The 143,835-nt window shown below is 38.3% G+C and overlaps 6 protein-coding genes across 11 annotated transcripts in view; 4 read left to right on the plus strand and 2 right to left on the minus strand.

The window, feature by feature from the left end:
- rspo1 (R-spondin 1) overlaps positions 1-9,792 on the minus strand; it is a 15,924-nt gene extending 6,132 nt beyond the window's left edge. Inside the window, exons 1-4 of one of the 3 annotated variants that reach the window (XM_037980572.1) lie at positions 9,433-9,792; positions 5,259-5,750; positions 3,026-3,220; positions 214-357 (exon numbers count right to left, since the gene is read on the minus strand). In XM_037980572.1, the coding sequence (XP_037836500.1) occupies positions 214-357; positions 3,026-3,220; positions 5,259-5,355 (436 nt within the window). In that variant the 5' untranslated portion in view covers positions 5,356-5,750; positions 9,433-9,792. Of the gene's footprint in view, positions 1-213; positions 358-3,025; positions 3,221-5,258; positions 5,905-9,432 lie in introns of all 3 variants that reach the window. The other 2 variants (XM_037980570.1, XM_017423685.3) reach the window with 2 other exon arrangements.
- A 29,669-nt stretch (positions 9,793-39,461) lies between these two features.
- gnl2 (guanine nucleotide binding protein-like 2 (nucleolar)) lies at positions 39,462-49,223 on the plus strand. The gene is made up of 16 exons (XM_017423763.3): positions 39,462-39,680; positions 40,234-40,312; positions 40,414-40,508; positions 41,449-41,588; positions 42,713-42,897; positions 43,003-43,069; positions 43,333-43,491; positions 43,605-43,718; positions 45,162-45,290; positions 46,075-46,179; positions 46,530-46,688; positions 47,072-47,179; positions 47,271-47,743; positions 48,302-48,396; positions 48,532-48,611; positions 48,738-49,223. Exons 1-16 carry the CDS (start codon positions 39,617-39,619, stop codon positions 48,870-48,872), a joined length of 2,187 nt encoding a protein of 728 aa, XP_017279252.1. The 5' UTR covers positions 39,462-39,616; the 3' UTR covers positions 48,873-49,223.
- dnali1 (dynein, axonemal, light intermediate chain 1) lies at positions 48,976-51,105 on the minus strand. The gene is made up of 6 exons (XM_017423765.3): positions 50,662-51,105; positions 50,285-50,403; positions 50,048-50,217; positions 49,773-49,951; positions 49,377-49,541; positions 48,976-49,278 (listed from the first exon to the last, which is right to left on the minus strand). Exons 1-6 carry the CDS (start codon positions 50,743-50,745, stop codon positions 49,243-49,245), a joined length of 753 nt encoding a protein of 250 aa, XP_017279254.1. The 5' UTR covers positions 50,746-51,105; the 3' UTR covers positions 48,976-49,242.
- Positions 51,106-51,111: 6 nt separating this feature from the next.
- On the plus strand, positions 51,112-54,782 carry snip1 (Smad nuclear interacting protein). The gene is made up of 4 exons (XM_017423764.3): positions 51,112-51,415; positions 53,068-53,197; positions 53,282-53,823; positions 54,005-54,782. Exons 1-4 carry the CDS (start codon positions 51,255-51,257, stop codon positions 54,261-54,263), a joined length of 1,092 nt encoding a protein of 363 aa, XP_017279253.1. The 5' UTR covers positions 51,112-51,254; the 3' UTR covers positions 54,264-54,782.
- A 1,784-nt stretch (positions 54,783-56,566) lies between these two features.
- si:ch211-1i11.3 (mitogen-activated protein kinase kinase kinase 5) lies at positions 56,567-73,785 on the plus strand. The gene is made up of 28 exons (XM_017423789.3): positions 56,567-57,091; positions 57,160-57,299; positions 58,176-58,363; positions 58,496-58,664; positions 59,136-59,242; positions 59,428-59,598; positions 59,731-59,843; positions 60,514-60,673; positions 61,416-61,566; positions 61,771-61,875; positions 62,096-62,145; positions 63,638-63,733; positions 64,733-64,817; positions 65,059-65,192; positions 66,222-66,349; positions 66,905-67,041; positions 67,137-67,242; positions 67,331-67,488; positions 68,672-68,867; positions 69,118-69,286; positions 69,566-69,731; positions 69,980-70,165; positions 70,250-70,355; positions 70,955-71,201; positions 71,537-71,643; positions 72,282-72,379; positions 72,471-72,547; positions 73,210-73,785. The coding sequence occupies exons 1-28, from the start codon at positions 56,752-56,754 to the stop codon at positions 73,304-73,306; spliced, it is 3,987 nt and encodes a 1,328-aa protein (XP_017279278.1). The 5' UTR covers positions 56,567-56,751; the 3' UTR covers positions 73,307-73,785.
- Positions 73,786-82,116: 8,331 nt separating this feature from the next.
- map7d1a (MAP7 domain containing 1a) lies at positions 82,117-116,916 on the plus strand. Of its 4 annotated transcripts, XM_017423758.2 has the most exons (19): positions 82,117-82,488; positions 96,491-96,685; positions 99,113-99,181; positions 99,670-99,690; positions 102,026-102,189; positions 102,380-102,485; positions 104,203-104,307; positions 105,562-105,684; positions 105,773-105,918; positions 106,208-106,338; positions 107,060-107,298; positions 107,779-108,067; positions 108,502-108,682; positions 109,187-109,291; positions 111,914-111,964; positions 112,051-112,111; positions 113,617-113,695; positions 114,071-114,288; positions 116,041-116,916. In XM_017423758.2, exons 1-19 carry the CDS (start codon positions 82,458-82,460, stop codon positions 116,049-116,051), a joined length of 2,325 nt encoding a protein of 774 aa, XP_017279247.1. In that variant the 5' UTR covers positions 82,117-82,457; the 3' UTR covers positions 116,052-116,916. The 4 variants fall into 4 exon arrangements, with proteins under 4 accessions (XP_017279247.1, XP_017279249.1, XP_017279248.1 ...); XM_017423760.2 differs by lacking the exon at positions 104,203-104,307; XM_017423759.2 differs by lacking the exon at positions 99,670-99,690.
- The last annotated feature ends 26,919 nt before the right edge of the window (positions 116,917-143,835 follow it).

Here is a 143,835-nt window from a genome sequence, read left to right on the forward strand (position 1 = left end):
TTAAGCTTGACCGGACTAACAAACTAATCTCTATTTCTTCAAGCTCAGATCATTCAAAAATCCATCTACGACACGAATAATATTATTTTTCCTAACGTTTCCACAGAAATCCAGTTTCAAAAGATCTGAACTATCCCTCTAATGTTTGAGTTAGATGAATGATTGCACTAATGCTTGAAGTTGGTAAAAAGATGAAGGATAAAGATCACTCACCAACGCACTCCATGGTCTCATTGGCAGTGTGTTGGCCTGGAGGGCAGCTGACATAACATCGCCCACTGTGTGAATATAAGCCCTCCTTACATTTTGTGCAAAAATTGTGATTGAAACATGCTTCACAATTGTCTATTTTACACTCTGAAAAACACAGAGGGGGAAAAAAAAACGAGGTTAATAAGTTCAGGTTTAAGTCTCAGTTGTTGGTCTGCAAAACAATGTGTTCTTTCTATTACCACTAGATTTGTAGTTTTTTAGTTGTGATTTGGACATTTTCTGATGCAAACTCAGAAAAGTCTTAGGTTGAAAACGTGAATATTTAGAAGTTAAGGTAATTGCAAACACCAACAAAAAGCATCTAAAACAACTCCAACAATTTTAGGTTTCTTAAGACAAAGGTGGAAATCTGTACATTCGTGCTTGTGCTTTAGTAAAGATATTCAGATCCAGACTTGTTATAATCATGTTTGCTAAACTTATAATTGTCAACTTTGAAGTTGGTCTGATGCCAATCAGACCTAATTCAACTCTCAATGCCTCAGTGAGATCCTGATATTTTTGCCTCCTGCTCCCAATTATTATTTTTAAGGCTTTGACAGCTGGATTTGATATTATTAATGTTTGTGGCCGTAAAATGTAAAACAAATATTTCTAACAAGACATTGAAAGATGACATGTATAAAGTCAGATGACTGGATAATAACCCTAGTTAGCCACTGAGGATCTCTGAAAAGAAATTAAAGAGGGAATTCAGCCGTTTTTGCTACAAAATAGGATAGTGAGTGAAAGTTGTTTTTAAAGCAATTACAACTGCAAGTGAATGAGTTGCATTAGCCATGTTTTATCAAAATTTGTGGGTTTGTCAGTGAAACATTAATTTACAGACACTTAACAGTTATATATTATTTAGAAGATGGTGAGGTGTAAAAGTCCATCATCATCATCATCATCTGTAGAAGCAAAATCCATCAATATGTGGATGAATATATACAAAGAATAGCTTGACGCAGTCGATCTTATTTGTGTATCATTAAACATGTGGTGACAGGGCTAAAAGTATAACTGCATTTTTTTGCATATTTAAAAAAAAAACAATTTATTTTTGTTTTTTGCAAGCTTTATATAGATAGGGAACTATACAAAAAAACATTTATCAAAAAACTCTGCTTAAAAGTGAGAACACAAAAAACCGTGTGGCCTAGCATGAACCCTGCAGACAAGAGCCAAATGAAAAAGCACAGACTTAGCTTTAAAAAACAAACAACACATTAAAAATGCTTTTGCTGGGATTTCAGCCCATTCTTTATTCCTGCCCACTCATAAGGGAAAACAGAGCAGACCAAGTTGCTGGCTCTCTTCACCTAAAAGCACAGAACCACTGCCACAACTAAATATAAAAGTATTTTATTAAGAGCTGTGAGTGTGGCCACTATTTTGCCCTCTTTCCAAATGAGCCAAACCTGCCTGTAACCACCAAGAAGATAATTTCACTGCCTACATTCCTGCTGTTATTGCTGGTTTGGGCTTTTATGTGAATGTTTTCAACTGGATGTATAACCAATAATCATGAAACAAAAATGCAAAAACAACATTTCATAATCATCAAGTGTTTATCTTTATTCATGAAATGCTTCTCATTATATCGGGGTTTTGTGTACGTTCTTGGTGTTTAAAGTAATTCTTCTTAGTTTTTTCTGGGTGACTTTGTATTCTGGGTATTTTTGTTAAGTTATGTTTGTAGGTTTTGCTTTTGTATTTTTGAGAGCCATCAGATGTCAGTTGTCATTGCTTCCAGCTTCCTGCACATTTGTCATTCATCTCTAATCAGCTCAACTCTTCTTTCAGTAAGAACTCCTCAGTTAATTGTAAAATTAAATAATCTTTCATTTAATAAGATTATTTTTTAAATTTTAATTAAATGATCTGCTGTAATCATCTATAGTTTTGTCAGGTTGCCTATTGAACCAAGTTTTAGTGATGGAAACAGTTCTTCTCTGGGATTTGGCTCAGTTTTTCAGCTCTAAAATGGCTCTTTACTTCAGCCAGTATCTCACTGGGCTGCAACTATTGGAGTCTACAAAATGTCTCATGATGTTTCCTGTGGTTCTCAATTTCTTCATGTAAGCAGCAGAGATTGTGCAACAGATTTTCACTCAAAATAGTCTGAGTTGTTGCAGGCATCTTAAACGAGCCTCAAACTCCTCTCAGTTTAAATTCCCTTATTTTAGAGCGCTCCAGCTGTCTTTCAACAGCTGCATGGGAGAAAACCTCTGAGGCTACAGCCCCAAATATTTAGGTCTAAAACCTACACATTTGATGAATAATAATTATTTTTAAAAAATGGTTCAAATGTGCATGTCTTCATTTCAAAAGTATATTCTAGCAGATTAAATCATAAATGTGGGGGCAGCCGCAAAGGTGGGTACAAAGCAATTCAAGTTAAGTATGACGTTGGTAGAGGTGGGCAAATAAACAATGTGCACAGCTTGGAATACAGTCTTGCAAGCCATGCACACAAAAATAGGCCATGAATTTGAAAAAATTGATTTATTTTTTCTGTTATAACTTTTTAAGTGTATGTCATTCTCAAAAGGTGGTGGAGAAAAAAGTTTAGATAAGATCACAACACAAAGAGCTGTATAATACATCTAAATCTATATAAAAAGAAACAACAAGTCTGAGAAAGGTTATGACAGATTTCATTTAGCACCAGCTGTGTACAAAATTTTGAAGGTTTCTTTTTGCACATCTACAAATTTTACATGCCTACTCCTGTCCTATTTACGTGACACTACAACGTAAAACTCACGTGTGCAATGATTATTGCCCCCTGGGTTTCTCATGCCAAAATATCCCATGGGACAGGAGGCAAGGCACACTCCTATCTGACGGATGTCACTGCGCTCCAGAAAGATAAAGAGCCTCGGCTTACATTTAATGCAGCCATTGTACTCAGAGCATTGTTCACAGGTGTTGAGGCAAGGTGATGATCCCTCAGTACTAACTGTAGGAAACACAACACAAACACAGAGACACAGAGAGCTGCAATGAGATAACAGAGCAAGGTGTACCAATACATACAAATTAAACCATTTTCAGCCTGCATATGATTTTTTAAAATGGAATAAAAATGGGAATTCCTCAGCATGCTGCTTATCAAATCATGGAGATTTAATAATTTGTGTCTGTCTTCACTAATAGCCTTACTAATGCCATTGCATTAACAGTCCAAAAAACATGGGTGAAAGCTCGCAGTTTAATGAAAGTGAAGCCAGCCAAGCACCTTTGTTTGAACAGTTCCTCAGTGTTTATTTCAAAACTGCTTAATGGGGATACTTAAAAGATTTTCATGTGAAGAAATTTGGAAAATTATGGCTGACAGTCAACCAAGAATCATTCAGAATCAGCCAGCTATCACTTGGGTGACTCAGAAATGGTTGTGGTGCAACAAAATTCCAAATAGCACGAACGGAAATACAGTGAACAAGTGCTTTAGTTAAAGTGTCAAAGTACAGAGCAGCCATTTACCCCAATCAAATACCCACTACAGAGCTATTTACACTTCTGTTTACTCATCCCAGATTTGGAGATGGATCAAAACCCGTCACCTTCCAAAAAAAGGAAAAACGAGGCACACAGAAATGGTAGTCTAAATCTTTTCTAGGAAATGTGTGCTGAAGTGCACATCCTTCTACTAGGAACTTTCACAAGCAAAAACAAAAGTCATCTCAGTTGATTTACAGTTTTCTGCTCTATCAGCTCTACTCTCATACACCAATCTGTCTGCTGTATTGCCTCCAAGAGATAAGTGAGAAGGCAGCAAATGTCAACAGGTCCTTCCAGGAACTGATTACTCCATGTCTGAATAATGGTAAGCAGCAGTAATTAGAGCCAAGTTTTATTGGTTACAAATTATAATAAAGGTAACAGTGATCCAGGGTAGGAATCAATAATCATAAACAGAGAAGAAAATGCTTTAAACTGTTCTTGAAGACTTTTGGGAGGTTAGGAATAATGGGTCTTATCTCCTCTTTAATTGTTTCAGTTTGATCTTTGCGTGCAACTGAATTCATTTTGAGAAACAACACAGGAGGCCAGCAGGAAAAGATCTATCCTCAGCTGTTTTCCTACCAGGGGGTACAGTTGACAAAAACTGAATCTGATCACACTAAAGATGTAAAAACTGTAAATCAGATGAGTAAATTACAAACATCTTTTATATTTAGAGGGGGAAAGCTTCAACTGATTGTGACATTCTGAAGGGGACTTGTGTGTATCGGTAGTTACCCCAATTCTTCTGTCTTCATTGTAGCACCACAAAATCAACTCTGACAGCATCTTTGTGTGAATATATGTGTACTGTACTTTCTAAAGATATTCAGTTTTTATGGCTTCCCTCTCCTAGTATGCGTGATCATATTAGCAGCACATCTGTTACTGTGGCCAGTTGTGGTATTATATGTATATTGGCTCAGAGAAGTTAGGGCGAGCTTGGCATTGGCTGAAAGCTTCTTGTGTGTAAAGGAAGAATTATTTCAAAGCTGACAGAAACACCACTTTGAGGCCAGAGATATACTGCGAGTTGATCTGAACACCGTCTTTGTACTTGCGTGAGGTCAGAAAAATGCTTACAACAATATTGGCAGCGTGATCCAAGTGAGAGCTTAGAACTGTCAGGTACTCACTTTATTATGTGCCCACACAGCCAGACATGAAATGAGCAATAGCTTTGAGAGAGAATCCATCAAAAAGCCTTCTATAAACAACTCTAATATCCATAAAAGTTTTACATAAACTGAGGGAGGCATAATCTTAAAAGAGTAAGAAAGATGAGCCATTCCAGGGAAACTCTGAACCCAACATAACCCGCAATGAAAAACAAATAAGAATGATGGGAAAATAAACAAAATGTTATCTTTACTTTGCTTGTTAAATGTTTATAAGTCGTCCACCACAGTGAGTCAGACCTCAGAAATGAAAAGCAGGATTGCTGCAACGAAAGAAAGAAACAAACAAGATGGAGTGAAAAAGTGAGAACTCACCCCGTCTCTGCCTTCTCGCCTTGGAGAGCTTGAGAACGTCGCTGTGACCCATGGAGCTGAGAAAGATCATTGCCAGCACCACCAATCCCAGCTGCATAGTCTCTGTTGCCTTCCAGGCTGTGCAAGGTACCCCCCTGCAACCAGATGGATCAAGTAGGGGGCGGTCCCCCTTCCTCTGTAGGACAGGTGGATTCCTCTGCTGCTGAAACTAATGAACCCTCTCCTGCGCCGCTTTCCTTCAGTTTGCCTGTCCCTCCCCCAGTCTGTCCGTATCGTTCCCTCTACTGGCTGGTAAATCCACGAGTCTGAGTTATGAAGTGTGACGCTGTGATTGCACATCCGGACAAGCCCAAGGCGCAACAAGCCATCACGTTGGAGGTGGTGTAAACAGACAAAGGCAATGGAATGAGAAGGGGGTCAGTGGGTAGTAGAGACGATCAAGAGGAGGCGTGCTGAAGCGTCCGTAGGTCAACCCATGAAGTTTATGAAGAGCTGCAAGTAGGGAACCATCTGTTTGAGGAAGGTTTGGTGTAGATGAGAGCATGAACTCATAAGCTTGCTCCTCTCCAATGATGAGGGAGTTAAATAATGAAGTGCAAAGATGTCTGCAGGTTTCTGACTATGTGTGACTTGACTGAACCAAGGTCTGAGAAAAAAAAAAAAAAAACAGAGTCCAAAAAAACAGAAAGCTTAGCATGGCCTTAATGTGGAATAAAAAACATAACAGATGAGCTGTCAGGAAAACAGTAAAGACATGTTTTGACATTTAGGAAATAAGCTTACTCACATTTTCCCAAAGTTATATAAGTTTAAAGCCTTTTCACTTAAAATAAAATAAATCCAGAAACACAAATTGGCTTTACATAGAGGATACACAGCTTGACTGATAGCAAAGCTCACTCGTTAGAAGAATGTTTCTTGTTCAATTACTTTAAAATAGTCTTGTTAAAATGACAAGGTGGTGATTTTAGTTAGATTTATTGCTTTTGTATTTGACAGTTGTAACCACATGAGGTCTAACGTTGCCTAACATCCTAATTGTTACGAAAATACTTAAGAAGAAACAGCCTCCAGCATCACCCCTCATAAAACTAAAAAGGTATTTTAAAACCTTTAGAGCTGTTATGCAAAGCTACATTACCTGGAATAAAGTTATGTTTTTATATTGTTGCTCAGATAAAAGAATTAAATCATATTTTCCATCTAAATGTTGCAAAAAAGTCAATAATTAGTTGCATTTGTTTTAAATGAACGTTATTGCTTTATTAGGTATTTTCCAATAGCAAGAAAGATTATATCACAATTCTAACCAGTTGTAACAATGATATGCAATTTGTCCTGAACTATAATCATTGTGGTATGATGCACAAGGGTTTAAGTATGCATGATTCAAAAGTAATTTGAGTTGTGACTGGTTACATGAAACAATCAGTCACACTAACAGGAAACCAAATACCACAAACAATTTTTAAGTTCAAGACATTTCAAGCTGTGTTTGGCTCTGGCTCCCTAATTGAGCCTTTTTAGCCTCTGGAAATGCACTGACATCTCTTGGAAATGCAACACCAGCTCAGACTGAAGGCTTTTGTTTTATTTGGAGCTGAGATCTTTTTCAGATAGTGTCATGCAGCGCCTGTATTTACAGCTCCCGTGTGAAGAGGACACACAGAACATGTTCGTATCTGAGCGATGGGAGGTCCTCCCTCGCAGCTCAATAAAGAAAAATAGGACCATATTTGGCCGTTGAGTTGCTTGTGGCTCTGAATCACACTAAGGACAATACCATTTGGTGTGTCTAAACATTCCAGAAGGCAACACTGTATTCAAAGTATAAATCAAAAGGGACAAAATCATTTCAGATTTAAACTCATTCCTTCAAACTGAATCAAACCAAAATGTCCTCAATATGTGAATCCAGCTAATTAGCCACGTTTGATACTATTGAAAATATATATGTATAATTGTACAATTTCTTCAAAAACATATTTTTTGTATTTGAAGCCAAAAACAGACTATACATTGATTGCCAACCCATATAGTAATGTTATGACTCTGAAACTTTTCTTAATTCAACATTGGAATTTAGGGGGAAAGTTTCAAGGAGCAGAACTGTTGTATAATTGGGAAACAACGTGAACCTAATCAATTAAGTAGAAATTTATGAGCCTCAGTATGAGCCTCAGTACCTTATTTGAAGCCTGAAACCGAAAAAACCCCCACAAAATAAGCTAAATTATTTTATAAGACATTGAAAACCATGTTTAGGACGGAAATAAATGCATCCTTTTCAAATCAAAAACACTATTCAGAGTTTTTTTTACATTTAATGACTGAGGTTTAAAGACACCTCCTTAATAATTTTATATTTACAGTCATTTTTTTTAATGGAGCACAGCCCATTTGTCTTTTTAGCATCTGTTTGTTTCTTGGGGAAATTTTAATTCAGTAACAGGAAATGCAAAGTCCCTGGATGAGTCAGAGCCCAACCTTTTCTGCTCTCATACTCACTGGAAATTCTTTCAAAATTTTATTTGTTTCTGTGTTAGCAACCGAAAGGCCACTTCAACCCATTAACACACAATTGCACACATTAAAGCTAAGAGGTGATGTTGAATTGCAGAGTGCAGCAATCAAGGAAATGGTTTTGTCAGCTTTTAGTTCATCTATAATGCAAACTTGTTTTTTAATTGTGTCAGTTATGAACAGTCTTTTCTTATAGCAATTGTGGTTCTTTGTAAGTTTTATGACTTCTTTGTCTTCGTTTCCTCATGCATTTAACTTTGTATTTTCCTCATGGAGGAGCCACATTGAGCTGAGCCCAGTGAAACTAAGCTCAGCTCATCAAATAATCAGGAGTTGAAATTGCCTCCTTTGTTGGCCCTAAGTTTCATCTATCAATTATTCAGATAGCGAAAAGGAGCTCCCACTCTGGGAATTTATTGAACTCGAGAAGGTGCCACAACTCTGAGCAAAGAGTTGCAAAAGCCTGCAGATGAACTTTACTCCTGTAACTAAACCTACTGGCCTGAGCTAAGGCTGAGTATGTGCAGTATGTTCCAAATTAGTTTGAGCGCATCCAGATCTGCTGAACAAACTATGAAAGGGGGTCATCGAATAATCTGCAATAACTGACAGAAGATAAGAAAGGATAAAAAGAAATTATGAAATTTTCTTAGTCAAGAAGGCACCTTTTTATATATAAGAACAATTGTGTTGAATGTTGTTGTTTTGTTTTTGTTTTTTTCAGTGTATTATTACATTATGTTTTCAATAGTTAAATTATTTTTTAAGTGGAAACAAAAGCTTTGCTTTAGTATTAGCTAATTTTTCTCTCAAAATATGGCAGCTAGTGAAAGAGACGCATCTTTAAGCTAATTTAATTAGGATTACGGTGCACATTTGTATTAAATTTGTGTCCCCATTTATTTAATTTACCAACATTCATCTAAAAACCATAATCTAAACTGGTTTGAGGTGACCTATTTCACAAAAAAAAAAAAAAAACAGAACAGAGAAGACATCTATAAAAAAAAATACACTTGATCTATATTTTTCATTGGACTTTTGAGTAACAAGGTATTAATCTAGATCCTTATTATCTGCCCAGTGTGAAATAACACCTGACTATACCAGCAACATGTCTAAAGTTAGTCAAATCTGGAAGACTTGTGACACTCCAGCGAGCAAAGAAACAGATCCATCAGCATGTTTCATGAATAAAACCACCAAACTCCTAAATCCAGTTTGCACAACATGGTTATTACAACAAAATGCAAGTATGCAACAAAAATCAAGCACAAGCTTCCACCTGTCCCCTGTCAAAGCGGCTCTGCTCTTCATACAGGAGATGACACACACTTGTCCTGTGTTTTTACAACTGTGCCATGTGGATGCAAATGTCACCAGAGTGAGAGGAAACAAGTCATAAAATTACAAGTTAAACCCAACTTATGCAGAACTGTCATGCTTGATGTGCCCATGTTAATACTCATTAATCTTGAAAAGGTTTAAAACAAGTCATGTAAATCAAATCAGGGATGTTTATAAAATCATATACAAAAATAGATGAAAAGAAAACAGTTTCGGAAATGGGGATAATGTGCAAAATATGATCAATCTGACTTGATTTCTAATAATAATAATAATAAATTTTCAGGTATGATCCATGACTCACCTGAACATCTGAGTAAAACTGATCAGTTTCCTCTTGAAAAAGGTCAAATCCGCTTCTTGTTTGATCACAAAAAGCTCCTTTTACGGGACTCCCACATTATCAACATTTTCTCTTCTCATCTTTTAAACAATTAACGATCTATCGCAAAAAATCTGGGAATGTGAAAAGTATTAGAATGGGTATAATTTGTCAGGAAACGATTAGATAATGAAACAAAGGTCTAAGACTAGATTATTGCTTTAAAATAATAATAACAATAAAAAGGGAGAGTCCGGCTTTTGTTCGTCCTCTGAAGTCGGAGTTCCTGTTTGCTCTGAAACTCCTGCGAGGGGCGCTTCTTAAATGCACTTTGGGGCTCGAGTTGCATCCAACTCCTGCAGAAGTTAGGAAGCTGCGGAGTCCGGCGCTGCCAGGGGGCATCACAGGCCACGCCCCCTTCCTGTTCCCACTGTTCCCACTGTTCCCACTCAGAGCTGGAAAACCTGCCGCGGACCTGGGCTCACAGCCGTGCTCCTTCAGCTCGTACAGCTTGTCTTATCACAGTCTTGACCTTACAAATACACCTAAATAGAACAAAAGAAATGTAAATTAAATGCAAACTGGGAACCTATTTGTTTGAAAATGTGTAACATTTCAACAAAAACGTTTTGTCAAATAAACCTGGACTGACCAGGGAGTTTAAATGTAAAAAACAAAACATTTTATTTCACTGAAATCAACATTTTTCTGTTTATTAAATATTATTATTATTATTATTACCCGGCACCAAAGACAGTAATGTTTTTGCCCTTGTGTGTCTGTATCTGTTTGTTTGGGTGTGTCTCTTAAGCCACTGGATGGATTTTATTAAAATCCAAATAAAGTAATCATTGGGTGTGCTACTTTTACAACTGATTAAATTTTGAAATCGCCCCAATTCAAGAAAAAATACAAAGATGGGGATAACTCAGTCTGCTTTACAGAATATCGAGTTAAAATTTAGTGTGGTAGTAGCTGAGAGTCATCCTCAAAACCTACTTCAAGTGCTAACAGATAAGATTGTTTATAATGTCATTTACAAGGTTTGACCAAAACAGCTATAACTCTGTCTCTTCTCAGCTTAAGATGATCTTAGTTTGAAACTCTGGCATGAAAAGTGCTGGGCGATATGCATACCTTCAACGAATGCTAGGCCTTTAATTGTTTATGTTTACATGCCTGGATGTTTATGTTGGCATTTTGATGGTCAGTCATTTTAAAAATGTTCCGAATATTCAGCTCATTTAGCAAGTCACTAATCATCAGGTTTTTAAACATGATTTTATAAAATTTACCCAAAAATGAAAAAGCAGCACTAAAAAGGTTCAGCTATATGTTCAAAGAAGCACTTTATTATGAAATCAACATAAATCCTTCTTGAAATAATAACACAAATCCTAATCGACAGAAAAACTACACGTACAATTATCAGATCATCAGAAGAATTCCCTTTCTTTATTATCCAACAGGGGCCCATAAACAACATTTCTTGGAGATCACCTAGTGCAGCATTTCTTGTTTTGAGAATGGGCCATTAATCAGCCGAGTTACAACAAGAAAGACTACTGGATAAACACACCAAGTTATTCTGCTGAAGGATTTATCATGAGAATTAAGCTACAGTGCTGGCTCTTTGCTTTTTTTTATCCAGTCACGGAAAGATAATAAGAGCCAGGAGTACACCACTTCATTTTAATGAAACTCAAAGCCGTCATATCCTGTGCCATAAAGGAGAGACAAGGGTGATGGATTAAATGTAAACTGGCTCATTCGCTTATCCAAGATACTCCTATCGACTTCACATTCTGACCCAAGTATCTATCGTACAACTTGTGGAGCCAACTGTGTTTTGATGAATGAAATGTGATGAATCTGAAGACTTCCTATTTTCTGAAATGGGGTTCTGTGGAAAGGTTATGAATAAATAGCATGTAAACTGTTGTAGATAACTTTTTGAACAGCTTCAGTTTGGAGAGATAGAGTTTAATCAGGAGAACGTCGGCTTTGTGGTTAGAAGTGTTGCCTCACAGCAAGACGGTCCTGGGTTCAAGCCTCGGGTTGGACCTGAGGTCTTTCTGTGTGGTATTTATGTGGGCTTCCTCCCACAGTCTAAACACATGCATGTTAGGTCTCCCTTGGAAAAAAAACACAAAAAAAACTGTGATTTCAATGGAACTTGCCTGGTTAAATAAAGGGTAATAATTCTGATTGGACTAACAAGCTAACAGCTAGTCTGAGCTATGTCAAAACCGAAGTAGATTGCTACTGTCTTGCAAAAACAGTTCTCCAACATTTCATAACAGCTTATACAAACACTGACATCAAATTTGCATTACTTGGTGATTCTGGTAGAAGTATGAAGATATTTTAGGTAGAAGTGCCCCAGGCTGTGCATGAAGTGTTACAGATAGCTGCTGCCACTGCTACTGTACTTGCAAATAATCACAGAATTCTATGTAGGTAATTGTGTAATGCAAAATTGGCAGTAATGCAAAGGTTTCCAAATAGGACAAGGTTGTAAATGTAAGATTTTAAAATCAGAAGTTATCTTAAGAGAGTAGAAATCTACCTTGGAACTGGTTTTTGTCAATCCTGTCAACATTAAACTCTATGTTGCCAAACTCTGGCTGTTTAGAGACTTATCTGCAGCAGGTAAGATATTTATTGTTCATATAGCATTTTCTGCAGCACCCCAATTCAAAAGATCTGAACTATCCAGATTTGCTGAAGCTAAACAAGTAGTACAAAGTTTTACTGTACATGATGTGTAATGCAACTGTCTGTTATTTAGAATTGAAGAAACAATTCTTCCTAAGTGTTCAAATACTATCCACTTTAAGGCGTTTCATCTTTCTTTCACTGTGCATTATGTCACGAGGACATCTGTCGACTGCCAAGAGATGGTCCAGGGGAGCCCTAAAACAGAGCCAGACAGTCATTTTGTATCAGCTGCAAAATGCTTATGCATGCAAATATTGCAGAGTCAACTTTATTAAGGTCATAATTTCTCTCACAGCCTGAAAGCCAAGGGTAGTTATGTTCAATGTAGCTCCAGTGTAGACGGCAGATCAGCCAGTTTTAAGAGAGTCAGGGGGGTTAAATGATGACTAATGATAGGTTTATGACCCCTAAATGAATAGGGAGTATGTCAGAAAATAAGACGAAGACAGTCCTTATATCCATTAACAAAAAGTATTGTCCCAAAAATTGTAAACTAGAAGAAAATGGTTTTAAAACCACAAAATGTGCTGTAATCAGTCATTTAAAATACAGAACAGAATGTTTTAAAAAGAAAAATCAATTCTAAACATGAGCCCATTCATGTTTAATAAACTCATTAACACACTTTGTCTTCATGTATGTTTATATGTTGTAACATGAAGTTTCTTGGTTAGATTTGTTCTGAAGGCAGTTTTTTCTTTCAACATGTATTCCCCACATTCCCAGAGAAATTTTTTAACGCTTGGCAGCTGTTGCAGGATTTGTCAAGAGAAAATGTACAATCATTTTTAATGTTTTCTGTCATTCTGAGCTGCAATATGTCTCAAACTCCTTTGAGGTTTCTTCCCAAGGCAGTTATCTCACCAGACATTGGTGCAGAAATCCAAAATGACCCTCAACGGTTTTAACAAAAGTACATCCAAACCCTATTACCACACACACACAAACACAAGATAAGGGGGTTAAAAAGTTTGAATTTCCTATTGTCATGATGGTAAGTTGAGTAATATTTACCCAACAAACCAGAATAGGCCGAAACTGATTAGCAAGAACTCCGAAACAAGATGGTATTATGTGTTGCGTTTCCAACACATTTATCACATCCAAACTTTTCATCACCAGTTCATTTTCTTGGAGGTTTTATGATTTGACATAAAGTAGCCAATATCCAGTCACCAACTGCCCTAACTTATCAAAATGATAGTAACAATAGTCATTTCTCCTGCCAAAGCAAACATGCGAGTCCATCCAAGCGACACTATACTGGATCGGCGGAAATTGTGCTACTGTTAGTCAGAGACCACAAGGAGAGAAATGTGCCAGGACACAGAAGGAGAAGAGGAAAGTCAAGAGTGCAGGACTGTGGGTAGCAACTCTAAACACGGGCAATGACAGGCAAAAGTAGAGAGCTGGCTGACTTGATGAAGAGGAGGAAGGTAAATGCATTATGTGTACAAGAGACAAAGTGGAAGGGCAGCAACGCTCGCAGCATTGGGGCAGGGTTTAAGCTGTTTTACCATGGTGTGGATAGGAAGAGAAATGGAGTAGGGGTAGTCCTGAAGGAGGAGTTAGCCAGGAATGTAATCAAGGTAAAAAGAGTGTCAGATTGTGTGATGTATCTGATGGTAGAAGTAGAAGGTCTGATGTTGAATGACTGTGATGACTGCAGATGACATTGTGATCTGTGGTGAGAACAGGGAACAGGTGGAAGAGAACTTGGAGATGTGGCCGTATGCACTTAAAAGATGAGGAACGAAAGTCAGCCATAGCAAGACAGAGTATCTGTGTGTGAATGAGAGGGAGGAAGGTGGAACAGTGAGGCTACAAGGAGCAAAGGTCACAAAGATACAGGACTTCAAGTACTTAGGGTTGACTGTCCAGGAAAATGGAGAGTGTGGTAAAGAAGAAAGTCCAGGCAGGATGGAGTATATTTGTATATTGGTAGAAGGTTGTTAGAGATGCAGCTGCCAGGAAAAAGGGAAAAAGGAAGTCCAAAGAGGAATATAGTTGGAGTGAAGACAGAGGACGCAGAGGACAGAGTTAGATAGAGGAGGATGATTCGCTGTGGCGACCCCTGAAAAGGGAACAGCCAAAAGAAAAAGAAGAAGATGGAGATAGTTTCTTCTTCTTCCCCCACTTTATATGCCTCTGGGTTGGCAGAAAGAAGCACAGGAAAACCCCAAACCAGATGTGGGAATTACCGTAAATGCTAGATAAGATGCAATGCCTACAATAAATTACTGTAAATTGTAGAAAAGCTGCACAGTTTAAAACAAACTACCCTGGATGCTTAAGAGGCTGCACTACCTCAAATAAATCATCATAAATAAAAGAAAATGTGTAAAAGTAGTAAAATACATAATTCTATACATTTAAAATTATTATAATTTCTTTCTACTGAAATTTAACAATCAATCTGGGTCCACGTAAGACTTCTTTTGGGCCCGGATCTGGACCATGGTTTGCCAGTTGAGGACCCCTAATCTAGTAGATCTTGTTTTGATGTTTGTTTTCTGCCTCTGCCTGAATGGATTTCCCTCCTGAACTTGAAGTTAATTTGTGATTCTAAATCAGCAGCAAAGCAAGTGTATTGTTTGTTTGTCTCCCTGTTTTTTTATTCGCTTTGCTGGACTGACTAACTGTTACTCCCATCCCTTTGCAGCCCGAGCAGGATGACGTCAGTTTGGAGAATGAATGGATCCACATAGTTAATAAAGAATGTTCACCGGTATGGCTTATGTGCTAACAACAAACATTAGATGTACCACATTAAATTAGAGTTTTTAGAAAAGGGCTATTTTGCTTCTTACAAATTTGTCTTAACAGAATCAAAAGTGCACAAACACTGAAACAGCTTGTGTATTAAATGAAGATAAGTGTAAAATTCTGTAATCAGTGGACAACAATGCCACTGCACAATTGGATTTTTATGTTTATTCTTTAATACACATGAGACAAAATGATGAAATGATGTGATGCTGACTGATGCAAACCTGACTGAATTACTCATGAGTCACTGGCTGAGCAGATGCTTTAACTGCACGCACACTCTTCATTCCTGTCTGTCAATACAAAAAAACAGGAAGAAATCCAAAATAATAGATGTATTGTTATGAATGATCTTTTTTTTTTACTTTATATGCTGGTAGAAACCTGAAAGAACAATAATGGGCCTCAAAATCAAAATGTACATACAGAAAAGAATATCTGTCTGTAACTGAAGAATGTTTCCAAGGTTTCAGGTTAGCTTTGCAAATTTGCAGATTTACATCATCACCTGCCTTTCATGGTGCCAGGCGATAATTATGACTCTTTCAACCACATAATGTAAATAATGGTATGTAAACCTTTTGGAGTGCAGTATTTTGTGTATGTTTATGGCTCTGGTTTCAGAATCTTGTAGTGTTACATAAGAATCCCTGTCAATGAAAGGTTTACTGAAGAAAAGGACTCTTTCATTTTTGGACCTGCGATACATTTTCAGTCATCTGAGCAGAGCTAAACACGATGAACACAGCAATTTATCAAGTCAATGTATATAACATCAACATTACAATTGAGAATACTTAAAGTAAAGCCACCCTGTCAAGCGAGCAGAGGGTGTATGTATATCTCAAACATTATGTAAAGTTTTTTTCTTTGAAACTTTTCCCACTACTTAAAAATAAAGATTAATCGCACTTGAAACAATGTGCCCCAAGACGTAGCTCCTGCCAACATCTGTTTGCCATATTGGTCCTCAAATGAGCAACCAAAATATTACCTTAGTTTCTGTACACACAGCCCATGTGGTTCCTTTGAAAGGATGTGCAATGCCAATCAGGACTTGGATTATTACATGACAGATCATCCATTTTAACATCTTTAATCAGTTTTAAAGCCAATAAATGTTCACATTTTCCATCTTTATCACAACCTCCATTTTTAAAAAAGTTCAATTTAATGGTGATTAATGATACCAAAATGAAACAATGCTGGCATTCAATATGAACTAAAATGTAGGTGTACCTTTCTAACTAGAAACAAAGTATAAAGTAACTGACCTTTATTTTATAAGTGAAAACTGCATTTTAAATTCCTCTGTGGAACACCTTATTAGACTAATCAAACATTTTGTGTATTTTCAGACAATTTAAACCAGGTGAGCTGCACATAGTATTATTTTAACAGAGCAAAAAATAAAATAAAAAAATAAATAATTAAATTTACTTGGGTTTTAAATATTCTTCTGCAGCCTGATCCTGGTCCACCTGATTTGAATTACTGTAAAAGAAAAAATATATTTTCAGGGCATTAGATAATGTTAAAGATGATCTCATGTTGTAAAAGACTTCAGACATAACATTGCTAAGCCAAAGACTGAAAAAGACCTGCAAATGTGAGACAAATAACGTGCCTGCAACAGATGTTTGAGGTGATCCAGATGTGAAACCTAATCTTTGTCAATACTCCAATAAAACTTCCTGTTGTTTTTCTTTTGTTGTATAATTCTGGTAAAATAACTGCCTACATGATTTTCACTGCTTTTAGCCATGGAGCCCATGCAGTTCCGGTCGTCAAGATTGATTTTTCTACCATAATGGATGGATATTTGCTGTGCATTGCATACAATTACAAACATTTAGCATAGCGTTCGTACAAATATTCGTATTATTCTCAGACAAAGGCCAAGCAGAACCACTGCACCACACCAAAGATTGAATTCTGAAGTCTGTGCCCAGACTATGAGTCACTGGTGCGCAGTGCCTCGCACCATCATACTAAACCTCCAACACGGCTCGTTGTCAAACCTAGACGAGCCCTCAGAGCAAGATGCCAGGACCTGCCTCCATCCTGTTAGCCTGGAGCCAGGGACATGAGAAGGCTTGTTTGGTGGGTAACTGGGCCCAGACTACAGTCTGATTCGGGCAATCACATCAAAAAGGCAACTCGTCATTGGACCGGAGGCAGAGAGACACGTTACCCCGGTGACTACTGTGTGCACGCCTTATGGGAGCCTCCAGGAAAGCAATAGATGGGAGAGGGAGTGAATCTGAAACCATGCCAGAAACCTTGTTACCTTTAGTTTTGCTGTATAGCCAAGTGTTATTGTCTTTTTGGCATTCCACTAGGGCCCTTACACAGCTAAACTGAGGGCCTCTTTAAACAATTCAATTGCTGGTAACAACGTACTCAACAGCAGTCCATTCTGGTCCGCCTTAGGATTTGTACAGCCCGTTGCTGATCATGAGACAACTATTTTACTGATTTTCGTGGGAAAAATTCCCATTTTTAACAGGAATCACACAACCCAAAACATTTAAACACACATATCCACCTCTGTGTTGGACAAACATTCTGTTCTGATTTTTAATGTAGCATTAATTAATACAAGAGTATTATTAATGTAGAGTATCTGATTTTTGTTTATTTTTTTAACACAATGCACCGAAATCAATGCCATAGCCACCTGAGTACAAACACTCGTTGACAACAATTGATTAGTTATTTACTTAAATTTACAACAACAAAATAATGAGTGATAAAGGGATATTGTGTGAGCAAATACTCCACCAAAGTACCAAACTGAAGCAGAGGTATTTTAAGGTGAATGTGGTCATGGAGCTCAGTCCCATAAATCTGCTTGTGTGATCTGGCATCTGCACAAGAAAATGATTCAGTATATTAGTCAGTAAAACATAAAACAACGGAATTTCTGCAGAATTGGTGAGGGAACAAGTCATTGGCAGTAATCATTTACTTCACAAATAAAAATGAAACAAAACATGTGAACTGCTGGAAGTTGCTGACATTTTTTACCAGTTTTTGTTTTTATATTTTTATGTAAAACAGCTTCAGATCGCCTCATAAAACTTTTTGATGAACATATTTCTTTTGTATGATCACTATTTTTTTGAACTCCTTTGAAAAGTAAGAAGGTCTGAAAAGTAGATGGTCTGAAAGGTAAAATGTTAAATTTCATATTTTTTAATGACGACCAATGGTATTTTTTAAACTCCTGTTGGTAGCTGAAAACTTTACTCCTTCTCTGAAATAGTAACTTATGGTTAACTTTTTGGAGTAAAATGAATCTAAATCTGGCCTGCAACTAAAAACTGCTTCAAATTTATTAAGATGTATTAGATGGAGTTGCAACAATGTGAAGAAATGCCCATGAAATCTCTATCCAAGTTTAACTTTGACTACGTTTACTGAAGGATTAAGCAGAATGCTGATGTTTGCTCTCACAATACAAAAGATGACTTGAGTCAATAATTTTTAGATTGATGTTGTTTCAGTTTGGTTGCTGGCAGAACAAGTAATTGGATTTCCCTTATTTGTGCTTTTGTAAAGCATGCCTCATAAGACATTTTCTGTCTTGGATCATCTATGTTTTGGGATTTTAAAAAAAATTGTGGTGCAAAAGATTAGACACGCTTCCAAGTTTGTTTCCCGATGTTTCATTTTGATTATCTACATCCCAGTTTTACAAGTATAAGAATAAAGAATAGAACTTATTGTCAGGTTTGATTTGACTGTAAATTCTGCTTATTAACTCGGCACTGAATTCTACTCGTTTGTTTATTTTTGTTACATATAAACAGCACTGTAAGTGAAAAAAATAAAAAATAAAGTGTGTTTTATGGTGTGTGAGTATGATTCTTGGTTGGGGTGTGAGAGGTCCCAGGAACTAATCCCAGACAAGCCCCCAAATATATTATGGTCTGTCTGTCAAGAAACGTCTCAAAGGACACTTGACATATGGAGCCCATATGATTGGAGCTTTTTAAATAAATTTGAATAGAAACAATACTTACAAACAAAACAAAGGGAGTTAGGAGCCCCAGCCAAAACAAACAAAGGCCTTGAACCAGCCATGCAGTTGACCATTGGATATGTGCCACTCCTCTAAACCTAAGATCTCCAAAACTAAACCTGAGAACAAAAATGGAAAAACAAGACTGTTTAACACCCAAACCCAACTTATGAATTTTAGAAATAATGACATGGTACATGGCTGGTGGCTGGCTCAACCCCAGCATCCTTCAGCCTTCCTTGCCAGTAGGTGGAGCTTATTTCTTTTGAAGACATGCCAGCCAATCAGCTCTGACAAAAGAAGACATGTTGATTAAACATAAAATAATACAGGGGCATATAACAATGTGACATAACTTCATTTTTAGGTCATTAATAGAAACCTGAATAGTTTAAATCTGTTAAAACTGTACTGAAATGTTTTGTGTTCCTGTTTATTTAGGGGGAAAACTCTCAGCAGCTAAACTGCGGAAATGTAAATGAACCTAATATGACTTTAATCCCCGAAGGACAAAACTAAGATCAGTGTATTCTTTAAAAAAACAGGGTTAGTTTTACTTTCATCTGAGGGTTGCTACATATGGAGCAATTTGTTTCAACAGTTAACACATCTGTAGTCTACTCCTGCTTCATTGATTATAAACCAGTTACTATGTTAGATCGTGTTTGACTTACTAATAATTTCATGGTTTGTGGACAAAAGGAAATGAGCTTGTGCATCAGAAATAACCTGAGGACCATCCATTGGTGATCACTGCTTTAAAGAGTAAACCTATTCAATGAGGAAAAATTATTTTTGTGAAATTTCATTAATGAGGAGTTAGTTACCAAAAACAGAATCACAAAGTGATTGAAAGTAAACTAACATCAGCAAACCTATCAATGAAAAACTAATGGGCCACTTTACTAACAAATGAGAACAAAATTAAAGTTACAGGTCAAAATGTATGTTCTCTTCTGGCCTTTCTTCCTTTCATGGATCTGACTCATTCTTGGGGTCTTAGGCACTTCAGTCCAACAAACCACACCTGAAGATTTACCACTTTTTGAGTTCTAATATCTTTTACATTATAAAATTAGTTTGAAAGGATCTCCTATTGTTCTCGTCAGTCTTTGATGTAGTAAAGAATATCAGCAACAAAAATGTGATTTCACTTTCACTCAAAATAAAAATCCAGACAATTGAAAACTGGTAAATAAAGAAAACAGTGAAGTTGAAATAATTCAGCTCACAACAATCCGTCTAAACTTGGTTTTACTTTTACTGAAACTTCGCTTTAGTCGCACCTTTGGCTCTCTGCAGTTCTCTGTCATCCCCTTTCTCCTCATGGTGCGTGGATTACACAGCTCCAGTCATGCTTCTTCTCTCTGACCAGTTTTGTTTATGTTTCACTCAACCGCAGCCCGCCTCCCACAGATGTTCTGGAACTGTCCAGAGTGTTAATCACAAGTAACGTTCTCCGTGGTGTAAAGGGGCCTGGCGTCACTTCAACACAAAACTCCTGAAAAAGGCCTTGCATGTTTTTCTCATTCAGGGGCTAATAAGTTCATTAACACTTGAGATGCAAAGGGGGCCTTTCTTGGGATGTTCAGACATGGTGTAAATATGCGTCCAAGTGCAAGTCAACAATTCAAAGTTCGTCTTTTCAAACCTGGCGTCAGATTCCACCTTTGCATGAGTTTGCTTGTAAAATAGTGATACAGTCCAGTTAGTCTCAAAAATCCTACTTTCCAACTTCTCTGTCAGAAAAATGAAGTTAATGGCTTCACAATGATAGATTTCTTAAAGGAACCTCATAATCCAACATGGCTGCTGTAGGGATGAACGTATCATTTTCATAATTAAGTTGTTGGTTACTATATACAGTACAACCTTTAAAACAAAATACAAAATAAAGTGGATTATCAAGTTGAATATATCTTTTAGGTGGATGGTAATATTTTATACCACTGTATAAATTTAGGAAGGCTGAACAGCTTAGAGTCGTTAAAGTAAAAGATAAGTTGAAGTGGTCATGTTTCATCTCACGAAATGTGTTCTGAGATATAAGTGCAAAACTTTAATGTTTTACTTTAATATAAGGTTGTTGCCTTAACAAGTTGTGTCTGAATGCTGCTCTCAAAAAAGTTATTCATAATAGTTTACTTTAGTTTCAGTCAGAGACACCAGTTCTTTCCCAGGACTGCAGTAACACAAATCTAGATATATGTCAAAGAAGTGATTAAAGGGAATGTGTAAATTCTCATGGATACTATTGAAAAAAATTGGCTTACAGTTCTGACATTCATCAGGAAACAGACAAATAAATAGTCTTAGTTTCAATGATTAGAGCTTCATAATTGGCCTTTAGATCTCATCAGCTGATAGACGTGAGAAGCGGCAAGATTTCAGTTCTGCTTGTCTAGGAATACAGAAAAACAACCAGAAACAGAACAAAAAAAACAAAGCAATGAATTCTCTTTACAGTCTGCATGAATGCAGCACCAAGTCACTGCAGTGCCTTGCGTGACTTCATAAAACTGCAGTCAGCTATGTAACATTCCCCCTCTGTCGGCTTAAACGACAACCAGAGGCATCAGATTTGATGCTCACCGTGGTTCTGTGAGGCAGAACAGCTCTCATTATTACTGAGCTTTGATTCATTGAACATCACGGACAGATATCTGTGGGAAATCTGGAAATGTTTCCCCCAAAAAGACACACTAAAGCACATTCTGTAAAATCAATATTTATGAATAAACACCTGTCCAACAGTGGGTTTGATATAAAGCAGTTATTTTATATAATTTTGGATGAAATTGTGTATTTAGTCATGCGTGCTATTGTGTCCTAATAATATCACAGCAGCAAATCCAGAAGATATTTCAGTATTTAAGTCTCTAAATATTTACATGTTGAGTTGCAGTTTTTGAACACGTTTGTTCCAGGGTAAAAACACCCGTGCTGTTTGTCGGATGTAATTGCATTATCGAGTAGAAAATAAATCATCTAGTGTGTGACTGTCTGAGGTCAGCTGCGGTGCATGTCTCTTACGTTTCCAGTCAACTTTAAATCACAATAAATAAATAAATAAAAATAAAAAAACTCTGACACTGAACAAATCTTTTAAAGGAAAGATATTGTATACATGTCTGCATTTTTATAGGCTTGGTTCCACTGAGCAAGTATGACAAAAGAAGATAGTTTACTATCTGATTCTAACTTCTGTAAAACATTTCTTTTCTCATCTAACCACATGTAATATTTCCAACTGACGTTGTTTAGACATTCTAGAAATCCCAAATTTTGTTTCAATGCTTCACATAATTAGAAACTGAAGAGCTTCCTAACAGAAACTTGCTTCTCTCTGTAGCCTTAAACTGATTTCGGTTTTGGCAGAAAAACTGTTTGTGTTGCCCACCAGAGCGGGAACTCAATGTTGTCTTTGAAAGATCAGAAATATGTCAACATGACTGTTTAGTAGCAGTAATCAGGATGATCTTGATAATTCTGATGTTCGGTATTGACATTAGTGATTTCAGATAAAGAAGTCATTTTAAAACAACTTAGATTTATGATTTTCAGATTTGTTTTTGAACTTAAGAATTGGGAAACAATGACTAAGTTTGCCTGCTGTATCCTTAAGGCTTGTTCTTGAAAACACCACATAAAAAGAACTCTTAAACTTGCTTTTTAGAACATGAACTCAGTTCACAAGCCATGCAAACATTTGATTTTATGAGAGTGAGTGGCATTCATTTTGCATCTCACGTTCTAAACTCTCTAAGAGTAAGAATGAGAATCATCACGTTTTTTTTTTTGTTTTTTTTTAAAGCAGCCTTGCACAACACAGGAAACAGGCTTTGTGACTTGACCTAAAACCAAACACTGACGATGTAAAATCATATATATGTATGTACGTGTGTGTGTGTGTGTGTGTGGAGGAGGAGGGGGGGGGGAGTGTTACAGTGCCACATACCGGCTTGGCATAGTTTTTTTTTTTTTTGGTGTTTTTGTGTCATTTTATTAATTTTATTAAAAGTCATTTGCATCACAAAGTCAAGCCTTTGAAACAACATAGTACTTCTTTTATCTCTAAACTTAACGATAACCACTTCCCCTGTTCACACTTTGTTGATAATTTAGTGATACGATATAAATAATAGCCCTGTGGAAATGCCTCCACTTACAATCCAAACAGCTTTATGCACTGAATCTGTGGAATCTGTGACTCGGTCAAATACATTTCCTTGATTTTGTGTGTGGGCCTCAATTTTGGTCAAATCTTTTTTTTTTTATTATGGGGTAATCTTACCCTTTCCTGTGCATTCTTGTAGATTTTGCGCCCAGTGATCGATGATCATCGCTGATAACATGCTGAGTTCTGTGCTCAAACATGCTTTAGAAATTTCACATCACAGACCAGCAGATTTGGGTTTAAGGGGGTTTGAGTGTGCTTAAGGGTTTTATGTTTTTTTTAAGTAGAATTCCAGGTTTTTGTGGTGTTGGACCAAAATGTTTTTCAAACTCACACGTCTGTTAAAACACTTAAACCATGAAATTACTTTTAACAACCTCATGTTGTTCCTTTGTACCAGCAAACGTGTGAACTGTCACTCACTTTAAAAACAGAAAACAGTCCAAAGTGGTTCAACGATTCACGTTAGGACCTCTAAATTATAAGAAATGGGTTTCGAGGAACTTTCTTTCGGTTTTTAATCAAAGTGAAATCAAGTTTATTTCTTTCTTTCGAAACTGTGATCACAAGCTTAAACAGGTCCGATGCCAGTGCTGCACAGTTTACCTGCTTTCTTCTGATACTTGACAACTTGTTAAGATTGGAGAAGCCATTGAGAACGCTCTCCAAAATAAACACTTTTTGCAAGTTAGGTCCATCTCTATGTTGGGCCAAAAACAGATGTCCGGTCTGGCTGATGAATTGAAAACATCTGAAATAACTCTTTTTCTCTTTCTCTTTTTTTTCAACACATTTCCAGGAGAGTCACCCAGGCTCAGGCCTTAACTAATATAGACTCCAGTTGATCTACACAAGATTTCTTTAACTCAACATAAGTGTTTTCATTTGTCATAACGATTTCATTTGTACATTTTCATCTTGTTGTTTGGATCAAGTTTACTTGTTGAACAGATTTCTGAAGATTTCAAATGAAGACACAGTCAGCAAAGTGGGTTATCTTAAAATAAAGACAGAATTCAAACTTATATTGGTGAGGGGTGTCTTCTAGTGAATGTGAGTGAAACAAACTCAACATTAACCACCACCTGTGTCTGCCTTTCCTCTTTAAGATTGTTTTAAGGAAAGGATTTGATACAACATTTCAAGTAATTTTCCTTTTTTCAATGCTACATTGACCTAATACTGTGTACTAAAGCCAAACTTGTTCAGAATAAATACATTCTGACAATGTTTCTTCAAACAATAAGGTCCAGTAGTGAGCTTACCTTATCGTGCAAGCAGCTAACAGTCAGGCAGAAGAACATATTTTGACTGACTTAAACATTTTGATCAGAAACATATTTGGTTATTTTATCTTATTGCCAAAGGTGAAACTCCTTCCATCCCTTTTAAGATTTATTTTCAGTTTTAGGTGTTTTGCAATATTGCTTTACTATTATTTTTTTTTACAGTACTGACGTATTTTTAGTCTGTACACAAATTCGTTATTAGCACTGTACCACTTTGTCACCAAAGAAAAGTTTCCCTTTGGGGACAATCAATTATACCAGATTTGAGCAGCCTTTTGCTACTTTTGGCTTTTAGTTAGCTTTTTGTTCCATTTAGCTTCTAGATAGGATTTTGATAGTTCAACTAACTTTTTGCTGATTTTGTCTCGTATTTTGCCACTTTTTTAGCAAGTGTTCTACTTATTTTAGCTTTAACAACTCAGTTTCATCTTCTCCAGCAGATTTTAGTAAAGTCATTCAGCACTCAGTATTCATACTGTATTTTCATAGAAAATGCAATTTTCCTAATGTTTCTATACTTCATTTAAAAATAAAGAATTTATAAAAGGAACAGGTCCACTGCCACTGCTTATCCCCACAAAGACAACAGTGTTTGTTTATCTAAAATAATCTGTTCCCAGGTGGTGATTACAGGAAGAAAAGGTGAAATTATAGAGATGTGGAGACATTTTGAATTATTCTTTGAGAATGTTCTTTATTCCACTTAAATAAAGTACATTAACAGAGGAGCTGTATGTTGAAATTTAAATTTCGCAGCCATTAAATCTCAGTGCAGAAAATGTGATGAGTCTAAACCTCATATGAACTCCTGCTTTGACAAAAACTCTTCCTACTACCAGCTCGGACATTTAAATCCCAAACATTTCTCATTTGATTAGTATGTGTGTTTGTAAGAAAAGACAAAATTATAAAAAGAAAAAAAAAAGAAATTGACAAGATTCCTGTTTTTCCCAAAGGTCTTCAAAGCCAGTTAAACTGTCTACAAATTGCTTGCAGCCCAGTAGTTGAGGGTAAATGCTACAGTAGGAGACAGACCCTGCGGAGGATCAAATAACTGATGCAAAACCAAGGATGCCAGTAAACTTTTGTGTAAGAACCAAAAGAACAGTATGTGTAACAAAAGACATGGCACCTAGTAAAAATTCCTATAAATCAAACCTTGAGTGTTTTCAATGAGAATTTAGTAAAGTATGCAGGAAGGATGCCATCTCTGTGGCTGCAGTTTCACTTATACAACTTCAGAAGCACACAAAAGAGCATAAAAAGGCAATATTCTTCATCACCTCTTGTGCTTTTCTAGAAAAATACCATATTCCTGCTCCAGTCTTCTTTTTATGCAGAAGTAATGTTAATTAACTGCATGCTATCATTCTTAACTTGTCACAACCCAGTCAGGAGCCTCTGGGTGACTTGTTTTCACCTACTTGCAATCCCGTGAATATATCAACATGCAAAAGGCTCCTTCCAAATCTCTCAAGAAGTCATAAATTCAATCAGGAGACAAATTCAAATTCTATAGTTTGATGCTGAAAACTTAAATTCTTTGCCATTTTATTTTACACATTGTCTTTTTTATATGAATAAAGCATCACATTCCAAGTTTTTGTTTTTTAATGGCAATAAATAAGACAGTACTTCTGACTTTTGAAACTAAACATCTCATTGTCAAAACATTTTCTGTTCAGTTTGCTTTTCATTTAGTTTTGTTCTTAAAAAATAATTTGTTAGTATGCAATGCTAAATGACAGCACGTTATCACAACAATGCATTCTGCTAATGTATCATCACCTGCAATGAACATGTTGCTGTGGTCAAATATGCATCTATTTCTGTACACGTCTGTACAATGCATGCTGTGGAATCCTAATGGACAGTTTGTAGTTAAAGTATTTAATGATAACCAATCCAATTATCTCAGTAAACAAACAAACTGTATGCATATAATTATGCAGAAGCCATACTAAGGATTTTGGTATTCCAAGCTCTCTGGTATAAATGGTCTTAATCAGTCATGTTTGAGTGGACTTTTAATTTGTAAATGTTTATGGTTGTGCTTGAAATATTAGCTACCTTAGCTATCACATGATAACTATGCTGCTATTTTTTTTGTCTTTTTGATTTATTTGCATTTGCATATAATCTTGATGTAAGTATGATCTGTTAGCTATGTTGTGACCCCAGAAACAATGTAAATTCTTCTCCAAGGTGATGTCTTCCACACCCAGTAGATTCTAGCTCCATGTAACTCTGCAGCATTGTTGCAACTGGAACAACTTGGAACATATCGTTCATATTATTTGCAGCTTTACAGAACACAATGTCCTTTATGATGTAACTATTTGTGATTTATATAAATACATCATGCGTGTATTTAAGCCAAGAACTGTCTATAGAGTGCCTTTTTGTTTTGAGGGGTACAACTGACCACATGCTATCAATGCAGAAACAGATTTAATGGGAACATAAAAAGACTGAAGACTTGCACTTGAGAGAATTAAAAAAAACAACATTGATCTTGGTTTTTCCAAATTCTTTCCAGCTGTTTTAGGTGGACAATTGTTTTATTGTTTTATTTCTAAAGCCAATATTTAATACCATGTAAAGAGGATTTCATAGACAACAAAGATTTCTTATTTTTAGCAAATCCAAATGTAGATCTTTGGACTGGGTGGTCCAGTGTATTTTGTTTGATCAGGAAAATAAATCCTCTTCAGGACGTCTTTTTGATGAAGGATTGAATGTAAACAACTGATATTCATTGTTGGAAAACACACTTTAAAGTACTTGGACAAGTTATTATTTTTTTAGTATAATAAGTGGGTATTGTTTGTCCCATTTTTTGTTTTATAAATAGAAAAAAGCCATGATTATTTGCTGAAACAAAAATAATTGTTTTACTAAATTTAATTCATAACAATTCATTGAAATACACAGAACAAGCACATAACTATTTAAACAAAATGTGGCAACATGATTAAAGCAAATCATAAAGAAAAAGAAGCAGAACAGAGAACAGAGAACAGGAACGTATGTTCTGCAGACTCTACAGTTCTAAGTTCCTGTTGTGCACTGAGGTGTAGCTCACACGTGCGAGCCGTTTGGTTCAGTTTAAATATTTTCTTGTCTTTTAAGTGCTCCTTAATTTTTCACAGTCTTCAGCCCTTTCAGCTGATCTCTTCCAGATGTTCATATGTGAGGTGGGTCAAGAAGCAACAATTACCTTTCTACTAACTCATATAAAAAAAGTTGCTCTCAAATTAAATGCAAATGAAGGAAATTTGTGATCATTGTTTTCCTAAAATGTTGCGAGAAGAATTTTCAGTGTTATAAAACCAAAACCCAAAGTGAGAATGGATTTCTGCACAGTTTGACTGAACGCTGCCAGCCTAATCAGTGCCATGATCAATACATGCCATAACTTGATCATTTACAGAAAACCACAAAGCCTGCTGCTACAAACTTCAAAATCATTTTATTTTAACAGGCCCCTGATAAAATGATAAACTCCAAAATGTTGGAGAAAAGCTCAGGGCTGCAGGGGAACGTTCTCCCTCACAAGATGTTCTTATGCTGCAACAAATTTTGCTGGAATTGGCAATATGAGTTTTTTTTACTAGTAAATTACTATTTGAACAGAAATGCTACTGCAGAATAAGACAGTTTTAGTAAGTTTCCGTGGTTTATCTTCAGTTGCCAACAGCGTTCACTATTTGTATTTATCTAGACCTTTAAATATAATTTCTGGTACGCTGTGTTTTTTCTACAATAAATAATTAATGCATAATGGCATGAATTTTATTGTTTCCTAATCTGTTTGCGTCTTGCTTGGCATTTCAGTCACTCACTTGTGTACTTCAACAAGTTTTTTTGTTCATTCAGAACTTTCTGCACAATCACAATAAGTGTTTTGCAATGATTTTTACAACTTAAGCCCATCCAAAGTTACTGTAGCTGACCCAAAACAAGAATCACAACACATGTTGCCGCTAAATGAGTTTCTCGTCCTTCCTCAATTATGGAAAGCATTATAAAACTATTTCAGATACTAACGACTGATTTACCAACTTCAAAAACTCTCGCTGGTTTCAGTGTGTGGTAGTAATCATTGAAATGATTACACATTTATCTACATAGAAAGAAATTACTAAAAACATGCTTTATTACTACGTCACTTTTTTTATTTTATGTTGCAGGTGTTAACATAAATACTACCCACAAATGACTTTACCAGAGGTTTTGTTGATCTTGTGTTCACTTGCTAAAATATTGTCTGACCACAAAGGAGAAACGCAGTCGCAAATGTGTCAAAATTGCATCCAAGATTTTGAGACTGGAATGAGTGGTTTGGGGAATCTCACATCCATCTACAGCAAACTTAATGGTGCACAAATGATGGAATGTTTTTGAAAGTTGGTGAGGCATGAAAGAGGCTGTAAATGGGCTACCAGGCACAGGATTTAGGAAAGGTTCAGAGCAACACTGCTGCAAAATGATATTGGAGCAAGCTTTGGGATATTCAAAGCAGGCATAGTAAGGGGAAGGGCACATCAAGCCATCACCAAAACAGTTTACTGGACTCCATTATTGAAGACCAGAAAGTTAAAGCCTGATCTGCTGCTTTTGGTTCAGATCAAAAAAGTATTTTATATTTAGTCAATTCAGAAAATTCCTCTTTGTCTATTAAAAGACAAAGAGGAAGGCCAAGGAGGCCATATATTGATGCTGTTAGGGAGGACATGGTGGTAGTTGGAGTGAGGCCAGAGGATGCAGAAGACAGAGTTAGATGGTGGAGAATAACTCGCTGTGGCGACCCCTGAAAAGGGAACAGCCGAAAGAAAAAGAAGATATTTAATTTTTAAAAAAAGAATTATCTTGTCTTATTTTAGGCAGCCACACTCCAGAAAATGTAAAAACTATATTGATTGGAAAAAATGTAAAAGTTTCACAATACAACATTAAAATTTCCAAATTAGCTTAAAAAAAACTTACAAAATTGTTATTACATCATTTCAATTTCTAAAATGTTATGTGAGTACTTTTCTCTGTAAAATGTAAAGTGTCTCAACCTTTCCTTACAAGAAAATGTTCCAATTTGACTTATCTCAACAACTTTTTGCTTAAAGGTTCAAAAGTACTTCAAGAGAAAGTAAGATGAAGCATAAGATGCTGGTATACCTCAAACTGCCAAGCTAGATAGCCAAATTAAAGTGTTTTCCAGCCCAGTAATGTGTACTTTATCCAGTTGGTTAGGGTTACATATTAATACACTGCCTCACAAAAGAAAGGTTTTTGGTTTGAATCCCTGTGGAGACCTTTGTGCATGGAGTTTGCATGTCCACAGTTCCAAAACTTGGAAGTTAGGTGAATTCCTGATTCTAAATTAACTGTACAAGAATGATAGGTGAGTGTGCAGAGTTGTTTGTCTCTTGTGTTTTTGTTTTGGCCTTGCAATCAACTGGCGACCTGTAGAGAAACTTATCCAATACTTACTTTCCTGTGAGAGTACAATACTGATTTACAGTTCCTCTGATTCTCTGAGGTTTGTGGTTGGCTAGGGCTGCCTCAAAGCCAAAGTGCACCCAGTGGCAAATTGTTCTCTTCAGGTCAAGTCAAATGGAAACCATTCAGAAGAAAAGATAAGGCACTAAAAGAACTAAGGTTCAAAGTTTTCTTAGAAAACGTGGCATTCTTAAGCACTTTCAGGTCAATGTCATGGAAACATTTTTTAAACATCCTTCCAATAAATCAAACCAACAGATGTGAAGTTAAGTAGTTAATGAACATGAATTTATTAAAAAGCATAGCCCAATTTACCCATTTCAGAGGACCCAGGGAGTGGAGTCCAACACAAAGACGGATGTTGGGATGTAAAAAGACGACTTAATGGCATCAGGACTACATGGAAACTAATAATCCTCTCACAATGGTCTATGAGTCTGGGTTCCGATTTGCACCACAGAATCTCTCTATGGTTTGGAACATTCCTTCAGAGTCTGGTTTGGTTCCTCCTGGAGACGGATGCAGGCTGACTCTTTGTCCTGAACCCCCTCTGTCAAAGACAATAATTTCAGATCTCATATAGCTCATGGCAGGGGGCTGGCACACTCACTGCTTGTAATGTTCACAACCATTAAAAATGAGGATAAATATATATATATATATATACACAGGGACACATAAAAACAAGTGAAACAAACAACCGTTCACACTCTCACTCACACCTAGGGACAATTTAGAGTTACCAATTAACCTAACATGTATGTTTTTGGTCTGTGGGACAGGGCGAACATGTAAACTCCACACAAAAAGGCCAGGGGGCATACCTGCAACTTTCTTGCTGTGAGTCGACAGCTCTAATAATTGCTCCTCATCCAAGATTTAGCATTTAAATCCAGTGTGACATAAAGTGGTTTGTGCTCAACAGACTTAAGTCCAATCAGCAGGAGGTGAAGGACAACTTTTCAGCACGCCAGATGAAAAAAAAACAAAATTTTCTTTTCACTGCAATGCTGTGGAGTGGAGTTTGAAATGGTGGTTTCAGTGAAATCACTGAAAAAAAAATTTCAGAAAATTATCCAGGTCAAGTGGGTGATCTCATTTTTTTTTCATGACATAGAGGTAGAGAAGGACACGACAACACTTTCATAAAAATGTTTTACAGCTAGCAGAAGACTGTGTTTTAGAACTATAAATAACACCAATAAAATATTCCTGTTCACCCACCCCCACAAACCCGACTTATTTGTTTTGACTAGTTGTCACAGATTAGATATGGATTAGAATGGAAGCTCACCCTGATGCTCATTCTACACAGATTTCTCCTTTAAAGGTAATATTTGAACCACAGTGACACTGTTTGCCGAGGATGCATGGATGGGAAACAAACACATCTCGCAACAACAGGGGACACAGATTATTAAAGACCTGCACTGGTGGAAACAAACATGACTTTTTCTACTGGTAACTCAAAGGGATATTAAGCATTTACTTCCACTGGTATTTGGTTAAAGAAAAGTAGTTACATTGTGCCAAAGTGTCATGGGTGGGTGCGATGGAAACAAGAACAATCAAAGCCATTATCTCTGAGCAATCTTACCTTGATTGAGTTTGGGTACACTGACTTTTTCTTAGAGATTTTCTAGATTACTGATTGTGAGTTAGCTGAGAAACTGCTGGGTTTAACTGTCCTGCATTGTTTAATTTATTCATAAACTTTTTAAGTAACCAGAAAGGTTCAGTGTTCCTGGAGTCTTGGTCAAAAGAGCAGCATAAAAACAAAGAAATTCACTAAACAATTCCAATAAAAGAACAATTTCTAAAGTTCATACATTAAAATGACAAATTAAAGGCCAACATTCCTTGAAGGAATGCAGAGTAATAAGTTTCATTAAAATCCATCTACTGGTTCATCAGATAATTTGCTAATGCTATAGAAACAAACACACACCAACCAACACAAATGAACATACACACACAGACACAGGCAAAAAAAAAACATTATTGCTTTTTCACTTTCAGAAGCAGGCAATAAAAACAAAGCAAAAATATATAAAACATACCAATTACATTTTTTTCTCCTCCAATGTAAAACCAATTTAAACAACAGTTTTCCTTCAGTGCTCTACATTAAAGACCTGATAGAATATGTATAGAGGGATGAGCCTGAAGGCTTACTGTATTTTAAGGTTCATTCTTTGCATAATAAGCACAAAGTGAACAGCAACAGACCGTGGGAGCATTAAACCATAATAACACACAGTCAGTTTGATGAATGGTGTGATAAAACACGGAAAACAGATTTTTCATGGACATGCAAAGGCCATGCATAGAGCTGCTTCTGGCTGTATGCATGTAATACCAATTTGTGTATAGACATATTTTAAGGCCATTTGGAACATTTTTTTTTTCTATTTTCATTCAAATTTTGCAAAACAATTTAACTCTGCCAAATAGGCCCGCCCTGGGATTCACCACAAATGTCCCTCTTGTACTTAGTAAACATTTGGGTATATTTGTCATAGCATAGAAGAGGGATACTGTGTCCACCAAGCCACAATACTGGCCCATAGATAGGAATTCAAGAGTCAGTCAGTTCAACATTTTACTTAACTCTTGTTAAAATCCTCTCTGATTTGCTGTTCTTTTTTGTCTCATTTTTCCCTGTTTTTGCTCACATCACTGCACAAAAGAATTTTAGCGTAACTGTTGTACCCACTGAGCGCTAAGAAGCTGAAGAAAACAGTCAAACTCTCTAAAATGGGATTAGAAATGGAACATTTGTTATGGTGTCCTGTTTGAGTATACACAGAAATGATTGTAATGTAATAAGATAAAAATGCATAAACAATACATATGGACTACGTAAACACCGACTGTTTATGTGAGCATAATTATTGCCTTATCCAACATTCAGTATGTCTCAGGTGGATCACAAGTATCAGCTCAATGATCCAATCAAGGCATTTTTTATTGATTGTATAGGAGTAGATGCTAAACTCCACTCCTGATCTTTGTTGGCTTCCATACAGTAAGATTTGCAAAATAATGCAAGTATCAGACTGATCCTTTTTTAAATTACTCTAATTAGCAACGGTGACAAAAAACAATTTTGATTGGACATCCCTAGTGTAAAAGGACCTACCAGAATGTAAAGATGAAAGAGATGAGTTGTTTAACTGTGGAAGGTCAACTAGTTTATTGCTTGTCCACTGAGGTAATAGTAGGAATCAGTGACCCAAGCTTTTAATCTCTAATTTCTCTTTGAATTGAAATCTCTTCTTCTCATTCACTTATCTACATTTATTTCAGTATTTCACTGAAAGATCACAGAAAACACACTGGTAGAAGAGGAAGTTCTCACGGAGATCAAGATGAGAATAAGAGGAACTTCTGCTCCTTTTCCCAGACCGTCTCTTACTTCTACAGACCAGCTCTACTGCCAAGAAATGTTCCAGGTGGTCTCCAGGCTGCCTTTGATCCCTACTAACCAGGGTCTCTTGAACAGATCAGTCAGTGTAATCATTTGTGTTTTAGAGTGCTCAGGGGAAACAGTAGTGCTCCGTTTCCCTTTCATAGAATGACCTCAGCCGTGGCAGCCGTAGCCTTGAGGTGACACAGACCTCCGTCCAAATAGGCTTCTCTGTTGTCCCTATCTAATTGAAAGGGCAGCAGATAAACACGAGAGACAAGCTGCCTCCGTGAGCCACAGAAAAACAAGTGAGAGGGGTAGTGCTGCCCTCCTACAGTGAACACTATTTCAGTTCAAAAGGGAAAAATTATTGGCAGTAAGGACTGTAACACACAGCTTACCCAAAACTCTGCCATGCAACATTTATTTTTAGCTGACCCCTTAAGTTTACATTCTTGCCAACAAACAGCCTTGTTTGGGCTGGGATATGGTTGCACAAAGGTATCCATCTGGATCAGTCTCACCCTCAGCAGAGCGAAGGGTTTTAGGTACCTGACCAGTGGAGACAGGCTTCACAATGACAATAAAATCAAAGAACTACAGTTAAAAGACAATACCTGCTGGACAATCAGAACACTTTTAAAATATACAGTAACTTTACTTTTCTTCAACATTATTTTGGTCCATTAACTTTTTAATTAATAATTTTAGCTTTCAGTTAAACACCTTGGAATAAGTTGCTCTCTTGGCTTTATTGGCACGTTTTAAATGTAAAAATGAATTATTTTTGTTATGAACCAGGAAGACTATTTTTTCTCCTGCCTTCAACATTGTGTGGGACCTTGTTGTTTATCTTCTGTTTTCATAGAAACAATAAGACATAACAAGCAGTTTTTCTGGATAACTTGTAATGGTGGTTTACCATTACAACTGCTCCTAACATCCACCCATTAAATTCCCTTCAAACTGTGGTTATTCCGACCTTATTGCCCAGTAATAGTTTCCATTTGGTTTGCTAGAGATATTAATCTTATCAGGCAAAATTTACTAACCAGAATTGGGTTTTTTTGTTTGTTTGTTGCTTTCAAAATTGTTTCAGGTAACCAAAGAACTTCTTGTAAAACAAAAATTTTCCATAAACAAAATTATGTGACTAGCTTCACCTGGATGCCTGGCAGCAGGAATGGCTTGGCCTTTTTCCCCTTTTTACGAACATCAGAAATGAATCAGAGTTAAATGGCAGGGATTAAATACTTCTGCTTAACGTCTTGTAAATCTTTCCTAATTTATCTTTATATTAATGTTCTCAGCATCATCGGAAACAAGTAAATGTTGGTCTCACATCTGTGTTGTTTCTCCAGCTGAAGCTCAGAATGACCTGTGAGCCAAATTCAGTCAGCGTGTCTGCTCCGAACACAGGTACTGAGAGATCCATTTTCACTTTATTGTGGCTTATCTCAAACAAAAACGGTGGTTTACATGCCGCAGATTAGCACTCATAAACACCATTCAGTAGAGGGCTCCGCATGCGCCTCACAAATGCTGCTGCCAACAGATTATGCATGATTAATGTAGTGTGAAACTTGTGGCAATGACAAGCTGTGGAACACAATAAGTGGAAGATTTGGGTTTGGTGAAAATAAATAGAGGGGGTATTACACATCAGTGAAGCAGATTCTGTTGAAAGACAACATCTTCCATCACTTCATCCCTGGCTGGGTTTCATTTGTCTCCTTTTCCATGGTTTTCTTTTTATCCCTCTGTTTTGTCATTCGAACTTTTTAAAAACCGTCTTTATAAATGAAGTGTGGATGTTTTGTGATGACAATAGTTCCAGGAAAAAGTGTTCTGCTTTTTAGAGTCACAGATTTGTCATCGGGATGTTGAAATTTCTAAATGTCATCTTGTATCTAACTTCAGATTTATGAGGAAACTAATTTTAGGAACTTACTCTCTCTACAGCATCAGGTTTTCAGACCCTGTCTGATTGTTGAAATTATTAACCATTAGGTGCATTAAAACTCTGTTTTTTCTGTCTAAACATGGGATGAAAAGCTTAACTTTATTTAAGACCTAGCATTTCTTAAAGGAATGTCTAAAGAGCATTGCCTGTCGTGCCAGTTTTAAACTAAGATCATCTTATGTTGAAAACGACACAGTTATATAAATCCAGAAAATAATGTTATGTGTGATTTCAAGTGATACTGCAAGACCTATTAGCATTCAAAGTAACCTCTAAGCTAACAACACAACAGCTTTTAGCTCAATATCTGCATAGCTCACATCATTATCATTTAGGAAGGAGTGATTTGGCTTGTAAAAGTCTAAAATGGTTAAATATTTTTGGTTGTTAGCTGTTAGAATAATAAAAATATCTAAATGTGAAACATCAGTAAATTTGTCCCATATTACATACAAGATATATACAAAATTGGCTCAATAAAAATAATTATTCTAATCAAGCAGCACAGATTATTACTTTTAAATGTTTTGAAAACTTGGTTTGTTGTTGCTTTATATATTACACTTTTTAACTACATCAAAAGCCTAACATGTTAAAATTAATGTATAATTAAAGTTTTATCATTTTTACATTATTGTTTTTGTAAATTTGGCTTTCCAATTAGACCAACCACAGGTGATACAGTCTCTGTCACTATAATCTAATTCTGAAAATGTGCACAAGGAAGCTACAGTATCACTGTAAGCCGATTAAGTACAAATCGGCCTAATATTAGCTTAAAAAAATGTAAGAAACTGCACTGTGTGTTAGCATTATTGTTGCCCCTTTTGTCTAAATAAGAAACATATCTCATGACACAGCAGGTTCAGCCTTCAGCACTCAGTAACCCTCCATCTGAGCCACAAATTTCTCTTAGCAGAACATTCTCAACAGTGAGGCAATAAATGGGAGTGCCCTTTAGGCCTTCATTAATTTTTCTCTTTTTGTTTAGTCAGGCCCACCCGAGTCTCCGTCATTCTGCCAGTGTTCTCGTGTTGACTCAAAGCAGAGACTCTCCAAGTGAGCCCGGCTGAAATATTATCCACAAACACACACGTTAATGTGGGCAGTTACAGGGAGCTGCAGCGCGAAGCAGCATCCGTCACATTAACCCCCTTTTACTGATTTCTGCCTTTCTGTGCTGGAGACTTAAGAAACTTTGAGGAACTTTACCAACTGAAGCCTTTTACATCTGGTATTTCTCAAGAATGAAATGGGGGACGGGAGAGTGAAAAGGCTTTTTAAAGCTAATGTTTGTAATTCCTGCCACAGCTTGTTAAATCCTTGCTGGGCAACTGTGAGGAAGCAACAGCTTAATGGTATTGTTTACAGTGAAACTGTACTTTCCATACTCTGTGGTTTTACAACCTGCTGCAAATGTGTTACTGTTGTGAGTTTGTTGGATTTTTCTGTTTCTCCTCACACAAACATCTTTTAAAAACCGGTGTTATTGCTTGTTTTATATTTAACTCTTGCATTTTAATTCTAATTTCTGTTCTCCAGGTCTGTCCTCTCATTCAGGATTGTAGCTTCACATGTTTTGATGCTCATGTTATTTTTACAACTTAAATTTCATAATTTGGTTCAAATCATTTTTAATTAAAATTCTTTGGAGGAATGCATATCACCTGCAGCCTTTCATGCCAATGTTTTCAAAAATGACCATCCTGTGTTAAAAAATGACAGAGTTAGAGCCATTTTTGGCTATCCTATGTGATAACTTGTATTACCTTTTAGTGCTTGGTGCATGTCTTGTGAATGACTCACACCAAATTTAGGCTCAATATCTGTAAAACTGGCCGAGTTGTAGCCATCTCTGTGTTATCTAAATTCAGTTGGCTGTGGAAGCCGTTGTGATTTGGGCTGAGTCCAAGATGTAGATGTACATTCAATAATTCCTTTCTGAAAGTTTTGTTAAAATCTGTTCAGTGGTTCATGTGATATTTTGCTAACAGACAGATAAAGAAAAACACAGACACACATTATTGCTCCCCTTTCCCTCCAGTGGTGGGTGATAACTAAAAACTAAAATCTGTCAGACATATGCTGAATTCAGGTATTAATCTGCAAAAGTTTGGCTATTTTCTTATTAAACACAGGTGTTCTGCTGCTGCAGTACAGCCCAGAAGTTTTTAACAAACTGCAGAGACGACGGGCTGATTGAATATGTGTTTAGAAGATGCTCAGCAGATGTAAACAGATATAAATAGCTGTTCAAGATTTACCTGCTTTTCTCCACAACCAGAAAACCAAAAGAAGCAAATATGTTTTTACCCTGTCAAAAGTTCTTACTAACATTTATTTCTGTTATTTACTCGAAGGTCTATGAACTAATATGTGCTTTAAGGTGCAGTATAAACTGCACCTTTGGCCACTCTTTGATTCAAAATTGTTTTTTTATGTTTTATGCTTGTATGAAAACTAAGGATCAATATGAATAAATGCAGCTGAACTGTAGGAATTATTGGCTCATAGGCTGGAAGAAATAACAAAAGAGCAAATTTTTATTATTATTATTTTTAGTTTGCTTATGACTTATGATTTGCATAAGTCTACTGTTTTTCTAGATGATTGTGGTTAAAGTCTTTTGATATGTGAATGTTTTTCGTCTGTTTAATTCCTGCATGTGTAATAGAACCACAAGTAGAACATTTTCTTGCGGTTTTAATGCCTTTTCTAACTAAACTTTATGCACTAATGCAAATCATATGGAGAGGGGTTATATGAAGTTCAGCCAACAAGGTGGTTAACCCAAAATAAAAATAAAAATTATAAAAACAATTTAAAAAACATGTTACTATATATTTATACTGATGAAAAACATAGATAGTGTAAATTATGTTTAAAGCTGCTGTTTCTGAATATGTTAACTTATAGTGGCCTTTTTATGAGGAGAAAAAAATGTTTTTTTGGCAACAATGTCATTTTTAAAAAATGGGCAGAAGTGGATCAGGTGCAAAATTACATGGAAAGGCAAATGTTGCTGCATGTTGGGGGTACATTTTAAGTTGGTTCTGTTTAAGGTTCAACAAATAATGTTTCAGCCTAAGTGTTGTGAATGTCTTGGCAACCTGGAAGAATGTGTTTAGGTAAAACACTGAAAATGATTACGTTTAGAGGTAAGATTCCTTTGCAGATTTCCAGCCATCCGGTTCATGGTAACCCTATTTTAATAGGACACAACCAAACAACTGCACCAAGGAAAAAGTCTAGTACCTGTCTATAAAGAAGACAAACGTTTTAGAAAAATTACAATAAGAACTTAAATGAAGGGACCTTGAATTGAAAATTATTTGACATCTACTGTATTTATCCCTTTATTTCTTAAATAAGCTATGAAGTGGATTGCTTATGAACTCAGTTCAATTTTCATCTTTATGAAACTGAACAGAGAACATTCCTGTCTCCCTGCTGTATAAACCGAATGGCGCCTCTGCAGACTGAAGTCTCTACTAACTTGCCTACCTTGGCTTTAAGCCACACTTGTATAACATATCATATACAAACAGTGATTACAGCATCAACACAACCACAAAAAGTAGCCCCACTCTCTGTCTTATATCAGACAGGTCTACTTTTATCAATACTGTCCCAACAAATATTTCTGTTTGGTACACAAAATCTCAGACAATTTTTTTTCTTTTTCTTTGTACTTATAAAACAAATGAAGGGATTTCACCTGACTTATTTTGAAGTTGATATGTATGTAAGTGAGCACTCTTAGAATAAGCATAAACATCTTTTTATCAAGTGAAATATAAAATAACAATTAAAATGTTCTTGAGTAAAGATATATAACTTGTTGTATTTCTCAAATCTGTATTACAGTCAAATGTGTACCCTCTTTATTTAGTACAAACTGCAGAAAGTAGCTGTCAAAGTCAGCAGGAAATCCCATGCGTCATGTCCCAATAGCGCCCCCTTCTGACGGAAATTACCACGCTGCGTTTCATAAGCCTGAATTCTGAATAAAAGTTTCTAAGTAATTTATTTTAAAACAAATAAAAAAACATAATTTAAACTTAAAAATCTACTGACACAAAAAGTTTTTGTTCTGTTCAGCTGCTAATATGAAGTTCCGGGAGCGGCTCTCTGATTGGTTGCGTTCCTTGCCGTGATGACGTCCTTCCGGTTTCACTGTAGGGACACGTGCAGAGTTCACGTCTTTGAGCTAAGTGGAGAAAAAGACGAGCAAACTTCAGTTTTCAGACGCCCTGGTCTGATTTTTTAGCAGTTTTTCTTTGTGGGAAGTTTTGCCGAATCAGTGTCCAACATGGTGAAGGCTCGGTTCAAGGGGAAATGCTCGATAAACCCCTCGACGTCCAGCTCAAACCCCGGTGAGCTACACCGTTTGTTTACACCCAATGCTAATGCTAATGCTAATACTAATGTTAATGTTATTATTAATGTTGCTAGCCGGTGTGGGAAATTCATCCCTGGTTTAGGTTTTTGTTGGTAAATTAAACTTGCGGGAATCATGATATGTTAAACAATGGCACATAATGTACAATGTTAACGTGCACACATTTTATTTTACATTAATTCAAAGTATTGATGAGGAAAAAAAATCTTATGTAGAGGCAATTAAACTATTTAACCATGAAGTCTACAAGAAGCCGCTTTTGCTTTGTTAAAAATGTGTTTATTGCAATTTGTAGTTTAATTTTCTAATCGTCAAGTTATAGACAAATTATTGAGCACTTCCCTAAAAATGCATTGCAACTTAAGATCTTGCTCCACTGACACCTAAATTATCAGCCAATTTGTCCCACAACATTAAAACATGCAGCAGTCTTACTGAAGATGGATTCTGTTACCTCTGGTGTATTAATCCAGTTTTAATAATACTTGATTAGAAACTGGTAATTGATTGTTGCATCTTTTTGACAGATCGACCCAAGGGAGGGAACAACATGAGGGACCGAGCCACTATCAACCGTCTGAATATGTATAGACAGAAGAAAAGATGGTAATGGATGTTGCACCGTTACATTTAATTAGGAACATGAAGTTTTCTACTGAAATAAAGCAGTAAGTTTGTTCACACTGATCGTGTGCTTCTGTTCTCAGTAATAAATATGGAAAAGTCATCAAACCTTTGCAGTACCAGTCCACAGTAGCTCCAGGAACAGTAGCCAGAGTTGAACCTAATATCAAATGGTTTGGTGAGTATTTTTTCTGGTTTTTGTTTATGCTACAATATGGTTGTCTGCAGGTTTTAAAATGCTTTTATTTCATTTGCTTGTTTTTGTGGATGGAAATATTTGCTGCTGTGCTTCATCAGTAACTGATTCAGACTTGATAAAACATTCTTTCAAGCTTAATGCAAATGTTTTATTATTTTCAAAACCCAAATATTTATTTTTATACTGGGCAAAGTCAGCAAAATAGAGTAATATTTAAGCTCAAATGTGTGTTTCATATTTCTAATTTATGCAAAGACGGAGAAAGAAAAAAGTTACACTGGATGATTTTAAAACTTCCTGGAAGCCCTAAGGCATAGAAAACTTTTGTTTTTGTCAAATGCATCCCTAAATCTAAAAATGTTGATTACATGTATTCATGTTTAATAATAAACAGCCTTTTCTTTGCGTGTTGGGTTCAAAGATGTATGTTTATTTTCATCTAACTTTTACCAAACTTTGAACATGCTTGCAATAATATTTTTATTTTTTTAAGTGCATTTTGCCAGCATTACCATGGCGATTACAGTTGTAAGAGTCAACTGTAGCACAAACATTCATTTTAAGTACAGCTGAGATATTTAATGATTTCATCGTTAAATAATTACACATTTACAGATGCTGTCCATGTGTGTGTGTGAGTGTATGTCCCCATGTGAAACAAGGAAACGGTTTCCTGTAGAACATAAATCATGTCAAATAATGTTTGACCTGAAGCCTTTTATATAATTTTACATATTAATTGTAATTGCAGATGACTACAGAACAAGGTTCTGATACCCAATTTCAGATGTTTTAATGCTGTTACCTGACCTCATCAATGTTTGAGAGGGGATGTTAGACAACTGATGAGACGCAGGCTTGTAAATGTGATTAGTAACAGGAAATCTTAACCAAAAGAGTCCTAATTTGTATTTTTCAGCAAACACCAGAGTGATCAAGCAGTCATCTCTTCAGAAGTTCCAAGAGGAGATGGAAGCAGTACAGAAAAATCCATATCGTGTTGTAATGAGACAAACTAAACTTCCTATGTCTCTGTTACATGACAGAGTCAAAGCCCATGTGAGTATAAAAAGACTATAAACCTGCCCTGTTTTTGTTTGTTTGTTTGTTTTGTTTATGCTGTGTATATTAGTGCTTTCAGGTACAGATGAGCTTTTCAAAACGGGATGTTTTTTTGGTTATAAAGCTTTTGAAAGTTTAAACTTTTGACAATCTGGCTTTGATCAAGCATTCCAGATCAGGATTAGGGTTCTTTTGTGGATTTCTGGTTTTATTGAGTTTTATGAGGTGAAATGAATTAATGTCTCTCTTTAATCATCATGCAGTTCTGGCATTTTATATGAGACAGTCCTCTTTAGCCAAGCTTTAAGTTTTCCAATCCAGAATCAGGAATATTACAAATAGTATCAAGTTCTTTTTGTTGTTGTGCCATCGACTATCATTTCTCATGGAAATAAGACGTCTTGTCAAATCTGAAGCAGTTAGATACGCTTATGTAGGCACTATATTTACTGACGTTTTCCCAAATCGTATAGTTTCGCTTTTGTTTCTACATGAATTTGTAATTGTGGGTTGACTAATGAAACCATCTTGTTCCTAAAATTTAGACAAAGTAATTTTGTCTGTGATTCTGTTACAGAGTTTTGTTAGGGGTCTTGGCACTCTGTGCTATTTATGTTGAATCCTATAACCTGCTCCCACTTTGGATACAGATGTTGTAATAAACATTTGGTTTAAATTCACTGGAACACTAAATTAGAACTGGCACAATTATAGCTGTTCTGCTGTCTTTGTTATTTTATTTTTGGGTACCCTGTTTACATTTTTGCTCTTTATGTCTTAAGCCTTTGCAGGGGCCATATCAAAATCCATTTTAATGTTTCTTTGTTGTTGCTCAGCAGATTTTTGTTTCTGTTTCAACTGTAACTTGTGACATTTTTCTCCCTTGCTTTAATTAACAAACAAACGTTATCTCTAGTTACAACAAACACCCAGTCACAATTCTTTTCTTATGATCTTTATACAGTACATTACAATAAAGTAGAACTATTAAAAAAAGGATTTACCAGTTAGACATGTCGTGTACACACTATTATGTGTAAAAAAAAAAATGGTGAGGTAAGCCGGTTGGCTCTTGTGGGTAACTGTTAATCTAAGAAAATATTGTTCCTGTAAACTTGCAGAACTCAAAGGTGCACATTTTAGACACAGAGGGTTTTGAGACCACATTTGGACCCAAGGCTCAGAGGAAGAGGCCCAATCTCATGGTTGAGGGTGTGAAGGATCTTCTGGAACAAGCAGAGGCTTCAGCACTGAGCTACGACGCAGCCAAGGACAAAGACCTGGTAACAGAAGACACTGGGGTCCGGTAAGAGTCCCGCTTATAATGCTAATACAGATTTAAGTTGTAAGGGCTTGTTGAGTTGTCGTATTTCAACAACATAAATTGAAGTTTATTCTAATTTTGCAACAGTGAGGAAGTTCGTGAGGAGATTTTCAAAAAGGGACAGTCCAAAAGGATCTGGGGAGAACTTTATAAGGTAAGTTTTTAACCTTCACTCAGTACTGACAGCATGTCTGCTCTCTAGCACAGTCCTATCATTCATCTGCAGCTTCTACTCCATTTTTTATTTTACTTTGGGGGTTAAGTTGAAGGAAAAATCAGCTCCTATATGCAGTGGTGGTTTACTCTTTGAGGATCATTTTAGTTAAATGTTGGTCCACCTTTATTTAAACCCAGGGAAAGGAAGCAACAATTAACAAGATGTATTGCCTCTACATTTTTTAATTTTTGTTTTACCAGGTGATTGACTCATCTGATGTCATCATCCAAGTGCTGGATGCCCGTGATCCCATGGGGACACGCTCCCAGAGCATTGAGACATACCTGAAGAAGGAGAAACCGTGGAAACATCTGATCTTTGTGTTGAACAAATGTGACCTGATCCCCACCTGGGTCACGGTGTGCTTTTTACCATGAGTTCATCTTTGGTTTTGACTCTTAGTAACTGACTCCATCTTTTTATATTATGACATCACATGACTTTGTCTTTTTCTCTGTTCATATTTATACAGAAACAGTGGGTGGCTGTTCTGTCCCAGGAGTACCCGACGCTGGCTTTCCATGCCAGCCTGACCAACTCTTTTGGGAAAGGCTCTCTCATCCAGCTCCTCAGGCAGTTCGGGAAGGTAAGCAGATTGCTCCGATTCAAAAATCCTTGATTGATTTCTAAAGCAACAAGAAACTATGAGTACATAATAAAGCACAACGAGACTTACCAGATTGTCCAGTTTTTTTTGGATATGAAATATTAAAGCCTTGTGCTGTCTCACCACATCTTCAGATGCTAATATGATCTATGAACACAGAGTCTGTTTAACAGCTTTGATTTTTGTGATGTGATTAATTTAGGATTTTTACACCATGTTGTTGGTTATTATGGTCTGAGAAGATTTTAAAATTAACTTTAGGGTGAAACAAGTCATTTGCAGCAATTTTGTCTTAATAATTTTTGTCCACACATTAAACACAGTCAAAATGAGACACCCTCTGTTAATTAAATCCTATGTCTGGGATAAGTGTCGACACACAGCTGTTTCTTTTGTGTGAAAGTTTGTTTATATGATTTACTTGTGTATGGTGTCAGTGATGCAAAGAGAAGCTTACATGTTGAGTCTCATTGGTTTAAAATGTGCATGTTTTTGTTATTCAATGGACATTTTCTTGCTTTAAGGCCAGTTTAATTTCCTTTTTTCTTTGTTAGATGCTTTGAGAGACCTTACTGTTCTCGTTCAGTTGCTTCCTGTTTTTTAAAGCTTGTTTAGTTGTTTTGGTTAAGGTCCCGTGAGTTGCTCAGTTTATTTATTACAAAATTGTATTTCTTTCTTTCGCATTGTTTTTTTCCCCAGAAATATTTGGATCATTATTTATTTGTGTTATAAAGGGGCTTTAATGTTTTTGAAGTAGCTGAGAATTTGAGGAGATTTTTGCTTTCTTCACTCATCAGCAGTCACCTTCTCAGTAACAACCAATAATCTGTCCGTCTGGCAGCGACAGGTGGTCGAGCCTTAACTCTGCTTCCAACATGTTTGACAAATGAAGTGGTTTGTTTCACATCATAAAAGCTTCTTCTGCTTCTCGCTTCTCTTGATGCTGCCAGTTCCATCTTTCCAAATATATCCTTTCCCAGAAGCTGAGCATTTCAAATGTTTTTTAGCACAGTGTAATCTGCCCTTCCTCTCCTCCTGTGTTAGCAGTGTTAGCTTGTTGTACACTGGAGGCAACGCTAACAAATATGTTTCCATTATAACAGCTAGTGATTCAGTGAACCAAAACTGTTGGGTGTTAGTAGTTTTTTACTTTAAAAGAACCTCTCATGCTTTCAAAATATCATATTTCTGATTCCTAATTATCTTTCACTCAGTACGTGAAAGCTTTTAAAGGTTTGAAAGTCAAGAAGAAAAAAAATCTTGCTTTTGTTTCTTGTTGTTTTAAACTACTTTGTATTTATTATATGAATTGTAAAAATCAATGGCACCTCTAATTACATTTCCAAATTAAGAACAAATGTTTTTTATAATAAAAAAAAAACAGCATTCATTGGGCTTTTTGTTTGTTTTTGTTTCTCACAGCTCCACACAGACAAGAAACAGATAAGTGTGGGTTTCATCGGCTATCCAAACGTGGGGAAGAGCTCGGTCATCAACACGCTGCGGTCCAAGAAGGTCTGCAACGTGGCACCCATTGCAGGAGAAACAAAGGTTTGTCCCACACAGACGGCCAAGTGGGGAAAGGTCTAACAAATGTGTAACACTGCAGATCCATCCCAGAGAAACATAAAATGATTATTTAAGTTGACCACTAAAGACTTGCATGAATAATTGTATAACTACAGCGAGGCTTTTATTTTGTATAAAAACATGTAGAGCTCTGATATGAAGGGAAGGTGACATAAAGTGAATCTTTTTGGGAGAAATAATAATTTTCATGATTAATTTCCTCTTCTAGGCTGTTTATCATATTTAGAATATGAGACTACAAAAGTCCAAAGACTTTGCACATATTCAAATAATCTGATGGGGCTGCAGCAAAAGTTGACTGAAGTTTTTTTTATAATTAAGTCAACCAGAAAGTTAAAATCAATAAAATAAAAATAAAACATTCATGGTTTGTAGGACCAGTTCAAAGACGAGCTGCTGCTTTCTGGACAATTAGTAACGATGTAGGGATGATTTATCTAAATCAACATACGGAGTGTTAAAGTAGTCTAAGTGTGGTGTAATGAAAGCATGAATCACTTTTTTAAGGTCTTAGGTACGGAGATAAGTCTTTATTTTCCACCTCATCTTTAAAAAAACATGTTGAAGGACAGGTTTGCTACATTATGAGCAAACCTATCCTATGTTTTCCTTTTTATTGTTATTTTTAAAGCTACAGTTATTATATACTTTGCCTCCCATTCATATTTGTTTATATAATGTGTGTAAATTGTAGCAAGATGGAATGGTTTCCATTATTCTCCTCTTCTCGTCCTGACTGTTCCAGGTGTGGCAGTACATCACTCTGATGAGGCGCATCTTTCTCATTGACTGCCCCGGTGTTGTCTACCCGTCAGAGGACAGTGAATCGGATATTGTCCTAAAGGGAGTGGTAAGTTTCTTTTTTTCCAGGTCTGAACTTTTCAAATTACTCCATTATACAATCTGCCTAAAACCCAAATGTAGCAAGGAGAGTAAGATTGTGTGCTGTGATTAATGCTGAAAAGTGAAACGACTTTAAAAATAACTCATCTACAAAGTCCAGAGATTGGTTTAAGACAGTCCAGAGGCCTCATAGTTAAAATGGATGTGTGGCTTTAAAAACAAAAAACCTTGATCAGCTGAGATTCTGAGCCTGAGGAGCCTTTCGTTGGGTCAGAAGTTTACCGTGAGGGCAGCTCATGAGACTGAAAGCTTCCAGGTTCATGTTGTACATTTCTTCTTCTCTTTTTCTTTGCAAAGGTTCAAGTAGAGAAGATCAAGAACCCGGAGGAGCACATTGGCGCCGTACTGGAGCGAGCCAAGCCTGAGTACATTCAGAAGACCTACCGTATCCCTACGTGGAACTCTCCTGAAGACTTCCTGGAGAAGCTGGCGTTTCGAACTGGAAAACTTCTGAAGGTCACTCGTTCATGTTTGCAATTTGAGAAATTCAACAAAATACTGAAATATGATTTGCCTGGAGTGTTGATCCTGTTTCCTTTTTATTAATCATGCTGGTGCTACTAAACAAAAGTGTTGAATATTAAACAAAACCTTGTTAAGAGAATTAAGTAAATCAGATTAAAAGTCATTCAGTATTTGCTTGTGTTCCTAACTGACCACTTTATAAAGTTCACAAATGTTGGTCAGAATCTGTCTGGTTGTGTTTTGTGCTGAACTCTTCTTTTTTTTTCACAGCTCTTAACCTGTTAAGATGTTGAGGTTTACTTTAAATGTCAAACTGTAGGTGAATCAGTGAATTTCCATTTCAAACAGGAACATTGTTTTCTCTGTGTATGCAGGGGGGTGAGCCTGATCTGCCCACAGTCTCCAAAATGGTGTTGAATGACTGGCAGAGGGGCCGTATCCCCTTCTTTGTGAAACCTCCTGGATGTGAGGGAGATCAAGATGTAAGACTTATCAGAACTCATCAGAACTTTTACCGGTATATCACCAGCCTGCGCCTTTTTGCCTAAACCTGCCTTACTGTCATGTCTGTAGGATGAAAAACGGTTGGCAGTTGAAAACCCAGCAGTTCTAGTGGAGAAAGTTCAGGAAGAAGAGCCAGACAATCCTGCCACCGTCTCAGGGGAGCGGGAGGAGCAGCTGCAGAGACAGAAGGAGCAGGTCCACAACATCCTCTCCAACGTCCGGCAAAACTTTGGAAAGATCAACGTGGCGCCAGAGTTCAGCGAGGAGGATTTAATACCGGTGGAGATGCCGGACCTGGAAGAGTCTGATGAGTCTGGATCAGACGCTGACGAAGATGGTGAAGAAGATGAGGGTGCCGAGGAGGACGAGGCCAGTGGCGAGCAAGGCAAAGACGAGCCTGTCTCTGAGGCTACAGCTTCTCAAACCGAGAAGGCGAATAGCAAAAAGAATTCACGGGAGGTTATACGTGAACTCGATGAGAAAATCGCCAAGTACAAGCAGTTTCTGGACCGAGCCAAATCCAAACGCTTCTCTGCAATCAGGTCAGTTCTGAAGTCCAAATCTCACTTCATATTTTTTCTTTGTCATGGTTTAAAGTCAACCTTCATTATATTCAGTTATAAAATGTCAGACAGGTACCGTGCGTGTTAGCTTGTTTAGGCAAACCAACTTTAATGAGAGTAAGAATAACCCTCAGAGGATTTAGTTGTCTGTTACCATTATTATGTTTTTTGTTGCTGTTTGTTTTGTTTTTTTTAATCTACATTTATTTATTTTTAAATTCCAGCCCACAGAATTGGCTATGAAGTCATATCTCAGCCTTTTAGTTTTTTTTAGTCTGATTTAGTTTATTTTAGAGCAGTGGTTTTCAAACCTTTTAGCATCTGGGACAAAACTTAATGGTGACAAGGTGTGTGTGTGTGAGCCTTTCTAGGTCCGATTTAAAAATACAAAAAATTCTAATAACCCTAATAAACAAGACCAGTTAGGTGTCCTGACTTCAATTTTGAGAACCACTGTTTTAAAAAAAAATCCCCAATATAGTTTGCTTTGCTTGGTAGAAAAGAAATAACAGATATTTTTTTCTTCTTTTTGGACAGGATACCAAAGGCGCACTCTGACAAACTGTTCACAGACATGAAGACTAAACAAGCAACAGCCAAACAAGCAGAAAAGAGAGGAAATCAGTCAACAGGTCTGTCTAATTGTGGTGCTGATGTTGAAAATATTTTAAAAATAAGATGACAGATGTGGTAGTTTTCCACAGTACCACCCGTTGGCTGGGTCAGGTTGACATTTAACAGATCTGTCAATCTGTCTTCAAATTCAGCTGCGAACCAGAAGAACAAGAAGAGGAAAACTGAGGATGTCGATGAGTCCACGCAGACGCCCAAACTTACATCCAAACAGGTCTGCAGCATTTGTTTTTTCTCATGTCAGACAGTCTGCCTGAGTGGACACTGGGAGTGTCTTTTGAATGGCGAAAGTTAAAAAGTATGTTGATTTTTAATATTTTTTTTCTTTATCCATCTACAGAAAAGGGCACTGGAACATGGCAAGAGGGCGAAGAAAGTTGGAGTGCGTTATTATGAAACGCACAACGTAAAGAACAAGAACAAGAACAGAAAGATCCCGACAGAGGGTCAGAGGGCTAAAAAATCAAAGCACTAAATATATTTGAATTAGGCACAAAAAGTCAATTTTATTGAAATGACAAATTAATAAAAATGGAAAAGGTCAGGTGGCCATGTGATGCCTTATCTTGTCTACAAGAAAATGACTTCCATTTTGCTTTTTCAGCCTTTTTTTTTTTCTTCTTTCAGCTGAGAACTGTTTCATGTGATTGATGTCTCATTTACAAGTTCACTGCTTTTCTTGATGTTCAAGAGAAATGTGCAGTTGATGGTTTTAAATATACATCATAATAAAAAAACTGTTTGCAGAAGACAGTTAGCCTACATTAATGTATTAAATTGATAAATAAAACCAATTCTAAATAAAAGAAATCCTCTTTAAAACAAACAATGGAGCCCTTGGGTTTTTATTTCTTTGGTGTAAATTTTCCCTCCAGTTGATTCTGGTAAAGAAAAAAGATTACAGTTCTTAAACTCAACACTAATGAAACACAACTCCAATTGATAAATTTTCTTTTGGTTTGTATTTATGAAATCTCACCTGAAGCTGTTGAATTGTTTTCTTCAAAATTTGAATCTTTTCAGTGAAGTTCTTTTCCTCCACCTGCCTCTTTTCAGCTTCTCTCTTTTCAAGCACATCATATTTGGCTTTCTGTTCGTTTAGTTGCTTTGTCAGATCTTGTTTCTCCTTCTCCAGATCTTCAATCTGTTAATGCATACAAAAAAATTAAATGTGACACCAAACTCCTATTTTCTAGCATCTGTAATGTACGAAAATGGCGCCCTCTGGTGGACAAGTGCTGTATATGTACATTAAATTATGTACTTTTGATAATTGGCAATTTAAATCGTATTACCTATGATGCAAAATGGTCCAACAGTGCAATTTAGGTTCCTTATTAATCTAGGGTTATAACAAATAACATTAATGACTTACCCTTTTCTCCAGGTCAAATTTTCCTTTCTCAGCCTGCAGTGCCTTTCTCATTCCAAAAGCTATGCTGCTCTCGTGCAGTGCCTGGTAGGCAGCGATGGTCATATTAATCTCATTTCTGACCCGCAACAGCAGCAGACCCCTCTCAGCACAGTTGATGGTTACCTGTCTGATTAGTTCATCTTAAAGACATTTAAAAAGACTCTTCAGTTTATATGTAAACCAGTTGACTCCAGCAACATGCTTATGTACCTTCAGAATCCCAACTGCCTCCTTACCGAAACACTGACTATAAAGCTCTCTGCGCACAGGACAGATGCCGGTTTGTCTGGCCTGTCTTTGCTGCAGCTTCGTGTCCAGGATCTCCTCCAGGCGTAGAACATCGGCTCTCGTACAGGGGGCACTGGACACCTGCTGCACCCACATCTCGTTTCCGATTGTCCATTCCCTGCATTGACAGAGGCTGGTAGGTGTGAAGTCATTATACAATTTACTATAGAGTGAAAGAGCTATACCTGGGTGGAAGGATGATGTGCAGGATATCATCATTTTCCAGCTCCAAGGCATCACTGGAGGCAGATTTTAGTTTAGGAGTCTCATCAGAGTGATGTGAGCTCACTCTTAAATGTCGTCCCTGTAATAAAACAGTATTATGTTATCACTGCATATCTAATGTAAGCTTGTAAGGCTGTATTCAATGCACCTATACATCATGTACAGCTTCCCTCAGCACAGCTGTGTATTTTTTTTTCTTCTGGAAATTGCTTTATTATGATGTTCACGTTTAATCTTTTGGTGATTTCTGTTCATTTAAAAATATTTATCTTCCCTACCTGCCACCATTTTAGTAGTCAAACGAACGTTATGTTGCTGGATTACTCGGTGAACTCACCTTTGGTGATTTTCTGTCTGTGCTTGTTGTTCTAATCAAAACTGGGTTGTCGTATTTCAGGAGAGTTTCGGCTGGTTGGATCATTGTGTCCGTCTTTCTTTTTTTAAAAAAATAAAATAAACAAATATGCCAGTGATTTCCCTCAAAAACAAAAATATCGGCAGTCTTTCAAAGTTGGTCTGAGTTGTTTGTGTTGTCATGGTAACTTCGTCCGTTCCTTTCTGTACTGTTCATTTGAACAAAACTCGATTAAAAAAATACGTTTTAAACAGCCAGATATCCCCAAAAGACTATATGGCGTTTTATTGCAAGATTTATTACGTTTTATCAGTGACGCAGTTAATTTTTAAAGCAATACGCGATAAAAAAATAAAAAAAACATCCACATTTTTGCAACGACTTGTAGCGGAACTTATAGTGAAAGAGATCAGTTTTACCCGGACATGAGTTCCTAGAGAACCAAAGGAAACGGAAGTGCGTAATTTTATCGCAAGAAGTTTAGTGACGGTTAGAAGCTTTTGTGTTTATCTGCGTTTGTGTGGCTAATGATGTGTGTTTAGTCAGGTCACGGTTGAATTGTACTTTATTTGAGAATGGCCAAAGAGAAGCGACACAGGAGGAGGGAATCTCCGATGCGGGAGCCAGAAGTGAAGATAAAACAGGAGAAAGTGAGCCCCACTAGGCCGCAAAGATCACGCCGCTCGAGGTCGAGATCCCCCGACAACTCCAGCCCACAGAGGAGGAGAGCGAGCAGGTACTTTTATCATTGTGACTATAACAGCCCAGTTGGGGTATCATGTAGATTATGTAGATATGTTACTTTTATTGTAGTATTTACCGTAATTTGGGTGGTGATATTGTTCCTAACGAGAGAGGAGATGATGGTGTGTGCAGCTTTTTTTAAATAAGTTTTAACTCAACATTCTTATTGATAAGGACTAATAATTTACGCCTTATTATTATTTTACGCTGACGAAAAGCTATATATTAATTACACCTTTCTATGGTTAGTATGATGACGGGACGATAAGTCTTTTCATTGTTACCTGTTGCTGTTGTTTGCTCGTTGTATTTTAATGTAGCTAGGTCAAGAGATCCATTGATTGTGATTTTCTACCTTTTTTATTTTATTTTTTTAATTAAGTTAATTAAAGTTAACATTGTTTCACACATAAAATGGTATTTTAGTTCCAACAAGATACTAAACAGCAAACATGATGTACAGATACTGTTCTTTTTAGGCCTGACGCATTTTCTTTTGTCCTCCATTTGAGCACACACTGTACAATATGATGTCACATTCAGATACTAGGATAGGACTGAACGTTCATAAATAAAACAGCCATACCTTTAAAAAAAAAGACTTCAGACAACCTTTATGATGTCTGGAAAACTATGATCAAGACCAATTTAAAAGATTACATCTAAAAATAAGTAACAGAAAAGCTTTGAGATACTTCGGCCCTTCATCCCATTGTCTTTGAATGAGCACAAATTTATTTATATGAATGTTTCAAAACCATTCATTATGTGCTTGTATGAAAATGAATGTTAAGAAAGACTTTAGCCAGGTAAAATATGTCTGTCATATTTTAGTGAAATATAAATAAGTCAATCTTCCATAAGTTGATGTTCTTCTTTTAGGTGACAGGCTGATTTATGACAGCTGACATCATCATCAGATGCTGATGTTGGGCTGATACAATACATCTGTGTATCCCTAGTAGTAATGTAGAGATAGGCATCCACATGTTCAACAATACCATTGCTGCTTGTTGTTTTGTATCTGTGAAACAAGCAAAACAAAACAATAGTTACCTGAAAAAAAAAAAAAAAAACATACTTTGACAATATTCTAACCCTCAGTCTAAGGGTAGACTGAAGAACTGCGTGAGAGGTTTCACCTTTTTGAGGATTAGAAAAAGAGACAATTCCATTTCTGGTCAGATCCCCATGAATTCTCTATTTATTTATTTCTAAATACATATTGTGTCACATTTGTAAAATCCACAACTGTCTTGCTTTTGATTAGCTCTCGTGGCTGTTTGGATGTGGCAGGTACGTAGGAAACTGACTTGGATAACACGGCAGGCAGCTGTGAGTTACAACTGTTACTTCAGTTCCTGTTGCTGTTCTGTCAAAACAAGGATCATATTTTTCACTTCATTTTCAGGTGCTAAGTGTAATTATTCTGATCTTTCACCACCGCTGTTTTCAGTGCAGAAAATTAGTTATTCTATAAACATTTCAGTTTGTAATTATTGTAAAATTATAAAATAAATAAAGCTCAATATGTTTTGTGATTTTTAGAGAACAGTCTTTTTTTTCCCCTGTGGCAACTCGCTTTAAATTCCACAGTAGTTGCATCTTAATGCAAATATTTATTTCCTCTTGCTCCTCATGAAGGTCACCAGTCAGGACGAGGGACCGGTCACCAGGCAGAAGAGAAACCTCTCCTGTCAGACGAAGCAGCAGATCTCCTAGAAACAGAAGAAGTCGCAGTCCTCATCATGGCAGTGATGCCAGAATAAAGCGGGTGATTAGACTGAAAAATTGCAGTATGACTGTAACCTGTCTCGACTTGTAGTCATCTTTTTGTTTTGTTTTTCAAATTTCACAGGAACGGGATGAACACAGGGCTAGCGGTGATGAGCGGAGAAGGAGGAACGAGCAGCCGGATGAGCGACGGAGCAGGTGGGAATCAGACAGGCCACGAGACCGAGATCGTGGTGAAGAACGACATCGTGAACGAAATTCGCTCACCTCTCAGCAAGCTGAACGTCGACAACACGACGAGCGGCGCAGGGAAAACCGTCAGCGGCGAGAAGAAAATGAGGAACAAAATTTTGGACCATCTGAAGGAGAGAGCAGTGACTCAAGAGGTCCTCCCGCTGAGAAAGAAAAGCCCAACTTTGAACTCTCAGGGGCGCTCACGGAAGATACCAACACATTCCGGGGAGTGGTGATCAAGTACAACGAGCCGCCAGAGGCTCGCATCCCGAAGCGCAGGTGGAGATTGTACCCTTTTAAAAACGATGAACCCCTTCCTGTCATGTACGTTCACAGACAGAGTGCCTATTTGATGGGACGACAGAGAAAAATAGCTGATATCCCCATTGACCACCCATCCTGCTCCAAGCAGCACGCAGTATTCCAGTACAGGTGGGTGGCACAAGTGTTTACAATATGCTGTGTTTTAGAAATATTGTAAACTTTAGTCAGTATTGTTCAACCAAAAGCTAACCAAACTTTTTCACAACTTTGTTCTAAAAAATATATTTTTCGTAGCTGCTAAATAATAAAATATATTTTAAAATTTCTCATTCTGTGCGTATTTCTTCAGACTGGTGGAGTATACAAAGCCAGATGGCACCACTGGCCGCAGGGTCCGGCCCTACATCATTGACCTCGGTTCTGGCAACGGCACCTACCTGAACAACCAGCGAATCGAGCCTCAGCGCTACTATGAGCTCAAAGAGAAAGATGTTCTGAAGTTTGGCTTCAGCAGCCGTGAGTACGTCCTGCTTCACGAGTTCTCAGACACGAGCGAGGTGGACGCAAAGCAGGAAGAGGAGGAGGAAGACGAAGGCGTTGATGAGTAAATTATTCCCACAGACTCTAGAACCTACAGTCAGTCAGACTGGATTGGATTCACAAGAATGTTGAAGGGCTGATTCTGTAAGAAAAGAAGCACTGAACTAAACCAGTGAATGTGGGAATTTAAATACTAAAATATTGTTGGATTTCTTCTGTATATTATGTAAGTATTAAACTTGCTTAAACCTGCCACACCTGTCTCAAGGTAGACCTCTCAGGTTTCTAAGATGCATGACTGATCTTACCGATCTCATGTGCTGTGTCAGGGTACTTTATTGGAATATCAACCCTATGTTTCATAAAAAAATATTATGGACAGAATAAACATTATAGACATGCAGATTATGACTTTTTTGTAGTGCAAGTGGGAAGAGGAAATTTGAGGCTGTCATGTGTTTCTTTGTATCACTGCAGCATGTATTCAGAAACTTGCCCTTTTCTTTTTTTTTCCCAGATCAGATGCATTTATTTCGTAAAAGTTAATTTTTGTACTGTAAAATAAAAAATAAAAACTACAATTGTTAGAGTTGGACTTTTTCTTTCTATTTTTGTGTCACGCATCACAAGTCACAAAAACCTTGAGATGTGTTTGAATACAAATTCTTCAAGCTCATTTCTGCCACTCTAAATAGAGAAAAGATGGTGTAAATCCAAATTGTGAAATACTTTTTCCAAATTTTGATTTAGCATCTTATAATTATGATAATAAAAGTTATATTCTGACTTACTTTTGGCTGCTGCCTTGTCAGCCGTCACCACGGCGGACCATCTGTTTACAAGCCGTTTCCCCGGCCACCAGAGGTGGTCGTTGTTAACCCGGGCACCGACCCATTCGGTAAAGGTGTCATACCACCCGGTGGGACAGTCAGAACCACAGGTTTGTTTTGGTACGTTCATAAATTTTTCATCAGATGTCTTTCCTGATACAATCTTCACCATTTATTCAGCTTGAGGCCAGCACCAGAAGCACACGGTGTCCTTCCTGGCCAGTTTATCTTATCAGATACTGTTTCATAATTATGCAATACTAAATGACTTAGGCTTCATTCAGACTGCAGGTTTTAATGCTCAATTCAGATTTTTTTTTTCCTCATGTTCATTTTTTGTATGAATATTTGTTCAATTAACATTCTAAGTTAAATTTCTTCAAGCCCCTTTTCAAACACAGTCACCAAATAAATGGTGTATTTGTGGGTAATTGTGTATGTATGATATATAAGTGGGTGTTGCATTTACACTTAGGAATATGTAAGTTTTACATTTTTTTGTTTTTGTTTCTCTCTTGATGGAATGTCTGAAATAAATAAAACAAATGTTCACATTGTAATTTAAATGGGACTGCTATCAGATTCCCGTGTGAGCAGTCTCTGGCCCTGAAGCGACGCGCATGCGCAAAAGAGGACGTGACGCAGCACGCCGTGTTTACGGAAGTAAAAATGGCTTCTACACACGTTAGCATGCGTGTATCGATTCTAAAGTTCCTGTACAATCAGAGCCAAGTAAATTATGATCTGACATGCTTGTTTCCCCCAGTCTTTACGTCTGATCATCTGATATGGCTGCTTCTGGCCTACTTTGGCGCAGAACGGCTCTTCTGGAAACAAGAGTGCGACTGAAAGTAGGAGCAAAACTCGAGTATCGATCCCTTCACGCTGATATCGATACGACCCGACCCTAACACTCGATTACTTATATACTATAGTATATAAGTCATTGCCAACACTGGTATCATATGTTTGCGTAGGTCATCCAGGACATGGCAAACCTAAAAAAAAGTTTTAATGATTTCAAAAATAAGCAACTGGGCTTTTTTTCTGCAGCTTTAAACTACATTTGGATCAATCTGAATGGAGCATACCCCTTTTTCATTGATATAAAAGTCACATGAAATTCGATATGAGTATATGACCGTTCAGACTAATATTGGATATGAATCCAGTTTATTTCCACATATGAAAGTGAACTGGGTCGGATTTATCATGTTCAGACTGTCATTAAAAAATCAGATATGGGTCGCATACTTCTTTATGACTGATTGATATAAAGATAAAATTATTCAAAGATATCGGAATTTTAAAAACCGGAAATCAGACAAATTCCAGAGAAGTTGCATAATTCATGGCGGCATTAGGGCTGGACTTCACCTCAGCTGTTTTCAATAGAAAATATATATATTTTTAAGAAAATACAGACTAATCACTTTCAGCAGCGGAGGTCACGTGAGAGTCGAGGTTGTGACGACATCAGTTTCGGCCTCGCGGGAAGGGAGGAGGGACGGGCGGCTCCAGTGGACAGGGGGAGTGTCATTGGTCGGGAATGTTTGGATGTGGGACGAGCGGAGGCGGTGGCGCACCTGGGACTTTACAAGAACAAGCAACAACCGCGCCGCTGCCTCCCTCTTTCTGCATTCTGTCTTTTTTTCCATTTTTCTTTTACTACTAAACTTCCAAACAGACGTCATGCGCTGAACTCTCAGCGGAACCGGGCAGGAACATGTACACCACGGAGCGCAGGCGGATGAGCTGGCGCGAGCCGAAGAGGAAGGACCGCCCGTGCATGTCCGCTGGAAGTTTGTGGAAGGACTCCCTGGTGCTGGAGCTGTGCGCCGCCGGCGGCCCGGGCAAACAGAGCGTCCCGCCGCGGGGCCGCACCAGAGCCGTGTCCGTGGCGTACATTGTGAACGGAGACGCGTCCGTGCCGCAGACGGAGGAGAACTTGTCCCTCAAATGCCTGAAGGAAGCCTGCGCGGACGCACACGCCTGTCTGAATACCATCTCCTTCGACAGATTGTCGCTGGGAACCACAGACATCCTGGATAGTTTCTACAACGCAGGCAAGTGCGGGCATGCCGGTGTGGGGGCTCGGGTTCCGCAAAAACTTACTCTTCGTTTTGTCCCGCAGATGTAGCGGTGGTGGAGATGAGTGACTCTTTCTGCCAGCCGTCCCTCTTCTACCACCTTGGAGTGAGGGAGAGCTTCAGCATGACCAACAATATCATCCTGTACTGTTTCAAACAGGACGGGGACCTACAGGCTCTGAAGGTAACACCTGCAGCACCTGTCCGGGTTTGCTGCCTTTAAATGAAGCTGAAACTGGAGCCAGTGGCCCCAGACACCCCCTTTTAAATTATACTTATTTCACAAAGAACTCAGAGTTTCTGTGAGCACATTTACTCCCCAGCACCAAAAATTGTTCCAACTACCAGAGTTGAGCAATGTCAGGAACATTTGCATCCTGTTGCTGTGGTTTTATTGTTTCTAACATAGAGAGAGATTAAGGCAATCAATAAACATTTAGTTTCTTATTAGCCCCTTTTGTGTGCCCATATATAGAGGACAGAAATAGCCTCAATGAAGAATAAATTTATAAATGCATATATGTGAAGAAAAATCGTCCCTGCATTTTCTTGTCTGTTTGTCTAACTTCAAAAATGTTTTCTTTGATTACTCCATTTAAATTCCACTTAGCCGTTGTTTAATTGAACTGTTTGACATTTACAAATAAGTATGCTGCAACAGTTGGAGTTTGGACAAAAAAACAAATAGGAAAAAAAATTCATAAACAAAAACAAATGTTTTGCATTCCTCCCACCCTGAAACTCAGCCTCCCTCATTTGCATAGTAAACATAAAAGAATGCTCACAGCTGTTTAAAAAGGAAATAAAGGAATGTTAAAAGGAAGTGTACAGATCAATACGAGTTAAAGGGGGGAGTACATGCAAGAAGGAAGCAGAGATTTAAAAACTGCAGTGTTAATAAAAAAAAAGAAATAAATGATATCTATCTAGCTTTAATGAATGGCTAACACGGCTTCTGTTTTTATTCTGTTGACATTATTTATTTATCATTTTTAACAATTTAAAACACCATGAAAAGCTCATCCCTTGTGTAGTGATGTGTGAGTTGTTTTCCCCTCAGGAGCAATGTGGGAGTTACACCTTCATCCCTTACGTGGTGTCGCCTCAGGGCAAAGTGTTTGCCTGCGACGCCACGACGATGTCGTGTATCAAAGAGCTGATGCAGCCCAGTATCCAGCTGGAGCCCATTCTCACCCCGCTGGTGGATCGGCTGGTGCATCTGCTGAACAACGTGCACATCCAGTCCAGGCGAGTCACACCCTCTGCTAGTATGATCACGCATTTCGTGCTCTACTTGTTGAAACACAGAACATCTTGTGTTCAGATCAGGTTTGTTTAAGGTTGTGAAATGTTGAAATGAGTCGCTTCTCTCTCCAACAGCGAGTACTTCCGGGAGTCAGTCAGGCATAAGATCCGAATGGCGCGGGAACGGTTCAGCGGCCGAGCCCTGAGTGAGGAGCTGAGCCACATCCAGGAGAGCTTGGACAGCGTGGACCTGATCACTCCTGATATAGTCCTGAACCTGTTGTTGTCCTACAGGGATGTTCAGGTGTGTGTCTCAGGGAGATCACAAACCTCCGCCCTGACCCATTATCATTGTAGTGTCTTAATGGGGCTGATGACATCATCATCATATGATGTCATCACTGTATGTTGAGAGTGTAAAGCTCCGCCTAGGTCATAGGGTCATTAAAAAACTGCTGGAGCTGCATCGTGATCCTGATCACCACCAAAACTGTATCGTTTACTCTTTGAGACAACCTCAACATTTCCTGAAAATTTCATCAAATTTGTGCACAGACAAACAAACAAATCCTCCAAAAACATATACCTCCCTGGCGGAGGTCATTTATAGACAAATAATGTATAAAAACGAAATACATTCAACAATTCATAATCAATTTTAAAAGATACAGATACCTAATTAGATTTAATATCAAACCAGTTATGTTAATGTCATGGTAATTAGCTGTGAGCATAATTGATAATTCATTGTGACTTTGCTCCTTTTGTTTCTTAGGACTATGATGCCATGATTAAACTGGTGGAAACTCTGAATAATCTACCCATGTGTCAGGTGGCAAAGCATCAGAATATCAAGTTTCACTACATATTTGCTCTGAACAGGTACCTGCACACCTTCTGTTGCATCTTTGTTTGCTCAGCGTAATTAAAAAAGGAAGTCATCTCTTCTGTTTTGGCTTCAGTCGTGTAGTTCCCAGCTTGAAGCTTTTATTTGCTAGATTTCTTGAATTATTAAAGGGTTCTGTCAAGGCAGCTTCACTGCTGATATGATGATTTTCCTATATTAGGAGGAATCACTCTGGAGATCGTGCAAAGGCTTTAACGGAGATTCTGCCGATTGTGGAGACGGGGGAAAAGGTGGCATCAGACGTCTACTGCCTGTGTGGACGGATCTACAAAGACATGTTCATGAGCTCAGGGTTCACTGATGCAAACAGCAGAGACCAGGCCTGCTATTGGTACAAACAGTTTGTTCGTCTGTTCCTAGCATCTTTGCACATCTCTGAACTGTCAACAGATACCTGGTTATGTAGGCAATTTATACTCCTAATCTGACAAAAGTAAAAGTATCCTTTTGTTCTTTTTTGCAGGTATGGAAAAGCTTTTGAGGTAGAGCCAACTTTTCACTCTGGTATCAACAGTGTGGTCCTCCTGATGGCAGCTGGACATGAGTTTGAGACTTCTATTGAGCTGCGCAAAATAGGTGAAACGAGAGAATCTCTCTTAGAAACCTGAATGAATCGTTTATCTACTCAACACAGGCAAATGAAAAATATTTTTAGGTGCATTTTATGCCCAGCTTTATTGCATTTAGAAATATGAACCATAAAACAGAGTTGTGAGACAGGCATGTGTCTCAGTACATCTTTATTACAGAGGCAGTTTTTTAATTCTTTGGAAAGTGAGGATAGTAGTTATTGCACCTTGGAGCCTCTTTTGAGTACAAGAAGTTTACCAGCTCAGTAGTTTGTGAATTGCAGACAAACAGCTGAACACACGAGGCTGAACTGGTGTTAATGCAGCAGAATGAAGCCTTGCATTTTTCTGCTGAAGCAAACAAATACCTTGAATGGTGTCATCTGTCTCTCCAGAATTAAAATAATGCATTTCAGCATCAGTGACACCTTAACAGTTGGACAGGTCACCCATGTAGTGGCTGCTGATCTGCCCCTCTATTGTCACTGACACAGGTTTTTGCACCTTAAACAGCCACGATGGGCTGACAGGTAGATTCCAATGTTTATCCCACTGAGTGTGTTCCCAGTATCAAACTCTAGATTTGTTTAAATTGTTCCTGGAATGCAAGCGAGCTGCGTATAATTGTGTACAGTTCCATAATCTGTTAAAATGTCTGTAATTATGTTTCTGTGTAGGTGTGACCATAAGCACGCTGCTTGGTAGAAAGGGCAGTTTGGAGAAGATGAAGGACTACTGGGATGTAGGCTTTTATCTCGGAGCGAACATCCTGGCTAAAGAGCACAGGAAAGTCATTGAAGCATCAGAGAAGCTCTACAGACTCAAGGCCCCTGTTTGGTGAGGCTTCACTGCTTCTTTCTGCTTTGTGCACCTTTTGACTTTACGTTCTGTTTGTCAAAGGCAAAGGGGCGATAATGTTTTGGCTCACACCTCATGAACCAGCGGCCAGATTTTAATGAAACTTTCTGAAAGTGGATGTACATCTACAACTGATGATTTTTGGCCGCCACAGTTAAACCGCATTAGTAAACAGCAAAATGTCAACAGCTCGGTCAGTTTTACAGCTGCTGAGCTCAAATTTAACTGAGAGCCATGCCAACTTATACCGAGAGCTAATTGATCTGTCTTAAAACTTTGCCATGAATTATTATTATTATTATGTCTGTTAGCAAAATATCTCATGAACCAGTGGACAATCTTTTCTGATACTCTCATAGAGTAATTGTTGGGGGTTTATCTCCAACTGATTAACCTTTGAGTTCAACCCAATTTAAGATGTCCACCACAGCAACTGACCTTGGTAAACACAAAATGGCTACAAATCAGCCAGTTTTACAGCTATGTGGCTAAAAATGGGCTTGGTAGTAGCTGAGAGTCAATAATAACAGCACATGTCGTCATTTAGGTTTGACCAAAACAGCCACAGCTCTGATTGTTTCCATCATGAGATGATCTTAGTTTAACTCAATATGCATTCCTTTAAGGAATGGTAGGGCTTTCATTATAAAAAAAATATTTAAAGACAACTTATTTGGCTTTTACTCCATGTTGACTAACAGTTGCCATGTGTTTCCTTCAGGTATTTGGTGTCCATTATGGAGACGTACATTTTGTACCGTCAGTGTTCGAAGCCACCAGAGGTGAGATCTCCCAAACAGGACACAGTGGACTTCTGGATGGAGCTGCTTTTGCAGTCCTGTAAACCCACCATCTCAACAAACCGCTGCCCAGTAAGAGAACCTGGATCATCCTAACAATGATTGAAAAAAAATCAAAAACAAAGACTAATCTTCTCTGGAAATTATTTCAAAACATTCACCTCTCTTCAGCTAGATGTCAAGCTTAAAACAAACTTCAGCAGACGCCTCCTTCCGATAAACTTTGGTGGAATTCACGTGGATGTTGTGAAATACTAGTTTGAATCGCTCTTTCAGGTGCTCATTCTGGAGCCGAGTAAAGTCCTTCAGCCAGCTATTGTGAGTGTGAGTGAAGAGGACGCGAGCCACACTGTTCAGCTGAAACATGTCACACCTTTAAAGGTATTTACCCCCCCACACACACACACAAAAATGCTGATTTGTTGCCCTGTTAAAGTTTAATCGGTAGCGTGTGGGTGTGTTCTTGAGGCATAAGTGCATGAATTTTCTTTTTTTTTTTCTTAAATATGTGAGCTCATGTGGGTGAAAAACTGGTTTGTAGCCTGTCATGCTTCATTTCTCAGAAGTCAGCTCATGTTTTCATTTATTTCTGATGTTGCAGAAAGGCTTACACCAGTGGACTTTCCCAGCATCTGCAATTCGGGGAGTGAGGTAAAGAGTTCCACAGCGTATGCAAACATCTCTCAGCTCTGAGTGTGTTTGAGCTGACAGCAGAGCCAGAGGGCCCATAACATCTGGGTCGTCTGGGAAACGTTGGCTCCCCCCCACATTTCTGCTCTGTCAGTTTGCTTTCAGGCTTGTCTTCCTCAGGGTTTGTGGCTTTTTGTTGACTGCCCTGCAGCTACTGACCAGTGTCATCCTGACCTTTTGGCCTCGTCTTGTTTGCAAATTCACCGTTTTGGTTATTTGCACCCAAATAGTCAAAACAGTTAGCTGGTGAGCTGAAAAAAAAACCAGCAACAAAAAACTATCAAATTTCATCAGGATGTTAAAGATGGCGAACCCTTTTTGTTTTTTTGTTTTTATAGAAACAGGACATCACTGTAATTCAGAATTCCTAATTAGTCAACCCCCCCCCCCCATCTTTAATGTCAACCAAACGTTGAGATTAAAAGATAAAAATCAGCTGTTTCTCCAGGAGAATGGAAAATAGTTTGACAGAAATGGACTGTTTTAATCATACAAACTACATTCATCTGTATCCGTCTGCACCCAAATATATTGCTGGCCTTTTAACTACCTATTTGTAAATTTATTTCATACAGGGACGACGCATATTAACCAACATGCCAGGTTTAGTCAGAGAGGCTAATTTTCCACTGTAGCAGGTTGATGGAAAAGATTAAAAAAATTAGAAAAAGTACAGTCAACATGCATCACAACATATTTGACCTATAAGTTATAACAGATTTCAATGTATAGCTAATATAATTTACAGTAAACATGTATAATAAAAAAAGCAAAATAAAAACAAGTCACATATAAGAAACAGTTAGTTTAAAAATTATTAAAAAAAACACGAGTACAGTTTTGATTGTCGAGTAACCATTGCTTAAGAGATTTCCCTAAACAGTTCAGTGATGTAACATTTCCTAGTTTTTATGGTGGTGTATTCCAAGAATTTAAAGCCTGAACAGAAAATGAAATGACTCAGTCATTTTTGTGTAATATTTTACAATGATTATATGAATTAGATTTTTTTTTACCTAAGTGCAGCTGCAGATCCTCAGCTAAAGCCCAAGATCCCAGCGAAGGCCCTGTTTTGTTGGAATAACCTCCTCAGAGAGATTAGACTGGCTGATTCCCTAATTGCTTTTAAATTTCTTTTAAAGACAGCTGTATGAGTGCCTTCAGTAATCTGTGACTTATATTCATTTTAGACTTCACCTAAACTTTTATTATTTGTATTTTTTTATGTATTTGTTTATTGAATTTCATATTTTCTTTAAGAATTTCAAATGTTTTTAATGTCCAATGGTATCATTTCACCTTTTTGGTATCATTGTGTTTTTATTTATTTTTTTTATTCATGTTCTGTGTTAATAGCTTTATTTTTACGTTGTTAAGCACCTTGTAACTATAGTTTGAAAGGTGCTGTATAAATGAAGTTTATTATTATTTGTGTGTTTGTTTTTCCTTAAAGCACTTCCATGATCGATGAGCGGAGCTGCTTCCTGTATGTCCACTACAACTCCGATGACTTCCAGCTTTGCTTCCCCACCGAGAGTCACTGTAAGGGGTGAGTGGCTGTTGGATGTGAGACCACATACAGATAGTTCTCTGACGGATGGAGTGGCAGTAATAAGCGCAGACATTAGTAGAGAGCAGAGGGAGATCATGGGTCAGTTCTCTGGGTGTGAAGAAATCATCATGAGTCACACTTCCTTTGCCTTCCAGAAAAAGCTCCTCTGAACACGACGTCTTCACTTTTACTTTAGACACACAACCTTGTGGGATTTAGCACCAGACATAATTAGGTTATCAAATTATATTTAGTTTATGCGCGAAATACTGACCAGAATTTTCAAGTACGACATTCACGTTAGGAATGTTTTTATTTGAACTTTTTCCAGAGAACTTTTGGTAAAACTGAAAGAATGTATGTTGTTTTAAAGAAACATAGTATGGAAATGCTTTTAAAGTTGTAAGGGTAATTTTTAATAATGATTAACATTTTTTTAAGGAGGCCACAGGTGTATTTTTTGTTCTCCCTAAATGAGTCATAAAGCTGCAAAGTGATTAGACTATTATTTTTTAATGCAGGTTTTCTTTGAAGGTTGGTCAGAGGTTTTTTTAAGCTTTTCTTGTAGCAAAATTACAAATTTATCTTTTCTTCCATTTAGAGTTAATTAACTGCTGCAGCATTTTCAAGCATAGGAAAGAAAAAAAAGTTATTTTTCACATCTCAAATAAAATATGAAACCACAAAGTGAACAGAATTTGTGCTCTTTAAACAAAAGTTAGAATTGTTCCAAATTCCTCATTTTTCATTTAGATGCTTTCATTGAGGTCTGACAGACATGTGTACAAATGTACCATACCACTTTTTCATGCAGTTTTGCTTTGTTGAAAATGAATGACTTTAACAGGAAACCACAGCAGCGGTGCACTCGTATGATTAAAACGTTTCTATAAATTAGCCCCGTTGTTATCCAGGCCGCCTGCAAAACACAGATTCTTCTTTTTTAACAGCAAGAAATATGGTAGTTTTCATTCAGAGTCTGTTCTCACCCTATAGTTTCTGTGAGTTGGTGAACTCTCTGCTTCACCAAGCTGAAGACTCAACTCCGGACCTACAGCATCAGACTGAGGACATACCTGAGGTCAGTTACTGTCCTTTACTTCTGAACAGTATCCTTTACCTTCAATTATAAATTAACCCTATTCAAAACACTGCATGGCTTTTTTCAAATATTTTGCCTTCATATGTTGTGATTAAAATGCAGAACTCGCGTTTTCTCGGCAGAAATCTCAGAACAGTGTCTCTTTCATTGCCTGCCTTCCAAATTCCTCACAGTTCTGCGTTTCCCACCCATTCATGCTGCTTTTCATCTGATCCTGCAGTACATCTACGAGACCAATAAGAACGGTGATAAGGTGGTTCTTGGGAAGGGGACGTATGGCGTGGTGTACGCCGGGCGGGACCTGAGCAACCAGGTCCGCATCGCCATCAAGGAGATCCCCGAGAAGGATAGCACGTAAGAGACGCTCTCCACTCAGTCCGCTCATCTTCACAAAACTATACAGTGGGTTACAATAGTATTCACCACCTTTGGCGTTCACTCTGCTCTGCTGTGGTAGTGGGTTGGGGGAGGGATGGATGTCTTTAATTTTACACAATATTATTTTAATAATGTAACTATAACTAAATAGTAGTTATAATTACAGTTATGGACTAGCTATAACAATTATAACTATGACAACTTCAAACCTCTGGGTTAATCCCTCAAAAATCTTTTTTATATTTTTGTGCCAACTGCCTTTCCTTCAGCTCTTCAGTTTCCCAGTCCCTGCTGATAACAATCATGCCCACAGCATGATGCTACCAGCACCATGCTGTACTATGGTGTGGTGGTCTCAGCATGGTAAGGTCTGTTAGGTTTGCACCAGACGTGGCGATGTCCTCGATGGCCAGAAAGTTCAGTATTAGTTGAATCAGACTTTAGCACCTTCCTTCACGTGTCCGAGGAGTCTCCGATATGTCCTTTCCTTTTATTTTATTTTCATGCTGTCTCTTGCTTTGTAAGAGCCTTTGCTATGTAAAGGTGTTGCTTCTGGGGGCTTTCAGAACAGGTGTAAAAATACTGAGCTCATATGACACTTTTTAACTAATTATGTGGCTTCTGAAATTTGTGGTTGGAGCATCAAACTCCTCACACTGAAAATCCATTTAAATATCAGTTTGTAAGGCAACAAAATAGAAAGAATACCAAAGGGGAGTGAATACTTTTGAAACCCCATTGTATTAATTCTACTTTACAGTATTTCCAGTTAAACTGAATGATCCTGTGGTGCATTTGACAGACAGAGAAGCTGGTTTAAAATGCATAAAGAGGATTGAAAATGTTGAAACAGCAGGTTTGAGCTCTCAGCTTTTGGATGAATGTGTGCCGATCCAAACTAATGTCATTTCTGCATCACTTGATAACAAAAACAATCATGTGAGCTGTTTTGTTGGTGACATTAAACCGATCTCACTGTTGGTTTTACCTCTTTGTTTACCTCAGATACTCGCAGCCCCTCCATGAGGAAATAGCTCTGCACAAAAGGCTCAAACACAGGAATATTGTTCAGTACCTTGGCTCCATCAGTCAGGATGGTTTCATCAAGATCTTCATGGAGGAAGTACCAGGAGGTTCGAGCTCATGATTTCAAACCTTTAATACTTTTATTTAACATTAGCATTAAGACACTGTGTGAAACTTTGTTTTTTAAGAACTGGAAATTGTATTAGGCACAGCTTGGTTCCTATGAAAGAAAGAACATACAAGAGCAACAACTGCTTTTAAGTCTGATTTTTTTTTATTACAGAATGATGCCTTTATTAAGCATTAGGGACTTAAAATGTGCAGATAAACAAGCGGAGATGTGATTATGCAACATGCACAGGAAACCAGTCTTAAAGTGCTGGGTGTTTCCAAAAATATCCTGCTTACTGAGGGAAACATTGTCAGACAATGAAACTATTCTGTTCCAAAGAAAAACATCTGACACATATGATAGGAAACAAGTTCAGTGGATTTCTTTGATTATGAAAGTTTGACCAAAATAAAGTTCTTATTTTAGTGTAAGTAGAAGCCATACTTTAATGTATTCTAATTAAAATCTCTTCATTTTGAGCTTCTTTGCAATTTGAATTTGTACCAAATTAGATTTTCCAGCCTGTGAATTGTTGCTTTCTTACTTTTAGGCAGTTTGTCGTCTCTTCTTCATGCTAAATGGGGTCCTTTAAAAGACAACGAACCCACCATCATCTTCTACACCAAACAAATCCTCGAAGGGCTGAAATACCTGCACGATAATCTGATCGTCCACAGAGACATTAAGGTGAGCCGAGCGTGGGTTTGATTTGTATGTTCTGGAGGAAATTCACCTTAATTATTCAGCGCAGTCCAATAATGATTATTTGATCTGTGCCTCAGGGTGACAATGTGCTGATTAACACCTACAGTGGAGTGCTGAAGATCTCCGACTTTGGAACATCGAAGCGGTTAGCAGGGATTAACCCCTGCACTGAGACCTTTACTGGTGAGAGGAGGACAGAGTTTAATTTTTCTATGGGAACTGGTCAGAGTCGTGGCATTTCCTGACCGCTGTGCCGATTTGTTTTTGAAAGGAACTCTTCAGTACATGGCTCCAGAGATTATAGACCAAGGACCTCGAGGTTATGGGAAGCCTGCAGACATCTGGTCCCTGGGGTGCACCATTATAGAAATGGCAACAGGCAAAACACCCTTTCATGAGCTGGGAAGTCCTCAGGCAGCCATGTTTAAGGTAAATAAAGCAAAGTTGTGTTTGTGTTGACATGTTACCATGCAGATGGAGATGAACAGAGCTGGCTGCTTCTGCTGCCATGTTTACAATTTATACATCCTGCAGCTTCAGTTTGACTTTTCCTTTAGTGAGTTCTCAGACAATTTTAATAATAATCTGAAGCTGAAATGGAATATGAACAATTTAATAAGATAAAATAAAAAGCACAATTATTTTAACATTTATTTTAGTCATTGTGTCAAAAAATATGACACTGTCTGCAGATAATAAAGATCAAATAAGATCTTCACTTTGCTAAAGTATAAAAATGGACTGCTCCATCAGTCTCTGACTATTCAAAAATATACAAATAAAACAAAAAAGTAAAAATAGTTCAATCATCTTTTAGAGCCATAACAAGAAGCTTAATATGTGCAAAGAAACCCAGCAATTATAAATTTAAAGGTGCTCGGTGTTATCACAGTACTGAAGGCTGTTTTTACTCTGGATCTTTAAATAAAAGAACAATGCAGTTCAATCTGTTCCAAAATCAAAAGCATCTGCAGGTATTTGACATAAATGTTGAGTCTCTTTATTGGTGGGGGTTGATGTCATGTTTACAGCAGTATTAATGTGTTTTATAGATGCTGCTTCTAGAAGGGTTTTTTCTGCTTTGTGATAATTATCACATTACATGATTGGAGTGTAATGTTTCAATGAGTTTCACAAATTTTATTTAAATTCATGTCAGCTGTCAGAGTTTTTAAACACACAGACAGGTGTTGTTGTTTTTTATCTCTTATCCTTTACTGTAATTCACCAACAAGATGTCTTCCACAATTTGAAGCCGCCTTTTATCCACATTTCCACTCTGTTGCCTGTTGAGAGTAAACAGATTATTGGTGTGACAGTTTGTCCCTGATTTAAAGTGACACACCCAACAAACCTCTCTATTAAAGAGATAAACTCTTCCTTCTCTGCTCGGATCATGCCCTGACTGAACACTAAGGAGTGGATCCACCTGGAGGTCCAGCCCCTGAAGTTTGGGAACTGCTGGTTTAAACACTAGTTCTGACTCCAAGTCTCATATTTGTAATAGCAGTTACATAAACAGAACATCAGTGCAACCATGAAGAACCAGAAGCATTGTTTGTATTTAAACTTTATTCTTAAAAATCTATCATTAATCTTGTAAATACTCCAGGTTGGCATGTTTAAGATCCACCCAAATGTCCCAGAGTGTATGTCCGATCAGGCCAAGGGTTTCATCATGAGGTGTTTCGAGCCAAACCCAGACCACAGAGCCACGGCCACCGAGCTGCTCATGGACACCTTCCTCAGGTCGTCCCCCAGGAAGAAGACTAAAGTCCAGCAGGAGCCAGAGCTTAAAGATTCAGCTGGTAAGATGTCACTGCACCACACTGTTTTTCATGTTTTGTTAATCTTTTTTTGATAACTGTAAAGCAGTTCATTTGTTTCCCTCTTTTAGATCATTTTCACTTTTCCATCCAATTGTCTTTATTTCGATTTATTGTTTGCTTTCTTGTCAGTGTTCTTGTAAACTTGTCATTGTTAGGATAGCTGTGTGGTCAGTGAGCCTCCTGAAAACTAGAAAACGTCTCTAATCATTGTCTCTCTGGGGTTTTGCAGCTGATTACCATCGCAGCCTGTCCGTGCCCGTCTCCATTCACGTGGAGGACACTGACTCGTTCTCGGGCTCAGTTGACATGGCTTGTTCTCTGGACCTCAGAAGGCGCCAGTCCGTCATCAGAGCGGATGAAATCTCACAAAGCCCACCCACATCCAACAGCTTCCTGCCGTGAGTAAAATTATTGCTCTAAAGAAAATTAAAGCTTTATTATTTTAGTGTCAAACCACACAGTTTTAAATTCATGCATATTTTCTGATTAAAAATGGGGATTTTCAGCAACAATTGACTCATAACTGTGGAATAGTTTAGAAATACCCTTGAAAATCCCAGATTCCTTATGTCTCGCTTCATTTCGTCATCCTGAGATTTTACATTTCTGACTTGTTTTTTTTTTCTGAATTTGTGGACTCTGTCTGAGTTCTTTTTTTATTGCCTCCTGCTGTGCAGAATACCCGACAACTCTGCTTTAGACATGTGCAGTCCAGTCTCGACAGAGGAGAATATCGGTCTGTTCATGCTGCGAAAGGACAGCGAGAGGAGAGCGACGCTCCACAGAATTCTGACGGACTACATCAGTCATGTCGTCTCTAACATACAGGAGTCTTTACCTCAGGTGGGTGGAGGAGGAAAAAGACAACAGCATGTCAAAACATGAACCATTCAGGGATTTCTACAAGATGTTCATGGTGCACGTAAACATTTATTGTCTATATTTTAAACAGATAATTATGTGGATATTAGGAATTGTGACAATATCATCTAAAGGTTGAATACCATACCATGCATAAACATTTTTAGGTACCAGAAGAATGAAAGCAACAGAATAACTACATCCTGATGTTTCTTTCTCTTCTCTGTAAGAATGAAGAGGGGTCATCACTGAATGGAGACCACATCATCACTCTTATCAGCTGCTTGCGAGACAACATTCGCTCTCCTGACAGGAAGCAGCTGACCAGTGGCCTGCTGGACCTTCGCTCGACTCTTTTAGCTGCAGGAATACCTTTAAACAGCCTGCAGGTGGTGCTCTTTAACTTCCAGGATGCAGTAAGTCTCCTATGAGCCAAGAGTTTTCCTTTAATTAGTTCGCTGTAAATGTATCGGCCTTATACAGCCTTTTCCTCCGTGCAGGTGAAGAAGGTGTTGAAGCAACAACAGGTGAAACCTCACTGGATGTTTGCTCTGGACAACCTGCTGAGACAGGCGGTTCAGGATGCCATAACTGTCTTACTACCAGGTAAAGCTGTTATTTTACTCTCACTGACCATTTTATTAGTTGCTCCTGTTTATTTTTGTTTCTAGCAAATATCTGATTATTCAGCTGCAGGTATAAGTCAGCACACAGTCATTGTCTGTAGGGTCTACTGAAGTTCAAAATTCAGAAATCAAAGTGAAGCCAGATTTTATTTCAGAAAATGTCAGTATTATGAGATTTTTCTGCACAAAATTTCTTGTCCAGCAATTAAAAATTAGTCAATAAGTAGCATTTTTTTTTGGTAAAAATATCTTGTTTAGAGCAAAAACTGCCAAAAAAATATTAAATTTAGAGTTGGTGGACAAAAAATAAAAATGCAAATAACCATTTGTTACTAATGAGTTAATAAAGTTAACCCCCCACCACAGTTTGTTCATGTGAACTCAACAGAGCAGCTAAAAGATGTGACTGCATAAGAGAATTATACCATGAAAGTGTTGAACCTCGTTCTTCCCAAGTTTGACTTAAAAAGTAGCCTATATGCATTTTATCAATTACCTATTTCGGTTTGTTTACGGTTTCATTAATTTATTTGGTTGCTGTTTTGCTGTTGACCTTTATTTTGCATCTGCCCCTGTTAGAGCTGAAGCAACATCTGCAGTCGTCATTTGAAACTGAAGACCTTACCCCTGACAAGCAGCCCGCCGACCTGGGCCCTCCTGTAGTTTCTGATCCCGACCAGCTGGTGGAGCCAGCAGACGCTCAGCCGGCACTACTTGTTTACGGGAATGGGTCCACAGCCAGCTCTAACTCTCCCACTGATGTCATCTTTATCAGCACCTCTCCCATCAGCGAGAAACTGAGGGACATGCGAAAAGAGACCAGGAGGTATCCTTCAGCTACTTTCATGATTCTGAGATGAACACTCTGTGGCTGTATTTTATTTATCATCTATCTATAAAGCAATTAATTTTCAGCAGTGTTGATTGGTTTTCAGGCATTGTTTGGGTTGTCACAAGAACCAGTTGATTAAATTTGTTAATGACGCTATAGCTTGACGGAAGTTTGCGCTCTGAGTGCTTCTAGTTTTTACTGTTTTCTTATCTTACTCTTTTAAATAAATCATTCCATTTTTATATAAAAAAGTGCAAACTATAATGCTGTTTGTCAGTAGATAGTCTGATTGATGCTGAGAGGTGACGGCTGTTTGTGTTTTGTCTCAGACTGTTGGACCAACTGAATGAGAAGGAGCGAGAGTACCAGGAGCTGCTCAGGAACTCTGTCCAGAGGAAGCAGGAACAGATCAATGTTCTGAGAACAGTCAGTGACGGTAAAGCTCTTTTAACCACAAAGTTGGATACATGCGGCTAAACTGTATCATGAAATGCTTCAACATCTTGTGCTAAAAACACTGAAAGATGGGAAATAACTTGAATATACCATGATGATACTTTTTATTGTAATACAAATAGAAGAAAGGAGGGAAACAAAATGCAAAGCAGAGATTCTTCAGTGTTTTCCAGTTTGGTATAAAAAGGTTCACAAAGATTTTCAGGTTTGATAGAATTTCACTGTGGCTAATAGTAATAGATTATAGAGTAGTACTGCTCAGTACCAACCATGATGTAAGCCTCTAGAAGCTCGTTCTATAGTCTGACATTAAGCTGCAGAATGAACAGTATCACATCAAAGGACCAAGCCCCAGTGATTATAATTACTGTTTCTTCACTCTTGCTGCAGACAGTCCCTACCACGCCTCAGTTTCAGGCTTATTTCTGCCAGAACTGGTTTTTGTCTGAGGTTTGGGCTGTAGATCAGCAGCCAACGTGCCCAGACTTCACTTGTTAGACAGAATAATCATTATATAGTTAATTGTTGTGAAACAAGAACATTAACGCCACCCAATACTCCATATATTTGTCTTTAGGTCAGACAGAAACTAATTATGGTAATATTTCCACATTGCAGAGGGTAAGTTCGCTTCAAAGAAAAATTTGAACGCAGAGATAAGGAGTTTGGTTCACTGGCTCAAGTCTGTCCCAGTGGATCAGGACACGATTGATAAGGTAAGCTCAGCTGAAAGTCTGTTGTTTTTTATAGTTATTTATCCCTGAGGCGCTGGTTGGTATTACTCATCTGTGTCGTCCTGTTTGTTAGCTGCTCTCTCATCAATTCACCTTGGACTGTCTCCTCAAGATGGCCTCCAGGGACGACTTGATGTACTGTAAATTAAGGTGAGCTGCCTCCGCACATCATCCTCACACAGTGTGCCCATGCAGAAACAGGAACACATTGCCTTGTGTGCAGCACTCATTGAAGTCGGTTAAGAAATGAGTAAAGATGCAGCTACTGTGGTTTTCTGGGCAGATTTTTGTGAAGGTCTGACCCGATGATTCAGATCTCACACTAACAACTATAATTACCATATTACTATAATTTTTTTTTGCCTGTCTTTATTAAAAATATTTACAATAAAAAGCTTTTATATTTTCCCCAAAGCAGCACCAGAACTCTCTCTTATTACAAATAATATCCTCCAGGTTTTAGACAGGAATATATTTGCACAACTAAAACCCAACAGAAAAAGAATTTATCACTTTTATAAATTAGATTATAGCTTCTAAACATTTGTTTCTTTTTTTTGTACTCCACTTCAAAATACAAAAGTGTGTTTTATCACAAGATGATCAGTTCTTTTCCTGCAAGATCTCAGTTTAATATAAATTGTAGCTGTGTCCAACATAGTATTTGTACCAGTCAAACGAAAAAACGTGCCAATTCCTGTCAGTAGCAGAGCAGTCAGTCCATCCCTAGAAAAAAACTGTTTCAGTTTGAGATATTTTCTGTGTATTGTTGTATTTAAATGTTCAAATTGTGTCCAAATTGACTGTTTCAGAGGCGCCATGCTGTGCCGAGTCTGGGCAGCCATCGTGGCTCACAGGAGAACCCATCTCAGCACGCACAAGGAGGAAGGCGAGGACACTCACCTGTAATGGCTGCTGATGCTGTGCATCAGAGGACAGGAGCGCTGACAGGCTGGTCCTGTCCAATCTGCAGGAAACGAGGCTTCACAGGGAGCTGAAGTAAAGCATAAGAGCTTGTGCTATCTGTGAATGTGTTTTTTTATTATTATTATTATTATTATTATTATTATTATTATTATTATTTTACTGACAAAACCAGCTTTGGTGCATCAGAGCTTGATCTAATATTCTTTTAGGTTAATTTTTAGTAACAAGTTTTTGTTTTTTTTTAAATATTGTCTCAGGGCTTTGGTAAGTTGGGCTCTGATAGCAGCAGAAATGTGATGTTTGCCTTCCACTGGGAACATTTTACTGTTTTATAAAAAAAGGATTTAAGTTGTTGGGGATTTACAGATAAATCCTGTTGTGTTGTAAAAAAAAAAACTAAACATTTTAGTCTGTTTTACATTATGTTGAAACTAATTTACATAATAAACAACGTAACATCACACTGGTTGTCTTTTCTGTATACTTTCAGTTGTTTGGATCAACCAGGGCTTTTCTTTTTTCTTTTTTTGAGGGCGTGACGTTGAATGGAAGAAGTGGTGAACAGTCTTTAAATTCCACATGTGTTCTCTCATCTGTTTCCACAGTGTTGACATCTCCTTAGAAACCGTGGCATGAACTCTGTTGGTATGTGTGTTCATATACAGGAGGTCTGCTGTTGGATTTGGAGGCAGTGTAGGTAAACACTTCCATTAAGGATCAGTTTTTCAACATATGAATAAGCCCTGTAGTTCAGCTTTAGACTAGATATTGGGTGTCAGTAATTCAAAGTGAAAGGCATTCAGGATCAGAACATTAAGAAATAAAACTATAAGTTACATAAGTAGGCATTTTGTGCAATAGGACATTTTTTTCTAATGTGTCACTGTCAGTGTTTAGATCTCTGTCAGATAGGAGGATGTTGGAAGTCTGCATGTCTGCTCTCGTCTGTAAGGAGCAGAGAGGTGACTTCGCTGACTGTGGGTTTGGTTCTGTGTAACAGTGACATTCACTTATGTGAGCAATGTTCTGCATTTGTACAGAAAAAACAAAGTGAACGACAATAACCGACCAACGTGCAAAATACTATCAGCAATTCTACAAGGACTCAATATTTCAATATTTTTGCAACTGCTGTGCGTTTACACGAAGAGTCTGATTACTGATCTTCAATTTTGGGAGGTCAGAAAGCACATGAGGTTCCCGTGAACCAAATTCAAGAAAATCGAGTTAGAATTCAGTCTCACACTTTCTGGTATGAGGCTGCCTTCACACTGAAAATGGATTCCACTCTATCAGCTGATTCAGAACATTATTTACTTACAGTCAAACTGAAAATAGAACCTCATCTAGTGTGTATGCACATGTCAGAAACTCACACACTTGTTCCTAAATAATGCCATATTTTATTAATATTTTATTTCATTAGAACTGCCTAAAAACACCTTAATTTTGTTTCACATTGACTAACCTTTATGTCCATCCCTAATCTTTGATATGCTGAACAAATCAGAAGCCAAGTCAGACATTTTCCTTTTGTGTCCTTGGATGATGTCAGAAGGGAAATGAGTTTTCAGAAATAACCAACAAATTGAATTTGGCATCATCCTTTCTCCTCATTCCAATACTTGATGTCATTTGGTGCATTTTTAATATAAAAGATGCTAAATAAACAGCATCTTTCTTTTATTAAAAAAATAAACCAAACATGTTTTGCTTCAGGCTTTCTGTTTTATCAATGATAAAATCTTAATATTTTTGTTAATAACTGAGAAAAATAAACCTTTCAGGCAGTTTTTTTTTAGATAAATTAACATTATAGCCACTAAGCTTTATTGCAACAACACAAGCAACAGCCGTCACTTTAAATGTAGTTCTTATTACAGTCATACACAATGAGAGTGCACGCCTCTCTGTAACACAGCACCATTAGGACTGTTTAACTGGTTAGATGAAAACTGTTACGATCAGACTTTATAGATCTCTTCCTTGTCTGTGCCTAATCCCCCTCATCTCTGCTCTGTCTGGAGGTGCAGTTAAACCACTGATAGGCAAGTAATGAGGCCTGCTGCTGTCGGGGGGATTTTCGCGAGGGGGATTCAGGGCATGACGAGGGGAGGTTCTGGGTTTAAATTCCCCCTCTCTCTTTTGCAAGCTTTTTTTTTTTTTAGGACAGGTGATGATTTTTGTCTGTGGCAACATTAAATTTGACATCCATGAACTTACAAAGTGGTTCAGACACCTGCAGCTGACCTAAAATGTAAAACAAGTCTGTCACACAGACAGTTCTGCAGTTGTTTTATAACTTTATCTTTGATAACAGAGCTTTATGATCTGTCCGTAAAAAGCCCTCAAACATGCCTGCTGGTACAAGCTTTTCCAGATCAGGTGTTTCTGCAACACATTTATTTTTTATGGTGGAATAAAAGTGAACAATACAGTCACATGACGGGTTAAGAGCACATTCTTTGCATTGATGCCACACACCTGAGTGTTGGAGACATTTAAATGTGTTAAAAGTCAAGTCCTTTCAGAAGCCTGACAAACGTCTCTTTTTTTTTTCCATTAATTAATTCATAAACATGCAGCTATTACGAAAAGCTGTATTCTTTTAGATTTCTCAAAGGCATTTAGTGTGAGCTTTTTGAATCTTTGTTGCCCTTGGGAGGAGGACGAGATCATTTTACAAGCAATTAACTACCTAGTTCTACTTGGCATTCAAAAGAACACCCTGTAGGGAGAAGTTACTGTCTTTCTTTAGCAGAACCGAACCACCGATGACTCGTAAAGAACAGACAGTAACAGCTGTCTACCTTTTATCAGTCTGATTATTACAGCTGGACTGATACTGTGTAGAATTAATCCTGGCTGTGATCTAAGCACTTGAATTAAAAAATAATCCTATGTAAGGTTATGTGTGTCTGAGTGTGTGTGTGTTGTGTTGTGTTGCATAGCTCTGCTGGGGTTTGACCCCAAGACCTTTCACCCGTCGTTAATCTGCGTTGTGTTTGTATCACCCTGAAAGCCTCTCGCTCAAGTGACACGGAATCAATGATTTTAGCCGATGATCCAGAGACCTTTAGACCTGACCAGGGACGGCAGAGAAAAACAGTTTGAAGTGAAGCGTGTTCATGAAGTTTGGAAAACTACAAATTTGCATTTTTTTTTTATTTTTTATTTTTGGGGGGGGGCTAAAATAAAGCAGGATATTTTAACCATCTTTCTAGATTTGTGCTTGTGTTTATGATAACTGTTTAAGTTCCTTTGACCTTTCAACTTCCACCATGATGTTATGTTTTCAGTTAAAAGAATGCATATTGCCTTGATGTTAAAGTTATATGTGATCCCATAGCATATTGCATTAACTGTAGGTGCTAATAATGACTCTCAGCTACTACCACACCAAATTTACCACAATACGTGTAAAATTGACTGAGTTATAACCTTTTTTGTGTTTGCTATATTTGCGTAAATGGGGTTGATTTCAAAAGCTAAACTCTCATCAATTACTTTCTGAGAGTTTTATTAAAATCCATCCGGCGATTTATGAGATATTTTGCTAACAGACAGGTACATATCTCCAAAAAACTTTCTGATCCACAACATATTTGTCAGTTTAATTTTAATGGAATGTAATGAGGATTTCCCTTTTTAAAAATGCAACCAGAGGTCAAGGAATAGCACCACCATCCTCTCACTCTCATCTTTTTTCCTGCCCCTGGTATTTCCTTCTCCTCTTATTGTGAGTTGTCATGGAAATGAAAGCCCGCGGAGGGGGGGGAGCCTCTATTCTTGACGCAGTTGTGGGATTGGTGGAGGGCTGGGAGTTGTGAAATAAAGCAATTCATGCACTCATAAACAGAGTGCGGTGGAGCAGAAGGGAGGTGGATGGGCTGGGGTGAGGGAGGAAGGGAGGGAGGGTGGGAGGGAAAGTAGAATAGCGAGGGGCCCCGGAGGGGCTGGGCAAACACAGGAGCCAACTCCACGTGTTTTTGGCCATGTTTCTAACTGACAGCATGTTTTAGACCATTACGTCATGGTCGGCGAGGCTTTCTGCTGTTTGAGTTGTACTGCAGTGGGATCTCACCCCTCACAGACGATTATTCCACCTGTTGCTGGGAGGAAAGGTTTCCTGAGGGACAAAAAGTGCAAGTTGTGTTTATGAGCAGGAGCTGCGTTAGCTGCAGTCATTATTCAATGCCACACAGAGAAAAAGTGAAAAAAGACTTAATAAACATAACTGTGACATTATGGGCTGACTTTGGGCTCTGCAAATAACTGCTGTTGAGTAGTTTTGGATAAAATAATAGTTTTCAGGTCTTGATGAAGCTCTAGAGTTTGAAAAATGAAGAAATCCCAATTTATGCTTCTGTTGTTTGGACTGCAGTCTTTTATTGTGTCTCTGATTATTATGAGTTGCTCTAGTATTGCCGGGTGGTGCAGAGGTTAACACTTACACCGAGAGTCCTAAACAGCAGTGATGATAAATGTGTGGAGCGCAGCAGTGCCATTTTAACTTCAGAGCATAATTAATACAGATTATCTCTGAATGACAAATCTCGCTTTGGTTTGGCCATCGTGGATTAGCTGATCGGTTCGGGACAAGATGTCAGAAATTAAACATCACAAAATCTGCATGTTTCCCCTGAGCCAGACTTGGTTTACTCCAGGTGCCTTCGCTTAATGGACACTTTCTTGGAAAGAAGCTGTAATTTCATACAAACTAAACTGTGAACACTATAGAGTTATATCTAAGTGAAACATGAGGGGCTTTGATTACATTAAAGTGTCTCTGAACTGACTCTTTCAATACAGAAAGACTCTTCAATCAAAACTCTGAGACATGATAAAAGGCAAACGAAACCAAGATGCTTCCATCCAGACTTTGCTCTTCCTTCCCAGCATCACAGAGAAACACACAACGCTCCCACACTCTGCATGTCCCCACCTCTCTGTCAGCACATATCCATGCATTTACCAACAAGGCATGCAGAGTGGGACGTGATTTAATCACACTGTGAGAAACAAAAGATGCTATAGTCGTAAATAATCTTAAGTGCTGGTGACCTTTCACCCTGCTAAGTCAGGACAGCGCTTCTGTTGCAAAAATAGAAAAACCAGATGATGCAACTGTTCCCCCTTATCCAGGGACATCACTAAATAATGATTTGTTTTAGCTGTGGTGTAAGCAACAGCAATGAACAAGGCAACAAAGTAGGTTAGATTTATGCCGCCTTTTTCCTGCTGCCTAAAACACTTCAGCATTTGCTCAAGGCAGTGACTGTGTGCTCAGTAGTTCATACCACAGCCTGGATCAGTGCTTTAGGGACATTCTAAACATTCCTGCTATTGTTATTTCATTATTGGGAGGAGAGGGTCAATCTGACCGTTCACAGCTGACGGGTGATCCCACTGATGACTGAGGTCACTGAAAAATGTTCAAAATGAGAGCTTTTTCTGCATCATCACATCAGCTCAAAATTAATTGTAAAGATCTGTTTGAATAATTTAATTAAGCTTTAATGCTTATTAGGTAAAATCTAAATTGTGAAATGTGACTTTTTACATCTTTATTTAATAGAAAGACATAATTTTTAGGACATTTTGTGATTCCTACTTGAATGAAGCCTACTGAATTTACTGAATGTCTGATTTGGTTTGAGTAAAACTTTGGGTTGACATAAAATTATTTATATCTCCCTTTGCTTTATTTTTTTTTACCTTGATTATCGCCTAAAGTTTTAGGCCTGTATTGTGGTTTGTTTTAATATCTAAGTCAAAACTTATAGTAGTCTATTGTGCTCGTTTGTTTAGTGTTGATTGGCAGTGTTTACACGTTAACTAGTTGATAAATATTCAATATTACCTGTTAATCAGAACATTATGAGTAATCTCTTTGTTTATATGCTGACCATGGTTCTTACAGAGCTGCCGTGTTCTTGCAGATGTGTGCAGAATGTTCTTCTTTACTGTAATGTAGCTCAGTAACGTAATTTCTCTGTGTAAACTGAGAAAACGAAGACACTTCTGGTCTTTTCTGGTGACCTTTTTCTACACTGTGTTAAAAATATTATAAAAAAGATTTGAAGTGACAAATTGTTATTGACAAAATGGTATAAATGTCCTTCAGAATTTGCTTTGTGAACCTATAGCTCTGAGCTTAAAGCTCTTGTTTTCTGGAGCAGGAGTTCTGATTAGTCCCCTTAAACAGCCTAATACTTAAACAGGAAATATTATACAACTGATTTTTTTCCCCTGCAGTATCTATTGTTTGACATAGTATCTTAGGAGGTCTCTCCTCCCTCCTTTAGCTGCTTTTATCTTCAATCTCGTTTATTGTCTCTCCAACTGCCCCCGTTGTTTTCAGGAAGTATCCTGATGCAATCATTTCACAGCTGTTTTCAGGATTTTTGCCTATTCTCTGTGTTTTCTCTTAACAGCCCTCTGTCAGTGAATGAACTGCTCAGAGCGATCAAAGACAGTTTAATGAGATGTGCATGTGTGCGTGCGTGTGTGTGGTGGGGTTTTCTTTGTGTGGAGTGCAGCTGCAGCTTCAAATTAAGCTCTTTTCTTGAGTAACAAGGGTCAGGATAAAGGACAAGAGTCTCCTCCACCTGTGTGCACACTGAGGTCACCTGGATGAGAAACAGATTTTTTAACAGAGTCCGTGTTAAAAATAAATAAATAAAATACATAAAATCAGCACTGCACACAATAGTTTCATTCTGCAGAACTTTTTGAGGTCATGCAACATTTCTTCACATCTAACTTGTCGTTAATGGTGACCAACTGAGCTGCTTTACATCTGTTTTGCTTTGAATGGCTCATTACTGCAGGAAAGTGCACCAGTTTGAGATATACTGAAACTTGCCTTCTGATAATGAGGTATGCTTTCATCTCCTGCCCTTTATTTTCATGTCTGACCACTAGCAGAAGGTCTGCCTTCTAGCTTGCAGGGCTGAAAAAAAAGCTAATTTACTGTGAAAGGAAATACTACATTTATTGTAGATGTTAAACGACTGCAAATGCTCAATAATCTGACCCAAACATTTACATTTTGGTTGTTAAAAGCAATTTCTGTGACTGACCAACACATTGCAAAGGACATTTCAAGTCTTGACTTTTTTAAATGTTTCTTTTTCTTCTTTAATCCTGCAAAATCAGCTCACCACACATCCCAAAGAGCACCCACCCCCACCTCCTTCAGCATCCCTCCCAATCCAGTTGCAATAACAGGTGGCTCGTGGGGGTTTGGGTGAGCACTACTCAGCAGCTGCACAAAAGAACCCCACCATGGGCTCTTTATAGACAGGGGTGTCCCCTCTCAAGCGCGCCGAGCAGCCCCTCGCCCAGCCCCCACCCGGGCAGATGCTCCGATACATCCACAGGTGGTAGACGAGAAGACTCCCTGGAAATCCTGAAACTGTTCTGTGACGAAGATCAATTTGAAGGCGGTTGAGTTAAAACAGTAACAGCCAAAACATAATGGCACCTGAGTGGAATAACTTGTCAAACGCATCAATCATCCAAACAAATAACCAGGCTGACAGGATTATCAAGTGCTCTGATTACAAACAAAGTAAATTCCCTGTACATCCTGATCATTTCAACCATGTATTATTGTAACTGTTACATTATGTTCAAGTTACAGCGTGTAAGAAAGTCAACACGATGTTTTGCAAATCTATTCACAGTGGAACATAGTAAATATATCAAATGTTGAAAGTACAAAAAATAAGGTCATTTTGAATTTCATACCAGCAACACATCTCAGAAAGTGGGTACAGGAATAACAAAAGGCTGTAAAAGTAAAGGCTGTACAAATAAAAAAACAGTTGGTGGACCATTTTACAACTAATTGGGTTAACTGGCAACAAGTAAAAGGATTGGGTATAAAAACAGCAATTTTAAGAGGCTGAATCTCTTAGAAGTAAAGATGGGCAGAGGTTTACTAGTCTGCAAAACTCTGTCTAAGATATTTTATTACCTTTTTTTTCCCCAGAAAATAGTACAGTTTATTAGTTTCAACATTTGATGTGTTTACTATGTTCCATTGTAAATAAAAATATAAGTTTATGAGATTTGCAAATTATTGCATTCTGTTTTTTTCAATTTATATTTTACTCAGTATCTCAACTTTGTAGGAACTGGGCTTGTATACATGTTATAAAATAAAGTAAAAGTGTGTTTCGTCTAACAAAAGCCATAAATGCTGGAATATTACTTCAGAGATTCAAATTTTTAAATCTGTGTTGTCTTTCACTTTTCTCTTTTTATGTCTTTCTTGTCTTGTATTTGTATGGCACCGAAAAAGGAACAAAATCTCCTCTGTTTACATTTATGAGACTGATCATAACAAACTTAGTACTGAAGTGCCAGTGACAAATACGAATGCGTATCATTTCAGGGAACCAAAGAAATATGTTTTTATTGCAATTTAAAAACCAACAGAATGTCTATAACTTTAACATTTATTGTTTTTAGGATTAAAAGTGTTTTTATATTGAATCTGAACTGACTGTAAAAGGAATGAAGTTTTGTGGGTGAAAGAACCAATCAAAACGCTCGAGGGGACAAAGCTTTCTCAGGTTAAAAACGATTTTATTATGTTGCTGTTTAGACTTATCCTAAAATTTATAATATGATAAGTTGTTTTTAGTGGCAAGTTTAATTTGCGTTTTAATTAAAAAAAACTATGCTTTTAATTTAAAAATAGTACTCATAGCAGGCGCGCACCCCCGCTTTTTGTAATGGTACGGTCCAACCCGGAGCGACGTGGGATCATCTGCTGGAGAAGAGCATCAGCTGTGGCCGTGTGGTGGAGTGAGAAGCTTCGCTCCCTCCTCTTTCCTGCCTTTCTGTACCCCCAAATACTCCCGGGACACCTTTTTTAATTGTTATTTATCTTACCCGGAAGACTCGCAGCCACCAACAGTTTTATTTGGACAAAATCAGTCGGGAGGATTTTTATTTATTTATCTTTTTGGGTTCTTACACAGTTTGCTCAGACAGCAGGAGTGACTCGGCTAAGTTTCCCCCTCGTTGTGCCTGAGGAATGAGAGGAAGAGCCCGAAACTCACACGTCTCCGCCTGAGTGAACAAAAGGACGGGAAAAGAGAGGGAACCGCCGCCGCAAATGGAGGAAAACACTCTTCCAGAAGCAACATGTAAGTCTTTATTCGCAGCCTGGGGTCGTTTCATTCAACATCCGACCGAGTGTGTGTGTGTGTGTGTGTGTTTTAATCATTTCGGTCACTTCTCACGTTGAGAGAAGACGGTTTAAACCGCAGCAGGGAGCTGGTTTCTCCTTCAGAGACTAAGGAAGTGTTAGGAGGACGGTGTGGTCGAAAATTAATCCATAAATGGTAATGGTAGCGCTGCAACATGTACACAACAGTCTTAATGCAGATTTTAATTTCTAAGATGATTCAAAGAAGGGGGATTTTTTTTAACAGTCATGTCATGATATAAAGAAATAAAACCTGGGAATCGTCCTCCTCAGTGTGGTGATGGCTGCCTCCTTCACATCAGGCTGCCTTTCATTGTGCAGAAATCTGTGAAGGTTAGAATAACACAGTTTGGACTGGATGAGGTAATCTCAACTCGTCCCATCCCATCCCCCTCCTCATCTTTAGTCCTCCTGATGCTCCTACAGACGGTGTTGCGCCTCCTGTTTTGCAGATCTATTCAACCAGAGGATTTATTTTATTTTCCAAAATCAGTGATGCACAGGTGCTCATTTTGTGCCAGTTCATAAATGCATCACCAAAGTCCTAAAATCTAGATCCCCGCAGTTTCCAAACTGGGGTAGAAGTACCACTGGTGGTACTTTGGATCATTTTAGTGGCAATCAGAAGAAATTTGGGTATCAATTCTTTACAAGTTGAACAACAAGCTAATGCACATTATGATGTTGGCTTTAAATGGGAGCTACCTGAAAGGACAGAGGTGGACAGTGGTTAACCAATGAGCAAGGGGCTGTTTAAGGTGAAGTCTCTACAGGACCTGGTTACAAGAAAACAGTAAAAGTTTGATTCAGGTTATCTCAGATGTGGGGCAAAGGAAGAGTGAAGACCACAGTGATATGTAGTGATGTTTTCAGCAATGAATGTATGGAACCTGTCACCTTCAGACACTGAGGACGATCAGGCCTCAACATGTGTCCCTAAAGGCAGCATCTCACTGGGCTACTACTGTTGACTAGTTGGCGGCTCAAAATTGTAGAAAACATTGAAAGAAAATAGGCAGATTTTCCGTTACAGTTTCTAAGTGTTTATGACTAAGCAACTAGTGAGCTGTTTTTTTTTTTTTTTTTAAATCCTGGGTTACAAAATGTGTTGCAGCCTTTGCACATTTTTTCATCGTCTACATGTCTTGTTGATGATTTCATCTATTGGAGTACACCTTTGAAATGAAGACAGGCAGGTTTGGACCAGTTCTTTTTTTTTTTAATATATAATTATTATTATCACTGGCGTAGCTTTTAGATCTGGACATGTTTTGTCAAAGGGGAGTTCCCGTCCAGGTGTCAAAATACAGCTGTGGAGACGGGCTGGAGATGCCCATAACAAAATCAGTTTGAGATGCCTGCCATGGCCCTGAATAGGTATTCCAAGCATTTTAAGAGTGTATTATGCTTTTTTATATTTACGAATTCATCAGATAGCAGATGAAAAATGAAACTTGGAAGAACTTAGCGTTTCTTTCCAGATTTGCTGCATTAGAAGTCATCATGAATATAAAGTGCTATATATGTACAGAAACCCTAGAATCTTCACTATATGCTGATATAAACAACATTTTTCTGTGAAAGTTCCAAACTTCGATAGCACAGTTGCCAAAATCAGTAAGCATTTCTCCTGAAGGAAAATTCCATGAAGCTAGTAAAAAAAACCTCTGTTTTTATTTTGTTACCAAGTGATTGTTTTTGAACATATTAAAGTAAATCAAAGACCAACATAAAGGTGGAACTCTAAACTTTATTTCTGTCTTTACAAGTTTTAAACACATTCTTTTTTATGTGATCTTCTGCCTGCTGGGCTTTGGGATGTCTACTCTGAGTATTCTGAGCTTCTGCAACTTCCATAAGGAAACTGAGAACCCCCCCAAAAAAGGTTTCAAGCCATTTTGGAGACTCCCTCACCGAGCTGTTTGCCAGCAGTCACAGCTCAGTGAAAACACTGAACTCAACAATTTCAATGAGTTCATACATAGACCAAAGTGCTGGATGCAAAAAGTCTGCATAACTTTCCCAACAAGACCAAGATCTGTAGCAGATTAAACTCTGTGCTCTCCAGTGTTAGGCTTCCCATTCAGTCATAGCAAATTCCTCAACTATCCCTGCTGGATATCTGCCAGCCTGGTCCAATGTTTGAATCTTGTCTCCAATCGACATGCTGCCTGTTTCTGGAAATAGAAGAGGGACACACAATGCAACCTCCTCCTTCTGACAACAAAAAACTTCCTTCCTGCTAATGTGGAGGGGGGGCTTCATGAAGGGTGGTCAGCTTGTTTTGGCTTTGCATCAAGCAGGACGCTTTCCGTGTTCCTCCCTGTTTGTGGGAATCTCACCCTGTAGCCTTCAGTTCGTGTTCAGAATGATCCGAAAAACCTGAAAACCTGAAGCTTTGAGATGCAGTCATGTGTTGTGACTCACAGCAGAAAGACTGATAGACGACCTCTCATGTTTCATGTGATGTTTAGTTTGTCAGCCATCCTCGTAGAAGTTATTCAGTATCTGTTTTTCAGCTTTTTTTGATGATTTTGGTGACTGAAGCTCTTTGTACAACATCTGACTGAAGGTGGAGTTTACCATGTGATCACGTTTGTGTATTAGATAACAGTTTAAATGACTTGAACCCAAAAGATTGTTTTGTTAAACTTTATGCTAATACTAAATGTGTACTAAATAATACTAAATGTGTGATTGGAAAAAAAAGGGTTTCTGGTTTTATCAGCCCTGTGTTGCTATGTAAAACATTTAGCAAGAACTTGTGATAGCTTCTGGATAGATGGGATAAATCTTTTTTTTTTTGGTTGAAATGCAGGCAGGAACTTGCTCTTTTTATCTCCCACAAACAAAAGCGTGTCCTTGAACTGTATCTGTTGAAAACATTCCCAAACACTGGGGGGAATCTGCTGTCAGGATTTTCTTTTTGAAATCTTTTAATCCTGCTTTTCTTTCTGCAGTCTTTCTTCTTCCAGAACTTTGTTTTGCTGCTTTTTTGACAGTCTGATTAAATATGATTGCCACAAAGATAAAAAGCACCTGAACAATCTGACCATGAGAAGATGAGACAAACCGGGGCTCTTTATTTCCTTTTGCAGTGAACAATTTTCCGGCATTGTTTGAGATTTAGGGGCAAGAATCACAGATATTGTGGCTGGACATTATGGAGGGTAAAGCAATGTGTGAAAGTATTAATAAGCCTTTTATGAAACTGTTTTAAACAACATGTCATGCTGACAGTAACAGAAACCCCAGAGACTGTCGATGAAGGAGACGATCATGAAATCCTTGTCTATTTTGTAAAAGGAGAGAATCCACCAGCTTTAGCTGTCAAGTTAGCTGTAAACAGGATCAGTCAGCTTTGCATTTTTCAGCCTCTGGAGTTCTTATGTAATCAAGGAAAAGCCAACAACAATGTGCCATTTTTGGAGCTGCTCTTCATAAAAAAGCAGTGAGCAGAATTCTTTGCACCCTCCTAGTGTTACTACCTGATTATAAATCCTTGTCACAACAGGGAGGGGTTTTTGGGGGGAAGGATTGTCAGCAATGAAGTGGATTAGAGCTAAATGCTCTCTTCTTCTGCTATCCTTTTTTTAAATGCATGACCGTCTGACACAAGTTTTTAAGTGAATAGAAAGTGTATTTACCAGTGAGTGGGCTGCATTGTTTATAATCCGTTTAATTCAGCATGTGGCTACACTTATGGATTATGTTGTCAGCCAAATAGCTTTTGGTTCTGTTTTAATCTTTACTTTCTGTTATGAAAAGAAAAGATAAACCTGAGTGAATGGATGATGGGGTGAGAACTAATGACAGGCAGCTTTTGTTGTTTATAACACTTGTTTAAAAGATGAAAAAAGAGCGTTTGTGTAGAATGAACTGTTACTGTAGAACTGGAACAGTGAGATTGTTTATGTAGGATGGGTTTCCCAGTTCTCACATGTGCAGATGGCTTCAAAGCCCATGTAAGATCAGGAACATCTGAGTCACTGAGAACTGACTGAAGTTAATCCAACTCTGTGGCATCAAGGTCTGCTGTTCAATCCACACTGCAGATTTCAGAGGGAGATGTTTGGAGTTGGTTTCTAAAATACAATCACACTTGCTTTAAAAAAAGTCTGTGACTGAGGTTAAACCAAGAAGCTTCAACTTTGATGTTTGTATCATGCTGAAGTAAAAAAAGGGACAGAGAGAGGGCTGCAGTTCTTACGCTGCTTTTCCAACATGGATGTGATCGATGATAGCGTCTTCTCTAAGTTAGAACTTTTCGTCAAGGTAGTGTCCAAAATTTGTTTTGCTCTGAAAATAAGGAGATTATTTTTTCTCTTCAGACATTATATTTACATGTTTTTACATGCAAGCCTCTTTGCACGAAAATCAATGCTTAAAGAAATGTTTTAGACGTAAGTGTGAAATATCACCAGAAAGCAAAGAAAGAGAAGACTAAAACTGACTAGTCTTGAGAGGACTTTTCTGTCTAGTCCACAAGTTCAGCTCCCCACACAGAGAAGGCCTCATATCAGTGCTGATCCATTCTGAAGCAATCAGATGGTGTAAATCACACCGCCCCGACTTCTCAGAAGGGAACGGAGGTTGATCCTGGCTCCTTAGAAAGGCAAATAATGTAGCGATTGTTTTCAATTAGCACTCAAAGTTTAAGTACCTGCTGAAAGAAAGGGTTTAAATGTGCACACAGGCCCACTTCTTTGTTTGTGTCCAAGTTTGTCACCTCAGATTTAAAGAAGGAAATAAGATAAATATAGTGTTTATAGTGAAAACATGGAAGACTAGGATTAGAGTTTATCTGGCCTGGTTTCAACCTTCGTTAACTCTGGCATCTGAGAAGACTTTTGTCTGCAACTGTTTCTGACGATGACCATGGCGTATCTCACTCTGTCATTTTATAAAATGTGTCATTAGTTGTTGTAAGCACTCTGAACTACCTTGCTGCTGGAAAGTGTTATATAAATAAATTTGACTTGACTTGTTGATTAAAGAATTGGCAAGTGTTTTACACACCACCCCATGTGTCATTAGTAAACTAATAAAATCAGCGTACTTCCCCAAATTCCAAATATTCGATCATAAAAAATAAAATGAATAAAAATCCAAAGTAATGCAATATCCCATCAGTGTTTCTTTACTGCACCAAAGCATATTGTAGTCAAGGATTACACTGCAGACGTCGGACCAAAGAGAGGCTGATTCTTCTGTATCACATTGGCCACTCTAAGACAAATATAGTGCCTTGCATAATGCATGAAAACATAAAAGATGCAGGATGAGATGATATAAATGTTTGGCTTTGAAGCAGTTGGGTTGTTGAAAAGCAACTGAAAGCTAAAGAAAGTTTTTCCTGCCACTAACCCAGCTAGAGTCCCATGCAACATACTTATGTGCTATTTGTTATTATCTTATCCCGTTAATGTTTTTTTTGTGCAAACTATGGTTTTGTACTAGTTCCAAAGCCTAAAGTTATGATCATTCAGCTTTGGTGGCAGTCTCCCTGGAACTTTAGAGGAAGTGGAAATAGAGGAAAGTCTTAATTTTGGATAGTGTTGCTTGTTCCTGCCGCCTCCATGAAGCCTGAAAATATCCCAGACATGACTCCTCTGGTCATCTAAAAGCTCCAGTCACCAGACCGACCTGCTAATATTAGAGCAGTCCCTCTTCAGCTGAAGGGCATTCACTTGAAATATAAACACATAATCCTTTGCACATATCCCACTGTTTGACATATTTTTACTTCACTTTGTTTATGTACCTTACTGTTTTTGTTTTTTTTTTTTTTAAAAAAGTAAATACAGTGTTTGGTCTTGACATTGTGGGCGGGGCACCCACCTCCTGCATTTGGTTGACATAAAGAAACATACAAGCTGACTCTGTTGCCAGCAAATAATCTTTGGGTTTTCATGCGGGGAGACAAAAATCCTCTTAATGATGGCTCTCGGACGTAATTGTATGTTGAACGGTCATAAAATTACTTGCCTAGGCCAATTTAAGCTTGAGGTAATGTTGGCAAAAATAACCAGATTGAAAGAAAATGACCAACAGCTTGGTGAGCTCCCTCAGTCAGTCAGTCGGTCTTTTAAAAATGCAAACAATGCTGTCCTGACAATAACGTCACCATGTAAGTAAAAAAACAGTTTCAAAGACATAGAATGTAAAATTGCTAATGTCTGTATAATATTTATAAGGTCAGTCTGCATAAAGCAGGTAAATGTGTGGTGGATTTATGGCCAGGGAAGTCGTCTGATGGTTTGTTTGTTATAACTACCCAATGTTTGGTTAGGGTGAAATATTTCTTGTTTTATGCTGGACACATTGCAAAGTATTGTCAGCAAAGACAGATATCCTCAGCTTCAGACGTCCAAATCAGGAACTCATGTGGTATAGAAAGGTAAATGGTGTGCTGGACAAATAATACAGGTATTTTATTTTCTTGGGGATTGCTTACAAAGTGCAACATCAAACTGAGTCAATTAGACTCTGCTATTATACGCATTAGATTAGCCAGGATGTACGGCAAATCATTTTTAAAGAAAGAAACGAAATCAGAATGAGACAAAATTGGTCCAAAACATTGACATGATGTAAATTAAATGATTTTTCTCAGTCCTCACATTGAATTAAGTCTTGTCTCTTGTTCACTCTAGGCATTAGTATTGAAAACATATGCATGTGTGTATTAATCAAATATAAGGGTAAGATTTGCATTTGTCTTCATTATTTTGCTCTGTCGTGACAACATGAATCCAGTCAGAACTATAAGTCTTAATTTTGGACTGAAGTGCTCTGGAAATTTTACTGAAGCGTTGTTCCTCTATTCAGTAGGCTTTTGGTATAATCATATTACTTCGAATTGGGGTCAAAGCAAAATCAAATTACCTAAAGATTAAGCAGCTCCAGACTATTACATATGGTTTTCATCCTTTTCTAGGACTACAAAAGGGCAAAAGAAAATAATCAGTGACAGAAACTACTTCCAGCCTCCAAAAGGGATGTGAAGCAGGTTGCCAGGAGCAGCTAACTGGGATATTTACACTGATTCCAGTCGTGGAAGCAGCTTTTGTGACCTAGAAATTTCCCCATGTCCGCAAATGTCATGGAGAACCTTTTTTTTTTTTCTGGTGCTCGACACACATTCCCCACCTCTGATCAGACTATCTAGGTTAACTTCTCGGTTTTTGTTGGAGCATGATGTTCGTGACAGCAGCAGATGTGGGGTCTCAGGGGAGCTGCTGCTCGTCCAGATAAGAAGTGCCTTTCATCAGCACGGCAGCTTTGACCCACACACAGACTCAGAGGAGGGCCGCAGCTAAATGCCCAGCATTGTCATGAATCCAGGCCAGGTGATGGGATGGAAGCTGCTGCAGTCAGTGACCAGTACATTAGTATTCACTGCTTGGCTGCTGTGCAGTGAAGGATTGCAGACTTTGAAAGATGATGATCAGTGTTCAGCTTTTTAAAAATAAACCGTATATATATTTATTTTTACAGACATCAGGTAAGCTGACATTTAAATGAACAATCAGTATCTGATCATAATCATAATTTTGGTGTTGATTTGGTCAAGACTGTTTTCCTTATGATTGTTTTCTGATCAAATGTGGTAGTAAATTGTTAGTCCAGAGCTTTTCTCTTCTTCTTAGTTGGCTAAATGATCAGTTGTGTATCAGTTTAAAAAAAGAAACTTTTCTTGATTGGATTTTTTTCCCCTCTGTCTTATCCAAGTTCTAGCTAGAATCACTGTTTCCAGTTGTAATTACCACTTAAACCTTTGGTCTCAAAGCACTCACACAGAGCCCAGCCTGGCGCAGAGTCCCTGCTTGCTGTTTACTCTGCACTTCCTGCGTGTCTGGGCCCCTCATTCCCTTACATCACCCTATTCGATGCTGGACGGACACAACAGGGCGAGGGGGTGATGGGTTGGGGGTAAACGATGAGGTAGTTTAGTTCCCTGGTCCATCCCAAATGAGATTTAGCCCCATTGTCTGTTTCCCTCAGTTCCTCTCTTCCTTCTTTTTAAATGTCTTTTCTAGTTTCCTTTCCAGTTTTCATTTTATTTTGTGACTCATTACTTCTTGTTTCATTTACTTGTTAATGTACAAGATTTTACACTCCTTATCAGAGCTTTTTGCTGTTAGACGTAAATTAGGTTTAGTTTGGTCAGTGTTTCTGTACCCTGGTATTAAAAGCCTTTAGTTAATTTAATTGGTATTCTGCCGTTGCAGTCGCTTCTTTTCTTATCTTTTCGTGGAAGCTCGGCTGGAACAGAGTGAGGCTGCAGTTTTTATAAATATTACATGTCCTGCCCTATATTTTTACTCTGCCCTGTATTCAAGGAAGACATGAGCAGAACTCTGGATGTTGTGGAATATACAGCAGTTGAAAATTGTGTTCGTTATGGCTCGGCACTGATAATTCAAAAGCTTTATTTCACAGCTACATGGATTTTCATTTATATGCAGCAAATGAGGAAATGCAGTTATCTGAATGTGCCGTCACAGTTTCTGATTTTGTCATTTAGTGAGTCATGCATTTTGTTTTGGTGCTGTCGCATTGTGTAAAATATTCAGTTTCAATGAGATGTAGATGTACAGATAGACAGCTAACTAACTAGTTACCAGGTATAATCAGTTGCATAAATATTTTTGCATTCAAGCCATCCTCCTTATCAGAAAACAGAACTCTCCTTCATGAGTACCTCCCCAGCAGCACTCACAGCATTAAGGCTGGCACTTTATGACCCAAAAGACCTGATCGGGTCCGTCAACCTGTAATAAAATCTAGACATCCAACGATATCTGGAAGTTGAAGCCAGAAGGGGAATAGCAACCCCTAAGGCTGGTCCAGTCCCTGTACAAGTTTTAAGTTGCGCCCCTTCACATAACAAATGGGACTTTGCCCATATCAAAAAAGGTTATATGTTCATATATCTATTTCCCTAATACATTTAGTTTTAACAAGTTGCTTTATGCTAAAACGAAAGGTCATTTAAGATTGATATGTGGGGGAGGAGGCGGGACCTAAAGTCCTTCATCACTACTGTACAAACTCCTCTGGTTCCAACAGGGTGACAGCTTCCATAAACCAAGTCCTGCTGGCTTCAAGTCTGAGCATGAAAAGGTGAGGACACTCACCAGTATTCCTAATACAGGTTGATGATTGGGCCATACACAGTATCAGAGATGTACTGGGAAGGCCAGACCATAAATCTAAATTTATTAGAAGGCTGTTTTGCCAATGTTGATAAATGGGGTGGTAATTGCACCATTAAAACTGAAATCATTGTCCTAAAATAACACAATCTGTAAATTAGTTGCTCATTGTTCTTTAAAAACATGTATGAACAAACATTTCTGTCTCCAACTATTTGGGTCAAACACAAGAAGATTGTTCTGTGACGATGTCCTGACTGGTAACTGGTAAGCTTCTTCTGTGGCAGAGGTTTGACCTGCTCAATGTTAAACTGACAGTGGTTCAGGTCAGTTGTGAAAGATGAAATGGTTTTCAGTAATACCCTGCATGCTGCTTAAGTACATGCCATTTTTTGTTTCATTTCACATCTTATAGCATTGAATGCTTATTCTTTGGACAAAAATGTTCATAACCTCTTTGCTGGTGAAATAATTAAACTGGGACGAAATAATGAAACTGAAAGGGCTTTTATTGCCCACAGTTATGGAAGTAATAGTTGGCTTGGGACTCTACATTAAAAAAAACAGCCTCCACTGTGTGGGTATTTATAAATCTGCTTGAAAAAAATAATATGCTGGGAAATTGGATTTCTGCTAAACCACATTTTGTGTGACAGAATTACCAGCTGTCCCAGTTTTAACTTGGCCCATTCGACAACAATGTCAGCAAACTGTAAAGTACTGGAATTTTATTTTATATTTGTAATTCAACTTTAGTTGTTTATTTAAAAGAAAAAAAAAAATCTACATCTTTGGCTGTGCTGCACATAAGCTGTCCAAGCGTCCATGTGAGAAATGGCTCTGAGTTGTGCTAATTACCTGCTGGTTTTCAACCTGCCATTCTGCTCCCACACTGTGCTCAGGCATGCATGCATCCACCACTGCAGGGCTTCCTTCACTGTTTCAGCTGACTTTTACAGATATCTTATTTCATTGTATCATTAATGTAAATGGGTTTACTCGTCTTTTTTGCTTGACACCTGCTGCTGGAGTGGCTCTGCAGAGAATATGTTTGTGGAGGGTGATGGTCAATGCCAAAGACACCTGAAAACTGCTCCGACCCAGTCTACTGGTTGTCAAACACTGGTTTGGTATGAAGAAGCAGAAAAACTTTAGTTTCTGTTCACTTTTGTCCACCAGATCAAAGCCGATGTTAATTGTTGGACTTTCTGTCGTACAACTTTTGTATCTTAAAACCTAGTATACCTTAAACATTTTCCTTAAACACTTTGTGTGTAAAACTTGGCAAGCAAAGATAAAGTTAATTTGTTGAAATAGATTTTTGTTGACTAGTTTGTTTAACATAACATTTTAATTTAAGCTTATGAGTTGAGATAAAACAAGCAGAAATCTGTCAAGTATGACTCAAATGCTCACAGTAAGAAACTAATATATTATGTAGGTTTCCAGAAGGTCTATGGAGAGGTCGGTGGCATGCTGTTAAACCTTCAACTGTACAAGATTTTACCAGACTACTGAGATACGGATCAAATATTTGTCCTGTGCACTTTTTCCTGTGGTTTTTCAGTAAGGAGCTGCAGGAAAGTGTTTTTCTGTGTTCATGCTGTTGACTCCTGCATCTTGGAGGAAGTGGGTGTGCATCGATTTATGGATATAAATAATATAATTGATGTCACAGGAGAGTGGACTAATGCTTTTTGGCTGTTGGCCTCGATAGATGCAGTTCCTCTGGGAGGCTTGAGTCTGGCAAGAAGCTGGTGAAGTGATTCAAACACCTTTTTTTTTTTTAAGAAGGGTCTTTTTTTCTGTTGAATAAAAAAACTGACTTAGATTGATATTTCTCTTTTGGAAGTTTTTATTAAATATAAATACACCAGTCAGTTGGTGTCTTAAAACTGCCAGAACCTTACAGATTACAGAGTTGGGTTAGTGACAGAGTCAGAGATTCGGTTTCTGCATTCAGTACATCTGCAAACATTATTTAGGCGTTCTTGTTGAAGTATTGCATGCGTGTGTTTCAGTCTTGTTTGCTATAAAGGGTCACTACGTGTGCAGTTTTGCAAATACACTTGTAGTCATCATCATGTTTGCTAGTGATGATCAAAGGTCACAAAATTAAAAGAATTTGGCAACTAACTTTAAAAAAGAAAGTGTGCATTGTGTAAGTGTGTAAACAGGTCAGTTATTGATACTGCAGGAGGAATCTTTTTCTGTAACCGCTACACCATAATGAAAGAATTTAAAATAAAATGTGTAAAACAGTTATTACTTCTTAAAAATAAAAAAACATGTAGACATGTTAGTTTGATTAAAAGTAAAGGGTTCAGATTGGCACTCAGTAGTTGTACCATTTACTTTAAATTCACCTGTATCAAAGAAACATTTTATGGTAAAAAGTGGAATGGTCTGTTCATGATTTGATTAAAATGTTTTGTGAACAGATTACAACAAAAACAGTGAACTGTTTATTATGTTATTTAAACAAATAGAAGAAAGTAGTAAATTACAATATATCCTGGAGATTTTATCCTAAATGGTTTTAATTTTAACTTTCTAGTTACATCAGTGGCAGAAAAACTTAAGTTTTGTCAATTTAAATATTCTTATTATTATATTTTGCAAGCAAACTAAGTTTTGAAGATTGCTTCTCCAACAAATAAATTAAAATAATTCAACTATTTTAGACAGTTGTTTGTACTTACTAACTAACGAACAGTCAAAAAGGTATAACCTTGATACTAAAAGTATTTCTATTCTCAGCTTTAGTTTAAGCTTTTATATCTATTCTATGTAACTTTTACTCACATTATCTGAGTTGTCTGCTGTTGTACTTTCTTCTCCCAGTTATCTGGCTGCCCAGACTGAACTCTGCATCAATCAGCCCTTGTTTCAGTCCTCAGCTATGCAGCAGCAGCAGCAGCAGCAGCCCTCCCTCAGCTCCCATCCCTTTTACCCCCAGAGAGCTTCAGATTTCATTGGTATTCATTGTCAGTGCCACCTACATGCCAAAGACAGTTTATCTTCTTGCTCTCTTCATCGTTTCCAATATAGATCATGGTAACCGTCTCAGCAGTAACTTCTTTGTGGCTTCAGTTCCCAGGCGTATGGCAAAGTGCTCACAGAATGCAAAGCAACATAATAAACGTCTGTCACAGCTGCACTTTGTGTCCTACGTGACGTATTTGCCCTCAGGGATCTGTGAGGAAATGGTGTAAGACGATAAATTTCCAGAAGATGGCTGCATGCATCGTCACCTGAGATGTCACAGTAGGGGAACGTCTGCAGCTCTGGGTTGCATCACTTAAAATGTTTCAGGAATGTGGCTTTTAGCACACAAAGAGTCCTCTGAGCTGCAGACAAGACGAGAGCAGTTCATTTGGGTTGTTGCTTTTAGGACTTCCTTAGTAGTTGTCTCTTTTAGTTATTGGTTTCTGCGTTCAGACTTTTTTTTCCACAGAGTTGCTTTGTCACAGAATTACACTGAACTGATCCCAGTGTTCATTCTCTGCTTGCAGTTCATCTCACCCCCATCCCCCCCTCTGTTTCCTGTCTTCTTGCTGTCATTGCAGTGTTCTGGCTGCTGTCCTGTTGCCATGCAGAGACCACAACAATGGCCCCTGTCTGACTGGGAATGCTTATTTAATATTGGCAAACTTTGACAATGGAAACACATCATCTAGTCTCCGACCTGGAATCTTTTATAGACTCAGCCTAATCATCAGGATTTGTCTAGTTTAGTCATTGAGCAGCTGCAGCGGCCTCTGTTTCCCAGACTGATGACACAGCCGGTCCATATGTGCCAATAATCTTTGCCATGAGGCATGATACCTTATGGAACCATACTGAGCACCTGTTACAGCAGTGAAGGATGGCCTTTTTATTTGTTCAACAGCTATTCACACAGAACTTTCTCCAGGTTTGTGCTCCTAAAAATCAGTTTTCCACACAAAGAAACAGACACAGTCTGCTTTACATAAAAAAAACAGAAAACGGTTAAAAACAACAGAAAAAAGTCGATTTTCTTTAAAGATGTCCAGAATTGGTCTTGCGTCTCACTTGTGCTTTTCTATACAAACTGTTGAACAGAATAGCGTTTGCAAAGTAAATCTTTAGTGTATTCACTGTCCTACTGTGACGGCCCCCTACTGTCTGAGTCGTTTACACCAAGGCTTGAATAATTTAGAGCATGTTGCCCCAGTGTTTACCGTCAGACTATGCAGAAGTAAATGTGCCCCAACATGGTTCCACGGGGGTGTGCAGAGATTCAGGACTGGGTGGACAAAGCCAAGTGTCTCTTCTATGATAGTCTTTATTTAGAAGTCAGAGCTGAGACAAAGTAATGTTTGAGTAAGTTGAGCAAACTGCCAAATGTGAGTCATAATGAAGCTGCCGCCCCAAACAACAGGCCACGCTTATCTTAAAAATGCTCCAAATTTTAAAGACTACACGTGACTAATGAGCAAAAACCACACGCTGTCGAGTTGTTTGCCAAGTAAAAGAAGAATTTGGGTTGGGGATTGCTGTTTCTGTTTATTCGGGTAATTTTATTTTATTGCAGCATTGAAATCAGGCATACAATTTAAGTTTCTGAAAGTAAAGATCTCTTAGTCATCAACTCCACCCAAAGTTGAGGTGGCTGACGTCAAGTCTGCCTCATGGACTCAGCAGCAAATGGAATGAAGAGAAACAAGTTGAGTTCTGTTTCTTGTGTTGTCTTTGTCCTCAGTATTCACTCACCTCTTTTTTTTTTTTCTCTATCCTGTCTGTCTCTTTGATCAGCTCCCTGCTTAACTCTAAAAACAAACCCGACAAGGCCTGACCCAGAGGGGGAAAGCGGCCCTTTAAAAATGGACAACACCCAGAGGACGGAGTCTCCGGCTAAAAAAGAAATGGACCGAAGTCTGAATACTCCTGCCAAACCTGACATCACCTCTCGATCACCCAGCTCACCAGCATCGCCCAGGTTAAAAAGAGGTAAACAAAAACAAAAAAAGAAGTTGAAGCTCCTGTGTTAGAACTTGTACAGGAAGCTGACATCAGCCTGACTTGAGGCAGAGCTCTGATAATGGTGCAGTTCTTTCTGCACTCTGCTGAAGTCAGGTCAGCTCTCAGAGGAGCAGTGACCACATGCTTTCAGACAAGAGGCAGAATCCAATAAAGCGCCTGCAGCTTATTTTATGATGTGGTGGAACAAACTTTAAGCACATTATGTTACGTGAGAACTTTGCAGCCAGACGTTTTCAAGTTAAATCAAGTTACTAAAGGAAACGTCTTTCTATGATATGAACAAATGCTCTTTGTTGGGAAGTAAATAGTTCATACTGATCACCGCCGTGTGCTGCTCCCTAATGAGAGGTGGGCAGAGAGAACCCAAATAGGAATCCTGTTTTAGCGATTAATGCCAAGAGGGCATTTAGTTCGACCTGGCAGCTGCACTGTACTTGTTTTCATAAAGGCACGTTTTAATCCCTAGCTAACACAAATACAAACTCTTTGGGACATGTTTTGGGGGTTTTGAAGTGTAAGCTTCTTTAATCTCCTCATTCTTATTGCCAATTAATCCATTCATCAGGGTTCCAGCCATTATTCTCTTCAACCTCAAGGAGCTTGTCCAAACTACTCTTAAAATTGTAACAAAGTCTGAAGACTATATAGTTTCCACATCGGTTAATGCAAATTGATTTATTCTTCAGAACTCAAAAAACAACCCACTCTTCCCTTTTATCTTTCAAGTTTGTGTTTTTTAATTTATAAAGCTCTTTACCTTTGGGGTTTGCACCATGCACAGCTCTTTGACCTCTTGGTTGGTGAAATAAAAGGGGGCTTGTAGTACCTTAGGTTTGCTTACCAATATTTAGAGCAACTCAAGCATTTTACAATAAAGACACCATTAAGAATGCTGAGCCTCTGTTAATACAAATGGTGACAGAAAATAATGAGGTCCTGTTTATCTCGTTAAGGGTCACAGTGGATTTTTTTTACTTTGTATTCTTTGCACCTTACTCTAGATGCAAACAAATAACTGAGCTGACACTTTGTGCGGGGCACGTGTGCACAATCTGGAGCACAGTTACTGCACCCGGTTTGTTTTGTCCCTGAAGCTTTGTGCATGTGTTGTTGTGTATGATTTAAGATGGTGGTGAGCTGTAAACAGCAGCACATCACACTAAGACTGTGCACTTCGCCTTTTCCATCTTCCTATAAATATCAAAGTGGGTCAGGGGTTTCTATAATGGGAGGCTGCATGGCAGATTGTTTTTACATTTAAGCTGCATGCCTCTCTCTGTTAGATGTTTCTGAAAGACGAGTTCCCGTGTGTTTGATGTCGGAACATCTGGTCTGAGAGAACCATGGAGCAAAAGTCGCGAGAGATAAAGACTGCAGAATGTGCCACCATTTCCATGTGGGACCAAGTTATTTGTGTGGTACTTTACATTAGAGCTGCACATAGCTCTTTCGCATTTCTTGTTTCTTACCAATGTTTTTCTCCTGTAGTTGCATTATGTTTTCACAAGAATTTTAACAAGACAAACAAATGCAAAACGTGTCTGTGACTAATGAGAGCGGCAGGAATTTTTCCTCAGAAGACACAGTTGCTCCCATGTTTGGATGCGATTTGAATTCTTGAAATGACATGGCACTTCAGTGGATTGTGCTGTTTTTTTTTCTGCAGTCTTTTTCTGAGTGCGTCTTCTGGAGTATTTTGAAGGATACTTATGTGTGAGTGTACATCAGTGTGTGTGTGTGTGTGTGTTTTCCTTCAGGCATTACATCTTCAAGTCAAACACACACCCACATGGAGGTGGTATGGGAGCTTTGGTGCACAGATTTCCTAAGAAGGGATGGGCTTGCATGTGGATTGTTTATTCCATTTAATCTAGACTGAGGATTGAGTGTTGGATTATTGCCAAATCACTGACAGTTTTGTTGCATGCAATTTATTGTGGAGGCATTTAAAGTTTAAAACATTATCTTTTAAGGGCAACATTTTGTCATTTTTTTATGTTTATCAGGCTGCACGTGCATTAGTAGCCTCAGGATAGTCCTCAGTGAAGGAAGATTGAAAATCTATTCATGGAAGACTGAATGTGAGGCAGACAGAATTTTTGTTCTCACAGGTTCCTCAATTATGTATTATCTATAAAAACACAAGAAGCTGTTAATTAACAGTTCCTGCTGCTGTGTCCTTGACTTGCAAGTTTTAATTGAATATTTGAACAGGAAATGGAACAGTTGTAGAAAACTTCTGTAACATGTTGTCTTTACCGAAAAAAATAAAAATGCCAATTTTCATTTTGAACAAATGCTGTGTCTGAAAGTGCTTTTCAGTTGACTGGATCTGATCCAACTTTCTTCTTCGTGTTCACTCTCTGTCTTTTCCTTTTGTCGTCCGTATCTCAGACATCACAAAGTCAGAGGAGAGGCAGAAGCTTGCAAAGGAACGCCGAGAGGAGAAGGCCAAATATCTGGGTGAGTGGAAACAAGGTGTGGGCAGACAAGCACTTTACGCAGGAAAAGAGCTCCCCCTGGTGTTGGGGTGGGAGAGGTTGATCCTAACAGCGCTTTTTTCCACCAGTTGGTCAGTTTTGGTCTGCAAATAGCACGCATGTGCCACAAATACTTGAGGAAAACTGTTTCATGCAGTTTTCTTCTGCTGAAACAAAAGTAACTAAAATCTGTAAAAGTTGAGTGAGAATTTTCTGCATGAATGCTGCTCGTGTAACTTCTGTTCTCTGCAACAGCATTAAGATGTTGAAATGCTCTAATCCTTTTGAATTCATAACAACTTAAAGATAAACGGTTTAATTCAAAAAAAGCAGCAGCTTTACCCTTTTTTAAGTTAGAAATTCTTGGTTGAGCACACGGCTGCCACATTATCACCCAGCTCCACGCTGGTTCTGCACTGCTTTGCATGATTAACAGTTCCCTCTGTCTTCTCTCACCCTTTCCTTCTGCAGACGAGCTCAGCAAGTTGCAAGGTAGGCCACTCACCGATGTTTATGTGGTGGCGGTGGTGATCCTTTTTTGATCATTCAGTTTGTTTTGGATGAGGTTCAGTGTATTATCTGGATCTGGGGAACACACCAAGGACTTGGAGAAGGAGAAAGGTGGACAAAAAGAGGACATCTTTTTTATGTCTTTTTAAAAAGATGAAGGCAGCTCTTTAAATACAAACTTATTATAATATGCATTTTATTTTTTCTTATCAAAGAAAATGCCTCTTATATTCAAACCACCATGAAGGGTTTTGGTGATTTTGCCCAGACCTGGGACCATTTCATTCATTTTTAATCCCACAGTGTTCTTTTTTTCATTTTTATTCCTTTAAATGTGGCTGTCTTCAGTCTTTCTTATTTATGTCAAATTCAACTAATTCTATCATTTCTTCTCTGATCATCATCATTGTGTTTCAAGCATTATGTAGCCACAAATGGATCATTTAACCCTTCTGATAAATTGTATGAATGCCCAGACTGTAGATCAGTGGCTCCAGAGAGGTCCAGATAAAACTTTGTTTTTATTCTGACCTGAATCTGAACTTTTTTTTATTGTCCTGTTTCACGTTTGAAACCACAAAGCTGTTTCGATTTTGTTTCAAAAGATAACATGTTAGAAGCACGTACCTCAAACCCACTGATTACAATCTTACTTGAGAAATTGAAGGTTTGGTTGATGTTTGCAGCCATATTTAGCTTGACTGTGAAATTATATCAAGGCTTGTTATTGTTTCCAAAAGATAAAATGCACAATTAAAAAAAAAAAGATTAAAAAAATACATTTTTTTTGCAAAGATCTTTACCACAGCTGAGTTGTATTGTGTCCATGCTGTTATTTTTTGAAAAATGACAAATTCCTAATACTGCTACGTTTCCTCTCACAGATTGGATCTCTTTCTAACTAGTAGTCTTTTTTTTCCTTGCAGTAAAGCCGTATTTGTTGCTGTGTAATCCGGCTGGGTGTCTGAATACTGTCAGATCTGTTTGACACAGCTGACGCCACAGATCAGTCTAATTGGGTGATCACTGGGACACGCCAGATGGCACGGGTTTTATCTCCTACATGGTCAGACCGGGATGAAAGAAAACCTCCAGCCAAAGCTCGTATTTACAACATCAGCTTAAAAAGAGATCCTGCTTGTATCAAACAAACAGTTGTATTCCTGGTAGCAACGGTACACAGAATATTTCTACATGTGTATATCTTTAAATACATGGATTTTGTTTAAGTCACATCTTAAATACATAAACTCCTTCTTCATGTTGTTGGTTAGAAGCTGTAAATATTTGATGTTCTTCAGTTAGTCACACTCTGCTGATGACTTTTTAATGACTTCACTGTAGGTCTGAATGAAACGTGTCAACACAGATCATTGTTATGACTTAAAGATGCGTTTTAAATGAACCAGTCTGCATTTCTCAGACATCTGTTATGATTAGAAGTGAGGCTCGTCCAAGTAACCCCATTTTCAGCGCTGGAAGTGAATTACAAAGCAGTTTGACTAGAGTTTTGTTCTCTAAAACTTTGTAGAAGTGGATAGTACCTGAGGTGTTTCTCGAACTGAGAGCCGCACTGCAGCAGTCGTTTTCTTTGCAGCAAACTGCTGGCAAGCACAGCCTTGGTATAACTCAGCTTTTTGTTTCATTCTTAGGTGAAAGCTGAACTGGTGTGCCTCCTGATAAATTTTAACTTTGCCAGCCTCCGGCATCTCTGCAGTTATCCATCACAGTGATAAGAAAACACAACCAGTTGGTTCTGTTGCATCGGGTGCTGGAGAGGAGCAAGCTTTATGTTGTTACAGTGGCTGATTCTATAAGGAGCTTTTACTTTTTAGTTTAGAAAAAAAAGGGAGCTGTTTACAGAGGCAGCTGCAAAGCCTTCTTGGTACCACTTGTGGGACTAAAAGGGTTTCCATATCACATTGTAGTTATTAAAGCTTCAAACGGTTAGCCTGCTAGAATAATGTTGCATTGAAAGAACTGTGCATGTCTAATTTGCTGTGATGACATTCTGTGGAAAAGTTTAGTGCTTTTAATCAATTTTTCCCATTTGAAATGGGAGTAAGGCAGGTTTAAATGTGAAATAAACAACAGAAAAGGACGTGACAGTTCACATTTTCTTTGGTCTTCAAATACTTCAACCTATCACTTTATTTTAGGGACTTTAAGATTATTTCTCAGCATCTGAAAAAAAAAAAATCAAGACCTTCACATAGGACAAATCTTACATTTTCTGACAGGACAGGAGGACTCCATTGACGAAATGCTGATTTTGAAAGGTCGTACTCTCATAAACACGCACTCTGTCTTTTCTTAGCTGCCAAAAAGACCCAGTGGCTGGAGAAGGAGGAGAAGGCTCGGCAGCTGAGGGAGCAGCAGCTGGAAGAACGCCGCAGGAAGCTTGAGGAGCAGCGGGTCAAGGCAGAAAAACGGCGAGCAGCTTTGGAGGAGAGACAGAAGCAGAAGCTGGAGAAGAACAAAGTATGTATGGATGAGAATGTGTCATGTTCAGAGTTATACTTTATTTAATATGGGATGCTGTAGGACGGTTTCAGTAGTAGAGGAAACGGTTTACCTGACAGTCCATCAGCTGAATGACATTCTTTCATCCCTGCATCTTGGCCGCTTTCAAAATAATTAAAGATATTATCTTTTTGTGTACGCTTCCCAGGAACGCTACGAGGCAGCCATACACAGATCAACAAAGAAGACATGGGCGGAAATTCGCCGGCAGAGATCATCAATGACACTAAACCAGAGCTCCAGCCAGAAAGAAAGTGAGTTACATGCATCTTAACTAACATCACTGTAGATCTGTACTACCCGAGGAGAACTCACTCATCTCTCTACCTTTAACAAGGTTGTTGATCCAAAACCAAAGTCAGTAAAGATTTTATTCATCCATACTGACTCTTCACTTCCTGTAACCCTCTACAGTTTATAAAAGGGAAAGGGTTTGTGATCAGTTACATGTTCTGCAACATCACTAATTTCTCATTGACATAGAAGTCACCAATTCTTTATATAACACATTAAAGAACGTTTTGCCTGTTTTACAAAAGTGGTCTCATAGACTAGAAAAAACTTCCAATCATGAGAAACTAAAAGCACAAGATCTTCCAAATGCTGAGCTGAAAGAAGCAAATTGTTGCTTTGTTAATCACATAAAGAATTAAAACACTGTTAAAATTACTGCATTATCGCCCTTTTACATGAATTATTTAATCTTCCATTTTATAATCCGAAAACCTCAACAAATGGCTCGTTAAGTGCAGGTTGTTGGGTCAGTATGAGATGCTGACATGGATGGTTTCCTCAGGGGGTTATTAGCCCCTCGTGGCTGAACTGCACTGACAAAGTGAAACATATTCAGGTAGTTTTATTAGCAGAATATCATTGACTGGGAACAAAGCTGACCTTGTAATGCTTATTTAAATTAATAAAGATACCACTGCCTTGAAGCCGATCAATCTGAATTGGCTGTAAACTGTTGGTTATTGGCTTAAAACATGTTTTAGCAGACAGCACAGCCTGCTGGATGCATTTGTCGTATTGGCTGATCCTCCCCCAGTTTAAGCATTAAATATAAACTGTGCTGAGCTTCATTCTGCTGCTGTGTGCTGGGGGAATTATTGACACTTCTCCTCCTCCTGCAGCCTGCTGTCTCTCAGATAAAGAAAGAGGAAATATGTTGCTCTTTAATGGTTGAAAGACTTGGATTGTATTTAGAAAATGTTCACTTTTATCCTGGTTTTTGTCAAAAGACTGTCCTGCATTATTTCTTGTTTTATGTACCAACTTGGATACTTTTCTGCTCAGTCAGATTCATTGCTAGACTTGTGTTCCTGCAGCTTTCCAGTTCAGGAGGGAATATGCATTTGATTTTAATAAAAAAGGGAAATGTAGAACTTGGATAGATGCAGCTTTTACACCTTTCAAACAAACCTTTTTAAGCTTGTAAAAAGTGTATGCACTGTTTACTGTTAGCCACTTTCCCCTTTTTGGCTGTTAAAGTTGATTTAAAGAGTTCAAATAAATATTTTATGAGGTTTCCTGCAGATATATATATATTTATAGATTTCCTTGCATGTTAAAGTTTTAAAGCACTACAAATGTTAAAGTCTAAAGCAGCTACTTTCTCTCACAGAAGATTTTTTGTGGAATGACTGAAACAATCCTGTCCTGTGAAACACTGTAACGTTTTTTTTTTAAGTTTGGGTTGTTTCCTAATAATGAAAACCAAAAGAATACTATAATTTTGGTTAAGTGTCTCATTATGTAACTTCTGTCCAAGTTAAACAGATTTTGAACTTCGTTTTTTGAACAGCTCCTACAAACTAGTCTTGTTGAGGACTCATTCAAACAGGAGGCCCCTGAACCTGTATTTAATCATCTCAGCATAACTCATGACGCCACAGTGGTTCTTCCTCTCAACCATGTGACCTGTGTGAACACCTGTGTGAACACCTGTGTGGTGCTCTCTTGGCTCTTTAGGCAGATGCTCAGTTTCAGCGGTCAACCTGCCCAAACACGTGGACTCTGTCCTAAACAAGCGACTCTCCAAGTCCTCCGCCACACTCTGGAACTCCCCCAGCAGAAGTAAGACATGTGGGAAGTCCCGCTTCTGTTTAAACGTGTCCATTATTCAGCCACTGCCAACACCGCCGAGCCCCTCCATCATTGTTTCGTTTCCCCCTGTCTGAGTTCAGTCCCTCTCCTGCGTTTGGTGGTTGACGGATGACCCCTTTTTCCATCTTTCAAATCTACAAGTTTTTCCTTTTTTGTTTTTTAATTCTCTCCAGACTTTGAGTTGGGGTTTTGTTGAAAAATGTCCTGCATGCACACATTTTTATCAGCATATTTCTGGTTTCTTTTATTGATCTTTGGTTGTGGTGATAGTCATTTCATTCCTTGTTGTTTTTTGCAAAGTCAAACTGTCTGAATGTCTTCAATGTTTGTTACTGATGACCTGGAAAAAGTGTTTTATTATTATTATTTGTGACCGTTTTTTTAATCATCAACTTTTTTTATGTCTTAGATGTAAGTACTTTTTAAAAACCCTAACAAGAACCAGGTCCTGGTTCACACATTCAGGAGGAGTAACTTTCCAGGAAAAAAAAAAGTAGTTTATGGTTAAATTCTAAAATTTCCTAGAGCAGACACTGTTCCCGTCTTCCCAGAAGATGGTTGCTGTTTTTCTCTCTCCACTTTACCACGACACAACTGCACAATGCGAACATTATTTTAACTTCCTGATGTGACGCCTCCCTGCATTCTACTCAACATCTGGAAAAGCCACCAGTTTAGGTAACAACCCAGCTCGTTGGAGACTGAACACAATGTTGAGTAGTCTAAGTGTTATATTGGTGAAATCTATGTTTTAAAAAAGGCAGCAGGCACACCTTTAACCACAGGTGCAGCCACTCATGCAGAGCCAGACTGCAGTATCACTGCTTGGCCAATAAGAATGTAGAGAGGCATCACACTATTCTCATCAAGCAGCGAACACAATATTACTTTTAAATAATTATTTGAAGAGTCTCAAATTTCACTACATTTTTCACTGAATACATAATATGTAAAAGGGAAAAAAAAGTCTAGAACAAAGATTGTACTCCATACTATTTTTGAAAGTGCTAATGCGGTGTGATGCTTCCCAAAAAGCATAGCAACAACAGTCATGGTTATAAAAGACGCATAAACTATTTATTTTTCTTCTTATTTATTTGTTGACACGGATGTGTCTTCTTGGGACTTCTGCTTTACCTTCAGTGCTTTGTTGACTTGGGTGACGATAGAGACGATATCTGAAGCTCAACTGAAATAAAATGTGATGTTTTCCCCGACCTGCAGCCCGCAGCCTTGCACTGAGTCCATGGGAGAGCAGTATCGTGGACCGGCTGATGACTCCCACGCTGTCTTTCCTCGCACGGAGCCGCAGTGCTGCCAGCGTCCTCAGCAATGGCAAAGATGGCCGTAAGTTAGGAATGCTTAACCGCAAGATATATTAAACCACAAAGATGCACAACGTTTAAAAGCTTGAATATATGAATCTCATCCACAGACTCTCTTCTCTGCCCTCGGTCGGCTTCAGCTAGCCCCCTCACCCTGTGTGCCCATCAGCCCCACCACCGCTGCTCCGACCACTGGAGGGTGACGTCCAGCACACCAGACATCACTCAGCGGCAACACAGGAGGAGCTCCACACCTGTACGTCAAACACCAACATATTTAACACTTGGGAGGGTCACACAGGGAATAATAAAGGACTGATGAAGGGAAAAATGTCTACAAAGGTTTTTAATTTATGTGGATGAATTAATACTGAAGCATTAAACAGATCAGTTGTTTTCTTTTAATACCTTGCCATCATCGTGCATCATGTTCTGCAACCAGAAAGTCTGTTTTTCTGTTTCTTTGCTTTTCATTTATACATAACAAGCCACTCAAACATCACTGAATGTTATCTTAGTTTAAAATGTTCCCTGTTCTCATCTAGATGGATAAAACCAAGAAAGAAAAGAAAGACAAAGAGCGGGAGAACGAGAAGGAGAAAAGTGCCATTAATAAAGAGAAGGTGCTGAAGAAGAGACAATCTCTGCCCAGTATGAGACACAGACCTGATCCAAGGTAAAACAGGTTTTATCCAAGAATCTAAATCAGTTTTTTTCTCTTCTCTTTGGTTTAAACCTGTCTGTTAATTTTGATTGCATACTTAGCATAATGTCACATACATACGGTACAAGTCTGTCTCGTTACTTGATTAGTAAAAAGTTGGAAGTTAAACATTATTGTTCTGATCTGGGCAAACTTTAGGCAACCTGAGCAGAGTTCAGTGTGAAACCTTGTGGAAAAAAAACACTTGAGCCAAAATGTAATACTGATGCTTTAAATGGTTACTTTACTGTTTTAACGGCTTGTTTCTGGCTAGTGAGTGGGTTCGAGTGAGTCTGTCCTGCTTTGACCTTTCATTCATCGATTTCATTTAGTGTTTAATCCGCAGGCTGCACAGTAAATCACATCCATAAAGAATGAGATGAAACTGTAAGGGGGAGGGGGAGATCTATTCTTTTGGTCCAACAAAGACTTTGGAAAATTCCACATCAGCTTTTTTTTCTTTCTCCAGCCCATTGGAAACTCCTGCCAAGTGTTTCAGTTGTGGGATGCTGACTAAGTGCAGTTTAATAGATGAATTTTGAGTGCTGTTTGCTAAAGTCTGTTATTAAAGATGATTTTAAACCAATATTTCTGCAAAGGTCTAATACAGTAATCTGCTCAGTTTGGTTTGAAAGCACTGTTGCTTCTTTACTGACATCATTTTCAGTCTGTTTTGTTTTTTTCGTCCTTCTAGTCCCAGTCCTTTATCAAGACAACGGCCGGCATCTCCAGCCACACCCAAGGGCAGAACTGCCTCTCCCAGCCCCGCAGCCTCCCCCAAGCCCCCGTCAGCACGTGGGAGCCCCTCTGCTCTGAAGGCCCGACCGAAAAGAGCCAGGACTCCTGCGAGGATAGACCCCCGGACCGCTTCCCCTGCCCCCCTCGAGAGGGTGAAGGAGCCTCGGAGGCCCTCCACCCCAGAGGAAAGAAAGAGTGAGTGCTAAAGGAGTAGACTAGACTGGATTGAAATAAAATATTTATTCCTTATTCAGAACATGACGATGATTGTTAGTTTGCAGGAGTGCTATGAACCAGCTTTTTATATCTCAGTCTCCTTTTCTGTAGAAACAGATTCATAGAACTGATGGAGAATGTGTCTGAGCTTCTGAACATAATGTAATAATTTCAATAAGCAGTAAGCAGAGATTACCATCTGGCATATTTATTCATGAAGATAAAAGGAGCTCATTTTGAGCCACACAGCTCTGTGGCCTCTTTCTTCTCCCTCACAGCTCTAAGACGCTGTGCTAATTAGCTTTAATTATGTAATTACTGAGTTCTTAGGCTAAAGCTATGGCTGTTTACGAGTTCTTTTTTGAAAAAGAGAATTTTTGAAGTGAAAATAAAGCAGCTGCTTGAAACGATAATCACTAACAAACAGGATATATTTAATAATAATGCTTTTTCTTGTAGGTTCTCCTGTGGCTCCTGCCATTGCAGCATCTCCTGCTGTGTCCAGCATGTCAGTCCCAGCCAGAGCTGCTGCTGCTGCTGCTGCTGCTGCTGCTTCTCCACCCGAATCTGTGCCTTCAGCTCTGGCTGCCCGAGCTGCGTCACCTGCGCCCTCTCCATCAGCCAAGCCCATGGCGGGCACCAACAACCCAGAGGAGGCCGCTCGCATCCTGGCGGAGAAGCGCCGCCAGGCCCGAGAGCAGCGGGAGAGGGAGGAGCAGGAGCGCCGCGAACAGGAGGAGAAAGACAGGTGGGCAGTGTCGAGTAAATCGTCAGCACTCTGCTGATCTCCAGACTTGGAGTTCTGTCAGTTTGACTTTTCTAACATTTTTGTGAAGCTTTGTAATTTTAAAGCTGACAGTTATGGATTATATGACAAATAGAACTTTGAAACATTCACCCAGATGGCGGGTGGTCAGTGTGTTTTGATTGTCCCATGCCACTGCAAAAAAGACACCATGGACTTTTACAGCATGTCTGAATGAGCCTCTACTTATTATAGTCTGTACAAATAATGTAATTTATAGCTTAGAAACAGATGTGATTGTTTGTTGCTGCTCATACTTCCAACTGTTATTTGTTGCTTGTACTTTGGTGTCAACAAGCAAGAGAGAAAAATGTCCTGTATGTATTTAAAGAAAACAAATCAAATCTTACCACTTTCGTTGCTCTCATTCGATTTAGGATTCAGAGAGAAGAGCGAATAGCAAGGGAAGCAGAGGAGAGGCAGCGCCGGGAGGAGGAGGCAAGAGCCATGGCTGAGGAGCAGCGGAGGAGGGATAAAGAACGGCGACTGCAGGAGGAGAAGGAGGCTCAGGAGAGAACTAAAGCCGAGGAGGAGGAGAACCTTCGGCTGCAGAAACAGGTAAAAAAAAAACAGGTTTCGGGACTGTCATCCTCAAGAAACCTGACAAAACATGAACACTGAAGACACCATTTATTAAAACAAAACGCCTGAAAAGGCAAACTCAAACTTTAAGTCAGACAGAAACCAGTGTTGTTGTTTTTGTTTTTTAAATGTATGACATACACTGTGGTCTGCCATGAGTCTTTATGCTGTACCGCCCCCTTATGGTCTTTCACAAACACTGCATTTGTGGTTAAACATGATCCAGCAGAAATATGTAAAAAGCTGTTGTTTCCAATTGAATTGTCCTCAGGACAATGTGAAAGTTAAAAATAGATATTTTTGGCTCATGGGTGCAGAAAGAATATCCCTTTTATGGCCATAAACAATAATGAAAGGGAGCAACCACACCCTCATTGTGAAAAAAAGAGAGAAGAAAGTATGTTATTTTGGCTGAAGCACTTTCCCCTCCGTCTGCCTGCGTTGAAGTTGTGGTTGGATTCTCGCCTGTGTGTGTTTCAGAAAGAAGAGGCTGAGGCTAACGCTCGGGAGGAGGCGGAGAAGCAGCGTCTGGAGAGGGACAAACACTTCCAGAAGGAGGAGCAGGAGAGACTGGAGAGGAAAAAGGTAGGGCCACACATCTGTTCTTACAAAAAAAGAATATCACATGTATAAATGATGTAAGTACAAGACTAAGACTTTATAAAATTAGTTCAAAAACAAACCTTTAAGTATGGCTACATGTTCACTCTGTTTGTGTACAAATTGACCATTAATTAAAGTATTAACGTGCATTTCCATTAGTCCTTTTATCCAATTATTATATTGTTATATTGAGGGTTTAATAGAAATAAGCTCTACTGTTCCTAATTTTCAAACTGGAAAACAAGGGAGCAAAGAAAGGACTCGTTCAAAATAAGAATAAAACAGAAACCATAAACGACTTGACATGATGGACAGCCGCGTGAGATAGCTGTCACAACTATGTGCTCTTAGAAGAACATCTCTAACTCCTCTTGAAATAACTGAAAACCACGGAATATTTGGGCATGTTTTTTGTTTGGTTTTTTTCTCCCCACTTTTTTTCAGAAAGACAATAACTGACTAAATAAGAAAGACTTGCCTCAGCTGTGTTGTGACTTCATACAACTAGGAGTAAAAAGCTCAGTTTTGTAGTCAGGATATCTGTGAGGGGTGCTTTTTTCTTCTCAGCTTCCTTCACTCAGCAGTCTGCTCTGTGACAACAAAATCAGCCCTGAGACTAAGATGAGTGATGTTTTTGGCTTATCCTGGATGGACTGTCTGCATGCCATGATTTAATGAGTTTCAGAGTATGTAGCTATATATAAATGCTAATATTGGCAAGCTAGCTGCTCCAGTCTCGTCTGTGTGGATTTGTGAAGATCTTTATACAAGTATACTGATACTTGCGTTACATGTGCAATAAGCTCACAGTGGAGAATTCAAACTCGTACACAAATTTAAGCTAGTGCCCCTTAAATTCCTATTTTCAAATGTTTTATTTGCTCCTAATGCTTCTGGTCCACTATAGCTCATATGACAATAGAACATTTTACCTAATTTTTTATACTTCACAGCTTTAGTGACCATTTTCCTAACATTTTGAGATTTTTGCTCATTGAAACATGAGAAGATATTTTGAAAAATCGTTCCAGATAGTTGATAGAAATATAGCCAGAAGAACTTAAAGATACTCATTGCAAACAGTGAAATCAAACACAAAAAAAGCTTATCCTGAGCTTTGATCCAGTTTGAAAGCATTTACTTCAGTAGTTTTCCAGATCTATTGAATACAATTTTAAAATGCAGGTCTGAATTCACAGAAAACACATAAAAGCTTGAGTCGGGTTATGTTATTCACCTACATAAGTTTACTCTTTGACCCATTTTCAGGCACTTCAGCTGTTTCTGTAGAAAAACAAACACATATTTGTAGTTGACATCCGGTCACAAATTTTGCTTATTAGTTTTTAATTTAAGAACACATTAATCATTGATATTGTGTGGATTAAATTTGTCCAGCCTTCGTGGCTTTGAAATTAGCACCTTTATATTTAATCAGTTAGAAATTGGTTAGTAAAAGTAATTATTTCGATATTCACCTTACAGCAGATGCTTTTGCACTGTCAGAAATGTCACTTAGAAATAAAATAATCTGTTGTAACATAAGCTGTTTTTTAGCTTCACTTAAACGACAACAGCAAACATATCCAGCTTGTGCTTTTATTTATAATATGATAAATAAAAGCACATACTAGTTTGTATGGTGGCTTGACATATTCAGCAGACTTTTGACTGGTACTGTTAATGATTTTACCAGAGAGACATTTCACTGCAGAGATCTTTAACTTTTTTTGTGTGTGATGTGAATAATTCTTCCACTGCTGATGGCTCAGATGTTTGTGTGCCACCAAAGCCTCTGTTTTTCCTCTCGTCCTCAACATGTGGGAAAAGTTCTGCTCTTGCCGTGCCAAGCCTGGCTCAGCTAGCAGAGACACAGGAATTACTCTGCAGGAACGTTATGTTTTTAACCACAGAGATTCACTGCTTTGACACTCTGAGCAAATGGACTCAATAACACGCAGGTGGTTTGAAGTATCCTGAAGGGATGACACAGGAACACGTCGGACAAACAAAAATCCTCAGAGTGGAAGGACGTTTTACAGCTAAACTACATACCAAAGTCATGAGTGTACTAGTTGTGCACTAAATAAACTTGGATCCTAAAAATGCTTGTCTTTTATGAGTGGCAGCTGCAGTTCTGGTCTAGCTGAGTGCTCAAATGAAGGTTGGATCTTGTATCAAACTTCACTGCACAGAAACGAGCCGGGCAGAGTGCTTTATGTTTAAGTGAAGCACGACTTTCCTCTTTCCTCTGCCCTGCTGTTCACAACCAACCATCGGATTCTGGTGCTTCAGCTGAGAAAAAAGGTGGCATCTCATTTTTGGGACACAAACCTAAATTTTTCTACAAGAAACTAAAAGTTACAAGTTTCTTGAAATGTGAGACCACAATTTAAAGCAAAACCGTCTGAGACACTAATCCTGATAACTCGGACTAAGTTGTAAAAGTATAAACCTGTGACATAAGACCCATAAAAGTAAAACTAAGTTTTACTTCCTCTCATCGGAAGCTCTGCTGCATCTGTCCAACATCACTGCACAAAACAAAATCTACAATGGAATATATCATCGGCATTTTTCCTGATTTTGTTTTCTCTTCGTCAGCGTCTGGAGGAGATTATGAAGAGGACACGCAAGACTGATGGAGGTGACAAGGTACACGAGCTCTGCGCGTTTTACAAACCACATAACCAAAACATAACTGTCCTGTAAGTGACTGAAATTATCACCAACTTTTACAGAAAGAGGCCAAGTCTTCTCCCGCCGCAAACATCAACGAGAGCCAGGCAGAGAGCAGCAAAGGTAAGCTAACATCCCATGGGATTTGTCTGCTTTTCTCTAAGGGTCCTGGGCTCTATTCTGCTGAAGCCATTGAAAACCAGCTGCCCCAACTGAGCTCTCATTACTGCGACACCCAGAGTGGGGCTGAAAACCAAGAGGCTGCTTAATGACAAACTCACAAAAACAGCATCGTGACTCATCTTATTCCAGAAGCCCTAAATCTGTTTAGAATCAGGATTTTCACTGGTATCTGATGACACAGTGGGTTTTTTTTTCTCCTTATTTTACATTCTCCATGTGTGACACTAAGCAAAGACATCAGTGTTTGTTGTAAGCGTCCCTCTTCATTCTCATGTGAGTCAGATGCTCCCTGAAGCTTGTTGTAGAAAAAGGGTTATTAGATTATATCTCTGCTTCATATCCTGTGCAGCTGGAGTCGGTCTTTTCAGGACAATAGGACCCATGTGTGCTTACAGGTACTTGTTGAATCCTCAGGACAGAGAGATGGGAGAGGACGAGTGGGCTAGTTTAGCATTTACTTGTAATAAAACAAAGAAACACGAGACGCTCCTCATCCATATTTCATATTATAATTTGGTTCCTGATTCATGTAATTTGAAAGCTTCATTAGCAATAATTGTTAAGTACGATGAAGGGAATCAAAGGAAAGCTGTTTGTTTTAAAGTTCTCCAACTCACAAAGACATTACCCAGGCGTTGATGTGGTTGGAAGCCTGGCAAACATGAATTCAGTTTAGTGAGGGGCGTGGAGATCCGTCTACAAACCACAGCCATGTCCTCAGCAGAGCCGAGCATGTAGGTGGTCTGAGCTACGCAGCAACAATGTCTGAAGGAAATTATACCTTTCCTCACCATTAAATGGGACTTTGTTTAATAATGTTGCTAAACCAGATACTCTAAACTTTCAGAATATGAGTTACTGAGAAAGGAAGAAAAATTTTGCATTTCAAAATGTATCTGAAATATGCAGTTATATAGATGAGAAACTGAGCAAAAGTCTTAGTTTTTTTAATGTTTTGCTTCCAAAGTGCTCTTGATCAGGATTTCTGAGGATCTTTTAAAAGTATAAGAAGAACTTTAACAATCTAAATTAAAGACTTTATAGCAGGCTGTCACAAAAACCGATTGTTCCCATTTTTTTAATAATATCAACAACAGAATGAACAGTTTAACTCACATATTAGTACTTTGGTACCAAAAAGGGGATTTTCAAAGAGCTGTAGGCTCCAAACTTTGCATATAGATCAGCTGAAGAATTTAATTAAAGTTATTGTGGACACATTTTCACAAAGTTAAGTTGGAGACGGTCTTAAATATTTGAGCTACTTTATTCCAGCCACTGGGTCAAAGGAGAAGCAGCATAAAAATCCTGAAGGAAGTATTTTCTCTTTTAAAACACAGAGCTGTAAAAATCCAAACATTTTTACTGATGTCTGTCATTCTGTGGTAAGAAATGATGGGATGTTTAATATACATGTTTCTGACTGGTTGCTTTGTTTTCTGCAGCGTCTGCTGACTACCAGCCAAACCCAGAGGTCAACCTGCCAAATAAGACTGAAAATGGTCAAACCGGTGGCAGTGAAAGGTACAGCTGCCTTTTTTATTTTTTTTCTACTCCCTCACATTCATAGAAAACCAGCTGAAAGTGTAAAACGTGTGCAGCAGGAAACAAAGCTGCCAGTTGACCGCCAGTCGTGTTTTGCAGGAAGTTTTGTGTTTTTGTGAACCTCAGTGGAAAAAACAAAGAAGCCGCAGGGATCAGGCCCACAGTAAACACTTGTAAAGACACACGAGAGAATGATTTGGTTTCTTGAATAGTTTACGTTTTGTTTCTGAACACACTTCTTGGGGTAGTTTAAACTCTGTTAATTAGACGGCGGTGGAGTGAGTCATCCTGTGAGTCACTCTGACCAATCATAACCGTAACCATCCTTTCTGCTGCGTTTCCCTCATCAACCAGCCTCACAGTTGTAAATGGAGTCCAGCCCATGAGACATGAAAATGGACTGTCCACTAAAGAAGACCACCTCGAGGACTTCATCCACCTCACGAATCAGGGCAACACCACCAACGGAGCCCGGGACGATTCTGAGAGCAGCACCAAGCCCATCCTCTCTTTTGAGAACGAGGAGTCATTTCTGAAAAAAGCGGGCCCCTTGAAGCCTCAACATGTTGCAGGTACATATTTTTAAACACATTGGAAACACCAAGGTTCCTAACAGCTACAGTTACAGACACTCAGAGGTTCAAGCTGTGCATTCTACAGGTAATATCTGTTTGGACTGTGCTTTGTAATGTCTCACTGTAGGGGGAGGAAAGAAGGAGAATTCTTTACAGTAAAACAAGAAAATGTTAACTTCTGTCACTTCAGGGCTGTTCACACTGGAGTTTGATGGCGGTCGCATTTAAATTATAATGTGAACAACCAAACAATCTGAATTGAGCATTAAGACCTGAAGTGTGAACCTATCTAATTAGAATGTTGTCAAAATATAACTAGGAGATGATTAATTTGTGTACCTGATTATAGTGTTGGCTTGGCTGAATCTATTCTTCTGCCTCCAGACTTTTTAATCTAATTAGTTGCAAGATCTGCAACATTTCAAAAAAAAAAAAAGGTACAGGTCACTTGGAAAAATGTAAACCACTATGATGTTTTAGTACTTAAAAATAAAAATGATGTTTAATTCAAGTTATGGTAGATCTTAGACAAGCACTCATTTTTACTTTATTCTTGTGGGAGGCATTTGCAAAAAAAACATCGACACCCCCCGAGTTACAGACCTAATATGGCTGAATGTAAATGAAGTCTCCAAAGATGGCCCATGGCTTCATCTGTTAATACTTGGAGAGGAAAACAAAGCATGCCTTGTCTTTAGGTATAGGTGAGTTGTCCATGCCCTGAAGCAACTATGAACTTGAGCTTGTACTCAATCAAGTGTGCAGGTCATCACCTCTGTGAAAGTGAGAACCCCTCTGAGGAGAGGAAGGTGTGGCACAAAGAGTTCACTTGCACTAAAAAAAGGGTGGAGGTGGGATATGGAAGCAATACTGTAGGAAAGGTCGAAAAGAAGCTGGGTATCTTTATACTGTTGACAGCTTTATTCACCAGCTCCACTGACTTGGGCTCAGACCCTGTGAGGAATTCCAGAGGTGACAAACGCTATCCACAAGCGCTTCACTGCCAAGGGTTAGAAACAGGACCCGAAAGCAATTAAGTACTATGAAATGCTGCACTTATCTCCATCAGAGCAGCGACGTCAGCAGCACCTCCCTCTCCCCGTTTGCTTGACTTTAACTTTCACCTGTTGCTCTGAAGACAGCCAAGCAATCCGAAATATTATGTTATAAAAACGAACACAGATTTCTTTGCTAACACTCGTGTTCTTTCCTTGGAGCCAGCCTTAAATCAACACCAAACTGTCTGTTTCACTTCTGCCTTTCTCTTTCTCTTTCTGTAAACCCGCTCATAAAACCTAAAGATTCCTGCTTCTCATCTTCACTCATAAATCTGGATATGTAAGATGAACAACCTGGCAGTCTTCATATTTCAAACTGATTTAACGTATCTGCTCATGACGTCAGCTCAGGGATAAATCTAAGTTTAATGAATGCCTATAAATGAAAACATGAATCTTGTAGCTCTCCCATTAAAATACTTCTGATTTTACACAGTTGCTACATTCGGTTATAACATTCTCTACCTTTCAGTCTTATTTCCTTTTCATTAGATCTTTGTAAAGATTTATGGGATCTTGCCACATGTGGCATGTTTAGCATCCCTTTGCATTTAGTATTGTCAACAGGTCAGAGGTTTACACACTGTGGCATTACTCGGTTCATTGATATGAAGCCTATTTTGGTTACAAACTCTGTTAGCTGCCGCTCCTTCTGACCTTTAACCCTTCTTTTTTTTTTTGCTTTTTACAGAGGTCCTGTGACATATTTTGCCATTGAAGGACGCTGTCGCCTTAGATGTTTCCCAGACCTGCCACCACTCACATGGCGAGTCCTGTGCCAAACAGCTACCTGCATCTATGCCCCTAAATGTAAACAATGCCCCTCTCGAGATGACGTGGTCCACAGACGATCACAGATCAGGATGAAATGTGCTGCTGCGTACGACATAGGTGCACCAGTGTTCTCATTTGTAAAGATATTTGTGGCACTGAATCCTCCTCACAAGGCAGCACAGCTGAGTAATTATGTTAATCTGTTTTATTTGTTTTTTAGTTATTTAACTGAAAGAGGAATATAAAAGGCTGGCTGCATCTTTGTGAATATTGTAAATGAACCTATCGTGTCAGACAACGAAGAAACCAGTTGACGAAAGGGAGTCATTTTGTGCCACAAGTAGATCTAAATAAAATCCAGGTATACAGCCTGGTTTGTACAAAGCTGCTTGTAAAAGTTTTTGTAAAGTTAGAGAAACGTCAAGTTGACTAGGAACGACTTCTTATTGTGTGTAAACATTCTGTTTGTGTATAGCTTTTTCAGCTATGATTGATTGTATGCAAAACGTGGATGTACTAATGAGATGGTCACCATGGCAACTGTAAAACATCACGTCTTTGTCCTTTTCTTACCCAAGGAGTTACTCCTTCTCCCCACTTATAACCCCCCCACACACACACACATGTACAAGCATGACTCAATGTTCTCATTTGCAGTGCGATCCCCTGGACTTGTAGATGTTTGAAATGCTGTTGTGTTTATATGCTATAAATATATTTTGATGTGTGTTGGAACAGCTTTGGGAGGACCCAATCTTTAAAGTCTTATTAAACACGAGCAGTTCAGTCTGAATTCTCATCATCCTTTTTATTGTGATGACAGAAATATACACAACTTATTAATGTGGAATGGTTTTAGATTTGAGGGTCTGGAAAATCATTTGCTTCCAGTTTGACAGTTAGGGAACATTTTATTCCTGGGCCTTAATAGTAGTTTGTGTTTTAGGGGGAAAACGTATTAGAAGTAGTGAAAGAAGGCATATGCTTACTGTAGGAAATCAAACAGTGACACATTCAATGGCATGTGGGTTGGCTTAGCTGTCCGTTTCAGTTTGGGTCTCCTTTTACAAAATCTCTACAGGGTGCACACTGCGTCCCCCCTCCTCCTTGCCCGCTAGGCAGCTGAAGACACGATTTATGTTTCCCTTCAACCAAACGCGAAGACATCCTGCACTGAGAATTATGTAGAACTCAAATGATTTAAATGTCTTAAAGCTGCTGTGAAATGTCAATGTAGAGGAGCAGAGGCAAATGAAGGACTATAGCTTGTTCACAGTTTGTCATACGAAGACAGCATCTTAGCTCCCAGCTGTAAGACTCTGTGACCACGCAACAGCAAACTAAAACCAACGTACTTACACATGAAACCTGAAGGAGGGAAGTTTAAGGTTTATAATTAAGTAGTAATGTCATAAAATTTTAAATAAACATTAATGAAACCAACATTACCTTTTCTTCATCTTAATCTTATCAAATGATCAAACATTTTCTATTTAAAGAAGTTTTGAAAGCTTCTTTCTTATCCAAAAAAATAAAAAATCTTCAGCAAAATGTAATAGTTTGGTTCCAACAGTCTGATTTCAGAAACTTAATATGTGGTGGTCCACAGTAGGCTGCTGTTAGAAGCTGTATTCATTTACCCCACAAGAGGGTGTTGCACTGCACCAGTTTAGTCGACGGAAACCTTTTTGGAATTATGCTTTACAGACCTTTAAAACCCCGAGGTGAAATGGCCACTTCATTAAACTTAGAAAAGCACTGTTCCTGCAGTCATGCAGCCAGTCAATCCCTGGTAATGTCCAATACTTCTCAGAGGGGACTTGAGGATTAGTGGGAACTATTTTTAGGGAGGTGTTTCAGGGCCGTGCACAATTACAGACCGGGCAGTGCCAGACTTTAAAATAAGTTCTCACAAAAAAAAAGAGGTGGAAAAAATGTTGATCAGAAAGGTGAGCCAAAAGACAAATAGTAAACTTTGGTGATGAAGTAAATGAATACAAGAGGCTTACTGTCAGTGTTACAGGTTGTCCGATTCTTTTCGAATCACCTGGTATGCAGACGCCCGCTTTCAACACCACCTCACTGTGTCCGTGCGCTTTGATTGATGTGTGTATTATCTCCTCAGCATGCAAGTGAGCTGAGGAGGTGTCACAGTTCTGACTCTATTCTTACTCTCCTGCACGCAGGGTCAAGATCTTCCTGTTAAAGGTTCAGATTGATTAACAAAAAGGAAACAATCACATGTGAAGACTTTATGAGCATGCTGTGAAACACATGTTAAACGTTTCTCTGTACCCAGCCTCTTCAGGGACATGTGCTCTGTGCTGTTTCAGCCATAAATCTCGTCACTTGCGGACTGGAAGGAATCTTGCAAACGCTTTAGAACGGCAACTGTGTCTGCTTTGGCTCTATTCAAAACAAGATAAACGGGGGGAGCGCCAAGGTAGGGTCAAACCACGGTGTTCCACTTCAGATAAGACCACCACTACTGCTACAGCCACAGCCATCAAAGCCCTCCAGCTCAAACTCTGTTTAGTGTTAATGCTCGCCCCTGTCTTTATCTACTCAGCAACAGGCTCTCGTCACAGCTGCTCTCAGATTGCAGTTTGTTAATGGAAGGCTACAGAATAGCCGGCACTCACAGCGATCCTGCTCCTCTATCCTTGGCAACGGAGCGGGGCAACCTCTCTGCTATTGTGGGAAGAAATGGCACAGTTCAAGAGTGACAAGGCACCACACCACCACTCATGGCCTTGGTGACACAAAACTGCTCTTTGGGTCGCAGAAAAAACAAACAAACCAAGGTCTCACATCTTAACAGGGTTGGTCTCGTTATACAACAGCTGTTGGATTATTCTTACCATCTATTTATTGTATGTGGAAGCTCTTTGATGGAGATTTTTGTTGATGTCTGATGTTTCACTAAACCTCAAGTATTTTAGGCGTCTGACCTCTGTGATGCTTCCTATACTCTTATTATTGAGAACGGAGGACAGACAAAATATAAGCCCACTGAGATGTTGGAAGCCATTTATTGGACATATATCTACAACTGATTGTCAACCTGATTCAAAATGGCTTCCGCAGCTAATCCACCTCAGCAAACTCAAAAATGACTATAGCACAGTCAATTTTACACATATTGAGCAAATATTTGGTGTGTACCAGCTAAGATTCATTCCAAACATGCTCCGAGGGTCAATCCAATTCAAGCTGGCCGCTACAGTTAATTGAAATTACAAAACCCTAACATGGCTATGGCTTAGCCATTTTTAGCCATAGCCAGTGATACAGCTATGGTAGAATTTGGTGCTGTAAAGTCATTTACACATGCAAATCTTTGCGTGCTAACAGATCATGTAAGACCTTTGTTTAAGACTTTGGGAATGCTAGACCTTTTAGTTTCCCATGAATTAAATTGGCAGTAAATAACAGCAGCTGTAGGTTTGAGAAGTGTTGCCATCGCGTCAGTAAGAAAAGTAGTTATTAGCTGTCCTAAAAGATGTCATCAACTAATGCGCTAAACTGGCCAGAGAGGAATAGTGTCATAGAAAAGACAAAAAAAAAAAAAAAGAAATCTGTAAAAACAGCCTAAATATGTTCAAAACTAAAAATACACTTTCTTCCGTCTATAGGCTACAAGGAGCAGAGGTCACAAAGGTGAAGGACTTCAAGGACTTAGGTTCAGTTGTTAAGGAAAACTGGGAGTGTGGTAAAGAGGTGAAGAAGAGATTCCAGGCAGGATGGAGTGGATGAAGTAAAGTTTCAGGAGTGATTTGTGACAAAAGGGTGGCAGCAAAGGTCAAAGGAGAGGTTTACAAGACAGTGGTGAGAGATGCTGTGTTGTATGATTTGGAGACAGTGGGACTGACAAAAAGACAGGTGACAGAACAGGAAGTGGCAGAGCTGAAGAAGTTGAGGTTCTCCTAGGGAGGGACAAGGATGGACAGGATTAGGAATGAGGTCATCAGAGGTACACCACAGGTTGGACGACTGGGAGATAAAGTTAGAGAGGACAGACTGAGACGGTTTGGACATGTGCAGAGGAGGGACAGTGGGTATATTGGTAGAAGGATGTTAGAGATAAAGAGGAGACATATGGATGCAGTTAGAGAGGACATGGAGGGAGTTGGAGTGAGGACAGAGGACACAGAAGACAGAGTTCAATGGAGGAGGATGACTTGTGAAAAGGGAATAGCCAAAAGAAAAAGAAGAAGAAGACATTCATGCATTAACTGGCCACATCCTGGGTGTAGCTCTGTTCAAGATACAGAAAAATGTGTACATATTCAAAAAAATATTAGAGAGTACTTTACAGCAATACCAGAAGCAATAATTTGTGAATGCCCAAAGACCGTCTGAAAGTCAAAATGGTCACAACTTATTGTTCTTTAATATAAAGCTACAGCCGTTTGGCGTTTTCATGGCAGATATCTTGACTTGACACTGCATTACTTTTCTGATGAACACTGATGCAGTTTGTTTTAATGCACCAGTAACCATTGAAAATAAACCAGCATGCACAGCAGCATTACTGTCTTCCAAGGAGAATGCAGCCAAAATTAATACACCTATCCAAACAGAGGACAGGCGGCTTTCGTTTTCTCAGCTTGCAAACTTGGCTGATTTAGTTAACAGGATAACGAAGAATTAATCCCTTATGAAAAGCTATTCCCAGCTACTTGGGACACTCACTTACTGTATCTTCTTGTTCTGAGGTAAAAGAGCCCAAAAACTAGAACATTGAGCTCATGAAAGTTCAGTCAGTAATGGTGATATAGTTCAGCAAATTCCATCTTTCACTGCTGGACCACCTGTAGCAGCTTTTAGTAATATGGCCTCACTTTTCATATACACTGTGTTGTATCTGGGTGGTTGCAACACAATCAAACATCAGAGTAAGATTATTTATATGAAGATGCATGGAACACTTTCCACATTACAAAACATAAAATATTAGAAAATGTAAAATTCCTCCATGCATAATGCAAAGTTTGTATATTTAGAGAAGGGTTCTTATGCACTGTCACTTTATTTGGTTTAGTTGGGGGAAAATATATGGTATGACTGTCAGTTTACAGCTGCATTCATTTTCAAGGGTTTAATGAAGTTTTCATGCCTAGATATGAGGGTGTGGGTATTTTTTAAAAAAAGGAAACAAACATGGGAAGTACATCGAACCGTTTTCTATTTATATCATAGGTCAAAGTCATTTTTACGTCTACAGTACTTGCTAAATTTTTTGTCGATCTCAAGTGACTGTGAAAGAGGTGACAAACGATGGTGTTTGTGTGACACATGAAAACAACTGGGACCCTGGAGAGCAGAGTGTGAGCAGAATGAAGGGGCTGGGTGGAGGAGGTGAAACTACGATCGCCCATGAAAGAGTGCAAAAGCATTTGAGTAGTGGAAAGAAACACCTCACCCATTTTACCGTTTCACACGATATGGAGTAAAGGAAACCATTTTTATGCCAAAAGATAGAAGCACAAGTGAAAAAAGAGACTGAAAAATGTGGGATATTTACATAAACTGTCAGGAAAACGTCTGCGTTTCAGTTTTGGATCTTGCTAAAGCACTGCTGTATGACCCAGAAATACTCAATTCTTTCTCTTGTACTGCTTATTTCATGCAACTTTTTTTTTTGCTTGCTTAGTTTCAGTATTGGTACAACTTCTGCAAAGAAAAAGTTAATGAGCAAAAAAAACAAAACAATAATAATAACCATAAAAAACATAATTGGCCAAATGTGACCAATTACATGTGTTGGGATGCTTGCTGTTAGTTCATAAATTCTAATTTAATTTTACTATACTTATTTATTTCATTCTTTAAAAAAAAGGAACAGACATTTCAAAAATTATTTACAAGTATTGACTAAATTAAAGAACATAATCTAAAGAAGTAACATGTAAATGCATGGTTTACTTGCTTTAAAACTTTTACCAGTCTGATGGACATTATTGTTATTTTTTCTCATTCTTTAAGCACAGCGAGCAGCTAAACACAGGAAACTAACCAGCTGTGTTGGGATGAGACTAATGTGAGAAATAACGGCACATAAACACAACAAGCCACAATATTAAAACCTCCTGCTTTATATTTGTAACTTGTCTTCAGGCTCCTGAAACAGGATGGACAGGGGGCCTTTGGGGTGTTCTGTCCTGGTTCCTGGTACTGGGATGTTGACAGGAAATCTTTTTGGTCCTGTGATTTGCAGAATGGGAATATTAAACATTAGGAGGATTGAGGGATTTTGAGGCCAGGTCAACAAAGGCTCCTTAGTTTATCCCTGAAGGTATTCTATGAAGTTTTGGCATCAGTTTCGCATTGCATCGAATTTCATAACACAACTGACTTTGTTATATAGGTATTTCTAAGGAGGACTGCATTACCTTACAATCAAATAACATGGCAATAAAGTCAAGTAAAATCTTATCTTAAAAATATTTTAAACCCAACAGATCTGAGAAGAAACATTCAATCATTCAAATGACAACCTAATTTACTGAACATTTTCTCTATATTTTCCCTTTGGGGACATAAAGGCAAGCTGGTTCACGCTCAGAAATGCAAATTCCCCCTTTGCGCTTCGTTGTGTTTATCCCTTTCAGTTTCTATCCCCCCCACCCCCCACCACACACACACACCTGAAGGCCCTGTTGACGGTTTCAGTCCTCAGTTTGTGTTGAAAAGTGGCCATATTTTTTACGGCCGAGTTGTTTTTGTGCAGATGACCATCATGAAAAGTTGTTGGCTGTCAAAAGCGATGTTCGACTGGGCTGAACTTTGCAAATTGCTGGTTTCAGAACACTTTTATTATGGATCAGAGACACAAATACATAATTTAAAAAACCCAGGATGAAATTTCATCCAAAAGAAGGAAACATCCACAAACATTCCCACTCCAAAAGTTTAAAATCACTCAAAAATATTTGTTAAATCTATAATGGCGAGGTGAAATATGGCATGATTTTTGTTCACCTAACTTTTAAAGAAACACTAAAGCCCAAATGAAGACTTTTGCCTTTTTCTTCACACTACGTGCTCTGATGTCATGCCAGTGAAATCCGTGGGCTTTCTGAGTTTGAGAGAAACGACGTCAGGTGTCTTAAAGAAGAAACTTCTTCTTAGGGAAAGCACGGGTCTTTTTTTTCTGCTTCGTCTTTGCAGAGCAGAGCAAAATAAAAATAAACAGCAGCTGCACGTAAAACACCCACAAGGTCACAAGATCAGTTTCTGCCATCAGCCTCATTTTTCATTTGAAAGCAAATTGGAGAAGGACTTTATTTTGATGGATATATTGTAATTAGCCCCTCAGCGGGAGTCTGACCTGGTCATCTATTTACTGTCTGCCTCTGGCAGCCCTGTCGCTCCCGTTAGATTCTCATTTCAGAGGCGTTACCTCAGCAGATAGGCAGCTGACCCAAAAGCTACAGAAGTCAGCCTCTCCTCCTGCGTCACTCCATGCCACTTTTTGGGTTTTGGAGCAGAGTAGAGTTGAATGTTACATAATCTCTTTGCTGCTTCAGCCTGCTTGGATTTAATGAATCCTACAGAGGTTTTTGGCTTTGCCTTGATTTTGCCAAATAAGGAAAAACAGTTGACTTCAAATAAATTGTGGCACGGGGAAAGTAAGCTGGTCCTGGTTTGTAAAAAAAAAAAAAAGGGGGGTTGGACTGGAATTAGTTGACAAAGTTGCATAACTCAGAGCCCAAAACCACTCAGTTGTGCCAAAAGGGAGCGTGAGGCAGAGAACATTCATGCCTGCATGGGGTTTTTGGAGCTGGGATTAGGTGAAACCCAGGATGCATTCTGAATGAATCTGTTCTGTTGAAAAGACAAGATGAGAGAACTGTTGTGCACAAAGGTTTTCTTGTTGTTTCAGTGGAGCACCATGTGTGTGCAATTGTCCTTAAAAACTACTCCTGAATGACTTGTATTGCAAGAAAAGTGATGCAAGCTTGCAGCCTTTTGTTACTTTAGGTCGGGTAAGGAGGTTCAGATGTGGAGATTAGATGATTAATACTCAGTTTAGTTGCATCTCCAACCATTTGCATGTAGACTCTTTACATAAAGATCGTACAGTACATGTATGGCACCCTGTCATGGTACACTCACCATGAAGGGCAGGCAAAAATTTGCAAGATCACAAAATTTAAAAGATTAAACTCATAAGAGCTTTATGAGATCTTTACAAAACATTTGTGGCTAAAAAAATGAGAATTCAGGACAGTTTATTGTCTTACAGATAAATGGAAGTCAGTATCATAGCCACTGAAGAGGTTACCAAATATGTTACTTAATGCATCAGTTAGATCAAATCTGAAGAGTATTTCTCCACAAAAAAAAGAAAAAAAAGAGCAAAAAATTTACTGATTGCTTTTTGTGGCTGGAAAGATTTAGTTGCTTCTCCCCCAGCAAGATTTGGTAAAACGTGGATCTACCAACCAGTAAAAGTCAGCAGTAAACAGATGGTTTATCTAATCACCTGCCAAGAATCTTTTCAAAGTCTTTGTTTGTTCCCACAAACAAGATTCTTCTAAACCCCTAAACATGTTAGTTTTTTGTTACTTTAGAAAGTATTCTTTGACTTTACAGAGAGTTTTGTGTTTTTGTTAAAAAGTGGATTACTGAATCCCCCTTTCTGCAATAAAAAAAGAACATGGGAAAGGGTGCATCACAATCAAAAGTCCTTGACATGTGGTCTTCATCTGGTGTGAAAAAGGCACTAAATCAACTGAGTTTTAGGGGAAAAAAAGCATCTCAAACCGGCTGTGGAGCCATGAGAGAATGAACTGTTGGATGGAAACTAAAACCTGGTGATCCAGTGCCAAACTGCTTCTTTATCATTGTAGTCCCTTTACATAAAAACAAAAAAACAAAAAACGTAACCATCTGTACACGCAGTGATCATAAAAAGAGAATTTCTCAGATAATATTCATGATTCATGCCTGTATGGACACTGACAGGATGTCAAAGTTGCACAATATCCTGAGGTTCAGTAGAACCTTGGGAAAGTGGAGAAAAACTAGAGGAAGACCAGAACCATATTGATTTGGATACCTCGACCAGAAAACAGGGAAAACTCCACATATTCTCATTGTGAAGGATTTGGAGCTCATTTAAGCTGCGGAGGAAGGACCACCACCGTTTATTTTGGCTCATCTTTGGAGGATGTGATTCCATAAAAAGCTGAAGTTTATTGTTATTAGCTGAAAAACTATTGAACGGGCATTTACCTTACAGCTCCAATAAAAATTTTAGCAGCACTTTATTGAACGTATGTAAAGAGACTACAGGGGGGGAATATCATAAAAGAGGACTTCCAGTTTGTGCCCTTCCAACAAACCTGTTGATTTCATCATCCAAAGCTGGAAGCTGTTTATGACAGGAACAATTTCAGAGTGCCACGCGAGTTTACAAAGGTGTCGTGTGTCGCTGCTATATTTGAAGCTTTCTGAACTCCAAAAAAAGAGCTTCGAACGCAACGCTGACGTCCAGCTCGCTTTCTTCTTCAGCTCCTGAACAGACACTCTGCTCAGCAGAAGCAGACAGGAAGCTGCAGATGTTTCTGCCTGTGAGCTGGAAGATGCAGCGGGTCTCAACGCGAGCGCGTGTGACAGACCATGTCTGATGATGTAGCTGCTCTTTGCATTTTGTGTTAAAGTGTGTGTACAGACAGGCTGTGCATGTGTCTGCAGAAGGAACAGGGGGAAATGCCGCTTAACCAAACCTTGGAGACGTACCAACAGCTATAAAGTGGTTCTGAATCCAGCAGTCCCTTTAAGGACAGAACAGAGCAGAACAGAACAGTGGCTCCATTCAAACTGGCCCCCGTTTTTTCCCCTGGCACCAGTTTAAAATGAGACCACACTACTGCAATCAGAACTACAGTCAAACAAAAACAAAGGGGAGCATTTTTTTCTTTCACCGTTCTGCAATAACAGCTTAGCCTATTGTGTCTTAAAGTTTAAAGGGATAGTCTGGTCCTTTTTAAAGTGATGTTCTGACAAAAACTAATCAGTCATTTTTGGTTTGTTTGTTTTTTCAGGCTATTAAAACAACTTTTTCTAAAACCTGACATATCGATATGGATGCTGTAGAAGAAAAAAAGAAAATCTATAAATATAGAAGAAAAATACCCTAAATGTATTTAGCCCTACTTTGTTCTGTTTGTTCTGGACTCTGACTGACATCACGGCTCATAAGGCACCGACTACTGCTATTTGACTGAACATCACTTCAAAAATCACGAGACTATCCCTTTAATATGTTTTTATGGTTTTTTGTTTGTTTGTTTTTACGATGAAAGACGTAAACCAAAGTTGTTTGGGTTTGAAGCTAATAGGCCTCACTTTTTTCCCAGCGGAGTCGTTTCCTTTTGGATACAGATGAAACTGGAAATATTTCCATCACCTGAGTGAGAGGGGAGGAAGAAACCTCATCTTCCTTAACCACCTTTTATTCTGTCACTTCTGCTTCCCATTGGGAGGAGTGACAGCTTGAAATTCAAACTAAAAAAACAGCAACCTTGTTTGAACTCCTTCAGAAAACAAAGTCCAGGTTTGAATGCTGGCAGAAAAAAAAGCAAATACAAACTGGATGAAGGCAGAAATCACATATGATTAGACAAAAAAAACAAAACATCATGTTTTTGGTTAAAAATACTCCAAGTGGCTGACAACTGGCCAATGATGACTCATTCCGTCTTTGTTTTAGTCTCTCGTGCTCCTGGTCAAACTCACGGAACAACGATGCTGGTGATTGCTGAGCAGAACTGGACTCTGTACTTAAAGGACGTCAACGCTCATTTATTAACCGTTTATCCAACAGATGAGCCAAAATCCACAGACTTAACGCTGTGATTATATCACAAAAATAACTGCTTTATGGCCTCATCGGGTTTCACTCAAACACAATCTGATCAGATCAGAAATGAAGGAAGAAAAAGATAAATATCAACTTTCACCACAGTCAGAGGCAACATGGCTGCTGTTACATACATCAGAGGTTTTCTTTTTTCCTCATTAAACAAGAAAAATGCACTTTGGTTAGTATGAGATTCATTTTGTTGCAAAAAAGCCATAACTTCAGAAATTGGCATCGATGGAGAGCTACAACAACAAAGAACCGAACAAGAACATGAAACGAAACGACCGCATAAAACAATATCCAGTCAGAGAGGCTGGAGGGAAATGAGATATTTTGCTAACAAGCTAGCAGGGTTGACTCCAACAGTTAATGCCAACCCTTTAAGCACACATGTTGCACAATGTGGACCAGTTGGAGTAAGTGTCGTGATGTTGTGGCGGCTTCAAACACGCCAAACTTTAACTCATTATCTGTAAAACTGCCTGAGACTTAGCCAGGTTTGTCTCAGCTAAGAGTGACTGGCTGTGGCAGCCATCTTAAATCAGGTTAACTGTAAAAAATAACAATTTATTGATGATAGTTTTCTGGAAGTTTCGTTAAAATGTGTTCAGTGATTCGTGAGATATTTTCAGAAAAACAAGCAAAATCAATAACGCTCCCCTTTGGTCTTCAGTGGTGGGGGAGAAAAACAGTTAATTTTACGCTTTAGGTCTTAATTATATAATCTTAAAGTAGGGACATAATTACACTGTGCTTGTTTTAGGCGCTGTAGGGGGCGTTTCATGAAAAGATTTGGAGTTACTTTTTTCTTTGTAGCAAATTGTTAATTGAACAGATTTTATATGATGGTTCTTTCAGAGAGAATTCTCCTCAGCTACGTAACACAGGGAGAAAGAATCAAACCCAGATGAGATTTTGGCACATCAAAAGTGGTCGGGAGAAAATCCAGGGAAAGAACCGATCACCAAACAGAGTTTTTATTTGTTTGCACCTCCCAGCTATGTTTCCTGCTCTCAATTAAACAAAGCTTCCATCAGTGTTGTTTACTGAAAAGACCTTTTAGATTATTATTATCATTCAGAGTGAAAGCGACTTTTAAAGTCTGGAGGCCATTTAAGCTCCTGCTACTCTTTATCTCAGTTCATAAATGTTCGGGTTTTTTCTTTTTTTTCCTCTATAAATTTCAAACAGTTGCCCATATTTGAACAAAAACGTGTGGCACTTTGGAAAACTTCTCTTTTTCATAACGCCAAAAGAATTTGGAGAGATTTTTTTTTTGCCTCTGACAGCATTCGATCAAAAGATAAGACCTGCTGATGTGTTCGTATTAGAGCTGAATTGCTTAAACAATGTCTGAGAAATTCAAAACAAGAATGGGTCAGTCTGCTGCTGTATTCAACCCTCCCCCCTCTCTCCCCCTCCCTCCCCGATCTGCTTATCAGGATGTTTAGCAGCAAACAGATCACTGAAGACAGATGAGCTCTGACTGATTGAACCCCCGACTGACTTATTTACCGGAACATGTTTATTTCTGTCTAACAGCTGTGAGTTAGAGTGTCCACAGTAATTAATCAGCCCTGCTGCCCTCGCCGGTACTTGGTGTGTTTGTCTGAGACAGTTTGGAACATTTAGAAACAATAATTTCCCTGCAGACTTCACTCATTAAACGTTCGCCCTGAGCACCTATTCACCTCCTGGGACTTTTTGATTGTAACAAGCCTATTCTTGTTCTGATGTTAAGGTACTCAAAACCTCCACTCAGCTGATGTTTATTATTTGTCATAAATAATAATAACAGCAAACAATTCTTTTTATTGCATCTTTATGTCTCTCTAAAAACATTGTTAGAGGATACAGACACGGTTACCCCAAATCAGACAAAATATCTTATGAACCAACACATGAAACTTTCAGGAAATAATCATTTAAAGTACCTCTACAACAGATTAATATTTGCTGCCAGCTCAATTCAAGATGGTCGCCACAGACAACTGACCCTAGAAAACACAAACATAGGTACAATTCATACTATAACTGCTGCTCTTTGTTTTGTTTAGCATTAACTGTTGGAGTAAACCTTGTTTGTCTGTTAGCAAAATATCTCAAAAACCACAATACAGGTTTTGATGAAACTTTCAGAAAGTAATCATTGGATCCACATCTACAGCTCATTAACTTTTGAAGTCAGCAAAAATTAGAACGGCTGCTACAACTAATAAATATTAGCCAACACAAAAATCGCTACAACTCAGTAAACTTAACAGCCATTGAGCTCAAATTTGATGCAGTAGCCAAGAGTCATTCCAAACATCCACTGAGGGTGACATCTCATAGTATCACAGAAGAATAATGTTGTTTTCAAGGTTTAACCAAACTGGTTATATCTCCATTCTTTTTTATTGTAAGATGATTTTAGTTTAAAAAACACCAGCATGAAAGACAGCAGGTAAAATGCATTCTTTCAGGAGGCTTTTACTCCAATATGTTTTCTGTTATTTAGCAAAAAGTATTTAACTTTATTTGTACAATCTGGGTTTTAGCCAACATTTGTGTTAAAGTCTTATTTTTTATTGCCCTTTTTTTTCTAACTCTCAGTTTTTGTGAAGCAAATCCCATCACTCAGCGTTCAAACTCACGGTTTTAGTTGAGTAGAAAGAAAATCATTTCTTCACAAAACTGACCACAACATAATGTGGGGCTTTAAGGACCACAAGTCCAGTCTGACCAGTGTCGTAGGCAGAGTTTGGCTGACAGATTTCTAACAGGTCAACTCCAACAAAAACATCACAGAAAGGAGAGGATAAATACCTATCTAAATATATTGCATTTAGGGGAAAATATTCTCCTTTAACATATATAAAATAACAAAAGTTCAGAGGCATCTGCATCTTAAATGATCCAGGAGATAAATCGCTTCTTAATCCTCCAGCCAAACGCCCAGAGTGGGTTCGTCTCCGGCCCAAACAGACACGTGAAACTAATTAAACGCCGAGCTCTCCTCTTCGGGTGATTCCAGTCATCAGCTGCCAACACAAGAACTTTTAAGGTCAAGATGAGTAAGCAAAACGTACTGAAGGAAGGAAATGAATCAAATGGTTATTTTTAATTTGCGAACCAACCAGTTGAGAATAATTTTGCAAGTTATTCATTACCCAGCAGGCACTTTACTCAACTACGTCTTCAAAAGAGAGGATACATTATACATTTTATTTTTTTTCTGGGTGACTTTATAGTTTTTGTTTTGTTTACTTCGTGTGAATCTACATTTACAGTTTGTTGTCAGTGATGTAGGGAAACATGTTATGTGCAGCAAACATTCTTATCATAAAATCAGCCAAACTGCAGACACATAACATTACTTTTTAAAATTAAAGGCCTGAAATTCCTGAAAAGAATGCATATCGCCCGCTGCCGTTTATACCAGTTTTAGACTGAAATCATTTCATGTTGCGAAACGACAAAGTTGTAGCTGTTTTGGTCAGACACTGAAAATAACGTTTCACAATTTCATGTGATATTGCGAGATGTCAGCGTATGTGTTGTGAATGACTCTTAGCTTCTACTGCACCAGATTTAAGCTCAATATTTGTAAAACTGACTGAATAGCAATTTCTGTGTTTTTTAAGGTCAGTTGGCTGTGGTGGCCATGTTGAATTGTGTTATCTCAAAAGGTTAATCAGTTGTAGATGTCCACTTAATGATTATTTCATTAAAATCTGTCCAGTAGTTCATGAGATATTTTGCTAACACACTCATATTGACCATTTAAAAAAAAAAAAGAGATCTTGTGCGATCTGTTCATGCTCACAGTATGTGTTGGGAACAGTCTCAGCTACTACCACACCAAACTTTAGGTCAATATTTTTAAACTTGTTTTGAGTTTTAACCATTTTTGTATTTTTAAGACTGTTTGGTTTTAGCACGCATCTTGAATCACGTTGGCTCCAAAAGTTAAGCAGTAATAGATGCAGTACACACAATTCTTCTAATGTCTCCAGAATTTATGATTATTTGTGTGTAGAGCTTTGCATGGTTCCTGTAGGAAGCCTTTCAGGTCTAATGTGTAGTTTTATGGAGCACGGTGGGATTGTAGCCTCAGGGTGACACAGCTAAAGGGTTCGATCAGCCGAAGCTGAAGTCACTTGTGCTGCAGTTGCCGGTTCAGCTCTGACATATTCCTGTAAATCTTCCTGCATCCCCTCAGACCCTGGAAGTGGGCTTGGGACCAGCTGGTAAACTTTAAAGTGGCTGCAAAACATCTGGGTAAAAAGTGAGTAAAGTTTTCCGTTTCTTTACCAGCTACTGTTGACGTGTCTTGACATGTCCTTCAGAGAAAACAGCTTTACTGTACGGGCGGAGTTGTTAAACAGGAAACAGTCCGAGGCAGTGGCACAGTCTTTAAAAGAGTGTTACAGTATTTAGCGACAAGGTGTGAAAAGCAAACCTGCCTCGTCATAAACAGATGCAGGAAATGTAAATTAAAGCTGAAATAAAGTCCAGTTAAAGACATTTACAGCACAGGCTAACAGTTTTGTCTACAGGAAGGCAAACTGGTAACAGAATTTGGTTTTTCAAAATAAAACTACAGCACTTTTAGTGTCAAGCTAATCAACTGTTTTTAAGTCCTGTGGAGAAAAAGCAAAACTGCACGTCGTGCTAACAGCAAGAAAGAGTGACATTTTAAAAAAAATATTTAATAATTCAGCAACAATGTGGAACGCAACCATCTGCAGTCTGTTACCAGCATTACTTGAAGGAATACATGTTGCCTGCAGCTTTACATGCCAGGGTTTGAGACTAAAATCGTTTTAAGATGAGAAATGACAAAGCTGAGAGATTTCGTAAGATGTGTTCGAGTTCAGAGTAGATGCTGGGGATGACTGTCACCTACTACCACGTCAAACTTCATCTCAGTGCCTGTGAATATAACCAAGATATAACTTTTTGTGTGTTGGGTAAGGTCGACTAGCTGTGGCAGCCATCTTGAATGTGGCTGACTCCAAAAGTTAATCAGTTGTAGGCACACAGTGATTACTTTCTGAAAGTTTCTTTAAAATCTCAGTGGTTCATGAGATATTTTGCTAACAGACAAACATTGAAGCCAACAGTGATCTTGTGAAATGTAAAGTATGTGTTAGGGACAATGCTCAGCTACTACCACTCCAAATGTAAGATCAGTTTCTGTAAAATTTAGTTATGTCAATTTTTGTTAAATTTGTTAAACTCAATTAGCTGTTGCTGCCATCTTGAATTGGATTGACTCTAAAAGGTAATCAGTTGCAGACGTACATCCAGCGCTTACTTTGGAAGAGTTTCATTAGAGTTTGTCCACCGGATCAGGACAATATTTGGATAACAATGGACAACAAAACACACACACACACAGAGACATGGACATGAACATTAACATATTTCTGCCTACATGTGATAAAAACATGGGAGGCTGGAAACAGCTGATTTACAGAAAACAGACGTAAAAAACATCTAACAGACTTCAACAGTCTATTGCAGGAAAACGCAGTTAGACAACCGTACACACTTAACACAAACACCCCTCAGACCATTCAGCCTGTGGAGTGTGGGAGAAAGTAAGAACAACGAGATGAATCCACATGGAGAAAACACAAAAAACTCCAAAAGTCCAAGCTGATCTAAGGGTTAAAACCCAGGCTGTTGTCAGGTTGCACAGCTAACTCCTGCCTCAGTGTGCCAGATTGGATTTTCTTTTCCACCAAAATAACCTTTTATGTAGTAAAAGATCAAACCAATTGCTGTTTTCTCAGTATTATCTTTAAAGCCTGTTACCATTTATTTTCTTTCTGACTTTAAACTACAAGCATCTGAGTGTAGTTTTATGGAGATAATAAACCAGGTGCCAGACAGGAAAAAAGTCCTGTGACAGCCTGATCTTATATGACACTGAATGTTTTTGTTCAGCCTTTGAAGAAAAAACAGTATTTAAATCCCAAATTAAAATCACAGTTTAAGGATTTACTTGTTTTTTTATTGTCTTCCACTGACTGTGAGAAAATGCAGGTTTTATGATCAGGCGCTGAAGGAGAAGGTGATAACATTTTTGCCTGAGTGTGTGTGTATGATAGTCTGTTAGCAAAATATCTCAAACCAGTGGACAAATTTTAATGAAACTCTCAAAGTAATCACTGGATGTGCATCCACAACTCATGAACTTTTGGAATCTATCCTGTTAAAAGATGGCTGCCACAGCCAAGTGATCTTAGCAAACACAAAAATGGCTCCAACTCAGTCAGTTTTACAGATATTAAGCTAAAGTTTCATGTGGTAGTAGGTGAGAGTCATTCACAACACATACTCCAAGCACTAACAGAGCCATGCAAGATCACACGAGAGCTCACCAAATCTCACATTATCAAATGAGATTAAAAATAACAGGTCTTTATAAGACAATCTTTGTCTAAAACTCTGGGATGAATAGCAGCAGGTGATAAGCATTCTTTCAAGGAATATTATGGTACAATCCCTAAAACATTTATTGTTTGAACACACTCGTCAATAACATCTGATTAAATAAAGCACGTTCAGTCCTGACAACGAAATACTTGCTGGCTGAGAGCGAAGGCCACTTTAAGAAAATTTGACCAAACTGAAAACAGCTTGCTTTAAAAAAATAAAAAAAACATTCATAATTTTCTGGCCCCAAGTATTGGAATCTTTTGAGACACAAGATTAAATGGATCCACATGAACAGCATCCCTGAGAGTAATATCTGTTTGTTAAAAAGCCCAAACTGAGTTGTTGTTTTTTTTGTTGTTGTTGGGGTTTTTAATTGTGTAAAATAGTTCAAAGCCTATGTAAGAAAGTGACATCAGAATCCTGTGGGTACAGCTCTGATTTAGTAGTAGCACAGAGGAATGTTCTGTTGTCCACAAAAGTTCCTAACTTTGGAATTTTAACGACATTCTTCACACTCTCACCTCTTTTGTAGAGCCAGTTAAAAGCAGCTGAATCCTACTTTTTGGATTTATTTATTCACTCATGTGAAATTTATTGTTTTGATCCTGAGTTATGAATTTCTTTGCATGTTTTTATTTTAATTTCCATTAGGAAAAGCTTCATATCAGCCAGTGTTATTTTGTGCAGCAAGTTACGGTGGTGTCCAGCAGTAGCATCCGTCTTTACTTTATGGACCAAAGATTCAGTTGTGTTCACTCCAAGCTCAGAGAGGGCTTTTTAACGCTCAAACAGTGTGCTGTAAAACATTCAGAACAGCTGTCGGATTTCAACATGATGGTCACTTCCTTTTATGTATATTTCCTGGCTGTTCAGACTATATTTCCTCCAACAGAAGTGCTACGAAAATGTTACCTTCCCAAAATTTGAATTTTACAGTAAAGAAATGTTTCCTCTTGCAAAAATGGGAAAACATGTAAAGCATCCTTTTATTATGATGTTTAAAGAGGAACCTTTAGCTAAATTGTTGTGACATAAGACCATCGAGGCACAAACTTATTATTTCTTTTAAAGATAAAAGAGGGTGGGAATAAAATAAAAAAGCAAGAGCTGAGGACTAACCCTAACTCTTGTATCTTAATCCCCTGTATTCTTATTTAATAAAGACAACATTAGCAGGAAACAGGGACCACATTCTCAGGTTTTCAGTGACCTGCTGGAATGCTAACTGTAAGCAAAACTGTTGACAGCCTTTAATACAGAGTGACAGCAAGATAAGGCTATACTGGATTGATTTGCACAGATGCTCATATTCCTTACAATAAACAGCAGGTAGAAAGCTCAGCGCTGCCATGAGACTGCAGCCATGTTTGTATTTTTCTTTTTTAAAGTGCTTCCACCAAAGGAAAAATAAGTCGTTCTTATCTCATCCGACACACAAACAGCCTTGTTGCCAGTGGTTGGGGAGGGGGAAGTGTGTTATTTTTCTATTGAAGTAAAAAGATGCCTAACTGCCCCCTCCACGGAACTGAGCCAAGCTCCAGATTGCTCAGTGGAGAGTGGCAGCCTCAGCTGCTCTCTTTCACGCAGGCCATCCTCCGGGCATCTCGGTGCCCTTGGGGACGCCTCCTGTGGGTTCGAGAGGGTGAAACTTCAAGGCGGTTGAAGTGTTTTTCCTCTTGTACCATAAATACACTCATAAACACACGCATCTCCATGTGCACACGTGTGGTTTTCTTTCCAGTGGTGGCTGTGCACGCAGCAACATGATAGGGCTGGACCCAAAAATCATTTGACAAAGAACACCACCTTCTTTTAATCGGATCCCTTGAACCTGTGCTTATTGGATCATATGAAACTCAGAAGCATCCGAGTCGTTATCAGATGCCTTATATAGAAAGTTGGGCTCGCTGTACTTCTCAAAGGGATGACAGAACATAAAACATAAAAAGCTGTGAAAAAAAACAAAAACAAATCCAGTTCCATCATCAGATGTTCTAAGCAGTATGACCTTAAACCCAAACTTAGTTCCCTTTCTGGTCCTCTATGAGCCACCACTGGTTGTTTGTACAGCCCTACCACCTGCTGCCCCTCACTGCAGAGTTAGGTTACAAATGAAGCTGCAATAAATCGAATCCCATCAGAGAGAAAACTGGCAGCGCCAGTCGGCCCACTGGCTCCAGCGCTGCTTGGCAGATTGACGGGTCATCTGTTCCGCCTTCATTTTTAGCACCAAGTTTTCCAAATCCCCCTGATACTGATTCATCAAAACTTCATTATCGGAAATCTTGATCCCTGACCAGTGATGTCCCCCGTGACGCAGAACTGTAACTTCAGCTGATTCAAATAAAGACCAACAAACACAGAGAGAGTTCCTCTCTTGTAGACTGCTGCGCTGCATCATATCAGACTTACTGGCTTGGAATGGAACTAAGGGCTTTTATAAGAGGAAACATCTGTCAAGGTTTAAAAAAAATGACCACTTGCTTTTTTTTTTCTAAACTGAGGAAATAAAAAAGACAAAGGAGGAAAAGAAAATGCTGATCAGAACTAATCAATGGTTAGAAGGATTTTAATCCAAAAAACAAAGAAACCATAAAATTTAATTTAGAAGGGGGAAATAAATCAGCTAAGAGCATTACTGAACTTAATATTTTGACATACATTTTTACTGATGTGTTGTAATGAGTTTTTCAGAGTTCTGGGCTAAAAACCAAAAGGGGTTACCTCAGCTAGAAGAAAAAATGAACAAACTACTTCTGAGCAAAAAAATACTGTAAACTGTTAAAATAAAAAAGTGGTACTTCCTGCCAGTTGTCAAGTAACAGTAATAACTTTTTAGTGAAACAGTTCAGGTCCAAACCTCGTCCTGGTATCAACCTGCCTGAGTTTTTTTGGAACACTTCTTATTGACATACCCCACAGATACACTACATTCAGATCTAAAAATAATTGATCCCTGAGAATTAGAATGCTAAAACTTAAGCAAAGCTTTTAATTATTGTGCACCACACAAGTGAAACAATCTACAAAATAAACTGAAAAAGGTTTTTTAAGTAAATTAAACACCCCTATTTGCCTAATGATATTTTCTATTGTTTGTTTTTTTATGGTTTTATTTAAATTTCCCAAAGTTATTCTTGCGTACATCTAATTTAAACATTAATAATATTTAAAGGAGCACCAGAAAGTGAGCAAACCTTAAAACTATGCACTTTTGGCTCATATTGTTGGCATATTTGCAATAATTATACATATTCCCCAGACCAAACGTGGCCTGGAGCATCTGGCAGGACAGAGAAACCACACTTCTTCATTTTGATTTCCATCCTGCTAACACTGAGCCAGAATTGGATTATGCTTCCTTAGTACCACATCACATGTCAAAAACTAAACATGTTTCAATGAGAAAGAAAGACCGATTAAAAATTTGTAAAGTTTGGACAAACAGCATGGCTGATGCAGAGAAGAAACTGAATACAAAGTTATTTAAAGGACAGGGGCTGATTTTTTTCATGCCTTTTATTATGGTTTTTGAAACTACAGTTTCATAAGAAATGTTTAATAACAAACACTAAAGACGCTTTTATATGCTGGAAAAACTGTATGCTTAAAGAATAACAAGTTAGTCTTACTGCTACTGAATAAGCAAGTAATAAACAACTATTGTATACACTTGCTTTGCTACACTTTGTTGGTAAAGTTGTGTGTGTGTGTGTGTGTGGCAACATGCCTCTTGCTTGCTGACTGCTGAAGACGGGCATCAGATCCCTGTGATCCTGAACAGGAGCAGATGGGTAAAACGAATGGATGGATAGATGGATTAGAGGAAACTGAAGTAGAAGATGAATCTTAATATATAGAAGGTACTATAAATAATCATAACTTATACACTTCTTTTGTTTATTAATGCCATTTTTTCTATTCAAATGTCACACTGTGACAAAAGCACACTTTCTAATTTGTTCATTGCTGCAAGTAATCGTTTTTGTTATCGTCCAGGGCTGCCTCATAAATAAAGTCTCAGTCGGCCACCTCAAACTAGCAGGCAAATAACGTTTGGTCAAATATTGTTGAAAAATTGTTTGATTTGCTTTTGCAAATTAGATTTTAGAGTGAAAGGTAGTTTGATTAGTCAAATATGTTACTGGTATGCAGGATGTGACTGCATGGCCTTAAGAGAATTATTGGCCCACTGTTTAATGCAATCCAAAAAGTTCTGTAGTGATAAAGATATTATGCAGACATCAACATAAGAAAGATTGACAAAGTGTATTTTTGGGACCAGAGTTTGAGAGTCAGGATGTGGGGCTTTAAGCTTCACCTACTCAACCTCACACATTCATGGACTTTTTTTTAGATATCAAATAACTAATTACAACTAAACATACTACAAAAATTAACATTTGAACAAACAACAGAAAGGTAAGAAATACATAAATCAACAGATGCTAACACATGGAAAAAAATATTTGAAGTGTAGTTTTTATTCTTACATTTTTTGTCATAATATTCATCAACATGGGCTTAAACTTATGCAGCGGCCAGCCAACTGGGGGCGCTTGTCCTGTTTCGGCTTCAACTTCCGTATTACATCCCCATATTTATCAATAAACTATATTTCTAGAACCCTGTGTTGCACATGTATTGACTTCACATCAAATTTTAAAAATGTAGTTCAGAAATGGCAAACAATTAGGAAAAAAATAGAACACTTTGTCTTTTGTTTGATTTCATACTTTTGGTGAGTGTGTTTAGTGATCCCTGATGGTACAGGATTTTAAAATATGCCTTTGTAACTTGCTTAGATTCAGCAACATTGAACTTTGTGCTTGACATTTTTGGTGGTCTTCTGGCAGTGACATTGCCAGCCTCTTCAGCACGACAACAGATTCACATCTGCTGTCCATTGGCAACTCAGTTCTGTGCAGATTTGTTCATTTAGAGTGTTGTTACTTGGTTGTGCTCTTTAAATGTGAAAGAAGAAAAGAAAAAGAAAAAACTCTTGAAGCAACAAATTCTCATGAGAGAAGCTGGATTGGACTGTATATCAGACATGTGCTTTCAATGCAAAATACATATTAAAAAAACCACTAGTCTCATTGTTCTGAAATATATTTTTCCTGTTCTGTTTATGCAAAATCTAGTAGCTTGATGAACTGTGTACAGAGTTAAACAAGCTAGAAGCTTATTACTCAGCTAGACTTGTTCTGATAAAATATTACTGTATTTCACTTGGTTTAATGTATTCTGTAATTTTAATTTGTAGATTTGAGGTATTATTGTTGTACATATCACCTTTAGATTCACTGTACATCGTCCATCGTTCATCATTAGAATATTGTAAACTTTAAATCCAATCTTACTAATATTTACTATGCCATTCTACCTCTTACCATTATCAAGAAATCCAGAATTCATAAAAATCTGTCCATTTGTACAGCAGCTCTCCTTCATGACAGATGAACGGTAAATGGCACACAGTTTGGTCCACAGTGTTTTCAGCAATATTTAGGAACACACTGACCCAAGCTATTTGTTTACACTTGAAAATCTGTGTGAAATGTTTCAGGGCTTTCTTGGCTCTCTTTATTTTCCTACAAATCACACCACGCTCTTGCTCCTAACCATAGCTCGAATGAATCTGAGTCAGTAGGTCCTTCTTGGGTTCTCACCTTTCTCGCCTGTTGCTGACACAAGGTCTGAAGAGTACGGTTGGGATTCAAGCCCTGCAGAAACGTCAAGAAGGTGATAATAGGTTCTGTGCAGGGATCATGAAACCCTCTGGGGGCACGGGCAGCTGTCATGACTACATGTTCATCTTCTCAGGCTCAGCTAGGTCTGCTGTGTTGACAACAAAGACCACAAGAGGGGTATCCATCTTGTGTTGGAGAGGTGTCAGATAACCTGACTTTTATGGTTACGGTAAAGGACATTGGTGGCATAGCGAGTGTCTTTTCACTTTATATAGCCAAATGTGATCATTTATAGAGTGAGATAGCTAAATGTGAAAGGATGTACCCAAATGATCTGGACATTAAATCCCAAAATATAACTATCATAAACACTGCTTTATTTGACAGCAATAGTAGTGATGAGGGATTTATGGCTGTTGAAAACCACCTTCTCTATTCCATGAACTGATTCCCTGAGTGGCAGATAATAACATCCAGTGGCTCAAAACTAAAGGTCTGTTTTGCCCTAAAGAACTGCTGTAATAATCCTGCTATATGGGTTCACCATCTGGTTGTGATGCACCTAAAAGTATTCCAAATTTAACTCATTTGAGGTACTTTGAGTGTCTGTCTGTTCTCCTAATTTGAACTTTTACTCTTTCAAAGGCAGCTTAAACTTTTACAACACTACATAACTGTCAGAGCTGTGGTAATGGTTGAGATTGCTGGTGGCGACTGCTTAAATACAATGGACTAATACAAATGTATGTATAAGTAACAGGAATAAAGTTTTAATGCAGGTAGATTTGGTATCATCTGTGCCTGCTGTTGGGAACAGCTCTTATTTTTTTAACATGTGTATGTGTATGTCACCTCAAATGTCAAAGATACACAAGATTGACGAAAACTTAAATAGAACTTGACAAAAACACTTGGACATGGTCAGCATCAGACTTGCCACAAAAAAACGTCTAAAAGCAAAAAGCCCGACTGGTCAAGAACTGGTTAACAGAATATAATCAGTAGTAGTGGTCCACCCACAGTAAAGCTTTAAACTGTGTACTTTCAATGTCTGTGGTTGACATTTTCTTGACCAAATTTGCTCCATATTTTCAGTTTTTGTCTTGATAGAAGATCCAGTGCAGGCCCAGTCCAGGTGGTTCTGAAGGATATCTGATGATTTTTAAGACCGTATTAAAGCAGTTCCCTTCCAACAATCATCATTCAGGATCAAATTACCACCACCAAGACCACTTTGTCTTAAGATGATGATACCAGAGTCGCTTAGGTTCAATCTGTTCAGCACAAACTTTAAAAGGCTGTATTTCCATAGACACCGCCCAAGAAGGACAACTGATCCAAGACAGCCCTATTTCACATCTAGCCATAATTCTTAACAAATGTTATGTTCCTGCGAACATAAATAAACTGAAAACTTAAAACATGGCACCTGGTAAATGACTGCTGAACTAGTCTATAAAAACCATGACTTTAGCTCAGAAGAAAACGTTTCCTCAGGTGGCAGAGTAGTAGTTATTTCATGGAAAAGGCTAGTAGTTTATTTCCGAGCTCCACTATGTGATGAAGTGAGCTTGTTCACTTTGTTCTAGAGCTCTCAAGTTTCTCATGAAAGTTCTGGACAGCAACTTACTTGGTGGTCTATCATCTCTAGTTTAAACAATAAATGACAGAATATTTTATTTCAGGGAATGGAGAAAACACCAAAAAAATAAAAAATAAATAAAATTTGACACTAGCATATTTCAACACAGTGGTTATACCTTTACTCAAAAATTTGATTAGCAAATTCAATTTGCTTTTGACTGTCAATAACATTGGTTAAAAATTGTTTTTCTCATATTATCAAAGTTAAGGCAAGCTTCTATCTTTTTGTTTGTGCTTTAAAGTTGATTCTGTATTTAAGCCGCAAAAATGATTAGTTACTGAAAGTTATTGAGCTTGGAATGAACACATGATTATTCTAATCTAGTCATGCATTTTCAAAAGCTGACTTTCTGAATCCGAACACAAAAACATGTTTGGCAATATAATTTGCGCTCTTGTGAACTTTTTTTTTCCTTCAGACAGAATTGTGAAACTGCTTAACTGGTGTGTCAAGGGCAAATTATGCACTGAATCAGCAGAAGCAGCATTAATAAGAGGAGTTTTTCTCTGCTCAAGAGTAACATATGGGTAACATATCACTTGTGATCTTTCACAGTCCTTCACCCCGAGGGGATTTAAAGCAGTTATTAGAACTTGTGTTGAAGCCTTGTGTGTTCAGGCATGCCAGCAATGAGATGGACAGCTCTAACAGGTGGGCAGGTTATAAAGGAGGGCCACTGAACTCTTTTATCCATGCACAGAGGGAGAAAGTGGTGTCAGAGGGATTGCCCAAAATAGCCCAGCTGGTGTCTTGACAACAGCGATATGATGCAGAGCTGCTGTGAGAGATGGATTTGAAGAAAGCTCAAAGCACACTGCAAAGTAGAGTCATCGCACGTCTGGCTTTCAGCAGACATGGTAACAAGGTTCCACACGACAGCGGGGAGAGCGGTGAAAATCTATGCTCCATTTCATGTAAAACAATGCAAATGTAAACAAAAAGGTACATGGAAAACTTTATATTTGTAGAAATACTGTCAAAACAGTAAACAAAATAAATTATTTGTACCACATGGTTGGAATGAATGACAGCAGGACTGAAATTCAGCAACATGAAAAATATTTTTTCCACCTTCGAGGTAAAGCATTAGGCAATAAAACAACACCCTATTGTTAAAATACTTCAATCACTTATTGTTTAGGTTAATATAATAACACTTCTTGGTTAGATTTACTGTAGATAAAAGTTGTGGTTAGGACTGAAATATGTTCTCTTTACAACAACAGGGACATTAATGAATACATTCGTACACCTCATTATGAGTAGAGGTAGACCAATTGATTGTTCTGCCAAATAATTCGGGGCAATTTTTGACATTTTGAAAGATAATGACTATAGGTCTGCCTCGAGCATACAGTGCTGGTTAACATGGGCACACATTTGTGGGCAGCATGGAAACACACGTCACCCTTGTGTCAATCAAACAGCACTGCCAACATTTCATTGTAGGGTGCTTTTTTAGGCACAACACTGGCAGACTCAAAAGTTAGAGGAAATATTGTGCTAACTTCTGAAAGAGCAATGTCATATTTACCAGCAAAAAAGGTAAAGCTTTCATTAAAAAACAACAACAACAACAAAAAAAAACTGAGAATACCCAAAATGTCAGATAGCCTACTGTCAGCGTTCACCCAAATTTCTTGAATCATTTTTTTGTATTTAAGTTTTCACAAATCGGCTAATTGTTATGTATACAAAAAGTAAACTTTTATAGTCACAAGATAAAAAAAGCAAACAAAAAATGATGTTATATGTTAGTTGTCCTGATATCTGAAGATTGGTGTCGGTCATTGAGAAACCCTTATTGGGTCGAAGCTTCATTATGAAAACAAAAACTTTCTTCCTCCTGTCTACAAGGTGACAAAGAGAGCACTAAGGTTCACATTGTAAGGTGTTTAAAGTTACATTAAAAATAGGTTGCATTCCAGGAACTGTCATTGTAAAATTATGAAGGTGTTATAATAAAACTGCTAAGTTTTGTGTTGTGTAGCTAATGCACGCTCTGCTGTGAGATCAGGTTGGATTAGTGAAAGTGACTACCTGATCTCAGGGTGTCAAATGTAAATAAAACAGAGCTCAAGTCATCTCAGATTGTGCTGTGGTCGGAGCATAGGAAGTTGAAAAATCAATACCAAACCCTATTTAGATGATGTTTTTTAGCCTTCTTTTTTTCTTATTTTCAAGTTAGGACAGAAAAGACACCGCTTGACAGGAGTGTACTGCGTGTTGATCCAGGGATAAACACTTTAAATTCACCTGCTTCACGGAGGACTGACACAGGACACATGTATTTGCATCAGTTTGAATGTCTGAAGCAAATGACAGAATGTGAAACCATTTATGAGAGAGTGAGCAGCACGAAAACCCTGAGAAGATGCCTTCTCAGCATGGGGAGAAAGTTCAACTTTTCTGTAGCTCCTGCATTTTTTAATGCAGAATAATAAGTATATGTAAATGATTTTATCCAGTTGAGAACAAACTAACTTAATGATGAAGTCAAATTTTTTAAATTGATCAGATCTAAAACAGCAATGTTTCGAATAAACCCATGTGTATATTTGTTTTTTTACATTTCTCACAGCACAATGGTTAGTAGTTTTTATGGCCTTTTTAAACATCTATACATTTGGTTTTCTTGTAGAAACATACATTAAGGGTAAATAGTTTAAAATGTGAACCCTTTGTGAAAACTGTCTCATCAGTACACACTGATAACATTGTTTTCATCTTTGACCTTTTCCCCTCACCACTGTATCAGTTCCTGGAAGTCTTAGTTTGAATACAGAAAATGAACAAAATGTGTTTATGCAATAGGCAGACACTTTATTAAACATATTTCCATTGCAAATTTATTCAGCTATAGAATTTCACAAAAAAGGAGGCTTTATGTTCAAGAGATGTTTCTTCTTGTAGCTACATCTGCGGGGAAAAACAGCCTCCAAACAGGTGCTTTGTTCCACATTTAGAGGACAGAAGAGTGGTCACTAATCTCACAGGGTCAGTTCACAGATTAATGATGCTGGAGGTCTGCAGACAGAGAGCTGGGACACAATCTTCACCAGCCAA

Source organism: Kryptolebias marmoratus, linkage group LG16, assembly GCF_001649575.2.
Source record: "Kryptolebias marmoratus isolate JLee-2015 linkage group LG16, ASM164957v2, whole genome shotgun sequence".
Taxonomy (NCBI): domain Eukaryota; kingdom Metazoa; phylum Chordata; class Actinopteri; order Cyprinodontiformes; family Rivulidae; genus Kryptolebias; species Kryptolebias marmoratus.

What these genes read in the sequence shown, in the direction of transcription:
- gnl2 (XM_017423763.3), top strand. Translation starts at nt 39,617, where the DNA reads ATGGTGAAGGCTCGGTTCAAGGGGAAATGCTCGATAAACCCCTCGACG. An exon ending in TCTGGGGAGAACTTTATAAG is followed by an intron (nt 43,070 to 43,332) that starts GTAAGTTTTTAA and finishes TTGTTTTACCAG; the next exon opens with GTGATTGACTCATCTGATGT. An exon ending in GATGTGAGGGAGATCAAGAT is followed by an intron (nt 47,180 to 47,270) that starts GTAAGACTTATC and finishes TCATGTCTGTAG; the next exon opens with GATGAAAAACGGTTGGCAGT.
- dnali1 (XM_017423765.3), bottom strand. Translation starts at nt 50,745, where the DNA reads ATGATCCAACCAGCCGAAACTCTCCTGAAATACGACAACCCAGTTTTG. An exon ending in GCTTTATAGTCAGTGTTTCG is followed by an intron (nt 49,952 to 50,047) that starts GTAAGGAGGCAG and finishes AATGTCTTTAAG; the next exon opens with ATGAACTAATCAGACAGGTA. An exon ending in AATTTGACCTGGAGAAAAGG is followed by an intron (nt 49,542 to 49,772) that starts GTAAGTCATTAA and finishes ATGCATTAACAG; the next exon opens with ATTGAAGATCTGGAGAAGGA.
- snip1 (XM_017423764.3), top strand. Translation starts at nt 51,255, where the DNA reads ATGGCCAAAGAGAAGCGACACAGGAGGAGGGAATCTCCGATGCGGGAG. An exon ending in CAGAGGAGGAGAGCGAGCAG is followed by an intron (nt 51,416 to 53,067) that starts GTACTTTTATCA and finishes CTCCTCATGAAG; the next exon opens with GTCACCAGTCAGGACGAGGG. An exon ending in CACGCAGTATTCCAGTACAG is followed by an intron (nt 53,824 to 54,004) that starts GTGGGTGGCACA and finishes GTATTTCTTCAG; the next exon opens with ACTGGTGGAGTATACAAAGC.
- si:ch211-1i11.3 (XM_017423789.3), top strand. Translation starts at nt 56,752, where the DNA reads ATGTACACCACGGAGCGCAGGCGGATGAGCTGGCGCGAGCCGAAGAGG. An exon ending in ATCCCCGAGAAGGATAGCAC is followed by an intron (nt 65,193 to 66,221) that starts GTAAGAGACGCT and finishes TGTTTACCTCAG; the next exon opens with ATACTCGCAGCCCCTCCATG. An exon ending in AGAGCTTAAAGATTCAGCTG is followed by an intron (nt 68,868 to 69,117) that starts GTAAGATGTCAC and finishes GGGGTTTTGCAG; the next exon opens with CTGATTACCATCGCAGCCTG.
- map7d1a (XM_017423758.2), top strand. Translation starts at nt 82,458, where the DNA reads ATGGAGGAAAACACTCTTCCAGAAGCAACAT. An exon ending in ACAGGAGGAGCTCCACACCT is followed by an intron (nt 105,919 to 106,207) that starts GTACGTCAAACA and finishes GTTCTCATCTAG; the next exon opens with ATGGATAAAACCAAGAAAGA. An exon ending in AGAGACTGGAGAGGAAAAAG is followed by an intron (nt 109,292 to 111,913) that starts GTAGGGCCACAC and finishes TCTCTTCGTCAG; the next exon opens with CGTCTGGAGGAGATTATGAA.